Source organism: Polypterus senegalus, chromosome 16 (assembly GCF_016835505.1).
Source record: "Polypterus senegalus isolate Bchr_013 chromosome 16, ASM1683550v1, whole genome shotgun sequence".
Lineage (NCBI taxonomy): Eukaryota > Metazoa > Chordata > Cladistia > Polypteriformes > Polypteridae > Polypterus > Polypterus senegalus.
Genome location: NC_053169.1, coordinates 20,808,572 through 20,930,467, shown reverse-complemented (window position 1 = coordinate 20,930,467; position 121,896 = coordinate 20,808,572). Strand labels below are relative to the sequence as shown.

The 121,896-nt window shown below is 37.5% G+C and overlaps 1 protein-coding gene across 6 annotated transcripts; it reads left to right on the top strand.

Annotated features, from left to right (window-relative positions):
- The first annotated feature begins 668 nt into the window (after positions 1–668).
- klhdc3 (kelch domain containing 3) lies at positions 669–99,817 on the top strand. 6 transcript variants are annotated; one of them, XM_039737746.1, is made up of 11 exons: positions 669–835; positions 27,071–27,318; positions 31,454–31,630; positions 36,594–36,709; positions 37,552–37,623; positions 41,661–41,874; positions 43,990–44,076; positions 46,564–46,672; positions 89,914–89,987; positions 93,149–93,227; positions 99,689–99,817. In XM_039737746.1, exons 2-11 carry the CDS (start codon positions 27,165–27,167, stop codon positions 99,753–99,755), a joined length of 1,149 nt encoding a protein of 382 aa, XP_039593680.1. In that variant the 5' UTR covers positions 669–835; positions 27,071–27,164; the 3' UTR covers positions 99,756–99,817. The 6 variants fall into 6 exon arrangements, with proteins under 6 accessions (XP_039593680.1, XP_039593679.1, XP_039593685.1 ...); XM_039737745.1 differs by lacking the exon at positions 669–835 and adding an exon at positions 1,264–1,498; XM_039737751.1 differs by lacking the exon at positions 669–835 and adding an exon at positions 1,584–1,607.
- The last annotated feature ends 22,079 nt before the right edge of the window (positions 99,818–121,896 follow it).

Below are 121,896 nucleotides of genomic sequence, written 5' to 3'. Positions count from 1 at the left end.
AATGATGACCGCAAGCAGGACTGGAACACTGGATTCTGGGACTGTAAGGAACCAATGCTAAACACTGCACCACCCAATCACCAAAATGTTTTCCACAACACAAATGTGCAAATTAAATATGAAATGAAAGGAATTACAGAACATAAATGATTGACATTGTGAAGCAGAGACTACTGCCTAAAATCATCATTCATGGATATATTATTTTATTTATTTACTTATCATATTCATTTATTTAATGTGTGTGGGTTTTTCTGTGTCTATGTTCACTGCCTGCAGGGGCACATGCAAGCATTTCATTGTACATGGTACTTGTACTTGACATGACATGACAATAAAGAATTGAATCTGAAATATATGGTACAATAAAGAAAATGGACATAAGAATATAGAAAATATTCATTGAATATGTTGTAACATATTGTTGGGGAGGAGGGGTGAAAATGGTTATGGATACTATAATTTGACATTTAAGGCTTTTATTGGTATACTTAGTTCTGTGCTGTATGCTGTCCAGCTCTGACCTGTCAGTGGTCTCTGTCAGAAAATAAATAAATATGTACACAGTGTTTGTTTTAGATGACTTCTATTACCAAATAAGGACTAGACAGGGGAAGGCGTCCACTTTAGCAGTCTGGTGCACACACGCCAGCTTGATATGGCGCTCATTTTAATGCTCCCAATGTCCCATGATGTGTAGCTCAAAGACTAGGTGTTTCACCCATTCACCGACAACTGACGTGCGGCGACAGACAGGCTCCATACAAGCAGTTTGAATACTGTGGCCACAGAAAATCTGTAACAATTTGAATATATAATTGTAATACTGATGAAGGTAGGTAATTGCGTTATCTGATATTTCGGAATTGTATTGAACTAACCGGACGATACAAGCATTTAGAAAAGTTACAGAAAGTGCGGAACTCTTAAATCGATTTATTGAGATTCTTACTTTTGTGTACGGGGTGATGAAATTTTGTTCAAGAGGGTTGAGCTGGGCAAAGCCTCTGATTGGTCAGCTTTGAAATTCTGAGGAATGCAATACTGTAGTTAGAAATAATAACAACTATAGAGGATCAGCATATTATCTCTATCCGCCAGGGTCTCTGCCTGTAAGGATTTTGACATGATCTGCGAGCTGTCGTTGGCTTGTAGCTGCCAGGTATTGTGGGGTTTGTAGTATTCTACGTACATCCGCCAGCATGTGTTTTCTGTTGATGTTCGTGAAAATGAACTACAAACTCCAGAATGCACCCAGCCACTTTCTTTTGCGCATGCGTGTTTGTATGTGAGGTGTCTTCATATACATTAGTTTCATGCTTCTTTCCAGGAATTACAAATTTGAATTCTAAATTGTGTGCGTTTCTATATATTTTTACTCAACGACTTGGGAAGACGTGGGTTTTGCCGCGCATTCTATTTTTGCTTCAGTGAATTACTTAGATTTCAATTGGTGAAAGGGGACGAGAGAACCCACCGGGCGGCGAAGAAGTCGAAGGTAACGCTGTCTGTATTTTTTTCCTTTACTGAAGCTTCGCACACATCTCAAGGAATAGACCAGGGAACAATTGAGACTGAAGGAACACACCTGTAGGCTCTAATAGTTTGTGAGTAAAGCGGCCTACTATTTCCCAACGATACTGGTGCTGCTCTTCGGATTATAATTAGTATCATCTGTCACCCAAACGCACACGAGTATCAAATTCAAAACACATCACAACGTGCTGTTTATTAAAATGTCTTTCTTGCGACCTAAAGCATAAGTTGTCATCGCAGTAGCCGTTCAGAGACTTCTTGAAACTTCATTTGTATCTACCCTCCCCTCCTTGCGATGCACACGTTTTTGTCACTTTTTTCTCGCTTTAATTAAAACGCATATAAAGTGACCGAGGGGCGGGTGTTGTACGTAAAGTTAAGTTTGTGATCGTGCATGTACAGAGAGAGAGTGTATGTATGTATGGATGTATGGATGTATGTATGTATGTATGTGTGTACTCGGCCATTGCCTCCCCTCCGTTGTATGTCATTTCACATGCAACACCCCAGCTGTTTAAAGGGTTTGTTTTTAGCCATTGACATGTAAATCTTCACATTATGAATTCATAGAGAGCAGCCTTTATATCCCGTTTAGTGACAGCATGGGGTTGATTTGTGCAGAACGCATAACTACACGCACACGCGGCCATTCATGGACTTCGAACGTGGCTAACTTTTCTCTGCAGCGCTGGCAGCGTATTCGTTATCGACCGACTGACTGCTCATCGCCCTGACTGGGTACACTCGGGGGGGGGTACAGGATTTCATGCCGCTAATCTGACAGCGTCTGTGGTGGAACGCCTCTGCTTATGTTTAAAAGTAACAGATTCTGTTGATGATTTGCTCCATGTTTTATCAGTTGACAAGCGTTGAAGTCCGTAGTACTGTGTATCAATTCTTAGCTTCATAGCTCACAGATAGGACATGTCATTTTCTAAAGCGCTTAATCCAGATAAGGGTCGTTTTTGGGGGCACAAGGCAGTGACCCAGCTAGCAAGGGACACAAGGCAGATACAAACCCATGGACAAAGTTGCCAGTCCATCACTGGGCAAACACACATCAAACACACACAGCAGGGACAATTTAGTGTCATAAGTTCAACAAACCAGCATGTCTTTGGACTGTGTGAAGAAACCTGAGCACAAGGAGGAAACCCACTAAGACAGGGGTGGGCAAAGTCATTCCTGAAGGGTCACAGTGGCTGCAGGTTTTTGTTCCAACCCAGTTGCTTAATAAGAAGCACTTATTGCTCAAGTAACACTTCTGCTTCATTTTAGTTGTCTCTGTCATTAAGATTTTGAACCCTTATTGCTTATTTTGGTCTTAAACAGCTGTTTTCTTGGTTTTTAATGGCTGCTTATTAGCAATAAGATGCAAATGACAAAAGAAACCAGCATTTCTCCTTTTAGCTTCCTACCATTTACACCTGTGTGTATTTATCGTGCACTGTTTGGTTTAATTAAATATTTGGAAAAAAGTGAAAGATTGAGTCCATTTTAGACTTCAAATCATTTGGATGATATCCTTAGAAAGGAAAAAAAAATCTAGGATATGAGAATGGCTTGAAATGGCAGAGTTAAAGCACTAACAAGCCATGCAATGTAATTATTGGCAAGGATTGTTTTCTAATTAAGCAACTGGGTTGGAGCAAAAACCTGCAGCCACTGCGGCCCTCCAGTACTGACTTTGCCCTCCCCTGCACTAAGACATGGGGAGAACATGCAAACTCCACACAGGGAGGACCCTGGACGAGAACCCAGGTCTCCATACTACGAGGCTTTCAAGCAGGTGAACACTTTTTATTGGCACCATAGGTCAATAGCTTCAAGCACAAATGTACATCAGTAGCTTCAAACTCAATGTCCCTGTGTCCAGTAAGGTCATTTTGCAGGCCATGGGGACTCCACGGCACAAGCCTAGAGCAATGGCATGCATATCACCAGATATGGAGAGAACATGAAAACCCCATGTAGGGGCACCGGGGACACAAACCCTGGTCTCCTTACTGTGAGGCACTACCACCGTGCTGCCCACTGACAGGACACAATTTGTTCAAATACAGAAGTACCGGTTGGAGAGCTCAGTAGTTTGCCATGAAGTGGCACAGGGTTCACTGCAGGCACCACTCGTCTTTATTGCTTACCTTCTCCTCCCTTAGTAATATCTTTCATCAATATAATTTTTATTTTTCTCATTATGCTGATGACACGCTGCTCTAAAAGTCCACTAAGCCTACTTCCATTACCCCCCAAAACATACCCCTACTGCATGTCTTGATGACATTAATACATGGGTGACAAATAACTCAGTCAAACTTAATAGCAGTAGAACTGCGCTACTCCTTATGGTCTACATCGACACTGGCTGGCAAAGACCTGCGGCTCCACACTATCCAGTGCACGATGCACTGAGCCCATTTCTGCGCAGGCCAGGAGCCTTGGTGGTGTTCTGCATGACACGTTTTCTTTTACCGCTCACATAACTAACACAACTCTGCAAAACGAAACCTCCTAGAAAAGTGCTTTAATTGTGAGTAGTTATTGTGACATGCATTCATGAACACAATAAAAAATATAATTAGAATGTTTAAATCATGTCACATTGAGAAGTTTAATTCAAATTTAACAGATTGCATCATTTATTCATACATACAATATTGTTCTAAATTAATTACATATAATGATATTTAGTCAGTCAAATATTTTTAAACATATCCTCTTTAATAAAAATGACAAGGGTCTGTCTGCGTTTCTGTGTGCCTGTCTGGTTGCTAGCTTTAGGAAGAAAAATATAAAAATAGACAAAACATGTTAAAGATGGAGCAAAAATTAAAAAATGATAAAAAAGATAGAATAGAAAATTGGTCTTATTGGCCTATTCTGTTGGTCCAGCATAATAAGCAGTGTGGTGAGTTACCTGCACCCTCACGCCACATGAAAAAGGGCTTAAAGCTGTTATGGTATTGACTGATAACTTGCTGTAGTAGGCAGTAGAGGAGTGAAAATAACGATAAATCTATGAGCATGTCTGGAAACCAAAAACTCGACTCGGCTCGCCTAGAGTCACAAACCAGGCCAATGCAGTAACCACCACCGCTGCATTTTGCTAGCATAGCACTTTGACTGTCAGGGTGGTCAGGTAGATGTGTGACGCTGAAAGGAAGTGGGCAAAATGAGCGGATCTCTATCCGAAGAGGAAAAGGCCGCTGTCAGGGAAAGGGGTCAGGTGCAAATTATTACATCAGACCAAATGAACAACCCACGTAGCAAATAAAAACATGAGGTCCACGGCGATCACTTAGATGTTAAACCCGTCTTAGAGGGATAATATGTCAAGAAATGCTAGGGGGGCTCCCTTATACCAACAGCAATATGCCTCTGTAATACGTCAGTGGGATTGGGACTGCCATGCCAGGAGTTTTCTTTTTTTTTTTTTTAATTTTCTTCCTTTTTAGTCACACTGTGTGTGTGTGTCTATTTATTTATTTAAAGACCTTCTGTAAAAAGCCAATTTTCCCCTAGCAGACAAAGAGCTGTCTGTCTATCTATAGATAAATAATATGAAAGGCTCTATCTATCTATCTATCTATCTATCTATCTATCTATCTATCTATCTATCTATCTATCTATCTATCTATCTATCTATCTATCTGTAATATAGTGTCATTCCTATCTATCTATCTATCTATCTATCTATCTATCTATCTATCTATCTATCTATCTATCTATCTATTATATACTGCCTTTCATATCTATCTATTATATACTGCCTTTCATATCTATCTATCTATCTATCTATCTATCTATCTATCTATCTATCTATCTATCATAGTGTCTTTTATATCAGATTATCTATCTATCTACGTAGATCCAGTTTACCCACAAGACAGTAGTGGGCACCTTTATTTGAAAATTCAACTTTTCTTGGCAATCTGTCTCACTAAATAAACTTCATTTCTCATAACAATATTTCACTGACATCTTTCTTGAGAAAGCTATTTTTTATTTGACAATTTTTGAGCCCAGAATTGAATTTTATTACTGCCAGTACCTTCCACCCCAAAGACAGACAGTTTACTTGCATTATTGAACAGAGGGACAGGTTCCATCTGTGATAACACAATCAGGAAGTCTTCTGTAAAAAAAAATGTAGCATTTAAATGTCATTAAGAATTAGCTAAGAGAGTTTACCATTAGGACACTGGAGTAATGGTTGCTCAAATTATAAATTGTTCATTTCAAGCAGTAAGAGCCATTTGTAGTATTAGTAACAGCCATGTTTTAAAATTAATTTAATGGTACCTTGATAAAATAGTAACATTTTCTATTAAAACCATAAAAAATGTCTGAATGATTCCAACATTTTGAATTCTAGTACATATAAAAAGCCAAATTTCCCCCTGGGGACAAATAAAGTTCTGTCTGTCTTTAATATATATTTTTTCAAACCTGACTGTATTTGTTTTACTCATTTTTTTTTTTTTCATCAAGATGTCTTGATAAGGGAGGGCATATCATAGGAGTAGATACAGTACATGTGCAAGAAGCGTCTGAGTTGCCACTATTTTTTGAGGAGGTTGAGGTCGTTTGGTGTATGCAGGCCACTCTTACATGTTTTCTACCAGTCGGTACGGCCGTCATATTTACTGCGCAGTAGTGTGCTGGGAAATATTAGTGCAGGTAATGCCATCAGGCTGAAAATGTATTTACAAAGGCTGGTTCAATCATAGGAGTGGGACTGGACTCAATGGAGGAAGAGGTAGAACTGTGGTCCCTAAGGATGCTGCATACTGTTCTGGACATTTAGTGACTGTCATCCCTGGGTGAGGTGTCAGCCAAACAGAGGAGCACCTTCAATAACAGACTGAGACAACTGTGTTGCTCCAAGAAGTCATTTTTAACTAGGACCCAGGCTCAAAAATGAGTCACTCCTCAGCCGAAGTGGTCTTGTTCAGCACATAGGGAACAGTACTGAGCTGCTCTAGCAGACATCTTAACAATGACACCATGTGCATTATAACTGTGCCAATGACTGGCATCTGGAACTGTGAAACTGTAACTGAGAAGTCTGTGCAAATCTAATCACTTGACACTAAGTGGATACCTACTCTTTGTTAAAATACTTATCATTTTTCATATGCTTTTTGTACGGTATTTTTGTGATCAAAGAATTAAGGGAGGGTTTTTAGGACATTCATGAGACTAGCAATGATGTATGGAGCTGAGACATGGGCAGTAAAGGGAGCACAGGAGAAGTTGGATGTGGCGAAAATGAGAATGTGGAAATGGATGAGTTGAGTTACAAATAAAGGACAAAATAAGAAATGAGACTGTCAGAGGTACAACAAAAGTGGGAGAGAAATCAAAGAAAGATCAGGAAAGTAAGCTGAAGTGGTATGGACATGTGATGAGGAGAGGCAGTGAATATGCGGGTAAAACAGTGATGGGCATGGAAGTACAGCAGGGACAGAAAGCAAGGGACGCCAAAGTGGAGGTGGATGGATAAAGTAAAAGAAGATCTGAAGGAAAAGGGCCTGACCGGGGAGGAGGTGCAGGGCCAAGCTGTTTGATCAGGCACATTGACCCCACACTGAAGTGGGAAAAGATGAAGAATAAGATATTTGTGTGCTGCTATAACCCTGCAATATCTATCTATTTTTCTTTTTAATTTTCTTTCTTTAGTCACACTATGTGTGTTCAGACCATAGTGTGTGTGTCTTATCTATTTAAAGACCTTCTGTAAAAAGCCAAATATCCCACAGCAGACAAATATCTATCTGTCTGTCTGAAGTAATTCAGTGTTTTTCTGTATGCAATACTGCCCAGAGATGTCAGATGGGCCTTTTCAAAACTCGTGTTTATGTCGTCTTGTTTCTAGTTGCCGTCTGTTATTTAAAATGGTACTGAGATGAGACAAAGTGACAACTATTTCACAATGAAACATATGGACCACCCCAGTATGGTCTTTATTTTGTCAGTACAGCTTACGAATGAATTTAACTTGTTTTTAATCTTCATGTATATTAAGAACATAGAACGTTTTAAATGAGAGGAGTCTAGTAACTAAGTAGTTTTGCTGACCTTTCTTATGAGTAATTTCTTTCTGGAATGCATCTATCCATCCATTTTTGAACCCGGTTAGCCCAGCTCAGCTCTCTAAGTGCCAGATGTAACTGCAGAAACACTAAGCTCAAGGTGGAAACAAGTCCTGAATAGGACACCATTTTGTTGCAGGACATATCTCACTCAGTCTTGTACAATTTAGCTTTGGCCTGAAGGTTTTTGTCATGTGCTGGTAAACTTCTAATTCTGCCAGGCAGAGTGGTGGCTCTGAGGCTAGGGATCTGCACTGGCAGTCGGAAGGTTGCCAGTTCGAATCCCGTAAATGCCAAAAGGGACACTGCTCTGTTGGGCCCTTGAGCAAGGCCCTTAACCTGCAATCGCTGAGCACTTTGAGTAGTAAAAAAAGCGCTATATAAATTATTATTATTATTATTACAAACCACAAAGATGACACAACAAAAACAATCATGATACAAGCAATCATTTTATACTTGGCTTGAATTAAAGAATTTTTGAGCATACAGTCCACATCAGGCTCTGCCGGGAGACCCCTTTTCAGTACCGGCATGGTGAGTGTCAAAACAGCGGTCGGGAGCTTGCTGTCTCTGTAGCTGACGTGCTTCCGTTGTTATAAATGTTTGTTTATGGAGGGCCACAAGTCAAAGGTCCTTGGGTTAAGCAGGTCAGCAGTTTGTGATGCTCAAGCATGTCTGGTGTTCAGTGGTCATGTAGGGTTGTCAGGTGCCACTTTTTATAATCTTTGGAGACTGCTGTGGTAACAGAAGACAATGAATGTTTAACAAGAGCTTTGTCCTGTTTTGCTAGAAAGCCTCTGGAAGTAAAAACATTTTTTCTCCATTTCTCCCAGCAGACCCTGAGAAATTATTTTCTCACCGACTGATACTGCATAATAGTGAAAGCAAAAAGACTGTATAATATATAAGATATAAAAAGGAAAAGTAAGCAGTGTTGCATAATTAATGTTGATCAGCTAAACTGGCCAAAGTGTTTTCCACAGAGATTACGCTGTGCTCTCTGGTGACCACATTTGCTGAATATTTTCCTGGTAATTTGCTGATCAGCTGGCTTAGGAAAGTGCGCCTTGATGCTTTCTGAGACGAGCAGGACATCACGGAGCTGGAGCAGCCATGTGCAGGACTTTCATGCTTGCTTTCTGTGGGATTGTTGCTGATGTGGCTGTCGATGGGTCATAAGCATCTGAGGGGCTTAAAAAAAAAAATGGTGTTTTTATGTTTCACATCGCTGTATGGTGTTTTCTTTCAGCTCTAACTGCTCTTCCACTCCTGGTTGTTTCAACCCAACTCTGATCTTTGATTTCTGTTTGTGATTTGTTGGCCACCAAGGTTGAGGAGCATTGCCGGATTTCCCTCCCACATGCATTTAAAAAAAATAAGTAAACTTGTAGTATTTTCATTTTGAGGGGTATGTTGGCTGACCATAATTAGACCATAACTATGGCTACTGCCTGCATGCAAATGCTCAGGATCTGAAAACAAGTCTTAGATGAGCCATCCCTCTCATCTCAAACAGGCCATGCTGTTTTATTGCAATTCGACATGGTATTTCTTTCTTCTTGGTGAAAGTAGCCTCACAGATAATTTGGAAACAAAACAGATATTGTAGCTGTGCCCAGCGCCACATCAAACAACAAGAACAAGCCTGTCCTGTGCTGCCACTTTGTGGCATGACCAATGTGTGTCCCAAGAGTGCAACAGAGCTTTATTTTATTTTCTTATTCACAGTCTGTATCGATTTGTTGTGTTCTGTTTGTGGTATTCATTCTATCTGCGTCTTTTGTTTTTGAGGCATGGCGGCGTAGTGAGTAGCACTGCTCCCTTGCAGCTCTGATCACATAATTGGTCCGTCATAGTTGACTGTCAGGGACACAGAAAAGACCACGGCTCCATTATAATCCACTCAACACGAGTTCAGTTCCTCCTTCCGTATTCACTTCAAAACATTTTGGGGAGTTTGTCAAAATTTGCAAACATTTCTGTGATTATTGCCAAACTCAAGGTAAAGCCAAACTCGGTAGGGTTCACTCATCACTATACATAATAATAAGTGGAAATGAGTTTTATATATACAGTAATCCCGCCTCGATTGCGGGGGTTGCGTTCCAGAAGTAGGTGAAAATCCGCGAAGTAGAAACCATATGTTTGTATGGTTATTTTTATATATTTTAAGCCCTTAGAAACTCTCCCACACTGTTTATAAATATTCTATGCACAGTTATACAGTAAACCCTCGTTTATAGCGGTTAATCTGCTCCAGACAGATACATGAATTTCCACGAAATAGTATTCTTTATTTATAAATCTAATATTTTCGCAGTTAGAGCATTGAAAACCTGTTTACCTTCTAAATTATTAGAGCCCTCTAGCCATGAAAGAACACCCTTTAGTCAAAAGTTTAAACAGTGCTCCATGACAAGACAGAGATGACAGTTCCGTCTCACAATTAAAAGAATGCAAACATATCTTCCTCTTCAAAGGAGTGCCGTCAGGAGCAGAGAATGTCAGGGAGAGAGAGAAATCAAAAATCAATAGGTCTGTTGGGCTTTTAAGTATACGAAGCACCCACGATAACGCAGCCGCAATGAAGGGATCAATGTGAAGGTAGCCTTTCAGCATTTTTTACAGGCGCGTCCGTATCTTCTGTGCAAACAGCCCCTCTGCTCACACCCCCTCCGTCAGGAGAAGAGAATGTCAGTGAGAGAGACAGAGAAAAGCAAACAATCAAAAATCAATACGGGCTGTTAGAGCTTTGAAGTGTGCAAAGCACCACGCGGGAAGCATATCATATATCATTGAGGAGTTTTATTTAATATGTAATACGTGCCCTGATTGGGTAGCTTCTCAGCCATCCGCCAATAGCGTCCCTTGCATGAAATCAACTGGGCTAACAAACTGAGGAAACATGTACCATAAATTAAAAAGACCCACTGTCCACAGAAATCCGCGAACCAGCGAAAAATCTGTGATATATATTTAGATATGCTTACATTTAAAATCCGCGATAGAGTGAAGCCGCGAAAGTCGAAGCGCGATATAGCGAGGGATCACTGTATATGCTAGTGAGGTTCCCCACTGCTCGCTTCGCTCGCTAACCTCCCTGGCCTCCTGCGCCATCCACTTCGTGTCTCTGTTGCTTGTTTTGTGAAGAGGAGGGCTGAACGAACCCTAAGATGACATGGTCGCTCCCCAGGCGTGGTTAAATTTTTTACATTTTGCCACAAATTCTTGTCTCACCAGACATGAGTCCTTGATATTTTTTAGATTATAATTTAGAAACGGAATAAGAATCTGAAAATCTAACAACATCACATTAAAGTTCAATAAATTCTGAAGAGAATTATACCAAACATATATATGTAGATTTTAAAATAAGTCTGACTGAAAGCATGACAAAAAACGTGACATAACAACTTCACATAAAGTCATTGCACTTTTAGGCTTAGGATTTTATATATACAGTATATATATATATATATATATATATATATATATACCTGTATATGTAAAAGAATAGTTTTAATAAGCAGGTTTTGTACAGTATACGAGTACAAAGCTTACTGATTATACAGGTCACACTGACATATTGAGTGTTGATTGAACTTTACTGCTGTATAAAGGGAGTAAATTCTCAACACACTTGGAAGAGGTGACTTGTACATCACAGGCCCGGACATTTTGTCATTTTATGAAGACCAACAAAACACGTGGCCAGTTTGCATAATGGCCTTTTCCATCTTTGGTCCTCAGTGTATAACCACACTTGTTTACGGACTTTTGCAGGGGACCCTGAATAAATAGTGTTGTCATTTCTACAAGATGTGATTGAAATATCTGCAGATCCCCTTAAATAAAAGTCTGCAATAAGCACTTTGCTTACATCTGAATTGTTTAATTTACAATTTTAAACTGAAATCAAGAAAAATGTGTCTTTGTCCCAAACATGATGGAGGGCACTGAATGTTTGATTTTGCCAAAAAAACCATTTTTTACATTTATTTTATATATTTAAATACCAGTAACGGCATACTGCATGATAACATGCAGTGAATATACTTGACTTGAGCATTCCTAGTTCTCATCCTCTTTCTCTGTATGTTTAGCATTTGTTTGCTCAGAGGTTGATGTTCTTGCTGCTTCCTGAGCAGCTCTTCTTTTCTCCACCCTAGCGGTACGCTTCTTTCGTCAGTGTTTGTGTTGCAATTACTTAGTATGTTTTCTTTCATTTTTCAATTAGGCTAGCACTTAAGTCTTCAATCTGCCTCAAGAATGATTTAAGATATGAAGAGGTAGGGGAAGTGACGGCGAAGGTGGTCGGGATGAGAACCGCGCCCGTACACATGTGCTGCATGGTCGCCCTGCTGGCTACTGCTGAGAGTTGATTCTGCAATAAAATAAAAAAAGAGGAATAACGTTGGAGGACAATCATCACCCCGAAAGCGGATAGTAGATTTAGTATATGTGTACTAAATTTCAGGTCAATAGGTCAAACGCTTTGCGAGCTACAGGTGATTTAAAATGCCGGACAGTCAAACGAACAGCTATGGTAGCGTATCATATATAAAGACCAGTAACGGCACACTTCACGATAACGTGCAGTGAATACACCTGACATGAGCATTCCTAGTTCTTATCCTCTTTCTCTGTATGTTTATCATTCGTTTGCTCAGAGGTTGATGCGCTTGCTGCTTCCTGATCAGCTCTTCTTTTTTCCACTCTAGCGGCCCACTACTTCTCTTCTTTCGTTGTCAACTTTTTGCATTAAAACTGATTAAGTCAGTGTTTGTGTTGCAATTTCTTCAAAAGAAAAGTCTTCCATCTGCCACAAGAATGATTTAAGATATGAAGAGGGAGGGGCCCGCCCTGCTGGCAGCTGCCGAGAGTTGATTCTCCAATAAATAAAAATAAAAAGAGGAATAACCTTGGAGGTCAATCATCACCCCCAAAAGCGGATAGTAGACATCACGTAGTATATGTGCACCAAATTTCAGGTCAATGGTTCACACGGTTTGCGAGCTACTGGTGATTTAAAATCCTGGACAGACAAACGGACAGTCACGGTAACATATTATATAAGAAGATTTTATATTTTAAGTCTGAAAACTTTGTGTTGCTAGGATTCTGTTGTGTTTGGCCATGACAAAAGGGTCCTCTTCCTCTGTTTAGTTAAAATGAATAGACAGAATTTTGTGTTGAAACTCGTCATATTTGAGCCTATTTTTATAAATGGATTATTTTAGAAGTCCCCAAACCAGGCCAGTCCACTCCACAGTGCACACTAACACACACACGTATGTTCATTGTGCCAGTGTACTGTTATCAGTTCAGCTCACCCTCATGTCTCTGGTTTGTGGAAGGTGACCAGCGCACCTGTGGGGACCCCTTGCAAACTCCCCAGAGTGTGAGTAGCTGGGAAACTCATGCAGACCTTGTGTAGCCCGTCAGTAGGCTGAAATTCATAGCCATTACTCTGAAGCTGCAGGCCATGAGCTTTAACTAGAAAATAAAGCACAGAATGACGTGCAATAAATAATACACAGTGCCAAGTGCAAACAGGAATATGCATCTCTCATTAGGTGTTTTCTTTATTTCTGTATGATGCAATATGTATATAAAAATAATATGCTGTTTTTTGATTAATATCAAAGATGCACATTCAGCTGAATACTTCATAGTTTTATGGAAGCTTCAATTCCTCCTCCACTATGAAGGTTTATGGTAGGCTAGGTTTCGTTTTACAGTAATTGGTGTCTCTTTCTGTTGCTAAATTAATAACTCTTTATAAATGTCAGATGTCATGCCGGGGCCTCTTTTGTGCAATGTGGTTGTCAGTGGCATGGGATGATGTCTGCTCCTGAAAATAGACGACACTATGGAATATACGGTGCCAGAATTCACTTGCAGTTTGTGACCAAAATGAAATGGAGCGAGACAAATGACAGGGTATGTACCCTCGTGTTAAGACCCTTAATACTTGTTTAAATATGGCACATGCTCCACTGTATGTGAAAGGCGCCCCCTTTTTTTACAGGAGTGCTTATTGCCTAGTGCTTTCTTTCTTACTGCTTCACTTTCATAGACATTTGCCTACTGGAGCCCCTCTGAAGGTTGGTTTTTATTTTATTGCATTTTGATGTCGTCCTTTAAGTGTAATCTCAGATGGCAGGTAATCTCATTTTTTTTTTTTTTTGCATTATTACACCATTTATTTCTTGTGTACTGATTTGAATTTCTGAACCTTCCTATAAATTGCTTTTAAGTGCATAAGACAGAATTCTGACCCGAAGTGCAATTTTTACATTACTTTAATTATGTTGAATTTATTTCACCACAACACTTTAAAATTAGAATAGCTGTAAAAAAAGGATTTTTAAAGAGCCTAATAAGAAAATGTAAGCAATTTTTTTTATCATAGCTATGTATTGAAAAGATAATTATATAGCTCTTTTTCTTAGTTCATACTACTGATATTTCACCGGCTTTAGTCTTCCTAATTTTAGCAGAGGCGTTTGTACTTTGAGGTTTTGTGAGTTGTCCACATATATTTATATTCTAACTTCCAGACTGGTTTCTTTGTCAAATTTAACAATACGATCTGGCTTGTTGGCAGTGGTCTCCCAACTTACCGAGTTAAATATTAGTAAGGCATCTGTAAATCTCCTTATAACAGTTAAAACTTTAACAGCACCTGCCTATTCAATCCTGCCTAGCTGTCCAACCGGAATTCTGACTGATCATCTCATTGTCACTAGAATGCCACCTCAGATGGCAGCTTATCTGTATCTGTGCCAGGCAGTCATTAGATAACTGCAAAGCTCTTTACTGTGTCAGTGAGCCGTTGGACTCCATTGTCATCAGCTCTGGTTTTGGTTCCTGGCAGTGGCCTGCATAAGGAGGCCCTTTTTGAAGGAGATTAATTGAGCAGATGGCTGCGAGTTAATTTTAGCTCATGCTAATACACTGGTTGACTCTTACAGATCTGTATTCTAATTGGACCTGATTGTTAGCATTTCGCAGATCAGAGATTTAATTGGGCCTGCAAGCATTTTTGTGCCTTCAAGTGGGTGACAGTTTTGCCCATGAAACAGATACATGGACATTGTGAGCCAAACTTTTTTGGGCTCTTTTGTGTAATTTGAGTGGTCCAGACTGCAGGGGCATACAGTAATTTAGCTCACCTTACTGAACACAGCAGAGCCACAAATGATGTGAAATAAACTCCTGAAATGATGCTTATAATTTATTGGTATGGTTTGGTCAATCACTTATTTTTTGTAAATGACAATAAGAAGGGCTATCAAAATAAAACATTCTTATTAAGGGCATCTCTGTCTTTTGCTCTGTCTTATTTTGGAGTACTGTGTGGCAAAAAAGTAGAGGAGACCGAGGGGAGTGTATGCTTCACATGCTCTTCATCCGTCTCCTTCACTGTAGCATGAGAAAGAACAACATGATCCCCTCGTGAAATCTCTGCCTGCGTTGGATTTAGCACAAGGTGGTATCCATGCCTTTGCTCAAGCCTTATATGTGGTTGTCTGCATTGCCTGCAAAATAACCTTCATGGACACTGGGACGTAGTGTTTGAAGCTGCTGATGTACATTTGTGTGTTTGAAGCTGTGGATCTGCATTGTCTATAAAGTGTTCACCTGCTTAGAAGATTCTGCATTTTTTTTTTCATTACGCAACACTTAAGCGCATTGGGCGGCATGATGGCACAGTGGTCGCGCTGCAGCTTTGCAATACGAAGAGACCAGGATTTGCATCTGGAGTCCTCCCTGGATGGAGTTTGCATGTTCTCCCTGTTTCTTCTTCTCCAGTTTCTTCCCACAGTCCAAAGACTTGCAGGTTAGGTGGATTGGCAATGCTAAATTGTCACTAGTGTGTGAGTGTGTGTGCGTTTGCCCTGCGATGGACCGGCATCATGTCCAGGTTTTGTTCCTGCTTTGCACCCTATGCTAACACGATAGGCACCAGCACAGTGACCCTGGTCTGGACAGACTGGGTTAGCAAAAGACTGACTGATTTAATCCGTTGATTTAAAATGTAGCTTTTTTGACACTGATCAACAGAAAAAGACCCTTTCAATGTCAACGTGGTAACAGACCACTGCAAAGTGATCTAACTGAAGTACACATTTAAAATACAGTGGAACCCAAAGTAATTTCTCCCATAGGATTGTATGTAAATACAATTAATCTGTTCCGGACCATATGAGTTGTATGTAAATATATTTTTTTCAAGATTTTTAAGCACAAAAATAGTTAATTATACCAAAGAATGCACAGTGTAGTAGTAAACTAAATGTACAAACCTTGAATAACACTGAGAAAACCTTGAACAGAGAAAACTAACCTTGCAGTCTCTTTAAAAACAAGCCCGGTGCATTCTTTAATCGCCTTCTCGCGCTCGCTCTCTCTCTCTCTCTCTTGTTCGTTCACTGGCTGCACAGGGAATGCACAGGGAGAGACTGAACACGTGTGGAAATCATCGGCGCGTAGGAACCGGAAGGGAAACTGGCTTGTTCGTCACCCGAGTGTGTGGTCATGAACAGATGCAAAAGTTTGGCGAACTTTTTGGTCGTAACCCGATTTGTATGTGGTCCGAGATGCTCATGACCCGAGGTTCCACTGTACTTGGTTTCGCAAGTATTCACAAAGTCAGTATTTAGGAGATACACCTTTAGCAGTCATGACAGTCTTATGTGCACAGATGTCTTTCACATTAAAACTGACGTTCCAGTTTCACCCCATTCTTCTTTACAAAACTGCTCCAGCTCTGTCACATTGCATGGGGATTGTGAGTAAACAGCCATTTTCAAGTTCAGCCACAAGTTTGTAATTGGACAGAGATCTGGACTCTGCCTTGGCCACTCCAGGACATTTACATTGTCGATTTGAAGCCATTCCCTTGTAGCTTTGGCTTTATGTTTGGGATTATTGTCTTGCTGGAAAACAAATTTTCTCCCAAGGTGCAGATTTCTTGAAGACTGTATCAGGTTTTCCTCCAGGATTTTCCTAAATTTTGATGCATTCATTTTACCCTCATATGCCTTCCAGAGCCTGCTGCAACAAAGCATCCTCACAGTACATAATGCGGCCACCACCAGGCTTCACGATTGTTTTGTCTTGGTAGAGTTCTCTGTTGCTCTACTTTCCCCTTTTGTATTATTAATGTGTAGCCTTTGTCAGAATGCTTCAAATCTCACAGACTCAGAACTGTGTATAAGGTACTGTACTTTATAACTTCTCCCCAACTTCCCTTCTACCTTTATAACCTCCGGCAGTTATGTGTGGTAAAAGACAAGCAGGAGTTAAGTTACAAATAATGTATTATTGATAAATAATAACAATAAGCTGAATATTGGCAACCATACAACCTGATAAATGCCGATGCGTAGTTTCAGGTGGCAGACTTGTTTGTTACTTATAATGTCTCTAGTTAAGGCATCATTTTTGGTCAGCTTTCTTCAGATCAGGTGTAGCTTGTACCTCCTTTTTTTAAGAGGTCTCCTGGTGGCCGCCCTCACTAGTCTTCTTTTTTTTACTCAGTTCATGTGGATGACCTGCTCTCAGCAGATATACAGCAATGCCGTACTCTTTTCATTTTATAATGATTGACTTAACTGGACCCGGGAACTTGGATGGTTTCTTGTGTCCTTGCTGTGACTTTTAATTCACTTTTCATGGAGTTCCTTGGAATGCTTTTTTTTTTTTTTTTAAATCTTTATAATGTAGGTTTGACTGCCATACTGTCTCACCACTAGTTGAACCTTCCAGATAACTGAGTCCACAGACAGGTGATGTTCAATGAACCAATTCTGTGACTTCTAAAATGAATTGGCAGCACCAGTGATGATTTAGGGGTGTCAATTGAATAGTTATGTGATAAATTATTTTATGTTCTAGATTTGTAATTAGTTAGACCACTTTGCAGAGATCTGTTTTCACTTTAATGTCAAAGAGGCTTTATTTGATTGATTAGTGTCAAATTGTCTTCACTGTAATTCCAAATTTCCAAAGAGGGTAAATACTTTTTATATGTTTATGCATTGCATACTGTAGGGTGCATATGAATGGATATGAACAAAATCAAGTGTGCCATATTTTAAGGACATTGTAGAGGTGGTCTGGGGATTTCATAATGTGTTTTCCAATATATGAGGTGCCCAGCAGTACTGTATATACCTCACATAATGCTGTGTTCCTCTGTAGCCCTCAGTGCATGACTACACAAGTTGACACATTTATTTCCAGTCCTCTGCGCTGATCATGTGCCTGTTCAAGTTGGCATTTTCTGCACATATTTTCCTCACTCAGCTTGTCAAGTCTTCTTTTCCCTGGTGCTTTTTTGGTAAAGTTCTGTTTCTCACTGCAGTGCTGATTTTATAACTGCTGCTGTTTACAGCACATGATTTTTAGTCATATAAAGTGACCTTCTGGAACATTCTATATGGTAACCTTTTTAAAAGTATAAGTATATTTGAAGATCAGATTCTTTAAAGAATAATGTTAGTAGTGTATAATGTTGCTGACTTACAGGTTTTTGACCACCAGTTCAGTTTCTGCAGCTTGCTTGTTCACTTCATGTTTCTTCCCATTGTTCAAAGATATAAAGTAAAGTAGCTTAGGAATTATAATTCCCATATTGTGTGTGCCTGATTGCGGCCTATGATGGGCTGTAAGTTAGGCTTTTTGTAGTTAGGCGTTTTTCCCTTGGGATTAATAAAGTATCTATAAGGGATTAATAAAGTATCTATCTATCTATTATATAGTCTCTTTCATATCTATCTATCTATCTATCTATCTATCTATCTATCTATCTATCTATCTATCTATCTATCTATCTATCTATCTATCTATCTATGGTGCCTTTCCTATCTCTCTATCTCTCTCTAAGCTCTTCTTGGCTATTGTTTGAGTAGATTTACCATTTTTGGGGACATTAAAATCAAACAGGAATGTGCTCTCCTAGAGTTTAAAAAGTGGCCTTGCACATTTACTACAACTTCAATGAGTGACAAAACCCTTGACTGTCAAAAGCAGCATACAAAGAAAATGGAATTTATGCTATTCCAGGGTTTCTTAACCTTTTTGGTGTTGTGACTCCCTTTTTTCCATGCAAGTGTCATTATGTGCCAGCAAAATTGGGTCCTTCACTGGCAAATCTAGAGGCACAACCATCAGAGCTGGATGGATGGTGGGAGTCCCACTTGGTGAATCGAGTGGAATCATTAGAGCTAATGGAGTGGGGTTCCCCTTGATCAGAGCAGGAGGAGGATCAAGCATGATCATCATGACCCACCAACAGCAGCCAACCCAGTGGTTGAGGAACCTCTCTGCTGCTTTATATGTGTCAGTGAATTATATGAGCAATTTAACAAGAATTTCTGTCATATTTTTTAATGTGGAATAATAACCCACTTTTCCAGAAACTCTGTTTGCACAGATTGAGCGAGGCTAGCTGCAGACTCGAGCCTGATACTCCTGTACTCTTTTCAATAGTGGAATGCTGTACTGTAACTGTAACAATATCGGATTAATCTAGCAGTGAAGAATATCAAGTTGGAAAGAACACTCAGACAAATGATGGTAGATACTCTAGGATAGAAGAAGAAAGGAATATGAGGATCTGTTTAATTACAAACCCATATACCAGCACATAAATGGGTTCATTATAACCTGCAACAATATGAGTAATAGACCCTTGCCTTTTATAAATGTACTAGCTGTCCCCTGCGTTTCCGCCTGTGTAGTAGTGAAACAGGACAAACTTTAAAAATCAATTTAAAAAAAAAAAAAAGAGTAATTTGTATTGAGAACAAGTCATACTGATAGGTTTCCTATCCGAGGGCATCTTGATATACAATATTTTTGGTTTTGTTATCAGGGGCAAGGACATATAGCAGACTATGCAAGAAGCATGATGAGCTAACATCATCCAACTTTAGTGTCTGTCTCCGGGCCTTGTTAATTGACATTGAAAAAGGAAAGCTTCACTGGGTACTGTAATCTATTGAATTGAAAGGGCATGTCCATCACGATTAGTGGAACGCAAGGGATTAAAACCCCCTCGCTACATTGTGTGGTAATTATCTCCTTCCTCGACCTGCAGCTTCTCTCTTCGCTACACGCTTTTAAATTGCTGCCGCAAGTGAACTATGGTACTTAGTGCAATGAGAGAAGTTCCAAAATCAACCGGAACGTTCAAGCAAATTATAGAAAAAACCTGATCTAAATCCGTTAAGTAGTTCTCTCGTGAAAAGCGGACAGCTATACAGACTCGAGTTGAATGGAGGCTGGTACGTAAGTATGGATGGCCCTGCCCAGCTCCCTACTCCTGAGGTCCCTCCTCCCCCTCCGCTCGGTTCGCAGCCTCTCTCTTTAATTCGTGCTTATTAATCGCTGCCGCAAGCAAATTAGGATACTTTGCGTGATGAGAAAAGTTACAAAATCAACTGGAATGTTCAAGCAAATTATAGTAAAAAACCCAATCTAAATCCGTTAAGTAGTTCTCAGACAGACAGAAATTGGATTTTATATATAGAGAGATATTATTATGTGCGATATTAACCTTGAGTGACTGACGTGCAAGGGGAGCTCCAAAAGTCCATTCACTTTAATAGAAATAAAACAGATAACCCCCAGATATTGTGTTTAATCAGAATCCTTATTCTTTTTCTACTTTTCCCCTATAATCGCCACCAACCTGAAAGCCCTTTTGCAATTTGTGGACACATTTTTCAGAACACCTCTGAAAAGTGATATTTGAATAGCTCTTCATGCTTTTTATTCACTGCTTTGATCAAGTGTTCTCAATCCTCACAGCATTTTCCATGCATGTTGACCTTGATTATGGGGGATAGAGCCAGAAATCACAAGGGGCCATGTCAGGCAGTAGGGCGAGGCTTTCAGAAAAGTTGATCCCAGAGGCACCAATGAAGGGCATGGTCTTGGTGGCTTAATGCACAGGAGCGTTGTTGTGGTGGTGAAGGAATCACATGGTCAACTTGGACTTGGTGCGATCCTTCTTGAGATTTTGGAAAACTTCAGTCGAACAATTCATTGTGTAGATGTCTGAAACCAGGCAAACCACTTCTGGACAGTTCTCTGAATCGTTGCTTAGTCAATGAGATGAACTTCCAGCTTCAAGAAGCTTTCTGCCACTGATAAACCGCAATGAAAATGTAATAGAACATGAGAACTTGGTAGTTCTCATCAGAATTATTCACTTGTGGGCACACATCACATTCACTTCTACCTTCATTTCTTGGCTCCATGATGACCTATGAACCTAAAATTTTTAGGAAGTTTTTGGGAGTAACTCAGTAAGATACCCTGAAAAAACTCAACGATAGGAAACATATCCAAAAGTCCATGTGAACGGACTTTCGGAACTTTCCTAATAATAGTCATACATTCACACTGTGTGATATTGCTTGAGATTTGAACTAGCCTCTGTCAAAGTTTGACTTTCATATATTTGTAATAATGTCTCTGCGTTAGCACTGTTATGAAATTCTTATAAATGTGAATATTGCAGGGTCATATATTCATGTAGGTGGCACTAGCGCTCCGGCTTCCTCTCACTGTCCAAAGATCACCTCAAAAAATTAAATCTGTTTGAAAAATTTCAGTCTGGTTTCCGAACTTCTCACAGCAAAGAGACAGCCCTGATTAGAGTCACCAATGACCTCCTGATGGCTGCTGACCATGGCTCTCCATCACTTCTTATCCTCCTGGACCTTACAGCAGCATTTGATACGGTAGATCATAATATTCTCCTTCATCATCTTCACTATACAATTGGACTTTCTGGCATTGCAGTGGTTCGAGTCCTATCTTACAGACAGGTCTGAGTATGTGGCCTTAGGGGATGCTAAATCTCATACCCACACTGTCACCTGTGGAGTCCCACAAGGATCAATCCTTGGGCTGACCCTCTTTAATATCTATATGCTACCCCTGGGTCACATCATCCGCAAGCATGGAGTTTCATTCCATTGCTATGCCAATGATACGTAGCTCTATGTGGGACTGGATACGACTTCTCTTACAGCTCCATCAACTTTTTACTCTTGCTTGGATGAGATTGAGGCCTGGATGTCTAAGAACTTCCTCAAGCTGAACAGCACTAAAACTGAAACTCTTTTAATTGGCACCCCCCCATCAACTTCGTTCCTCTGTAAATTGTATTTCCTTTTCTGACCATACTATTACCCTCTCCCCTTCTGTTACAAACCTGGGTGTCAAGTTAGACTCCCATCTGTCATTTGATATACATATCCATCACTTTTGTAAAATTGCATTCCTTCATCTCCGAAATATAGACAAACTCCGTCCCTACCTCTCCCTCGGTGATGCTGAAAAACTGGTTCGTGCCTTTGTCTCATCCAGACTAGACTATTGTAATGCACTCCTCATTGGGATACCCAACAAGAGCCTTCAAAAGCTCCGACAAATTCAAAATAGTGCTGCAAGAATCCTGATGAGGGTGCGGAAATATGAACATATCTCACCAATCCTTGGGTCACTTCATTGGCTCCCTATCCATCTCCGTATTGAATTCAAACTCTGTTTACTCACCAGTGTATCCATGGAAATGCTTCACAATATCTGAAAGAGCTCCTTATATTACAATCCACTACAAGAAACCTCAGTTTTATAAATACCTACCGCCTTTGTCCCCCTGTGACCAAACTTCATACAATGGGAGATCGAGCCTTTGCAGCCGCTGCTCTGTGGCTCTGGAAGGCCCTACCAGAGAGCCTAAGAACACAGAAGACTGTGGGCTGTTTTAAAAAACAGCTTAAGACTTTTCTATTTAGGAAAGCTTATTAACAAGAATGCTATAATTATTGTTGTTTTATCTCTGTTTTTATCTTGCCTTGCCTTTGTTTAATCGTTTTATATTGCACTTTGAGATTTAGCCGTCTGGAGTTTTTTTTTTTTCTGTCCACCCTGGCCATCGGACCTTACTTATTCTATGTTATTTAATGTTGACATATTTTTATTTTTTATTGTGTCTTCTATTTTTCTATTCTTCATTTTGTAAAGCACTTTGAGCTACATTTTTTTTTGTATGAAAATGTGCTATATAAATAAATGTTGTTGTTGTTACTGCTAATGTAAAGTGCCCTATAAATAAAATGCTTTATTATATACAGGTTAGGTGAATTGGTGACGCTAAATTGTCACCTAGTGTATGTTTGGTGAGTGGATCTGAGTTTGTGTGTGTCTGCCCTGCGATGGACTGGCGTCCTGTCCAAGGTTTCTTTTTGTCTTCTGCCCTGTACAGTACTAGCTGGGATAGGCTCCAGCACCCCAGAGACTCTCGTCTGGATTAAGCGGGTTAAAAAATGACATGACATATATTTATGTTATTTTCAGTGATCAATAAATGATCAGTTGTATAGTTTAAAATACTGGTAAATATAGTTAATTATCATTTTTTCTTGTTTTTTTTTTAGAACTGGTGATATGATAGCATTTATTGTAAACCACACATGATGATTTCAGTAAAAACCTTGTGATTACGGTATTGGATTTCATGGCTGAAGGTTGCCACTTTATTCCTGAACATCAACACATCATGCAGTTCTGAGCATTTATTTGCAGTTTTGGTTTCATGATTTGAATTTTGTCATATGAATAAGTACATATGGACGAGTTAGGATGTGGTACTCATGTAATAAAGAAGCAATAGAATTGAAATAAATATAGTACATACCTTGATAGATGCGTAAACGATCCAATCACATTTGGTGCTGGAAATAGTCATCTTATTTTTGAAAACACAGATCGACACGGCACTCCATATCGGCGAAGGTATCCGCAAGCATGGTAGGGGTGATGGCAGCAATTTCCTGTTCAGTGTTTCGCTGTAATTGTTCCAGTGTATGAAGCTTGTTCTTGTACACTTTTCTTTTCCGTGCTCCCCAAAGGAAAAAATCCGGAGATGACAGGTCCGGGAAACGAGGTGGCCATAGTGCCTTTGAAATGACCTTAAAAACGATTCAGTTTGTGCCATGCTGCAAGCTGCCCCAACGTGCTGGAAATAACCTTCACTGATCTCATGGTCATTATGTTCATTCACGAATATGTCCAAAAGAACTCAATGCTTCACTCGTTCGTACATTTATCCAGGAATACTGTGATGTTTATTTTATTTGGATTGCTTCATTATTACGTCATCACACATCATAAGTCGGGGCCTTGCCCATTAAAATCCCCTTGTATAACAGCACTTTTGCTGCAGTTCACTTTAATTCAATCTATTAGTGAATCTGAGCTTGTGGATTCATTTGTTCTTATTATTTTAATAGAAATGGAAAAGCGAGAGAATTCGCTCTTGGAACACACCGTCCAATGAAGACAAAATATTTTTTCCTAAGAAATGGCTGTATTAAGGCACACATTATTTTATAAAAGCTAGATCATGGCAGTGATTAGCAGACTGCCTACCGGGAAGAGTTTTTGCACTCTTTTCTGTGTCTGCTTGTGGCTTTTTCTGGGTTTTATTTATTTATTTATTTTTTTAACTAGCACATCCCAAAGATGTTTGCATTAGTTCACTCAGCACTTTAAATCGCCTTGGAGGGAATGTGTGTGGGCATCTGCAAATGTGTCTGGCGATGGAGTGACCCACCTGCTCTGTCTTAGGCATTGCCTTGTGTTAAGAACTTCAGGGAGAGTCTCGGGCCTCCACAGCACAGATTAAGTGGGCTGAAATGTAAAGCACAGTTAAAAATATTTAAGTAGTAAACTGTATAAGTAACTCCTGTTCCAGATGTCTAAAATATGGTTAGAATGCTCTACCAAACAAAAACTGAATGCCTAAAACTGCATATTTGCAATACATACAGTGCAGTAAGTCTATCCATCTTGTCTACAATGCACTTCCCACACACTTAAAAAGAAGAAACTGTAGCTATCAGTAGGTAGACTGTCAGGTAACTGCTGGAAACATTAGTATAAATCATGCTTGCGTCCATAGATTTATTTATTTTTATTAATCATTTGAAAATGTTGTTAATGATTTTTATGGTTAGTCTGGTATTCTTAGTAAGGCTCTGCACTTCTGCTAAAACAGTTCCTGCAGCTTGTGTTTCAGGACTATTGTTTAGCTTGCCCTTAAAGTTAGTGCTTAAAGCTGGGGGTTACAGTCTTCAAATGCTAGGCCAAAATTAGAAGAGAAAACTGATCAGCATGTGGCCAGGAATAGACCTTCCGGGGAATAAAATGTAACAATATGCAGAAATATTCAGTATCTTCCATAATGTTTGGGACAAAGACACATTTTCCTTGATTTACCTCTCTGCTTCACAGTTTAAAATTACAAATCAAACCATTCTGACCTGATTAAAGTGCACATTGCAGAGTTTCATTTAAGGGGATTTGCGTACGTTTTGGTCACACCGTGTAGACATGACAACACTGTTTCTACAGGGTCCACATTTCAGGGCAACACAAAGTTAGAGACATAGCAATGGACGGTATATTACAGCATTGTAATTTTCATGCAGAAATAAAAGTGAAATTGTAATCTTTTAGTATAGCAGGTTGGATAATGGATGGATAATATAGCACAGGGGTGGGCAGTGTTGGCCCTGGAGAGCTGCAGTGGCTACAGTTTTTCGTTCCAACCCAATTGCTTAATTAGAAACCAATCCTTGCCAAACTCAGACCTTATTTAATTTCATGGCTTGTTAGTCAGCAATGCAAGGTTCTTATGTCGTAGATTTTTTTCTTTTCCAAAGATATCATCCAAATGATTTGAAGCCTAAAAAGGATAATTTTCAGTCTGTTACATTTTTCTATTAAGTGTTTTATTAAATCAAACAGTGAATGATGAATCCACAAAGGTCTAAATGGAAACAAGCTAAATGGAGAACTGCTGGCTGCTTTGTCATTTACATCTTATTACAGCATTGTAATTTTCATGCAGAAATAAAAGTGAAATTGTAATCTTTTAGTATAGCAGGTTGGATAATGGATGGATAGTATAGCACAAGGGTGAGCAGTGTCAGAGCCATTAAAACAGTGAATACAGCAGTTTAAGACTGAAATAAGCAATTAAGGTTGGGGACCCTTAACGAGCGAGGCCACTACAATGAAGAATCAAAATGTCACTTAAGCAATAAAGGGCTTCATCAGCAATAATTGACTTCTCATTAAGAAACTGAGTTGGAGCAAAAACCTGCAGCCACTGTGGCACTCCAGGACTGACATCGCCCACCCCAGTATAGCATATCGTAAAATGAAGTATTTTTAATTACATTTTTTGGATTGTTTTTTGATAGTAGAAAGTAGGAGACACATCCTAAACTGTGGATGTGCTTTTTTAAACAAACACAAATGAATGAAGTGTTATAGCTTTTTTATTGTTCCTATGACCCATTTATTGATACAGTGATGGCAATGAATTAAGTCATGCCATCTCCTGGATGTTTCTTTAATAAATTATAGTATGTGGATTTCAGCAGAATGTGAGGTTTCACGGTGCCTAATATTCAAAGCATAAAAGAGCTCTAGATGTTCAATACTGAAGCTGCAGAGAACAATTGAAAAGATTTATTTATGTATGCCTCATTTAAATAGTTAATTGCTGTTTTTATTTCCATTATCACAGGAATTTACAACTTCCTACAGTATAATATTGTCCAAGTAGTAAAGGATGGTCCAGATCTACTTATGCAATTTCTATTATGATATAACTTAAGTTTATTACATAGAGAATTCACAAAAAAAGTCTTTTTGTTGCCGGTAGTTGGCAGTGAAATAAGTGAATTAATTCAGTGTGACTCCATTTTCGTTTATTACGAGATATTTCGAACAATTCTTTTGTCTTGTATCGTTTTCCTGCATTGCATTAAAAGTTGCATAATTAGATCTGGACCCCCCTGTATTTCAGAGGGTGTAGTAACACAGTCTATTGCAACTCTGCTTTAAGACACACTGAGGGTTTTTAAGTAATCAACAGAAGTTTGGACACCTGTGCAAATTGTTTGCTTCAGCTTGCAAGGCTTCATTTACTTGAATTGCTGCAGGACATCTGTAGCTTGTAACCTATTTTAGTTGTTCCCTGAAGAAGGCCCATTTGTAATATTCTGATATTTCCTTCCTTTTCAGTTTTTGTTAACCTAAACTTAAAAATTTACTGGTTACCTTTTCACCATTTTAAGTCATTCATTGTATTTCAACTGATTAAATTTGAAAAGACACTGGAAAAACCAGGGTGTTCCAAAACTTCTGACTGGTAGTTATGTATGTATATGTACATGTATATATGTATATGTATATGTATATATGTATATGTATATGTATATATATATATATATATATATATATATATATATATATATATATATATATGTATATGTATATGTATATGTATATGTATGTATATGTGTAAATTTTCTTTTTTTTTTTTCTTTCAGGCACAATGATTTTTTTTAAAAGGTGGACAAGATTACACTAGAAAAAATGGTTTAAAGAGGCAGTGCTCTCTGTGAAGACTTTTGGTGGCGGGGAATGTTACGGTGGACAGTACATCTAGAAGGAGGGCCACGGAGGGTGAACCATGCTGCTGTTTCTGTGGGACACAAAGTCTACTCCTTTGGGGGCTACTGTTCAGGAGAGGACTACGAAACTCTACGGCAGATTGATGTTCATGTATTTAATGCCGGTAAGTAGAGACCAAGGCCTCTTTTTTAATAGTTGACAAAGGTAATTTTGTGACATAGAGAAGTTTTATTGTAAATGTTTAGAAAATAAACCGGAATTTATACTGTACTGGGGATATACATTACAACCTCAACTTTCAGCACATGAATTCAGTATTAGTGAACGATAGCAAAACATAAACAAGAATGGCAAATTAAACCCTGTGTGGTGAATGGTCACGTACTTTCTTTTGAATATATCACAAGATGAGTCTCAATCTGTTTCACTCACTGCAACATGCAGCAGCGCAAGAAAAAGTTAACGTAAGACTTCGTCATCGACAGCAGCACGAGGAGAAGCGAGGTGCTCTCCTCCTTACGTATGCATTTGCTGTTTCTCACTCGCTCATGCATTTGATGGCTCAAGGAAGAGAAGATGTATGCTTTGCTGCACTTCTGCTTTGTTCACTGTACTGTACTCCTGCCCTCAGGTGGCACTGTTGTGCTCTGTAGCATATAAGGAGTGAGAAACCTTTCATCAGCGACCGTACTCTATCACCCACTTGTAGCGTGTGCCGTCTCTGTCGTCTTTTGTTCAAGTATATTGTAATGTTTAGATCTCATCAAGACACCTTTGTTTTGTGTGATATTGCTCTCTGTTGTGACTCTAAAAACAGTGTGCTGTGCCTTCCTTTTCTGAAACTTCATGTAATGAGCCTGAGTTGGGCCTGCAGATTGACATCGTTATAAATCCGTATTTTGTATTTAAATGTTACTGGTCATTTCTGCTTGACTCTATTGATGTCCTGTGTATACTTACCATTCATTTGGGGTGTCAATCTCAGATCCTGAAGGGCTGCAGTGCCTGCAGGCTTTCCTTCTGGTCACTTTCTTATTTAGTAACCAATTAGTGTTCTAAATGAACCGTACTTACTTTACTTTGATTGACTTGATTGTAAAGATTTAGGTCTCATTTCTTTTTTCATCAACCAGCAGACAGACAATAACTATGTCCAAAGATAACCAACACTCTTAATCCCGTCCCAATTCCCCCTAATCTGACCCTCATAAAATATCAGTTTTAAAGAGATATGTGAAAAGATGAAAAGAAAAAAGTAAACGTCTGAGAAATATCAATCAGTTCTAATCTACAAAACATCTGGATGTTGTTCTAAGAAAGAAGAAATATCTAGTTTAGCAAAATGAGAGCACCAACAAGCCATATATTTAAATAACATTTTTCAGTTGCCTTCTATTTAAGAAATTGGTTGGAGTGAAAATGAAAATGGTGCCATTTCAGGAACAGTGTTTGAGACCCCTGAGGTAGCTGGTCATCTTTTGGCTTACTTTGCATCTCGTTATCGCTGGCTAGGAAAAAACAAATCATTGGAGGCAGCTGAATCTTTAAAGACAAATCAAGGCAAAAAAAGTCTGTCACATTAGCAACAGTCATTGATTTCTAATTAGGAAGGTGGCTGCGTCCCCCCATGGTCTGAGTTGTACACTCCCACTTTACATGTTAATGGTTATGGCCAAAACAGAGTTCACTGCCATGTGAGGGGTGACGTATCTCTCATGTAAGACAGGGTTCCACTGCAGTTGCTTTTTGTCTTGAAACATACAAGAAAGTAAAGGCCTACTGTACATTTACACAACACTAAGGTAGGTGAAAGTAGGTAATACCAAGTATTTTGAGTAAACATACATTCAAATCAATACTTTACTAAGAATGTCAATGCTCAAGAAACTCCACTGTAGTCATGTTAATGGCTGGAAGTCTCACAATTATTTGTTTCATGGCTAAGAAAGTTGATATTTTGAGTTAACACATAGCAGAAAAGTACATATCCATATCGATTTGTCAAAATTGTTTTCCTTGTGTTTTTTGCCACTGCATTCAGTTAGTCTCTCTTTTTATGGCAACATTTAACCCATGGGACATAGTTTCTTGTAGCTTGCATCATGAATGCAGCATATTATGGAGGTTTTAAGGCCTTTATTACAGATTCCATCTGGTGCCCCATAGATGGCCATTGTAAGCTGCCTTGAGAGGCTTCTTTAAATTAATAAGTAATGGTCCTCTTAAGAAACAACAAATCCTTGCAGTGGTTGTGAAAAAAATAACTTTTAACTTGAAAATACTGAACGTATCTTTTAAATCTTAAGAAATCGAGCATATTATTATTTAAACGTCAGTACTTAATCAACATCGTCATATAAGGAATTATTAACCAATCCGCCCAGTATAATGTAGGAGTAAAACAGGCGTTTGCTGATTAGGACATTAATGAATAGATTAATAAATTATACAGTTATCCCTTGTGATTCACTGGGTTTACGGGTGCAGGACCCTCACAAATGTGTATATCTGCGAATACATTTTGGGGCCCATGATTACTGTATATTCTAAGTTTACTGCACTAAATAACATGAAAGAAGCTGCGACAGAACTGTCGCTATGTCTGTGAGGCTGGCTGCCAAAACAAAGGTGTGTGGCGTCCCCCAGACAAAGTGTAGTTCAACAGTTCTTTAGTGAACTGTAACTTTTTACTAAATTTTACTTCCTATAATAAAGCTGTATATAAATTTATGAAAATAAACAAAAAAAAATCCACCTTAATAAAAGGATAAGTCTCTGTCTGTGTGTCCATCCGTCCTGTTGCTTTGTCTGTCATTCGAAAAGATGGTGCGTCAGAAACATTTTTAATACTAACATGTGTTGCATTTGTCATTCCAACAGATGTCGCATCACATAACACTGCTTTTATGAATCCCATACCAGAGAAAACTATATTATGCTAGGTGTAGCGTAATTGTAATCCAATTGTGGAGTGAAGCATTGAAGCTAAAAGGACAATCCTGATTGTGATCCTGTTGACTTCTTATAGCTCACTTTTAAAACTGGCACCCTAATCTTTCACCCAGCAGCCCTCGTGGCAACTTTTGAAGCTGCCCAATGATGCAGTACTGCTGGTGTTGCTGGGCTCTGCAGTCAATTTAAGTAGTGCTGCTACAGCATCATCTGTGGTTTTATCTAATAGATCCCAAACTCACAAAATAATTTTCATTTAATTATTGCTGCCAAATTTGCAAGTAGGCTTATCTGTGAACCATAAATCTGTGGATTTCAAGAGCCAACCTAGACTTAAATATGCATATTTATATAAATAAAATCATTCATTATTTTTGCATTGCACCATTAATTGTGTGTAGTCACACATGTAAACGTTTGTAAACACAAATATCCCTTCTAAGATTGTTGCCTTAATGTGATGGACCATCTTGTATGTTTGAGTGTTCCTTAGAGGTTTGCTGTTGGGCACCTTGAGCTGCTTATAGAATATGGCCTAAACAAGACAGAATGTTTCAGAAATCAACTGTTATATTTCAGAAAATAACCAAGAAAACATTATGCAAGAATTCTGAATAAATAAATAATAGGAAAGAACTATATCTGCAGACTAAATGCTATCCTTGTGACTTCCATAGAGGAATGTCACCATCATTATTAGATATTTGTAGGACTGCAATTAGAGAGCTGGAGCAGGGTGCCTACTTAAAGAAAAATTAAGGAAATTGCTAGAAAGTTTGTAGCTTTTCTCAATTTCCAAAATCTGGACGGCCAGTCCGTGAAAAGTGCACTGATTTGTGATGTTGGTCCTTTTGCCAATACAGTTTGCATGCTAATACAGAATGTTTGTTCTCTTTTGTATTACAGTTGTTTTAATTTATTATTCTAATTGTATATTTCAGTCTAATACAATGTTGCAGTGTTGTTTGCTTTGTAAAGTGTGCTGTTAATGGCTGTGTACAAAATAAAGACTGATTAATTGAACTTTTATGATTGTATTGGACAGTATTGTAGTGGTCAGTACTGTAAGTGGTTTTTCATATAAAATGTTTTAAGTATATGTAAGCATATTTTGACATCTGCCATGCTTCCAGAATTAAGGTGGTATGAGGAAATGCTTACAAGTATAGCGTGGAGATTTTGAATGCTTTCAGCTGTACATGTTCTCATCTGTTATATTGTATTGTTATTATGTTCTTGGATAAACACATGTTTGTCAAAGTGATGTCAATTAGTTGTTAGTATCTGTTTAAAAGCATAAGTCACAGAGGTTTACAGGATTTACTTTTTTCCTTTACTCTCTTTAGTTTCTCTTCGTTGGACAAAGCTACCTCCAGTGCGAACCAGTGGAAGGGAACATGCCAGAGAAGTGCCCTACATGAGATATGGGCACACAGCTGTGCTTGTTGATGATACAATCTATGTGTGGGGGGGTAGAAATGATACCGAGGGGGCCTGCAATGTGCTCTATGCCTTTGATGTCAGTAAGTAGAAATTAATATTGGATGTCATCTAAAAAATGTGTTCCTCATACTTCTGTATACTTTGTGAAATTGCATTTCTAGGCATTAATGTGTGCAGTTTTAGGTAAGAAATGGGATTACAGTGCCTACATTGCATCTTTGGGAATAATACCACTCTAAAAAAGTCCATTACTTTCATAGACTAATGTAAAGTTAATATAAAACATCCAAAATGCTACTTTACAATAAAAATGGGGTATAAAATCACAGGAGGCATTATTATTATCTACCAGATAACAAAAATCATGAGTAAAAACTCTGCACAGTAAATGTTCAGCAACATACCTTAAGGGAATAATAAAAATTGTTTTTCATCCATCTCGAAGATAAAGTCAGGGGCACTATGGGGGTGATTACGGGCCTGCCTCTCCCTGCATCTCCCCAGTAGTATGCCCTGTGCTGTGTACCACTAGTTCCCCATCCAGGCATTTCATTTTGTCTCAAAGGTCATCTAACCACGCAGGATGTTGCAGATCTTTCTGCCCATGCATTCCTTGCTTGTTGTCTGTAGTAAATTTGCATGAGCCACTATTAGTAAATATGTCTGACCTGGGGGTGTTCATTCTCCCCTCTCCCTCAAGCTTCCCTTGGTTTCAGTTTCTTTGGTGCTTTCCATGTCTCCTTATGAAGTTGTAAGTCAGGTTCCCCACCCTTGCTTCCACAGTTGCCCCCTCTCTAAACTGCAGTATGGACATTGTAAGCATGCATCTAAGCTCTTCTTGTCTCCTCTGCCATGTGTTTATTATTACAGCTGAAATAAATTCCTTAATTCAGATTATGATTTGATTAATTAGAATGGTTTTCCTGTTTGATGTAATCGCTGAAATTGTAAACAGAAGGTGATGTTGCCATCTGTGCACCAGATTTAGCGGTTAACTTGGGGCATATGTGCAGCATAGCACAGAGATGTTTCACTGACACATATCATTGCATAAGGTGGTAGATGCTGGTTGTTGATCCAGGCACTGATAATTCACCTATCCACTAGTACTGGATGTTTTTTTCCTTTCCTAAAAGTGGCAGTTGATTTAATGAATTTTATGAATGTCACCGTTGTAGTAAGCTAAGCAAACCAAGGAATTGTCTGTTGCTTGGTAGAATTTTGAAGTGTCTGATTAGGACACACGTGCTTTTCATTTGCAAGAAAAAAATGACTGTTGGAGGAACAAAAACAAATACATTAAACAACACCTTTTCAGGTACTCCACTGAGCACCCTGTTTATCTTCTATATACAGTATTGAAAACAACAACATCTCCAAAGTTCTGCTATCAACACTGTTAGAAAGAAACCTATGAATGTGAAAGGCAAAACATAAGGTGCATCATTAAAAAGGCCAGCTATTTTTAGTTGAAGAAAACCATAGTTTTTACAATGCATGATACTGAAGCAGATATTTCTTTTCAGGTGTAGTGCTGGCTGAAATGCGCACTGCTTTCTTATCACACATGATGTGCACACACCATCTGAAATCATCTCTGTCTGCTTTACATATAAACTGCTCAAAAAAATTAAAGGAACACTTTGAAAACTCATCAGATCTCAATGGGGAAAAAAATCCTGCTGGATATCTCTACTGATATGGACTGGGTAATGTGTTAGGAATGAAAGGATGCCAGGTTGTTTGATGGAAATGAAAACTATCAACATACAGAGGGCTGAATTCAAAGACACTCTGAAAATCAAAGGTAAAAAATGATGCAGCAGGCTAGTCCATTTTGCTAAAATTTCTTTGCAGCAACTCCAAATCGTACTCGGTAGTTTGTATGGCCCCCACGTGCTTGTATGTATGCATGCCTGACAACGTTGGTTCATGCTCCTAATGAGATGATGGATGGTGTCCTGGGGAATCTCCTCCCAGATCTGGACCAGGGCATCACTGAGCTCCTGCACAGTCTGAGATGCAACCTAGTGATGTCTGATGGACCAAAACATAATGTCCCAGAGGTGTTCTATTGGATTTAGGTCAGGAGAGCATGGGGACCAGTCAGTGGTATCAGTTCCTTCATCCTCCAGGAATTGCCTGCATACTCTTGCCACATGAGGCCGGGCATTGTTGTGCACCAGGAGGAACCCAGGAGCCACTGCACCAGCATAGTGTCTGACAGTGGGACAAAGGATTTTATCCCCAATACCTAATGGCAGTCAAGGTGCCGTTGTCTAGCCTGTAGAGGTCTGTGCGTCCCTCCATGAATATGCCTCCCCAGACCATCACTGACCCACCACCAAATCGGTCACACTGAACGGTGTTACAGGCGGCATAACATTCTCCATGGCTTCTCCAGACTCTTTCATGTCTGTCACGTGTACTCAGGGTGAACCTGGGCACCAGTGGTGGACCTGCCAATTCTGGTATTCTTTCATAAATTCCAATCGAGCTACAAGGTGCAGGGCAGTTAGCACAGGTCCCACTAGAGGATGTCAGGCCCTCAGGTCTCCCTAAAGAAGTCCGTTTCGGATTGTCTGGTCAGAGATGTTCAAACAAGTCGCCTGCCTGCTGGAGGTCATTTTATAGGCTCTGGCAGTGCTCATCCTGTTTCTCCTCACCCAAATGAGCAGATACCTGTCCTGCTGAAGGGTTAAGGACCTTCTACGGCCCTGTCCAGCTCTCCTAGAGTAACTGCCTGTCTTCTGGAATCTCCTCCACGCCCTTGAGACTGTGCTGAGATACACAGCACACCTTCTGGAAATAGCATGTATTGATGTGCCATCCTGGAGAAGATGGACTACCTGTGCAACCTCTGTAGGGTCCAGGTATGGCCTCATGCTACCAGTAGTGACACTGACCGTAGCCAAACACAAAATGAGTGACAAAACAGATGAGGAGGAAAAATGTAAGTGGGCTCCACATGTTAAACCATTTGTGTTTTGCGGGTCGTCTCATTGATGCCCCTCTAGTGCACCTGTTGTTCATTTCATTAACACCAAAGCAGCTGAAACTGATTAACAACTCCCTCTGCTACTTAACTGACCAGATCAATATTCCAGAAGTTTCATTGACATGCTGCTATACTCTGATTAAAAAGACCTCGTTTAATTTTTTTGAGCAGTATATATTATATCTAGTGCAGTAAATTGATAATGACTGAGATAGATGGTTGTTCTCAATGAGCAAGAATTTTCTGTTTCAGACAGCAGCTATCCTTCTATGAACAAAAAAAAAAAAACAGAATGCAAGTGGTTATGGAAGATAACTCCTGAAATATGTCAAAAGAAACGGGGAAATTTTATTTGTTGAGCTTGGGAAAACCTGTGTGTGTGTCAGTATTTTCATGAGTGCAGTTGTGTGCTGTGATGTTCAAAGTTATCTTTGGTAAACCAGTTTATATGTCCTGATATGCTCCCTGGAGTTGTTGGCACACTGTGTGCTGAGGGTGGTAGAAAAAAATAGAAATAGTATTTTTGTATTATGTGAAACCTTGATGTGCAATTAATCTGTAAAGCCTACCATAGATATTTGTCACTGTTTGGTAGCTGAGCAGATACTGTTAGCACTTTGAAAATATCATTCTGGTTTAACTTGTGTGCAGTAGTTGCAGTGAAGCACAGTTACCTCAGGAAGATAATTAGCCCAGAGTGTGGTGGTGCTCACTTTAAAATGCACCTCATGTTGTAATTCTCTGGATCAATGGCGGTGTCTTCTATTGTGGTACTGTAACAATATGTTCTCATTTATTGAAATTATTTTATTTGATGTAAAAGCACAATTAGATAACAGTTACTTAGCTCTAAAGTTACTTCTTTTATTTCTGACCCGATAGTGTTACTACTTTCAAACAGCAAAAACAAGTTACATGTTTTCCAAACGTCTGTGTGGATTTTCTCTGGGTTGCTTGGTTTCCTCTCTCACCTCCAAGAACTTGCATGTTAGGTTCATTTATGATCCTGTATTGTCCTGATATGAATATTATTATGAGTGAAAGTTCACCCTGAGATGCAATGGTGTCTTATCTGAAGGTGCCTCCCTTCTTGGTTATATACCCAGTGGTACTCGGATAGACTCTGCACTGAAAAATGTGTGTTAAGAACATTGTTGAATGACTTCATCATTATAACATAGTATATTAAATAATGGTCAACCTAATAACCTGAAATCAAATATTCCCAGTTTGTCAGATATTTTAACCTAATATTTTACCCTTTATGATATAATGAAGTTCTGAACCTTTTACAGAAATAAAGTTGGTTACAGATATATGACATTTCAGACAACTGTGTTAAGACTGTGTGTCTGAAATAACATTAACATAGAAAACTTATTAACATGAATTACAAACCTCCTTACTTGCTTAAAGGTTCATAGGGTCTGTACTGTCACATGTGCAGAACAGAATGAAATTCTTACTTCATCCATCCATTTTCCAACCCGCTGAATCCGAACACAGGGTCACGGGGGTCTGCTGGAGTCAATCCCAGCCAACACCGGGCACAAGGCAGGAACCAATTCTGGGCAGGGTGCCAACCCACCGCAGGACACACACAAACACACCCACACACCAAGCCCAATGTAGAATCTCCAATCCACCTAACCGGCATGTCTTTGGACTGTGGGAGGAAACCGGAGCACCCAGAGGAAACCCACGCAGACACGGGGAGAACATGCGAACCCAGGTCTCCTAACTGCGAGGCAGCAGTGCTACCACTGCGCCACCGTGCCGCCCGAAATTCTTACTTGCATGTGCTAATTAACATGTAACACTTCGCCACTCTCTGGATATCCTGAATTTGGGTAATATTTTCTTCTTCTAGTAAGTGAAAACACAGTCTTAATAGTAATTTAGTGAGTCTCTAACTTGCTGTTTACTAAGTTGTTAAAAAATAGGTAAACTTTATGTTTTACCATTTTAAGTGTCAGTGGTTTTGATCATCCGATATGTCTTTTAACATATAAAATTAATTTTTGTTCTTACCTTTTTCTATAAAGATAACCACAAATGGTTTACTCCAAGAATATCAGGTACAGTACCTGGAGCAAGAGATGGCCATTCAGCCTGCGTTCTTGGAAAATGCATGTATATCTTTGGAGGATATGAACAACTAGTAAGTATATAAATGTTTTAACCTATATATTATTTGAATGCTTTGTACTGCATGTTATACTGTTTTTCAAGTATGTATAAATGTAAAGGAAGAGCACCTTAGTGGTTAGTATGTCTTCAATTTGCTGGTGTTTGCGCACAACTTAAAAAGGCTGATCTTCTTAATTGTGCAATTTAAATTTGTTATATTCCCTCAAGGAATCAGAAACCTCTCTTATCCTACATAGTTCTTTATTAGTTCACCTGTCTGAGTGGCTCCTGTATAATTATTTAGCTGAGAGTGTACAGTTAATCACTCCAGTTCATAAGTACATCCATAGTATTCTGTAAATATCTTTGTTCTTATATGTAATATCTTGATAATTGTGTTACCCATCCTGCGAGAAAAACAAAATGGCAAGCCTTAATTGGTTGTTATGCATGTATATATACACTAGCTAGTATATATAAAAGATGTGTATATGTTGTATGTATACATGTGTCTCTTTGTCAGCATGTGCCTTCTTCAGGCAAGATAAAACAAGGGCCTGATTTGCCTCGAAAGCCTGCATATTGTAATCTTTTTAGTTGGCTGATAAGGGTGCCATTTTGCTTGACTTCTCACTACATCCATAATGTCTAACACGGTACAACACCCTAGTCTGCAGGTGCCTATAATATTAATATACTTACCATACTGTACTGCCATTTAATTGGAGATGTATCACTGGGCATTATCGAAAATATTTACCTCTTTTTCTGCTAGTTTAGTTTCATTTACTTTTTTTATTTAATACATTTCTCATCACGTGTTATAAACCTTTTTTTTTTTTTAATTATTATTTTCTTCCCCGTGCTGAATAGGCTGACTGTTTTTCAAATGACATCCATAAACTTGACACCACTACAATGGTTTGGACTTTGATCAGTGCCAAGGTATGGTATAACTGTGTTCTGTCTGCTTTGTGTTAAGCTCTAAAGTTTAAAGAGTCCGAAAAGTTTGAACAACTGTTTTGAGGAGTAATAGAAAAATACATGGACATCAGTAAAATTCTGCTTAGAACACACATTTTGCTTAAAACCTTTAATTTATTTCTATTAACCTAATGTGTTCAAAATGACAAACTTTTCCATGAGTCAGCAGTTGTCTGAATGAATAACTTCTAACACTAACAAAATACTGATCAAAATGATTGACAAAACTATCAATTTATTGGGTTTTTATGTGGCAAAACCACCTTTTTCAAACAGCTAAGTTTGCACATACTTGCTTGTTCAGCTGCCTGACTGGCAGAGCTGACATTGGTGAGAAGCTCCTGATGCACATACTACAGTAAGCTCAGGATGGATGGTTTGGAGGCAAAGTCAGAGAGGTGAGATTGCGTTGGTTTGGACATGTGCAGATGAGTGAGAGATGCTGGGTATAGTAGGAGAAGGGTCCTATGGACAGAGCTATCAGGCAAGGGGGGACAGAGGAAGGCCTAAGAGAAGGTTTATGGCTGTGGTGAGAGAAGATATGCAGGTGATGGGAGTGACAGAGGATGATGACAAGGACAGGAAGAGATGGAAAAAGATGATCCACTGTGGCGACCCCTAATGGGAGCAGTTGAAAGAAGAAGACAATAATGTGATTATACAACCATGTTTAATCCCTGTTCTATCGTTTTAATGTAAAGACCAACATTCTTATGGTCCTATCATGATTTCTTTATAAGACACAGTTCTACCACATACCCTCAGCATTTGCGCATCATTGAAATTCAAGGCAAGTTGACTATATGTATTAATACCAAAACTATGAAAAAAAAAACATTATTACAAAATTATTACAATTATTACAAAAAATAACTTTGTAATTTTAGGATGCCACACTTTTTACGTACTTCCTTTTATAAACTAGTTTACATTCTTTATGCTTTCTGATTTTGTAATTTTACACTTAACATAACAAAAATACATAACGTTGCCCTCCTGCTCTTGATGAAGTTCTGTTACAATGCTTTGAATAATCAATCAAAAAAATGTTTTCAGTTTGATAAAATATACACATGTCCCAGATATATCAAGCTAACAATCGATAAGCATAAAAAGAAATTCACCATTAACAAGAAAAAAATAACACAAAAAGGAATTCATGATTAACAAACTTAAATATTTAATTTCAATATTTGCACTCATATTTTTTAGCTGCAAGAGTGATCCCCCATATGCAAATTGTCACAGCCACACACACACACACACACACACACACACACATTTTCTCCAGTTTGTTCATATTAACATATTGCATGAACAATTGAGAATGTGAATTAAGTAATAGTTCATCTCCGCATGTTGTTACTATGACCGTCATCAGGATAAAGTGGAGTCAAAGTGAGTTTTTCTAATTAGCATATGTCAGCTCATTGGTTGTTTAGAAACTGAGAAAAGAAAATACAGACATATTGTCATAATGTTGTAAAAGGAACACCATAATTTAATATCTGAAGGGTGTCCCTTTCTGTTTCCAGCTGAACATACTAATATATTTATCTCTTTACCAAGCGCATAAGTAAGCATCCTGCATATGTTTCTTTTGCACGTTTTCTTTTCTTTTTGCCTTCCAATTTAATTTGAACATACTGCTTTTTATGAGTTGTGTAGAATAATATAGTTTATTATGCATAGTTATGGTTATGCTTTGTCAGAACATCTGCATTTATTACAAATACGCTGGCAATGGCATTGACACATGCATTGATCATTATGAGAGCTGTTATACTAAATCTGTGTATGTTATGCAACAATAATTTAATTTGTTCTTTGCTGTCTTTCATTAATGTGATAAATATAGAGAAAGTTAATATAAAAGTCTCAAATTTGAGACAGAGAAGCTTGCATGTGTAGGGAACAAGTGTTTTATTGTATGTACAATGCCACAAAAGTCACTTTTCATGCTTTCTCTGCTGCAGGCAAAAAAACTAAAACTTTAAAGATTTAACATAGTGCTGTGTGCCAGCTAAGCAATGCAATGAAGCCATATTTTATTTGCCATCTCTTTAGTTCTTTCATTTTAAGCTTATTTGTTCACTCTACTAACAAAACACTTACACAATATTGTATTTACTATGTTATTCATTATAATAATGATGAAAAAGTTAAAAGAACAATTTCAGATTAAGTGTGACATTCCTATAGAAAATATATCAGTAGAGGCTGCAGGATTTGTTCAGAGATGGTTTACGGTGCTAAATCCAAATAATTCTTAAATTTTATTACAGCTGTGAAGGTGAAATGGAGGTTTATGTGTGTATCTGGATCTTAATGAATCATTTAACATAAAGGGTTTTCTTTACTTTGCAGCCAGTTGTAACAGGGGGCAAATAAATTAAGAGGTTTAATATTTTTATGAGATTAATGACTAAATATTTAGCCATGAAGGTTTTGTTTCTGTTAGGCCAGGAACAGATGAACAATTTATTTCTACAAAATTTGCTTCAAGATGTGAGTCCTTTGAAATCGGAACAGATATGGCACCATGTCAATATTAATTTACAGTGTGAAATGGCATAACATTTGATACTGTTTCTCTTTAAACTCATGTACTGTTGGGCTAATGAAGATATTTTACATAGTTGCATTTCTGTATGGTATGTCAATCATAACTCTGTAGGCTTTCTTGTCTGAAATCCTGAAAATGTCCCTGTTTACCTTAAGTTTTTATCATGATACTAAAAGAATAATAGTCCTATAATTGAAATTGTCATGTGTGGTTCTGGGTTTAACCTCATAACTTAGACATAATATTACTGATTACAAGTGCATATATTGTATTGCAAGAAGACTGACGTTTATGCAGTTTCTTTTTGTTGATTATTTTGGTAATTCACATTTCAAGTTCGCTCAGTTAGGCTCGTATTGTGATCCTTGAGTGCCCTCTAGTGGCTGCCAATCCAGTAATAATGAAGCAACATTTAACATTTTATGCTTCCCACCACTCTTTATTAAAATTATACATTTTGACTAGCCAGAATATGAACTGCTGATATGTGCAATATATTTCATATTGTTTTAACTGGTAAAAATATGAATTGTTGATATTTGTAATTACATTTTGATTAGTCGAAGACTGGAACTTTTCCCATCTTTTCCCATCAGTTTATACTGTATTGAACTTTTATTTAAAGATTTTTGCAGTCACATTTTGAAAAGTTAGATTTGGAATTAAAGATATCTTGAATATTTAAATAATGGATATGTTAGCCCAGAGGGGTCTGGACGGTCTCTTGGTCTGGAATCCCTGCAGATTTTATTTTTTTTCTCCAGCCGTCTGGAGTTTTTTTGTTTTTCTGTCCACCCTGGCCATCGGACCTTACTTATTCTATGTTAATTAATGTTGACTTATTTTTATTTTTTATTGTGTCTTCTATTTTTCTATTTTTCATCTTGTAAAGCACTTTGAGCTACATTTTTTTTTGTATGAAAATGTGCTATGTAAATAAATGTTGTTGTTGTTAACTGTAACAAGAATATAATTTATATTTAGTCAAGTAAAAAAATAAATGTTAAAACTTCTTGCTATAGTAATATTAAAGGACAGTATGGCATATTCTGTATAGTATGTACAGTTTTTCTAACTGTAGTAAACATTGAAGGAGACTCATTATAGCAGAACTGTTGAATCTAAAGATAATTCTTTGAATTTCACAGTCTAATAACTAGTATACATGCAGGAAAACTACAGGATATTGCTCAAGTTAGTGTTGATCTGAAAGACAGATGAATGTTTAAATATATATATATATATATTCATATGTATATATATAATATTCATATATATATATATATATATATATATATATATATATATATATAAATCACAATTTAACACTAATTTAAATTATAAAGTTTACAGTGGTATAAAAATCAAATAGTTTAATGTCTATGCTAATTATATTGGTGATGGTAAGTAATTTTTTCATTTCTGTCTAAAGGGTACAGCAGCTCGTTGGAGGGATTTCCATTCTGCCACAATAATTGGCACAAAAATGTTTGTGTTTGGTGGGCGAGCTGACAGATTTGGACCTTTTCACTCCAACAATGAAATATACTGCAATAAAATTAAAGTTTTTGATACTGAAATGAATTGTTGGTTGGATTCCCCAGCTACTCAAATCCTTCCTGAAGGAAGACGTAGTCACTCTGCCTGTAAGTAACTTTTTTTTGTCTTGATTTTTAGTTAATCAAGTGGCAGATTAAAGGAATATTAGATGCACTTAAGACTAAAGATCATCTACTGTTGATGTTGGCACTGGTAACTTATAAGTAACTGGCCCAGTCTGTTTTATTTTTCTACAAGGACTGATGAATCAGTTTTCTGGATGAACGTTTAACCAGACGTCTCTCCTAGAGATCCACTCCACACTGGGTGAAACATTGACTTGTGATTTTTTTAATTAGGGCACAAGTTTTTGTCAGGTTCTCTTATGTCAGTGTTTCATCATTTTTCCTGTAACATCTTCCACTATGTGTTTTAGTGATTAAAATCTTAATGTGGATCTCCTTGGTTGTTTTCAGAGTTTATGGTCAGCTATGGCACACCTACTAACCACAGCACTTTGAAAAGGAGACGTTTCCTTGGCCCTTAATATATGAAAGTTTTGGGAAAACTCTGTAATAGGAAGAAATGCTTTTTTGCTTTGGCTGGAAATCCTGAATGATGTAAATATTTTTTGAACTTTTGAATTACTCTAATTTCCGTTTTCACTCTGAATGGTTAGGTGGGTGTTAGATGAAGTTCTGTTTCAAAACTACAACAAGAAGTCTGCCAAAAATGGGAAACAAATTGGCAACCACGATTGGACACTATTGATGTTGGCAAACCATGTACCTTGAATACTTTTTCCAGTCCCGTGTGGAAGGGAGTTTTTTAATAGGTGAAAAATGAACAGCTGAGGAATATCTATCAACTACTATATATCCTTGTGAGGGTGGCGTTTTTGAGTAACGTGTTCCTATAGTCAATGCAATGATGGCTCAAGTCCTGCTGGACAACAGTATAAGGATTTTATATTTAACCTAGGCTGTGATTCTAGGATGACCTAATAGTAAGGAGTCATGACCCTAATACCAAACCATCTGATGTACAGAGTCAGAAACAAATGGCAGACTGTCAGGTAAAACCTTCAACTAGAAAGTTAATCCATTGGCATTGTCTTAATATCCATTTTAAGTTTTAAAGAGTATCTCAAATTTTCAACTCTATTTGCCAGTTTCAGGGCACTCTACAAGTTTTCTTCATTAAGCTAGGCTGGTCAATTTCAGCATTGTATGTAACAATTAAAACAACATTTTTAAAACCTCATCAATTATCAGTGTAATTGAGTGTTTTCTTTTTCAAAAAGTATGAAGGAATCAATGTTTTGTTTTCCTGATGTTCACTAACTTAATATTCTGTACATCATTCTATTTTTGAAGCGCATTCCATCATTACTCAATTATGTTGTCATTTCTGTATTTCTGCTCGACGCATATGAGTTTTCCTTTCATCTGCATGTAGGAGCACATAATTTAGAATATGAAATTCACTCTTTTCTACAGAAATATATTGGTCCCTAAAGGAACTGATACCCACAAAGATACTCGCAAAGCATAATGGGAATTGTAGTCCCATGGAGCAGCCCAGTTAGGTTCTGTGGGGGCCACCAGGGGGAGCTATTGAGATTAGTAATCCCTACTTTGTAAGACACTTCCATCAGGCTATGCCATAGTGCTGGAAGTACTCCTGGGTACAAGATAAAAGGAGCCACTCTGCCACATCCAGGCGAGTCGGAGATGGGCAACACTCGCCTGGGTGGAGTGGAGGAGAAACAAGAGATGGACAAGAAGAAGAAGAATTTATAATTGTGGTGGTTTATTTGGATAAAGAAGCATGTTGTAAGGTAATTGTGAATAATAAACCTTACATTTTCACGGAGGACTTGTATCTGTGTGGTTGTGTTTGGGTTTTTGGGCTCTCTGGTGCTCCATGTGGATCACAAAATGTATGTATTGAATATGTATATATTTCATTAAATGTGTAATTAATAATCTTGTTATATTAACATTTGTTGAAAAATCTTAATTGAGCTGTTTTTAGCTTCTTTAAAATATACAGAATGGAAAATATTTTCACTCCTTTGTATCAAATTGGTTACAGTGTTTATTTACTGTAAATGTACATTTACTATATGTGTGATTTCTGAACTTTAAAAGTTTAAAATAATTCATTAAACTCCTCTTTAGCAGTAGTTTTAACAAATGCTTGGTTTGTTTTTCTTTCAGTTGCCTGTAATGGAGAATTGTATATATTTGGAGGATACAATGCACGCCTTGACAGACACTTTAATGATCTGTGGAAATTTAACCCAGGTATTTTTTTTCAGGGTGATTCTGTTTCTTGTTGGGGTAAGCATGAAATAGCATAACAAGAAGGAAGCTGCATGTCTTATATTAATCCTGTTTTCTATACTCTCATTACACTGGACCATACTAATAATAGGTTTCATGTCAACTAGTTTTCATAAATGAAGGGCAGAGAAGTGTAGTGCAATCTCTTTTTTTTTTTTGGAAGTAAAATGTGTTAAAAAATTGAACTTCACACAGATTTATGCACTCAGTGTATGTAAAATGCTTTATTTTGCTAACATGTATGCTAGTGGATAGAGATGTTCTAAAATGATTGGACAAACATGATGGATTCAGAGTACTCAGTGCTGCTATCATCAGTTGATGAGTAATGATTGAGGAAGTGACGATGAGGTGGGTGAAGCCTGGCGTATCTGGCTTTGCCTTCAATCAAGGAGCTTTCTACTCTAACTTCATAAAGTTACAGCAAGAAAGACCTTATTATGAATGTACAATTTTTAAGTGTTATCATATTAAAAACAAGGACTCTGGCATGTCACTGACAAGGATTGTTTCTTCAACTACAGCTGGTAGGAGCACTTTAAGGCTCATTTATATACTCCATATAGAATTCACAAACTTATGCTATCAAAGAGAATGGGAGAAGCATGCAACCTGTGCTGAATTTACTCTTTGAATTTGACTTCAGTGCTTTCACATTCTTCTAACCCTTTCTATTAGACTTTCCACTCTGATTTTGGACAAAGTTCACCCCAGTTTGGTGTTCTTGGCTGAGATACACACTGAACTCCCACAGGGGCTGTGGGTACCTGAGCAACCTTGAGCTTGTGGTAGCCTTAAAAAGGGCCACATATCCAAGACAAGGTCTTTTGCTGCCTGACTTTCTATTCTAGATGGTTACCACAATTCACATTTCCCAGCATGAAACCATGCTTTGCCTCCCATTACCCAGGAAGTCTTTTGTTACTTTGCGAAACTCTTCTGGGATTCTGTCTTGAGGTAGGTCCCCAAGCTTATGGTAAGGGTGTTTGACTCATTGACCAAGTGTCTCATGGAAGTGCTACCATGTTCCTTACTGGATGCTACTCTCCCCTGGCCACCACTCCATCTCTATCTCTCTGATGTTTTTAGGAAACAACAGTCCTTGGACATCCAGTACATTTAAAGGATTTAATTTTCCCAGCAATGCCAAACTTTCCACACTGATATGTTTCCTTAGATCTCCATAACCATCATTTTAGTGCCATACTTGAGCAGGGCAATTTTTTGTTCTTTTGTAATAAAATGCAACATGTGTATTATGGGCTTTAACAAATAAAATTCCAATCACCTGATGTTGTTACGGCAATAATATAATATTTTGATTGTGGGTTACTTTTTGTTTCTTAGAAGATCTTGGGTGTATGTAAATGTGTATATGTAAAAAAATTTATTTGTGCGTTTTTATAAATTCTTATTATCATGGCGCTGGATAGTAGTGACATGATGTATGCTGTTTATATATACAAGAAAGAATTTCACAGTAATATGTATATACTGTATGACAATACTACTACAACTAATACTACCACTAGGGGTGGGGGTCGACTTGTTCTCAATTTTACTTTTTGTAAAAATTGATTGATTTGTATGGAATGATTGCAATATAATTAATAAAATTAAAAAAATAAATAAATAATAATAATACTATCACACGTTCATGCAATGTTTAGACTCAGAAGCACCCATTGAGCACATTTACAGCTCATTGTGTTGTTTAGATGATGACAGAGGTTTACTGGGCCACTTTGTCTTTTCAGTGTGGTGCATTCTTTTTTTCAAAGCAGGAATGTTATGATGACTTCACTTTATTGCTGCTGTCACATGCTATCAGATATTTGGTAAATATGAGTTTCTGAGTCAGAAATTCCACAATGAAACCATATGAGTACAGAGATACAAGTCAGACAATTTGGAGAAAACAAAGCTAACTGAACTCTTGGAACTGTGATGTAACACTGACATTTCACTTTAGTCAATCATAAAATATAAAAAATATAACCTGGTCAGCCTAGAGTGGTATTACATTTGACGCAAAGTGATACACTTTTAATATGTGTAATATCTTTATTTCCACGAAAAATTCCATTTATCTTTAGTTTCTTATTTTTGCAGACTAAGTAACAAATCAGCAGCAACTTGGGTTTGTCATAATAGTTTGACCAGAAACCCATGTGAATGCACTGATGTGGGCAGTAAAAGGACACAGCTGAGAGCTTTGAATAGTCCAATAGCACTCGAACGCAGCGTAAGTGTTGAGCAGTGAATGCAGGGCATGCCACTAGATATGCTGTAAATTATAACCTTTCAAGTTGAAAGATGGCACCAACATTATAAAGTGTCAGCGTGGAACAACAAACATTTGTCTAGACTATTCTATGAAGTCTTTCCATTGCAAAATGAATTTCAATATAAATTTATATTAAAACTTCAATCCTTTGCCTTCTACAGAAAGCTTTACTTGGAAGAAGATAGAGCCAAAAGGAAAAGGTCCTTGCCCTCGTAGGAGACAGTGCTGCTGTATGGTTGGAGACAAAATTATTCTTTTTGGAGGTACTAGGTAAGTGAATGAATTCATTTAGAGGAGTTAGAAAGCAACCAGTTTACATTGTTGAGAATAAAAGGCAATAAATCCTCACGACTGCTTTTTCAGCAAGTTTTTGCGCTGAAGTTTTCCTAAATAAAACAAGTGTTCTTTGTTTTTTTGCAGGCCTGCCATCTTAACGGTAAAAAAATAAACAACACATTATAATTTATTGAAAATTATATCTACCTGTTTCCTTTTGAAATATATTCAGATTGTGATTAAGGGGTAAACTGGGAGAGTCTTCTGAACTAATGCTTGAAACTCAAATATTTAATATTAGAAATCTTTTCATTCGAATATGAATTAAGAATTTTGGTGGCAATATGTGCATTTATCTTTTTTATGAGGGATTTTAGCAAGAAAATCATTATAATAGTGTTCTTTTATTTCTGTATACACTGACAAATTCCATTATAATAACCACTAAAATCTTGTGATGGTCTACACCAGCACCAAGTTTAAATTAAAAAAAAATAAAGAAAATTGCCCTATTCTCCTTTTGAGCCTAGAAAATTGCTGCATTGCAGGAGTTACATTACAAAGTCCTGCTCTTTCACCTTTCAGGAAAAGTAATTCTAATCATCATGAGAGCTCTGCAAAGCAGCTTGCGTTTGACAAAAAGCTGCATGCTTTTCCATGTCAACCAAACCATCCAGCTGACAAGGAATGCAGTCCTAGGCTGCAGTAGATTCTACAGATTAGACTTTATTTACTCAAAATGTGACAACATGTCCTGTATCTTGATGCTGTGGTTCGCTCCATCAAGTAGTGGACAGTGGCTCCACATTATAGTAGGACTTAAAAGATGAGCCTGAACTTGAAAATGAAAAGGAATTGATTTGTCACCGTACAGAAAGTGGTCTGCTTCATTCATGGTAGGCACCTAATCAAAACTTCCGTGTTCCTGGAAGTGATGTGAAAAGATGCCAAAGTTAGATGGCAAGCTAAAAACCAATGTCATGTTGCATAGTGGTGTCTGGAGCAGTGAGTAGCTGAAGAGAAAGGTTTACTGAACTGCTTATTTAAACCCATCTCTCAGAATCAACACATGTTCTTCCAGGTGATGTCTTTAAAGCCATTCCAGACTCACTCTTAGCAAAGTCCAAAGACTTTTTGGCTACAGGGGCACTAAGCTGTAACTACCAATAATGAATCTTGCTGTTCCTACACCACTGAGTCCTCCGCAGCCTTAAAACATCAGGTCTACAACCCTCCATCCTCTCAGGGACAGCTCAAACCCTTTTGTGCCATTCGGGATTTGTAAAAAAAGCTAAGCTGTTTAGGTGTTTTTATTTCAAAAGGCAAATTTTAAAAATGTATCTAAACCTTAAGTGGAAGCAACTGTAATAGTTTGAGAACTGGATATGTAAAGTGTTGTTTCTTAATACTACCGTATATACTTGTGTATAACTTGGGTCTTGAAACACGAAAAATCGATCATAAAATCAGACCTTGACTTATATGCCTGTTCAAAAATATGACACACAATTTTTTTTTTTTTAACATCTTCTTGCCTCCTCCAATCTCACATCAGTTTCTCAGACACATCGAATTTTGTTGCAGCAGCGCAATTACCAATTTCTTTTGACACTTCAACTACTTTTAATTTAAAACCAGCTTCATATTTTCTTCTGATTGAACGCTCCATCATAGATAAGAGATTCTTTTATGATTTAGGTGTATGAGGGTGTGAGATACAAAAGAGTGCAAACGTCGCTCTGGAATAGTTCGGGTATAACTGTGTGGTCAAGTTGGCCCAATACATAAAAAAAAAAAAATGCTGTGTGCGCCGTGGTTATTCTCTCAGGTGGGCGTTAGCATATTATAATCTCTTGGACCAATAGCGTGAGTTTTCCGCATTTGACTTATACGACCGACATTATAGAATACCAGAAATTATACGGTAAAATCAAGCCCCAACTTATCCGCGGGAGAACTTAAACGTGAGAATATACGGTAGTTATCATCCTTGCTGCTGCGTTTTCAATTGACTGTAGTGTATTAAACGACTCACTCAAATGAATGATCTACTTTATTTTATATATCCTGCAAGTTAAAATTTACAGTGACTTTGCAATATTTCTAAACTGAAAAAACAAGTCCTTAGAACGTATTAAACAGTGATAAGTGAAGGTTACATTTTTGTTCAATTTAAGTTGGCTTCAGCCTTTCAATTAAGAGTGTTTATATGTCTTGCTATTTGCAGAATTACTAACCACTAAAAAAAAAATTCTTTCTTCTAGAAAAAAATATAGCTGTAATTTTCACTCCCCCACTATTCATCTAAGTAAAGCAGTTAGATAATGGCATAACTAAAGAAGTAGTTCTACTTGTAAATACATCTGATAAAAGCAAATGAGGTAGAAAATACCGTGATTGTAGCAGAATAAAGGACATGTAAGCACTTCCTAGTTCAGTGATTCCTAGTCTGATTTTAATGTATTATAAGGTAACCCTTTTACTAATAAATTGAACTATACTGGAAAACCTAAGACTTGGGTATATTTTTGTCATTGTGTTTGATTGCATGTTATTGTCCGGACTGCTCTGATCAACAAAGAGAAACTTGTTTGACAGCCATTTGATATTTTTGTAGATAACCACACTGCACAGGGTGAATGATATACGCTTTTATATAAGTTTTTGGCATCCATGGTGACAGTGCGCCATTGCAGTCCTGGCTGTTGGTTACATTGCACTTACACCTGCAGTCGTACTGTGCTTTGGCACATCTAGTGCACATTTCTTTCACAGGAATGTTCTTTTTGAAGGTGGTCCAACTATACGTGAGAGTTGTCTACAGGAGGGTTGTGGTGTTATCAAGTTAAGGAGCCAGACCAGACATCTGTGCCTCTCAGAAATAATCATTAGCAGCTTCTTTGGAATTAAAGCCCCTCCCAAGCCATCTGATAGGTGTAGTCAATCCCGCATGTTCCCCAGCATCTCTTTCAAGTAGGCCATGCCTGATAAAGCTGTTGTGGAAAACGTCTAGGGTTTGGGTTTCAGCCTACATTTTTCACCTGGTAGCAGTGATAGTTATAACTCACAGAGGATAACAGTACTAGAAACATTAGTACAAATTAAAATGGAGTTATAAACATTTTTTCTAAATCATTTTAAAGGTGTCACCATAGGCTTACATTGACTTCAACTGTGGCTGCCTTGCCCTCAACCTTTCTCCATGAAGTACTTATTGAAGCATCAATAGTTTAGCTTGTGTGCTAATCCTGATTGGGATCCATTGTGTGTAAAGTGTAGCAAATGCAGACTGATGGTGTTTGTTGCTGTATAAATTTTTGAGAAATAACTACTTAGTAAAATAGAAAGTTGGAACTATCAAAGAATGTAATGTTTTGTCTGTTTTAGGCACTAAAATTGTGTTCTAATGGATAAGTTAATTACACATTAATATTGGTGTACAGATTTGTGCCTCACTGTGGCCTACAGGTACTGTAGATAGAGTGGGCTTCTCCGAAGGATATGTCTCCTTTTATTGGTAATGTTGAAAAAGCTATCTTGGTGATTATACTGTCTAAATTCTAGAGTTCCTCCATTTTAGTAAGGAGCTTCGGATACATTTCCACAACTGGCCTCTAAAGAAGAGGAGGGATGGGCAAATTGAAAGGTTCTGTTTAAGCCACTGTGGGAGAATGTGTCCTCTGGGAAGATGTAGACACTTCATTACCTAGAAATGTAATTCAAAAACATAGGACTGCCATGAAGAGCCGGTGGTAACCTAGATGGAAACACTTAATATTCCCCAAGGATGCTAAATGTCATGTGACCAAGCAGGTGCATGGGATGCTAACCCTTAACTTAGAGCAAAAGAGGAGCCAAGGAGGTCTGGCAAGGATTTGCAGCACATGGCTTCCTGGTTACACTGAGGTATTTTTTTCTTATAAAAGAAGTCACCAAGTTGCTTCCTTCAAGGAGAGCAATGTGCCATGGAGGTCTTGTAGGAGACCAGAAGATCTCCTGGTTATTAAAGAGGGCATACAGTCTCAAGTTCGAGTGGATTGATCTGTGTTTACATTTTCAAAAAAAGGGGAGTCTTTTATGGAGACCTGGTCATTAAAGTGCTACTGATGGCTCGTGGTTGCTGGGACACCTGAAGACACTAACAGGAGCTCTACCCTGTTGTATGTCTAGTCAAGAAATGGCTGCTTATGTCCTAATTATTGTCTCCTTGGCAGCACTATGGATGTCGTTAGATGACATAATAGTGTCAACTTCTGTTATACATACTACAAAATCTTCTAATTCATGTGTGCAGCAGAGGATATTCACCTGGCAGTTCTGAAACAGTAATTAAATAAACAAGTTATTTTACTGGCCAATTGCATTTAAACCATTTGAGGCAGAAAATATCTCAAGCTCCACAGACTAGAGGTGTGAATGATCCTTCAGTTACTCAGCAGTAAGTTACAGACTTCTAACCCTAATGACTTTTTTTTTTATTTTTTAGGACAACTAACAAGAGAGCTAGCAATCAAATTTCTATTTGTATTTATTCAGTCTTAAGACTAACTTTGATAGGTTTGATGGAAGGATAGGTTTACAAAATGAATGGAGACATTAAACACTAGTTAGAAGCACAGACCATAGAATGTACCCAAAATTGCTAAATTCTGTTAAATTAAGTCATAGCATTCTGAAATTCACTTAATCAAATACAGGGTCGTGGGGTGCCAAAGCCTGTCCTGGCAACACCGGTCACTAATGTTCAAAATACCATATCGAGCTATCACATTGAATCAGTCATAAAACTTGATCACAGACATTTATCAACTTCTTTATTTAAATTTTTTTTAAATTGATTAGCACATGAAAGCAAGAATTTCACTGTTCTTTATAAACCTATAATTTTTTGCTAAAGTTTATCGTGTTCTTAATATTTTGAATGGCTTTTAGTCGATGTATGCGCTGATGAAAGCACTTTTAATAAACGTGTGATTACATTTGATAAACTGTCTGCAACTTCAGGTCTTGTGCAGTATTAAAACAGATATTTAAAGTTTTGATGAAACTGTTTATTTTTTGCAAGTGATTAAAAATAAAATCAAGAGACAATTTGCAAATGATTCAGTGAAGTGGTTCCACAGCTTTGTGACTAGCCTATTTTTGAAAGATTTTCTTTTGATAGATTTTGTATGTCAAACTCTGACATTATTGTCTGTCCTAGATGTATTTGGATGTTGTTTCTCACGCCACAGCTACTTTGTAATTTGTCCATTAGACTGCTGTACGCTGTGTCCCTTATCTGTATGATACTTTGTGCTGTATATGTTTTTTATGTTCTTATCTTATTGTTTGCACATTTTGTTCTGTTCCCTGAAAAAATTCAGAAAGTATTGTACAGTGCATTTACAAGTGTCGATCTGAGCCCATTCATATCATTTGCTACTCAGAATGCTCAATATATGTTTAAATATAAGGTATAATTTAAGATTTTAATATATTTGTTGTTTATAGTACAGGTATTAAATAAATTTTTTTCTTTTTCTTTTTTTTTGTATAAAAGCTAGCAAAATATAATAATATTGGTTTTTGGTTTAATCGGCTGGTTATATGTCACTGAAAGGGACCAGACCAGAGATTATTGCCTATATAATCTGGGAGTGACTACTTCTAAAACCAATAATGCTGAGTCTGGGTTTCATTTGAGACATTTAGCTTTCATGATAAATGTTACTTATCTGTTTCAGACAAGCCATCAGTTTCTCTTTGGTGCTCTTAATTTAGTCAGGAGTCATCGTACTTTAATTACTAATGACAACCTCTTATCATTGTGCCTCTCATCTTTTTAAGAATCTTGTATCTTTTCTGTGATAAACAAGGCCTTACAAGATTTTGCCCCAATTAAACTTGGTATATTGGCTTAAAAATGACTAATAGCCATTTTGTAGTGATTTGAGGTAGTCTTTGATGGTTGAAGTGGTAAATATAACTTACATTTTAGATTTTTTTTTTTATGTTTGGTATGAAACAATAATAAAACACCCTTAACAAAACACGTAATGTTGTTATTCTAAGAATGGGTGATGGTTTAAATGGCATATTCTCAAACAATGGTTCAAATGGATACATTTTGGTCAGTGATGTGGCTGTGGTGTACACTAATCTATAATTTTTACCTCTCAGTGCCTGGTTTTCTCACTCATTTTTTTTAATTATAATTCTTACCTTGATTTCCTTTTATATTAATTGTGCTTGTTTTGTACTTGCTACTTTTGAGGTTCGTGTCATAGCTGAAAGGCATGAATTGAGGTAAATAGATGGATCTATGCAGTTTTAATATATCTTTTAACAGGTTTTAATGAATCAAAATATTCACCTAGGGAAACAGTGTACCTGAAAAGAAAAAAAGAATGTTTGTGGGGAAAAATTATAACTGGAACAGAGAAGCACTTTACTGGTAAATGTTTGATATCCGAGTATTGACCAATCAAGATCTTTAATTTATACTTACTGAATTAATATAAAATTAGTTAAGCAGACACCGTTTTTTTTAACAATATAGAAATGTGTATTGATTGCTGCATTAGAAACAAAGTAATGAAAAATATCAGTTTTTCCATTTTATTATAAATAATAACCAAGTGTTTATTAGGAAATTGATTTCATCTAATGATACTTACAAAACATACGTATATGAGTACAAAGACAAGGAAATCACACAAACAGCAAATGGGTTTTCTATTGATTATCAGTCACAGACTTCTTTTACATAATCTTAGCAAGTTGGGAGCAGGCGCCGCATGCTCTTGTGACATCCAGTCTTACACCCCCAGTGACTCCACTGGTCCAACCAGTCTGCAAGTCGCTCTGCCAAATTCAAGCTGGTGTGATTTATCTTAAGTCATAGAGTGGGGTCTGTGTGCATGAGAGCTGACAACCAATGAGCGCTCACCTGTAAGTACAATGTATATAATGTAGTTATGAGGAATAAGAAATTTGAGTGTTCTGGACCTCACAGACAGAAAAGAGGCTTGTCAGTCTGATATCTCGTGTTTTATATATAATGGCAGAATGGAAAAAAGTAAAATGAAACAGCCAAGATTGTGGTTGAACTTGCCATGGCTGGAAAGCATTTTTACAGTGCTGGCTGTGTGCACTATTTTGCAAATGTGAAACTGTGCTGGATACACATGTTTGAAATCACCTTCAACTAGAACTTGTGAAATGGAACACTGGCCATAGAAACCATGTTATTTCATAAGTGGCCATCAGCGTAAAACATCACAAGTGAAGAGCAGGTTTGTATTAAAGAGTGTGTTATACCAAATTTTTCTGTGTTCCAGCAGTGTATTCACTACAGAGATAACAATTATTTATATTTTAAATTAGTACTCACTTCGCTCGCCGACCCCCCGGCCGGCGCTATGCTCCTGCTCTGCATCCATTATACTGCTGGGACAAACTCTGTTTCCATGTGACTCTAAAACTGAATTTTGCAGATTTCGTAAACAAACTAATGGATGAATAGAAAAGCTGTACAGTTGTTTTCTTAATTAAATGTCCTATCAAAATATCTAGGGATGTTCAATGTTATGTGTAGTATAGTGGCTACAACTACTGACAATATTATTTTGGATAAATTCCCCTGACTTGGACTTCCCAGAGTGCGCTCTGTATCCCAAAATCTTACTAGGCATTTACAAGTGCTTCAGTTCACTGTCAGGTAGTGGACTGCGACAAATCCACTCGGAGTCCCTAGTCTTTTCAGTTATCCTGTAGGTGTAATGTGTTATGTATGTTATACTCGCCATTACATCACAGTGGGTTTTTATTGACACTGTTTTTGAAAGGTAAATATAAGTAATGTTTGATTGTTTTCTAAATCAGATCTATTTTTGCACAGCTTTCTTTGCAGTATGTAATTAGTAATATCCAGTTGTATGTAAGCTACACATGAAAATATATTCTTTTTACAACATTGATGGACTGAAAGCCAGAAGTCTACGTGACCATCATCATCAGGTCCTTCCATGAAAACCCTAAATACAAAGAGGACTGTTTGATTTACGTTAGGTAGATTGCCCAGAGGGGACTGGGCGGTCTCTTGGTCTGGAACCCCTACAGATTTTATTTTTTTCTCCAGCCTTTGGAGTTTTTTTGTTTTTCTGTCCACCCTGGCCATCGGACCTTACTCTTATTCTATGTTAATTAATGTTGACTTATGTTTATTTTTTATTGTGTCTTCTATTTCTCTATTCATTTTGTAAAGCACTTTGAGCTACATTTTTTTGTATGAATATGTGCTATATAAATAAATGTTGATTGATTGATTGATTGATTTTTAAATATTTCATTGGTATGTTTTTTTTTTTTTTTGGAAGTTTATAAAAATATGATCAATGATGATGGTAATGTTTTTGGAATGCTCATGAATTTTATTCAGTTTAAAAAGATAACATAATCTAAGGAAATTGGAATATTTTTGTTTTCCATGTTGCTTAAAAAGTATGCATGTAAAAAAATGTTAAGTGCATCCTTTGAGTGTTATATACTTGCTAAAAAGAAGAAGGGGGATTTGGGAGATTCCTTTCATCTGAACGGAGACTTTAAGTCTTCTCATTGGGGTTTTGCTTCCTGCATCTCCACTAGTAAAGATGCCAGTATGTGATAGCCAGCACAAAGGATCTGTGCCTCAAGTAGTGGCTCTGATAGTACAGTAGCTGCTGCGTAACAAGGTAGGGGAACGGCAGGGTCCAGACTCGGTCTTCCTCATCTTCTCAATCAATGGCTACTTATCAGTTGTCTGAGAACTAGGCCTTTATCACATGTACCCTACTGGGCACTTTTGATAGCCCAAATCAGGCTGTATTGATAACAAAATATGGCTCTCTTGAAGTACTGAATTTCTGCTTCTTAGTCAATTGACATGGTGGTTTTGCAAATGGTAACCAAATATGTTTGGTTAAACTTAAAAAATATGGTATTTCGAAAATCTCTGTAGTAGGTGACAGTTGTTGTTTTCTGTTACTTTGCAGTCTTTATCGTTTTTACATTGTGTCATCTGTTTTATGCTTAGTATGTCTTTGAAATTCCTTTTGGCATTTGTTATCATTATGGTATGAAGCTTTGGAATAACTTGCCTGACTATTCCTTTTATCTGATTTATTTGGGTCAATTAAAGTATTGTTCACTCATTTTACAGTGGATATGTCTACCTTGCCCCTGAATTTGATTTTTTTATTTCATTTTTAAGTCTGTGCATAGATTATTCAGCCAACAGGTAAATGTTTCACTTTACATTTGCAATCAATGTTTAGTTATGGAATTTCACTTCCCCTGTGACCCTGTAGTTAGGATATGGCAGGTTGATAATGGATGGATGGATATTAGTCATCATTATATTTCTACTTATAAGTGTAAAAATACAAATTGCATTTCATTGACTACATATCACAAATCCAAACAAAAACATGCAACTGTTCTTACCTTTTATTTATTTATTTATAATAAATAATAAACTCACTCCATATTTTGTAACAAAGTGCAAATGGTAATACGGTTTACTGAGTATTTATTAATAATTGTACTTTCTTGCACTAAATTCACTCTATCACATAAATTCCTAGCCAAACAACCTAACTAAACAAAATGTAGAATTTTAAAGATATGGGGGGCACAGTGCTGCAGTGTTTAACACTGCCGCCTCTTTGGTCCTGTGTCATGGGTACAAATCTTATGCCCTGTCATCATCTGTGTGGATTTTACACATTCTCCACTTATCTGCTTGTATTTTGCATATCCACATCCGCTAAAGACGTTGGTGTGTTAACTTAACTGGTAATTCCAAATTGCATGCTTGCAAGGGTGGGCGCGTGAGTGAGTGGGCCATGTCCTTCCCTGTCCAGGGTAGATTCCCCCCTTGCGTTTAATGCTGCTGTGATGAGATTCTGCTCACTGTGATCCTAAATTGGATTAAGCAGATTTCAAAATAGTATGTAATTAAATAAATTTTATTAAAAACGTTAGACAAAAATGTACAAGTCAATCTTTAATTATTTATAATTTTGGCAGTGTAACATGGTACTAATATTATTTTAACATGTTAATTAATACGAACCTGTGTCCAAATATTGATATTCTCTCATTTGCTAAATATTTTTGGTTTGTAGGATTCCTTTGCAAGGTGACCATGACCCTTCAGTGTACTGCTTTGCTTTAGTATGTTATATTGCTTATTAAAAAGACAACATTCAAAGAATGTTACAACATCACTTCTTGTGAATGATTAATACCTATATGGATACTTAGAACTTTTGCTCTTTGCAGATGGGTCATTGCACCTCATTCATTCTTGGCCCATTTTTGTTAACTACCCTTCTATTAAACATTAGTACTGCAGTGCATGCATATTAGAGCTACAATAATTTAATGTGAATTGTTTTCTTGGACTGATAAACACGGTATCTGTAACTCCAACCTGCATGAAATTTGTATCGGTTTTGAACAAAAGATACTCAGTATCCTCCTCTCTGAAAAGCAAAATGACAAAGAAAACAGCAGGAGGAGACACCGCAGACCCAGAGGAGCTCTGTGTGGTCTCACTGTCAGGATCGTGTTCTAATTTGTACTGTAATTGGAAACACATAGAAGAAGCACACAAACAAACAAAGACCATGACTCGAATGGTTAGGTCTGTGAGATCTCATTAAGTGTGACGTCTACAGCATAAGACACATGTGACAAAATTATTGGTTTACTGCGCTTTTGAAGCAAATTGTCGATCTTCCTCTGGTCTGTGTGGTGAGATGTGCGTCATTTGAATGTGTCATGATTTTTAGTCAATTAATGTAAATATTTTCACCTTTTGAAGGTTTATTTCTATAAAATAACAGTTCACGTTTTCAGAGGTGTCGCATACAAATTTACAAGTGTATCTGTTTTTTTTATTTGAATAATACATTTTCACACAATTGTTTTTTTCCCTGATTTTGCAGAAACTGCATTACACAAAACATAGATCTGGCTGTTGCTTGTAGTAAAATAATATAAGCTGATTGAAAAAAATCGGTCCAGTCAAAAATTCACAACATACATAAAATTATTTTGGTTCTGGGTTTTATGAATAATTTTTCAGTAATTTCTTATCAGTAGTGTAGTAGCATTTAGATTTTTGTAATTGAATGTACAATTACAAAATTAATGTTTTTTCAAATTTCAATTTAACTTTGCTACATGTCTGTTTATCCCTAATACGACATAAAACGTTCATCACTACGTTTTTCCGTCCTGTGGAAAGTCTGAATAGTTTACATTACTACATTCTTCAGTACATTATTGTACTGGTGGAGTGTGCAGTTGAGCAGTCATTGCTACTTCCCAGCTCCAGTGTCCTGGGTTTGATTCCTGTCTTAGTCTCCTTTTGTTAGTTTGACAAGACGATTTAACCAATTGGTGGCTTTAAACGGGCATTATGCGTAGGACAGGCTCAGGTCTCTGCAACCCTGCATTAAAAAATGGGATTAACGTGTATGGATATTTGTACTAAAATCATAGGACATTTTAAATATTGGCTTGGTGCTTAAAATGATTAATATTTACAAGTCTACAAGCTGTAATGTAACCTTTATATCCTGATTGTTTAATACATTAATTTATTTAATCAGATTGAAGGCTCATTGAATATGACTGTCATTTTCTGAATGTCTCTCTTAACGTAGCTATTAAGGAATTACTTGGATCCTGACTATTCAACACCACTTACATTAGTGTAAACAGTCCTGCTGGGTTTCAAAGCAGCGTGAAATTCAGTGGGCTCTCTGATTTATTACCTCAGAGAGTCTGTAATCACACATGCCGCAACCTTACCCAGCTATTGCTGTTCTGCTTATCTCATTTACAAGACGGGCTTGTGCACAGCAGGAGCACCCTGATTAACCGGAAGATTGTCCATACAATGTGTTACAATGTCTTGACAGCTTGCCTACTAATTGTTCAGTATAAATCATCTTTTTGTTTTTTAAGAAAATTTTAAACTTTCATCCATGTTGCGTTAAGATTGCATTAAACAACATACCTGTTTTTGTGTACTTTGTTTAATGTAATATTTGCATGTCTCAATTTATTATTTTATGAAACATTTTATATATTGTGCTGCTTCCATAATTCAAAATAGAATTTTTATATTGTAGATCAAATGTATGGTCATTTTCCGCAGTTTATTAAAATTGTAATCATTAAAATATTTTGTGTTTCATTGTCCCTTGGCAGGCCTGCCTGTATCCTCTAAAAATAAATGATATTATTAATATGAGCTACACAGAACAGATGTATCTGGGTGTTTAGTGTTGTGCCTATTTGATATCTTATGTTTTCTTGATTTGAATTTAGTTTTTATGTGTACTTGCACATCATCAGTGCATTAATAACTCTGTGCCTGCCTCTGTCCAAAAAAAAAAAAATGTGTATATATAGAGTATGTTCAAAGCAGTCAAGAAATATTGAAAAGGGAATAATGGGAACAGAAACACTAATAAAGGAACCCACTAAATAACAGTAGATGGATGCTAATATCAGAAATATTAAACACTAAATAGACATATAACTAAACAGAACCCATGTCTTGGTTAATATAAGAAATCAATAAACTCCAATAATGTCAATGTGTGTGGGGTTGCCTAGCTTTCTTCTTACAAGTCAATACCAGTAGTCATAATACCTGTGCTATTTTATGTACATCTTAAAGAGCTGGCATGTTTCACTCTGAATATCCGTATCTTCCACCTACGTCCTTATTTTTATTTACCTAGTTTTAGAATAATTCTTACATTTAGCTAGAATGATTTTTAGCTGTTTTTGAAACTGATTTTTATCAGCCAGAACATTTTAAAAGCATGATTTTTCTTATGCTTCTTGTTCTTATGTTCCTTTGTTACTCTTTGCTTGAATTTATTCTTTTCTTACATCCGTATTCTTCTGGCAGAAATCATTAATAAATTACAATATAATGAGGTCTGTAATGACCTGCTATACCCTGTCTAGGGTTTGTTCCCACATTAAGCCCTGGACTTCTGTGATTGTGGTTCACCTCAAACTCATAATTAAACACATAGGTATGGAATATGGATAGCTGGTAAATACTGAAGCATTCTGCTACATGTATTAATCAACTTTATGTTTTATAATATGTGTTAAAACACTTAATTATGAACGCTGCACACTCTATGTAAACTTCTGTGAAGCCAGATGTGTGGCATTTGGCATCTTTGATGCACCATCTCAATGAATGCAGTCTTTTAGCTACACTATGTGATGCCAGCTCTGACACAATCTCACTATTCAAGTCTCACTATTCAGCCTCATACTGATTCAGAAATGTTACACTTTTGTACATCAGTGTACCTGTTATCTTCAAACAGTTGAAAGTGTTATTGTATCAGTTAGTTTAGTGGTTTATTTTAGTTACTTTTTGGTTTTGTTTGACATATGCACAATATTCATCCATTAATGTCTATATTTATACATGGGTTTTTTGAGTAATTTGTATTTATATATTTATATCTATGTACTTTGTTCATGTTCTTGATTACTAATAATAATTATTTATTTTTTCTGCTGATATACATTTATTTGAAATACTATAAAATTATCTTGGATTTTTCTCTTAGGAATGTTTCAGCAAATTTTTGCTTTACCTCTTGAAGTACACAAATAACTCCTAATTCCTGCTGATGTTAAAGTACTATTCATGTATTGCCACTAGAAGCAGGTTTGTTTGTATACTAGCCAAAGTACCCAGCATTGCCAGTGTAAATAAAAGGGGGGAAAAAGCTTTGTTTTTGAAATTTAACACAAGAAAACAGAAGCCACGATGAGGCAAAAAGACATTCTTGGGCAAAGGCTGTAATCCAGTTGCAAAGAAAATGTTGTACGTACCTATGGTCTTTGAGATTATACTTTGACGGATAGAAAGCTTTGCATGTGCTGATAATTAAGTCCCCAATCAGCCATTGTGCACTCCTGCTATCTGATATGGTGCTGGTGTTTGGGTTGCCCCCTTAATATTATACAATATACCCTTTTCTTGATACAACATACAGTCTTTATTTTAAGTCTGTCCAACAGCAAGGCAAATGCAAAATTTTTATAAAAATCAATTTAGCTGTTTAGAACTGTACATTAAGATCAACCAAATGTAACACCTTAAAATGTTCACCTTTGTTTTCATTGTTATGGGTAGGTTCATAAGTATGTGTTTATAAACTGAATAAAAGCCATTATTCTATAGCAGTCCTCCTGATTTCCTGAGTAATGTTCTAACATGTTTAAAATGCAGTTTTTTAGAGTTAGAAATGAGTAAAAATGGGTTTTACAGGTTTATTTGTACTGAGTTTAAATTTACAAATGGTGTATGTATTAAGTGTTTGTGCAATAAATCTATATTCTATACCACAATAGAATTCATTGCCAAAAAAAAAAAAACAGTAGTTACTATTACTAATCTCCTGAGTCAATCAAAATGTCCTAGATGGAAGTCTGTGATATTAATTAGAAATTTTAAAGCCATTAAAGATGTTTGCAAACACACACAAAAATGGGGTCATATATTCTAAGACAGTTTAACACTAACTAAAGTGGTCATTCTTTGATAGAGGTAATGTACCATTGAGATTAGCCCCTAAATAATGGGACATTCTCCTCAACTTGCACGTTATTTGTCTTGGATTATACAAACTGACTGTCATTTGCCTCTTAAAAACTTCAACTCTTTGCTGCTGTGAACTTTCTTGTGCGTGTTTTATCCTATGGTACAGGTGTTCAAAGCAATTACTGGCTGGTGATTATGTTAAAGCGAGTGCTGGCATGTTAATTGCTGAGATTATTCTTAACGGTAACAAGTTGCATGTTATTTAGAAAAGTGTATGCATGGTGAATGGTTAGTTTTGTGTTGCATCTTTGACAGCTGAACAATGTACAATATGTGTGTGTATATATATATATATATATATATATATATATATATATATATATATATATATATATATATATATATATATATATATATATATATATATAAATGTGTGTGTGTGTATATATATATATTATATATAATTTTTTACATAGAATAAGTAAATGACATTTATTTCACCAGTCTGTAAGTAATCAAAGCTTTTTTTTTTTAACATATTCTTGAGAATGACATTAAAAATCATATGCAAGTTATCACTTAGCACATTCTATACAAATGAGGAAATAATGCATACTACAAAGAAACAGAATTTTAAAAACTTCTGTCTCTCTTAAAACAATAATAATCCTCTTGTGTACCGTCTTGTTTATATTAGCATAGTTCTTGTTTATTTAAAGTTGATAATCTGATCAATTTGTATATTGTTAAAAGAGTTTATCCTTTAAGGCTCCATTAAGCTCTGATTTTTAACCTGTGAGCCACACACAGAGAGGAACGTGAACAGAGGAAGAGAGACACTGACACCTTTTGTTTTTCTTTTCAACATTCTCTTTTTGCGCTGGATTTTAGATCAGTTTTACATTTACTTATAGTGTATTTAGATTAGTTTTAGATTGGATCAGTAATTGCATAAATAAGTTACCTTACTAAATATATGTTTTGTTTTTTTTTAGTAGTGATGTGCTTTTCTTGACCGAAGATATTCTGGAATTTGTTATAAAGTGCTCTGCCTTTACATCTTTTGATCAAAGCAGCAACATCATGATTATTGATTGTACTGTAATTAGTGACCTTTATAAATTAGCTTTAACCTTGATTTCATATTTCCAGGTATAATGGCTAAGGAGTTTATTGTTATGTTGACTCTTACAGTTTTGGGGGTAAAAGGGATACATAAGAAGTAATTTGCTCTCTTTCTCTTCTCCTAAGCGAACCATAAATAAGCATGAAGGCAGAATTCCTTTTTTGTACAATCTGTATATCCTTCAAGAGTTAATATTATTCCCAACCTTATAATTAAAAACAAAAGTCCTATCTGTCACTTCAAATATTTTTACAATATAACATTACAGAGAGTTTGAACATATCCCAACAGCAAATGGGTCAAGATGGAAAGAAATCCTGGAGGGGACACACTAGGTGAGCACTCGTGCACACACAAGACTTGTTTAGAGTTGGCCTTTACCTCAGTAACTTGAATTTGTCAGTGACAGAAGGCTGGAATGTTATATCGACAGTGTAAAAATGTGCAAACTAAACAAAGATGTTAGGTAAGCAGGGTTCAAACCAGAATCTAAGTGTTGTGTAGTGACTATACACTCTTATTTTGAACTCATTCGTATTTACATTGGCCACCTATCCATCCACCCCCATATTCTAAACCTGCTTAATCTGATATACACTACAAAGAATGGCAGCTATTATGTAATATATACAAATGTTGGACATGAAGTAAAGAAACACCAACAAAGAATTGCAGTCTTTTATTCGTTTGTTCATTTTCTGAACTTGCCTACTCCAGTAGAGAGTGGTGGGTGTCTGGAATCCATCCTTACAGCATCAAGTGCAAAGTTCAAAGCATCCTCTGGGTTGTAATGTGTGGTGGTTCAGCTCAGGATACACTCCAGGGGCCTCATGTATAAACGGTGCATACGCACAAAAATGCTGCGTAAGAACGTTTCCACGTTCAAATCACGATGTATAAAACCTAAACTTGCCATAAAGCCACGCACATTTCCACGGTAGCTCATACCCTGTCGTACGCAAGTTTTGCGCTTGGTTTTGCAGACTGGCAGCACCCTGCGTGAAAGCAGTGCTACTGTTCCTGTGTGGTTACCCTTTCTTTTTTAGATGCACATATCTGATGCAGCTTTATAAATACACTGAAATTAACTGTATATTGTTTATTAGTTTAATGCATCTGATTGTAATTAACCTGTAATAATATAATGGTCCACAGAACGGTCAAACTATTCCAAATACCATAACTGCTTTAGCGTTGTTACTCTCACTTCACCTTCTTCTTCTTCTTTCAGCTGCTCCCATTAGGGGTTGCTACAACGGATCATCTTTTTCCATATTACTCTCACTGCACCACTCAGAGTATTTATATCATTGTAGTGTGAATCACAGCTGTACAGCAGCTGATCGGAAAGAGAATTATCAGTATACAGCATCTAGCACACGCTGCCTCAGCCATGCTGTCTGTTGAACTGCTCTCATAAGGCAAACACTTCAGAGCCTTTCCTCGTGGTTCAGAAACAGTTTCATCCCAAGAACTCTAAACACACTCAATCTGTCCATCAGGTGCTCCTTGTAGAACTGTTTGTACTTATTAGTACAATTACCTCACTACAAACTTGCGATACAGTTATAATATTACACAACCTGAGTAACTTTAAAGCGCGTATTGACATATGATGACGATATCATTTTTAAGATGAAATGTAGCAAAATGTTTATTATATTATACAGATAAAATTTTAACTTCATTTAAATAATCTATATTGTTAATAATTAAACATGTGAGGACACGGTGCAGCAGAGCTAGCGAGCCGTTGGCGCTCCGTTCAGGAATTGTTCCTGCCTCGCGCTGTATTCTTCTAAACATGTACTACGAAGATATTTAAATGTTCCTTAAAAGTTTTGAAGAATCGCGTTCTAAGCTTACAGATGGCTTAACGTCTATTACAGAGCTGATTGTATGGCGATTGGGTATTTGGAGAAAGAAAAGTAAGGACAGGAATTGGAGGTTAGTACGTTTAAAAGAGACAGTACTGCTACAGTAAAGTATGTCATTGAAGGTCGCGCATGGCGCAGCAAGCATCTTGCGTGAGACATGAACAATCACTGTGCCACCGTGTTCCCATGTTTATTAACATGCTTTAACTCCTATCATCATGAAAATAATACCACGTATACTTCTCAGTACTTTAATTATTCAGAGAGCTGTAATATCACGAATGTAATGGATTCTGTGTCCTGTCGGAGGAAGAGAAAGCCCAGAAGCATGTAGTGATTCACACACATAGAGCACATAGAAGATCAAGTACAAAACAAAGCATTTGACGTGCTATATTAGTTACGATGGGATTTGAGAAACTAGTAAATTAAACAGTTTTAAGATGAAGTTTATGATCTTCTATTTTAATAACAAAATAAACTATGTGATTAAAATGGAAATTTCGAGATTAAAGTTGACATTTTGTGTTTTTTCCCCACAGTGTGCCTTTTTTTTTCTCTGTACCCTAATAAGCTTTCATATGACACTCAGACAATGGGCTACGACTTGCCTTTTCACTGCGACTTTGATATCTGCCAACTTTTTTTTCAGTTTGGGCACTGTGCGACTTTGTTAACTTGAGCTTTCGAGTTTCTCCAACACGTTATGTCACTCGATAAACTTGCTTTTGTTGTTTATACCACAGTTTAAACCAACTAATACTGTAGAACGTTTTTCCTTACCTCCACTTGGTATTCACTGAAATTCTACTTTCCCTCGTGCTTTTGCCATTGCCTTTTCACAGAACGCTGTGTTTAAGGGCTATTTATATTGATTTGCATATTCAAAGAGGCATAATTCTGGGAGGAGTTGGGGTGGGGCAGCAGGCGTGTGCACGTGCATTAATTTTCACACTTACCATGATTTATGTAGCGGAAGAACGTAGAAGCTGGCGAACGCGTATATTTATGCATCTGGATTTTTTTGTGCGTAAGCACATTTCCGCTTTTGTGCTTATGTCATGTTACAGTGCGAATTCTACGCACAGCGTTATGCATGAGGCCCCTGGTCATTCCCACACTGGCACAGGGCCATTTTTTACTGAATGGTTTATCTACCACAGTGATGTTGAATAGCATGAAGAGACACCTCTATTACTAATCTTCTTGATTTCTGTGCTTTTCAGCAGTTTACTTAACTGTAAGATGGACTAAACCAAAATAAAATGGCATGTAAGGATTAGGGCACTAAGACACAGTAGTAAGAATATTAGCAACTGTGAAGTAAAATGCAGCACAGTTTCGCAACTACAGGTTCAGAACTACACTCGAGGGAGGAGAGTTTGCCTCTCTTTTTGAGTAATCTTTGTTAAAGAAACAGTACTTTTTTTACAGAGCGAAGTGTATTCATTTTTGTGCTCAGAAAACTTAAACTGAAGATTACATTCTTTTGTTGCTTATATTACCCTAGAAAGGTTATTACCTTCAGAACTAATTTGTATGGAACAGTTCACCAAGTAACTGTTGAATTTTAAATTTATACTAGGGGGGCCAACACATCCAGACTATTAGTAAAATCTGTAAATGTACAAAAGAAAAATTATTATTTGTTGGAGTCAAAATCACAAAATTCTATAAATATGTAAAAGAAAAATGAATTATTATTTAAGAGTAAAAATCATGAAATGAGAATATAATATTTACTGTCTTACTGATTGGAATATTCCTGTTAAACTGAGGTTCACTATGCTCAATGAGTATTTATAAAAGACTAAATAAACAATCCATTCGTTTTAACTGTCTTTCTTATTGATAAAAAAAAAACTTTTTTTGAAAAATGATGCATTTAAATAACAGGAAAAATCATGTGAAAACTAAAGTGGTATAAAACGGGTCATTGTAACTCGGCGTTACCAAACTAAATCACTTAAGTACAAGTTATGAATAGATCATTTTTGTAATAGTTTGTTCCAGTGAAAGAAAGTTTACTCGATCAAAAATAAAAATCACGACTTTCTTGATATTAAAAACCACGACTTTCTTGATATTTTACTTTATAATTTAAAAACGAAATAAGAATCTGAAAATCTAACAATATCACATTAAAGTTCGATAAATTCTAAAAATAATGATACTAAACATATATATGTAGGTTTTAAAATAAGCCTGATTTAAAGCATGAAAATCGCACTTTTAGGCTTAGGATTTTATATATATATATATATATATATATATATATATATATATATATATATATATATATATATATATATATATATATATATATATTTTATATATATACTTTTTATTTATATACAGTGTATCCGGAAAGTATTCACAGCAGCATAACTTTTTCCACATTTTGTTATGTTACAGCCTTATTCCAAAATGGATTAAATTCATTTTTTTCCTCAGAATTCCACACAACACCCCATAATGACAATGTGAAAAAAGTTTAAGGTTTTTGCAAATTTATTAAAAATAAAAAAACTGAGAAATCACGTGTACATAAGTATTCACAGCCTTTGCTCAATACTTTGTCAATGTACCTTTGGCAGCAATTACAGCCTCAAGTCTTTTTGAATATGATTGGCACACCTATCCTTGGCCAGTTTTGCCCATTCCTCTTTGCAGCACCTCTCAAGCTCCATCTGGTTGGATGGGAAGCGTCAGTGCACAGCCATTTTAAGATCTCTCCAGAGATGTTCAATCGGATTTACTGTAAGTCTGGGCTCTGGCTGGGCCACTCAAGGACATTCATAGAGTTGTCCTGAAGCCACTCCTTTGATATCTTGGCTGGGTGCTTAGGGTCATTGTCCTGCTGAAAGATGGACCGTCACCCCAGTCTGAGGTCAAGAGCGCTCTGGAGCATGTTTTCATCCAGGATGTCTCTGTACATTGCTGCAGTCATCATTCCCTTTATCCTGACTAGTCTCCCAGTTCCTGCCGCTGAAAAACATCCCCACAGCATGATGCTGCCACCACCATGCTTCACTGTAGGGATGGTATTGGCCTGGTGATGAGCGGTGACTGGTTTCCTCCAAACGTGATGCCTGACATTCACACCAAAGAGTTCAATCTTTGTCTAATCAGACCAGAGAATTTTGTTTCTCATGGTCTGAGAGAACTTCAGGTGCCTTTTACTTAGGAGTGGCTTCCGTCTGGCCACTCTACCATACAGACCTGATTGGTGGATTGCTGCAGAGATGGTTGTCCTTCTGGAAGGTTCTCCTCTCTCCACAGAGGACCTCTGGAGCTCTGACAGAGTGATCATCGGGGTCTTGGTCACCTCCCTGACTTAAGGCCCTTCTCCCCCGATTGCTCAGTTTAGATGACCGGCCAGCTCTAGGAAGAGTCCTGGTGGTTTCAAACTTCTTCCACTTACGGATGATGGAGGCCACTGTGCTCATTGGGACCTTCAAAGCAGCAGAACATTTTCTGTAACCTTCCCCAGATTTGTGCCTTGAGACAATCCTGTCTCAGAGTTCTACAGACAATTCCTTTGACTTCATGCTTGGTTTGTGCTCTGACATATATAGACAGGCGTGTGCCTTTCCAAGTCATGTCCAATCAACTGAATTTACCACAGGTGGACTCCAATTAAGCTGCAGAAACATCTCAAGGATGATCAGAGGAAGCAGGATGCACCTGAGCTCAATTTAGAGTTTCATGGCAAAGGCTGTGAATACTTATGTACATGTGCTTTCTCAATGTTTTTATTTTTATATACTGCTCAAAAGACTTAAAGGAACACTTTTTAATCAGAGTATAGCATAAAGTCAATGAAACTTATGGGATATTAATCTGGTCAGTTAAGTAGCAGAGGGGGTTGTTAATCAGTTTCAGCTGCTGTGGTGTTAATGAAATTAACAACAGATGCACTAGAGGGGCAACAATGAGATGACCCCCAAAACAGGAATGGTTTAACAGGTGGAGGCCACTGACATTTTTCCCTCCTCATCTTTTCTGACTGTTTTTTCACTAGTTTTATCATTTGGCTACAGTCAGTGTCACTACTGGTAGCATGAGGCGATACCTGGACCCTACAGAGGTTGCACAGGTAGTCCAACTTCTCCAGGATGGCACATCAATATGTGTCATTGCCAGAAGGTTTGCTGTGTCTCCCTGCACAGTCTCAAGGGCATGGAGGAGATTCTAGGAGACAAGCAGTTACTCTAGGAGAGCTGGAGAGGGCCATAGAAGGTCCATAACCCATCAGCAGGACCAGTATCTGCTCCTTTGGGCAAGGAGGAACAGGATGAGCACTGCCAGAGCCCTACAAAATGACCTCCAGCAGGCCACTGGTGTGAATGTCTCTGACCAAACAACCAGAAAGACTTCATGAGGGTGACCCAAGGGCCCCATGTCCTCTAATGGGCCCTGAGCTCACTGCCCAGCAGCATGCAGCTTGATTGGCATTCGCCATAGAATACCAGAATTGGCAGATGCACCACTGGTGCCCTGTGCTTTTTACAGATGAGAGCAGGTTCACCCTGAGCACGTGACAGAAGTGAAAGGGTCTGGAGAAGCCATGGAGAACATTATGCTGCCTGTAACATCATTCAGCATGAGCAGTTTGGTGGTGGGTTAATGATTGTCTGGGGAGGCATATCCATGGAGGGTCACACAGACCGCTACAGGCTTGACAAAGGCACCTTGGCTGCCATTAGGTATCAGGATGAAATCCTTGGACCCATTGTCAGACCCTATGCTGGTACAGTGGCTCCTGGTGCACGACAATTCCTGGCCTCATGTGGTGAGAGTATGCAGGCAGTTCCTGGAGGATGAAGGAATTGATACCATTGACTGGCCACCACACTTTCCTGACCTAAATCCAATAGAACACCTCTGGGACATTATGTTTTGGTCCATCCAATGCCACCAGGTTGCACCTCAGACTGTCCAGGAGCTCAGTGATGCCCTGGTCCAGATCTGGGAGGAGATCCCCACAACACCATCTGTCATCTCATTAGAAGCATGCACCGATGTTGTCAGGCATGTATACAAGAACACAGGGGCCATACAAAGTGCTGCGTACAATTTTGAGTTGCTGCAATTAAATTTTGGCAAAATGGACTAGCCTGCCACATAATTTTTTCACTCTGATTTTTGGGGCGTCTTTGAATTCAGGGCTCTGTAGGTTGATCATTTTCATTTCCATCAAATGATGTGGCATCCTTTCGCTCCTAACACATTACCCAGTCTATATCAGTATAGATATCCAGGAGGATTTCTTTTTCCCATTGAGATCTGATGTGTTTTCAAAGTGTTCCTTTAATTTTTTAGCAGTTTATATATATATATATATATATATATATATATATATATATATATATATATATATATTTTATATATATATATATATATTTTATATATATATATATATATATATATATATATATATATATATATATTGCCTAAAAGTGCGACGATTTTGTGCAACAATTTTATGTGACTTTTTATTTCATGCTTTAAATCAGGCTTATTTTAAAACCTACATATATATGTTTAGTATCATTATTTTTAGAATTTATCAAACTTTAATGTGATATTGTTAGATTTTCAGATTCTTATTTCGTTGTTAAATTATAAAGTAAAATATCAAGAAAGTCGTGGTTTTTAATATCAAAGTTGTGATTTTTATTTTTGATTGAGTAAACTTTCTTTCACAGGAACAAACTATTAAAAAAAAAAGATCTATTCATAACTTGTACTAAGTGATTTAGTTTGGTAACGCTGAGTTACAATGACCCATTTTATACCACTTTAGCTTTCACATGATTTTCCTGTTATTATTATTATATATATATATATATATATATATATATATATATATATATATATATATATATATATATATATATATATATATATATATTAGAGAGAGAGAGAGAGAATATATTTATAGTTTCAATATCCATTTTCTGATTTCACATCTTTCAAGCACCATCAACACAAAGATTCTTCGATACAAAGTGTAGCCGGCCTATTTCTGCTGTAACAAGAGACTTGGCTTTAGCATTTGTTCAAAACACAAGCAAATTAAACAAAGAGCCTGAATTCTTGTGTAGTGATGAGAGAATAGCCAGACTACTCCAGTGTATGGAGACCACCAGCACAGGTGCTGGTTAGACACCTGGGGTGACTTGGGCCTTTGGATATCTACTGTGTGTAAACTGGAATACGATGACAAGATGCCATTTCACTTGTGGGGCAGTAATCCCGACCCTGCATCTGCTGAAGAGATTTTGCTAAGATAATATTAAAGTTATGACATATAAATAAGGTAATATATTTGGACATTTTCCACGGGTTGTTAGATATCAGCTGAAGACAGTCTAAAGAATGGAAGTATGTACATGTGTTGCTCTGGTGTCTTGACTGGATTCTCTATAAAAACACGTTAATCTCAGTTAAGATTGCCTGGTTAAAAAAATCTTAACATAGTGTATAAGAAGTTTTCAAAGGAAAGCCAAAATTGATTTATTTGGGCTTCTTCCAGTATGAATGCCTAAAATTTCATATATCAATCACAATATTTTAGTCTCAGTTGATTGCTTAGAATCAAAAGTGATGTTAATTCTCAGAATTTCTTCACATTCTAACAGATTCTGGTTTCACCTGAATATTGACTGCACATTAGAGCCTGAATTCTACCACATGCCATGTAGATGAATAAAGCTGGTTTTTGAAATCGTTTTAGGCATTTTCATTGCAATGCAACATTTTGTGTTCTGTGTGCCACAGAGCTTTAAAATGGGAAAGGAGTTTCAAAGGAGGCATATTACATGAAACACATCATACTTGCTAAACGCACATCTATTTTTGGATTATTGATGCATTTAGCTTTTTTTGTTTTTAGTGGAATGCACAGAAGTGTCAATTTTTTTTTTTTTAGAAGCCCATATTTACTTGTCAAACAAGACCGGTCACCACAGCAGTAGATGGGGCATCTTTCATGTGGCAAAAAGACTTAAGACAGCTACATTTATGCAGTTTAAAGAAGCTCATTTAGTAAACACGACACACAGAGCTTCAATATAATCCTTGTAATACCCTGTTTAACCTTTTTCGGAGCATGTGCAAAGCATGAACATTTGTGAAGTGATTTGTGTCATTTAAGTTAAAAAGTAGAAATTTCACCAGGGTATATGTGAAGCAGTGATAATGATTATTTTATGATTTGTAATGTTCTAGAATACTGATCCCTTGTCTTTTATCTAGAAAGCGGAAGATTAGTCAATAAAAATGTTTGAATTTTGTCAGAAGTTCTCATTTTGACTGTTTGTCCAAAATTTGTCTGTAAAATGTTATTATGGCAGAGTGAACTTCTATAGTAACACTGTCAATCTTTGTTACCTTGCTGTGGTTAAGTTCCTGAAAAACTCCGCGAATGTGGAAATTGTAGATACTAAAGCATTGATCCTATGGAAATAAAATGGGGTAAGGTTTCAGTGGGACACCGGCTCATGGAGTGGGTTGGCGGAGTGAGATAGAGTCAGGCAGATGCACCAGTAACCCTGCCCATCTTGAGATGTGGAAATGATCCTTTCACTTTTCCACTTTCATAAACCTTGTTGCAACTTTTACTTCCTCTAGATCAGTGTTTCCCAACCTCGGTCCTGTGGCCGTACTGTGACTGAAGGTTTTTGTTCCAACCAGATTCCTAATCAGTGACAATGCCTGATAGCTCTGATCTTATTTAATTAGCTGGTATTATTTTTCTTTTATTCTGCATTCAGAAAAGCACAGCAGCATTATCTTTACATTTATAAGACATTTAGTAACATTTCTGCTTTTCCTATAGATTTAAATGCTTAACTTTCTTTTGTTTTATTTCATTATATTTTGCCCTTTCTCTGTGCAGTTTTTCCCCTTCATTGTATCATATTAATGACAATTAAAAATAAGCAGAGCAGACACGCTAGCAAACAACACTAAATAATCAAGTACTTTAACGTCAGACCCACTAATTAGTAAATAATGGATTAATTAAACAATTAGAACACCTAGAAAAGTAGAATGAAAATCAAGATGAAAATATTGTTAAAAAGAAAAAAATACATTATTCCCATATAAGTGCTTGGTACATATATATATATATATATATATTTTTTTTTTTAGCAAACTTAGTTTTCTAATTTCTATATTGTTCCCAAAACATAGAACTTGGGAAATAACACATCACGTAATTAGCCCAGGAGTCCAATTAAAGACAGAAGCGGCGGGGGGGACACAGGACCGAGGTTGGGAAACACTGCTCTAGATACTCAAGTTGATCAACTTCTAGGCTATACCAGTGGCCATGAGTGACTACAGCGGGGCCGATCAGAGGACATCACTAAACCATCCTGTCAGTATTAGCAACAGGCTGTATGTTCAAAGGCCAAAGAGTTCAGCAGTGAGAGATTATGACCCACACTTGCTAGGAATTCCTTGCTTGAATTGAGTTCTTCAACTTATGCACACCAGGCAGCATATGCTTTCATCTATCCAGAGTAGCATGCATTAAAAACCGTGGACATTTAAGTAATCTCAGACCTGTTATTGCTGAATCTCATGTGTATCTCATTTGTGATAGACTCCTCAGAATATTTTTTCCCCCCGATGTCTGTCCCTGCCCCAGCCTACAACATGCAGGTGATTAGACTGAAGGTCTAGACTGCTGCAAAATGGATTATACTTTTGGGAAATGGAAATATTACCACTAAGGATAAATTAATTTCATACTGAACTTTTCTAGGTGTTCAGAGGTTAAAATTTCTGGGTTTCATAGTTGTTTCCTCTCTTAAAGAAGTACAGCACACACACAATTTTACATTTCCATTTTCAGAATGGTCCTCACTGTCCCCAGACTTGAACATCATTGAAAATCTGTGGATAGATATTAAAATATGCTGTGCATGCTAGTCTGCCCAAGAACATCTCACAACTGGAATGTGATTTGCAAGGAAGAACAGGGAGACATTTCTAGAACAAAACGTCAAGGACTCATATTTGTATACAAAAGTGTTACCATGGTGTGATTTTGCCAAATTGGGTGTTAGCAAGTACTGACTTGGTAGGGTGCCTAAACATCTGCAAATATTGCATGTACAAATTGTACCAGTACATTAACTTTTTTATAAAAATGATATTGTTTTAGTTTTTTTGCTGCCTAAGTTGCATTTATTATTTACATCAAATGTCAAAAAATGTGCAATTTGGTAAGTGGTGTCCAAACCTTTGCATGGAACTGTATTTATATTTTATACACACAGCAAAATTTTCTTTTTCCCCTCTCCATTAGCTACTGGTGTCTATCCAACAGCAACAGGTAACGCATGAAAAAATGAAACAAAATAAAACTCCTGTTCTTTTTACTGTCATGTGTTTGCTTGATCACCAAGTTGTGATGTAGAGTGACCACTGGCGTAGTTCTCATTGGAGAGCTTCACTCTTCACGTGAAGAGGTCACTGGACCTGTTTTGTGTTTTTTAACAGGGCTGCTGGTTAGAAATGCACCCTGAAAATAATACCCAAAGTGCAAACTTTAATTGTAAACAAAAAAAAAAAAGAAAACTTGGTAACTTTGAGGTGCTCATTTACTGCAAAAAAGAGACACCCACTCTACATGACAGGTTCTGCTTTACATCAGTATTTTAGTTTCCATTTCCTTCCTATCAGTGACCTTCAGAGCTGTGTTAAAAACCGTGCATTTTTTCAGGAAACAAATTAATTTTCCATTTGTTCTTTACTCGCAGTGTGAGCATGGCCACAGGAGACTAGTATTCAGATTTTAATTTCTTTTCCAGTATAATAAAAATAAATATTGACTATATATTTTAATGGTTTTTATGTATACATTTTTCAAAATAGTATGGAGACTTTGGTGTTATTGAAATCAATTTGTAAAATATTCACTGCAGCTCAGGATGTGGTTCATTTTTGGGGGGAATAATAAAGCATTTTAAGCAAACAGGTTTTTGCTTAATATATTGAAAAGCAATTTAAAAATCAAAGGTACATTGTACATTGCCTGTCTGTCTATTCAACATCCTACATGTCACTGGCACAATTTTTTTTAAGAAAACTTTATAAAGTTTTTTTTTTTGCCTGCTGAGTACCCTTAGTGCCACAGCTATCAGGTGTAACATGCATCTGTTTAGCCAGATAAGCCACATCTCAGGAAGTTATTGTACATGAAGAGTTCCTTAAGGCACCATCAGGAAGTAAGGAAAGGAAGGAGCACAGATAAAATGTCGCAGAGGATGAGGAGAAAGCCGGTAGAGTTCATGAAGAAATAACAGATTGAAGGTTGTCCTGGTCAGCCGTAATGAAACATCGAGTAGGAGGAGAAGGAAGAGAAAATATGTTTTCCTCTACAATGATGTGTATTTGGCTTTTTCAGCTTGTTAATAACTGTGCAGATTTATGTGCAAAAAAAAGAAAGCCCAAATTCCTACAGAGGCTATTAAAGTTTTGATTTTTTTTTTTCCAAACCACTCCTCTTAGAAGACAGACACTGAGCATTTCTACAGATTTACTAATATTTAAAAGTAAATGGAGAAAATGGAACCATTCAGTTATTTTCATAAATAATGTATGAGCACAAAAATGTGCATCCTTTGAATAATATACAGTACAGGCCAAAAGTTTGGACACACCTCCTCATTCAATGTGTTTTCTTTATTTTCATGACCATTTACATTGGTAGATTCTCACTGAAGGCATCAAAACTATGAATGAACACATGTGGAGTTATGTACTTAACAAAAAAAGGTGAAATAACTGAAAACGTGTTTTATATTCTAGTTTCTTCAAAATAGCCACCCTTTGCTCTGATTACTGCTTTGCACACTCTTGGCATTCTCTCGATGAGCTTCAACAGGTAGTCACCTGAAATGGTTTTGTTAAGTACAAAACACATTGAATGAGGAGGTGTGTCCAAACTTTTGGCCTGTACTGTACTTCACCAGGTGGTGACTTGAACAGAAATGTTTTAGAATTTTTACTAATTCACAAATCTAAACTGCTAGTGCCACTTGAATTGTTTTGGCAATTTGCTGAATTCATTTCTATACTGCATTGCTATGAAAGATCTATCATGTTAATCTGACAAGGTGGAGAATTCTTTTGAATGAAATTAATAGAACTTGTGCAGTAGTGTGGATTATTTTAAAAATGATATCCTGGTTATAAACCATTGTAATTTATAGATTTTGAAGCAGAAACTCTAAAAAAAAAATAATTATAATTTTAAGAAAAGATCTCCTCAGTTGCAATAATTGTTTTACCAATTTTGAAAATTCTGTACTTTTTCCTTCTTCAGACAAGTTGAGAAATAAATGGCAAAATCCAAGTTAGAAGACTAAAACAAAACATTAATGACTTAGATTCTGGTGTAGTTAGTAAATTTGTGACATTTTCATATCAGATACTGAGAAGGCAGCAAAACTAATTAAAAGAATGTTGTCAAGCTTCAGAACTGGGTGAACACTTGGAAAATGCAATTTAAAGTAGAAAAGTGCAAAATGCTACACGTGTGCAAAGTGATTAATTATAAGATTGTTAAACACGGTCTTACCCTTTGCTTCCTGGGTTTAAGCCAATGTTGTACCCACCTACATATATCATGCCTTGAATTCCCACTTCTTTTAGTTCAATCTCTAACCTTTCATGTGGTACCTTATTATAAGTCTCCTGAAAATCACGATAAATATCATATTTACCTTGCTAATCGTAGGTTCTCACTTCGTAGTCTCCCTTATCCTTTTGCATTGTCATTCAGTTTTAATTAATGGCCATTCTCTTTCCATTTCTTCATGGCTGATTTAACTGGACCCAAGGAATATTCACTGACTTGGATATTTTCTTGTCTGCATCCCCTGATGTATACTTTTCACAGATTTGCTTGGAGTAAGTATCCTTCTGTCGTCATTGTGTAGGTGAGACCACTATACACCACTAGTTTTCCCTTCCATATTCAGATGCATTTATACTACAGTCAACTGAAAACCGTGACAGGTGTATTTTTGTGACTTCAAAACACTAAATAGCTACACCAGTGATGATTTAGGGGTGCCACATTAATGGGGGTGAATGCTAATGCAGTCAATTCACATTAAAGAGTCATTTTCTGTTGATCAGTGTAAAAGAAACACACACACACACACACACACACATTGTGACTCAATGTTGTATAACATTTCCTAGTGTGGTGGAAGTGCCACATGAGCACCCGGAAGCACTCTGGGTGTCCCTGGAATTCCTTCCCCCAGCACCATCAGGTGTGGCACAAATGCTGTCCTCCAGGGCTCCACAACTGTCCGGGCGCCCCCTGGCAGTGGTCCTCCTGTTGTCCAGGGGAGGTATTGTCCTTCTCCCTGTCCTTCAGGCGTCCCGGCTGGTCCTGGATCCCATCCGTCCACCACAATGTATGTATTTAGTAGTACAAACTAAATGGACTCACATGAAAGATTCATCACAGCATTTTGTCTTTACTTAGCTGTATAAAGCAATACTAATGAATTACATCTTCTGTAATAAATATTCAAACTATATCAGCACTGTTCAATGTATTAAGTGTGTAGTCATTCATTTATTACCTCATAAGGTAATCAAGTTATATTTAGGATGATTGCATTTTTCACGCAATCTTAACATTAATTAAATTGCTATTTTTTTTAAACAAAAAATTTTTTCTGATGTAGGGTGGGTGGCATGTATCAAAAAAAGTCTCATAAATCGGCTTCCACAACTCCACAAAACCCCAAAGCATTTGGAAAAAAATCAGTTTACTAAAAGTCTAACTTTCTTTCCAAGTATACAAAGCTGTGAGGGTCCCTCGGAATGCGTGGTCAACAAAAGGGGTGGTTATTTATACAAAATATCACACTTTATGCAAATATGACTTTTAAATTAAATCAATTTAATTTTAAGTGTGTATAGGGAAAGTGGAAATACCATGTTTTGAGGATTACAAAAATATTAATTCTCAAGATCAACATAAAATTAGTGAGTAATGACAATAGTCTCTGACAGTGGTTGTGCTTCTGTTGAAAGAAGATATCTCATTGTGTTTTTTTCAAAATAAGTAAATTTGTGTTTGCGTGATGGCTAACAGAATTAAATCAACGTAATCAGAAAAAGGTACGTAATACCAGAAAACATCTTTATTTCAAGTTAAAGTAACTTAAATTAGGTAAATAAAGTGAACATCCCCAATAGTTAATTTTTTGAGTGACTGAGGACAACAAACACAGTATCTTTTGCTCCAGCTAAATTCTTAATTAGAAAACAATTCTATGAACTTGTATAATTTACCTTTTAAGCTCCTTTGAATTAACTCTAAGCGTTACTTGGGCTTGGGATTCTGTATAATTACGGTTATTCCCGGGTCGCATTTGGTGTGATAGTAATGACCTGCTTTTACAGTGTTAAGCCCAAATACCTCTTGGGACAGTATTCTGTTGCCATCTAGTAGATAAAATAATTTCCATCCTTCAAAACAACATATATTTTTGTATGTGTTTTGCCACTGTAATGTAACTAATCAGTATTCAAGAGTGGGGTGGAGCCTTCAACCAAAACACTGTGGCATGTAATCGAGAAGCTGTAAAGCCAGCTTTAGAACTGAAAACCTAACACGATAGTGATGACAGTGTGCATCAGCCATCAGACATTGACATAGATAGTGAAACTGTTGCATATGGCACTGTATGATCGAACCACAGTGATAGGCCCAATTAATTCAGTCATGTAAAGCTGCTGCAGGGTTCAGGTAGCTGTGCGGCAGAAAAGCAAAATGACTGCAATGAAGTAGAAGAACAAGAAAGATGTTAGCCTCCTTAAGCACTGTTCATTATGCACCAGCTGTCAATGTTCATGTCAGGGGAAATGTTGACATCACTAAGCCTTGGTAGCCTATAATATCCCAAGGGGTGCATTGATTATGCAGATCAGGCACTGACCTTCTACCCTGTCGTGTGCAAGCAACAGAAAAAACATAAGAAAAGTTTGAAAAGAAACACTCTTTTACTGTCCCAGTTGCAACATCAGGCTGTGCGTTGGTGACATATCACTTGAAGGATGTGTACTAGTTCTGCATAAGTCCAGCTGTTCACACTCGACAGACCTGTCTGTATTTATGATGACATTTTGATACTTACATGTTTCTGTTACACGTAATAACATTTATTATCTTGCTGGAAAAAAAAATCAGCATCTTGAATTTGTTTTTCCTGAGATAAAAGAGGCTACTGAATTACTCAGCCTTTTATTAAGCATCATTCTCCAGTATCAGAAATTCCTTACAGTCTGTATTTTATTTTTTGTTGGGAAAAATAGTCAAATAAGGACCAGAGAGGAATAAAACCACTCAACCTATTAACTTTTTTGTTGTCTATTTTCAAAATATTCCAAGTGAGAATAGCAACAGCATATCTAATTGTTGTCTTTCTTTTTAATTGCAAATTATTATCATCAGTGGAGCAGTAAGGAAGTTTAAATTCTGACAAGTAAATTGATTAAAATGAAGGAAATATTAGAAGACTAAGAGATGCCTGTGCAGTGAAATTCACTATTTTGAATTTTGGAGAGAAGTAAAAGTCACATTATTATTGACTTCTGAGACACACGCAGAGAGCTATAATGTAGTATCAGAACAGACTAAGAAGTTCAATTAAGAATTGGTATTAAAGTAATAAATGCATAAAAGTCTCAAGACACAGCATTGATCTAATGTTCTGTAGACCATTGGCATCATGGCAGTGTCCAGATGTGTTAAAGTGATAGTGCTTCTGTTAATATTAATCATCTGTTGCTTAATAAGTCTGAGATTTGTAAATTCAAACGACAATCCTTAAAAGATTTGCCTTTCAGCGATGCTGCACTGGGGTACGGCAGAAACCCTTAGTTAAATTATACAAGGCGTGAAAAGGCCACTTCAGCAAGTTTGCCTGATACATTTATTACCTGTCACTTCCACTATGATCCGTTTATTAGACTTCTTGACCCACGTTTCATAAATATGCTTTACAAACACAACATAACACATTTTGTTTGAAAGAAATGTAAAGTAGGCTATGAGGCCTGTCTTGCATATTTTATGGTGACTGATGAATACTTAAGGATGTATTTTTTATTCTATGGGCAGTTTTATTTGGTCAGTATAGTGTAACCTTATACAAGAGTATCCCAAAGCCGTCACAATGGTGCTGCCCCAGGAGAGGCATAATAGTGAACTTTTAAGAAAAACACTCGTATTGGAAGGCTCCAATTAGACACAGTTATACAGTATGTTGTGTTACAAAGCAAGGCCTATTTGTATAACATGATGTGACTCGGGAGCTAACACCAAGTATCTCGCTTCATTCTTCAGTGGGTCAAGGATCTTTCAGTTATTCCCAGCGTGTCTAATTGGTATGAGAAGGTCGAGCTGGCACTCAATGACACTTAACTGATCAGGGACTGAAAATTGCTTTGTTAACACCAGTTAGGACAACCTCAAACTCCCTGGCTTTTACAACTTGCTCTTTATAGCTAACAGAACTGTTAAGTCAAGCTGCATGAGCTCCTCCTGCCTCATCATTTGTAAGAGACAGGCATCTGTGACAAATAAATGATTTCAGAGTCTAACATCTGCAGCATTAAGATTTTACTGTTATAAGAAAATGTAAAATGAAATTAGTGGTCAGGTTGTTATTTTATTATTCTTCTAGTATTCAAATGAGTAATACTTCCGACTAATGGATATGAATTATCCTCTGTTATTATACCTTGTCTGAGATTAGTTTCCTGCCTTATTTATCGATGCTGCCAGGAGAATCTAGCCCTTTTGACACAGTACTTCATTACAAATGCTCAAAAGTGGATGGGTCAAGTCACTGTTATACCTTGCCATACTATTTTCTAAGCCTGCTTAATCCTGAGCAGGGCCACGAGGGAGCTGGAGCCTAACCCAGCAGGCAAAGGGCACAAGGCAGGAACAGTTCTTGGACTCGATGCCAGTCCATCGCAGGGAAAGTTATTGTTTTAGAGCTTTCATATAATCATCATCATCCTTCTTTACACTAAGATAACAACTGTAAAATGCAGAACATTTTTTTCATTCTCTCATTCTATAGATGTTTAAACAACCTGATACATTTTAAAAGTTGCAATTCAGTTAAAGTTTATTTAAGAAATTTAGAAAAGGTATAGAAAAAGTGAACCTGGTCTCTGATCACACAAGGCACAGTACAATAGCTATGTACCTGTTCACTCACGACCTCTTTGTTTCTGTGTTCTTGATTTTCGAAAGTAAAGATGTTTGTCATCAGTTATTTTTATTGGTGGAAATATCATGTGTGTTGTGTTTCAAACTATGCATGTGTCTTTGCTGTGTGTTGCATCGTTCTTAGGTTTCTGCAAGAGGGACATAATGGCAGAGTGATGGATGCTGCTGCTGCTTCATAGCTGTGGTTATCTGTATTTTATTCTTTGTGTGCGCATAGTCGAGCTTACTCTTAGTTTTTATTTTTTTTTTGCCGGGTGCTGCTTGATTTGGCCCTGACTTCTTCTGAGTCTGCTGTATAACCCAGACGTATGGATGCATGAAAGTCTTGGTAGTTTTAACATATTTAGGACTGCATTCTATGTATTCATCCACTCTTAAATTTTATCCCTTTGTCAAGTACAATATGATTAGTCAGGACTAGTCTTCTAGTATCTATGTATCACTTAAAAGATTTTATGTTCCACTCTAAACTGCTGTACCGTAAACTACAAATAAAGCCTGTCTGTCTGTCTAGTGATAGTTGTCATGCTCAGAACCAAGATAAACTACTTGCTGTTCTGATGGACATTTTTTTAATATATTTATGTGCATAGTCATTTAATGGTTTCTTCTTTCTTTCTGTTGATTAGCAAGCTTAAGCCCTTGAGTTCTGTTAATAAAGTGTATGACCCTAAAGGAACTTGTGAATAAACATTGCTTAATGTAATAAAGGTGTGCAGATTCTTGACAGGTTACCTTATGTCAAAGAATAATTCATCTTATGTTCTTTGTCACAATTGTACACAGGTGTCAATGGTCTGTTTTCCTTTGAACACAAAATCAAAAGTCCATCTTCATGTCAAATGTAAACATCAGAGTAAGGGTAATACTAAAAAAAATGAAAGATGCTTGTTTCCATAAAAGCACACAAGTGTGCTGAAAGCTTGATCTTGCCTGTTCTGCAGTTTTTCTCTTTTCAAACCCACGTCTTTCCTCCATATCAATGATATAAACAGAATTTGTCTTCTGTAGCAAGTAAAAGCTGATAAAGATTCCACCTTAATCCTCGGCGCTTGACCCCCTGGTTAGCTCGCCGTGTAATGAGTTCCCCAGCTGGGGCCCAGGGCCTCTCTGGTCGTGCTGCTCTGTTCAGAGGTATACTTTACTTCTGCTCTGTTTGTTTAGGTAAGATTAGTAATGTTAAATCCCAACAACATCCTGAAAGAGGCTGCAAGTTGGAGAGGAACATTGTAGAGTGTTTGACATAAAAGCAATCCTGTGAATGATATTCATGTTAAATGTGGCACAATGCTACATAAACTATTAACATGAGCAGCACTCAAAAAAAAGCTACATAAACAGCATAAGCCACCATCATTCAAGAGGTTAGTTTAGATCCACAGAAATAGACAACGATGTTTGTATTGGCCACCTACATAAATACAAGGAGCCAGACGTCACAGAAGTATCGGGGGGCAATATGCAGAATTTGTGCAAGTGTCTTCTAGAAGTAGTGCATTTTGTTTATCAATATTTAAAAGTGTCAGATGCATTTTCAATACTAGTTTAGTTGATTTATTGTATGTGCACGGTCGGTTTATTTTTATGAAATGCTCTTCCATGTTATGCACTTTTAAAATTAATGTTATGTTCTGTTGTAAGTAGATAAGTTCAAAAACATTATGCTGAACAGAAAAACATGTAACAATATGTGCATGAAATTATTTGTATAAAATGTAAAAATTAGGGTCATTATTTTGTATAGGGTTGGTTCCTGCATTGTTTCAAATGTTTTGGGAAAGACTCAGGGTTCAGTATAACATGGATGAATGGCCAGTACTGCCTTTTTTTCTTCTTCTTTTAGTTGTAGTAGTTTTATTTATATATATATATATATATATAATATATATATATACACACACAAACACGCACACACATAGTAGGGAACTTTGCTTGCCAGCCGCCCTCCCATCTCCTCTGGCCCGTGCTTCGCTCCAGCATCTTCATGTCTCTGCTGCTCACGTTGTGAAGAGGGTGTCTGAATTATGTGTGGAAATGTGTGTCTGCCTGTCTGTCTGTCTGTCTGTCTGTCCGGCCCGGAAGTGAGAGGTGGAGTTGGGGTAAAGGCTCCACCTCTGAGAATACGTAAGCGAGCCCAGCACGTTGGCAAAATGAAAACTTCAAAGAAAGAGTCACTTGCCTAGCGGCTAATACAGAATCGAGGCAAGCACATCGGCAAAATGATATCCCTTTTACTTTTCCTCCCGCCGCTAATACACAAGCGAGGTGAGCACGCTGGCAAAAGGAAACCTCCGAAGAAAGACAGTCGCATAGCCACTAATGCACAAACGATGCGAGCACGTCATCAACACGAAACCTCTTAGGAGAGAGACGCCCAGAGTAGTTCCTTTCAATTAGCTAACATCTCTGCATTTAAATTTTTTTTCTGACAATTTCAGTAGTTTGTAGGACCCTGTGCTTTTTACAGCATGGGCTTACACAGCTAGTGTGTATATATATATATGTATGTATATATATATGTATGTATGTATATATATATATATATATATATATATATATATACTGTATATATATATATGTATGTATGTGTGTATATATATATATATATATATACTGTATACTATATATATATATATGAAATCTGTATCCATGTCATGACTTTACTAGATTATTGTAGACAACTGTAGTGTGTATGTTGTGTGAGTATTTTTCCTCCAGAATAATAGGGAGATAACAGAAAATACATGATGTGTCATATTACCTACTAAAGTGTCTTAGTGGAGGGCTGAACAAACTGTGACTACAGCGCTTCCATCTTTTGTACACTTCAGTTGCACTGCGTTCAGAAAATAAATTGGCCTCTTTGAACAGGCAGTTCATGCTTTTCTATTTGCTTGAGAGGTCTATTTTAATAAATGTATTAGCAAAAATGATATTGTCTGTGAACAGCTTTTAAAGTGTAAGTAAATGTACCAACCATTACAAATTTGAACATTAAGTTTATTTACTAGCATGACACACAGTCTCCATGATTCTGACGTGTTCTTTGCCACAAAACAAATTTTAAGATTCTCTAGCATTAATTTGGGTCATACTCTTTTCTTTAAAATAGAGAAGGAAACGTAAAAAGTAAATGTTGGTGGTAGACTCACCGTTGTTTCTTATTTCTTCTTAGTGCTAAATGTGGAGGGGGCATCTTTGAAGTAAATTGTCTTACATTTTCTTAATGATTTCCTCATTGCAGCCATGTCCTGTTGAGGCTGCAGGTGCTGGGGAGTTCAGCTTGGATTTAAGCAGGAAACAGATGCTGCCAGATAATGCATTCGAGTGAAAACGGCTCTGCAGAGAGAACGTGGGTTATGTGTTATCAGCACAAAACATGTTGTCTCTCAAGAAGTTTCCTTTGTGTCACTGATCCACTTTTTTTAATAAACCTGTGGGCTGTCATTCTTTTAAACCTTATAGTGTTACAGCAGAAAAGTATGCATCATGTATTAGAAAACTAGGAACATGAGGAAATTTTCAGTTAATACTTTTTTTTTTAGGTAATACCTAGTTTCAGTCGTGGTGTTCAGTAGTGTAAGATGACTTTGCAGTAGAGTGTAGACTGTTAGTTTCACTTGTATAGAGACATAGTTTCTTTTTTGTTTTGTGCCCTCCTCCATCATAACCTATCGTCTATGTAGGAGGAGTGAAAGCTTTAGATTTGTCAAAAATTTAAATCTCCAGTTTGTGATGGATCTCGACGTATAAGGATCCCCTGATATTGAAAACAACGATATTTTTGATGATGGGTGTATGTCTGTCTGTGTATATGTGTGTCTGAGTGTCACAGTTGCTTGAGGACGGGCTTAGAGCCAAACTTGACACTTGAAACTTAAGCCTGTGAGATGACGATGTGCTGATTAGTTTTTGAGCCAAATCTTGCAAGAGAAAGAGGGCACTCTAGAGATAGATAGATAGATACTTTATTAATCCCAAGGGGAAATTCACATAATCCAGCAGCAGTATACTGATAAAAAACAACTTTAACTTAAAGAGTGATAAAAATGCAGGCAAAACAGACAATAACTTTGTATAATGTTAACGTTTACCCCGATGGAATTGAAGAGTCGCATAGTGTGGGGGAGGAACGATCTCCTCAGTCTGTCAGTGGAGCAGGACGGTGACAGCAGTCTGTCACTGAAGCTGTTCCTCTGTCTGGAGATGATCCTGTTCAGTGGATGCAGTGGATTCTCCATAATTGATAGGAGCCTGCTCTGTGCCCGTTGCTCTGCCACTGTCCAGGTCCGTGCCTACAATAGAGCCTGCCTTCCTCACCAGTTCGTCCAGGCGTGAGGCGTCCCGCTTCGTTATGCTGCCTCCCTAGCACACCACTGCGTAGAAGAGGGCACTCGCCACATATGTCTGATAAAATATCTGCCGCATCTTATTGCAGATGTTGAAGGATGCCAGTCTTCTAAGGAACTATAGTCCGCTCTATCCTCTCTTGCATAGAGCATCAGTATTGGCAGTCCAGTCCAATTTATCATCCAGCTGCACTCCCAGGTATTTATAGGTCTGCACCCTCTTCACACAGTCACCTCTGATGATCACGGGGTCCAGGAGGGGCCTGGGCCTGGGTCTCCTAAAATCCACCACCAGCTCCTTGGTTTTGCTGCTGTTCAGGTGTAGGTGGTTTGAGTCACACTATTTAACAAAGTCCTTGATTAGGTTCCCATACTCCTCCTTCTGCCCACTCCTGATGCAGCCCACGATAGCAGTGTCATCAGCGAACTTTTGCACGTGGCAGGACTCCGAGTTGTATTGGAAAGTCCGATGTATATAAGCTGAACAGGACCGGAGAAAGCACAGTCCTCTGTGGCGCTCCTGTGTTGCTGACCACAATGTCAGACCTGCAGTTAACAGCAGAGGAACCCTTAAATACCATAATTCTGAAATTAATTATGAATTCTTCTCATCATTTGCTGTCGTAATGACCTATTTTATGACCAGAAAGATCAGCATCAGAGTAGTAAGTAATGACTGAAATGTTAGAGAATAGTTCAGGTAACTTGGTTACTAGGGCGCAAAGCCTACTGACACTTACATCCAAATTTTGTGTTTTTTTTGTTTTAAATTCCCTGATTTTCAGCAGTGTACACATGCATGCTGACCCTGTATCAACTCTAATTTCCACATTTAAGGATATACCAAACTTGATTGCAATAGAGCTGTCCCTTTACTTGTGTTTTAATAATGCACACACACATTGATGTCTTAATTGTACTTGAGTACTCAGCCTATATATTATGTTGGCTTTTTTCCCCACCGCCTAGAGGGATATTTCACACCCTGCAGATTGTAGGTAGTGCCCTTGGATTGGGGTTCTGTTACGTACAAATGCGGTAGTGTTTTTACTGGATATAGTCTGAGTACCTGCTGTTGACCTAATAACTAACTAGACTTTGTGTCTGATGAATTGATTTACAACACATAGGTGATAAATTATACAATGTGGACAAAATTCTGAAATGGCGCAGCATTAGAGCAGAGGTGTTAAGGTGTGAAACTTTGGCTCCTACATAACCTGGCCTAATATATTAAATTAATTGTCCTCTGCTGGTAAGCAAACCATACAAATAAAGTGACGATACCTAATGGATGATCAGATTGTGATTGTTTATGTGGCAAAATCCTCGTCAACAATTTAAAAAAAAAAAAATCAAGCTGTCCACTGTAATTTACCTGTTGGGTGAAAAGCAGGATTGAGGACGTGGATGATAGACATGTTGTGTTTACCAGTGATCTGGATTCTTGTTCAGTGTTGCATTCCCAGTGCACAAGCGGGGGACCTCCCTTGTGGATGAGCTCCTGCTTAGTTCACCTGGGGTTAGTCAGTAAATATCCTTATTCTTCTGAAGCTCTAATATTATTTTTTGAATATCCCTATCTGTAGTAGCAAGTCATTTTATCGACAGAGATATAATTGTAACTTTGTTCATTTGTAATGCAACAAGGCCATGTAAAGATCTAAAGCTGTACCAAACTTGCAGTTTAGTTACTGGGTTGTGGGAATTTGTACAGAAGGTAACCTAATTTTGTGCAGACTTTCACTAGTGCCGTAGCACTCCTGTGGCATATCATTCTCTCAAAATGTGCTGCCAGCATAGAAGATACTGTAAGGCTGAGGTGATTATCTTTGCTGGCCCCGTGCAGTTAAATGCAAAGTTTAGGCACATCTGGCCAAATTACATATTTTGTTGACATTTTTTCATTTGGTCGAACACATTATAACTGTACATTAACATTTTCATAAAATGCCATTGATTAGTTTGTTTTCTGTTCATGTTCTATTGATTTTTTTTTTTTTACTTCTAACAACAAAATATGTACTCAGTGAAGTCCAAACTTTTTGCATGTAACTGTATTTACTGCCTTCTTTAAACTATGTGGTATTTAGTTCAAAGACGTCTCTAGGGGACCTTTAGAAGCCACTAAATAGACAATGCGTACGCACTATGTGGAAAACTATGCTTTAAATACGGACATTCAGTAACGTACAACTTTTTAATGTACAAATTACAAACTTGTCAAAAGGAACCTTTCCCACTTTCTTTCAGTATCAATGCCTGAAATTTTACTAGCTGACATTATTTTGAGATTGTCTCATTTTAATTCAAGAAGTGTATCCTTTAGTAATCTTTACTTAAAATCTCAGATAGGGAGTGAAATTCGGCTACTGAGAAGATGCAATCTTCTGCAGTCTGTGCAATGCATGGCATAGTTCATCATAAAATTGTACATCTCTCACACCTATTGTCACTCCTTATGCATTTATTATTTTGTTGAGTTTGACTGAACTCCATACATATAGTAAAGGATTGTTTTATTCCACTCAATCTAACACTTGATGGGAGATGTCCTCTTTTCTGAAGTCTCCTCCAGTCATGGTTGGGTGCTTGCTTCTTTCCTTCTCTTTATTCATCATGTAAAGCACATTGAGCTACATTATATGAAAATATGCTATAGAAATAAATGTTGTTGTTGTTTCCTCTTTTGTTGTCGAGCTTTAATTCTATACATCACCTAACCTTGCCATTGACCTCAGCTGCTTTTGCTCCCTGGTACATTGATTTGTTTTGAATCCCGTAGCGTTTGTGTCTTTGACTTTTTTTATCTTTTTATTTATAATTTTCAAGGCATACTTTAGTTGCTCATATGTGTAGGGCTGAAACAACAACAAAATTCACCCTTCTCCAGTAATGTGATTATCATGATCCAAAAAGTGAGATATGTCAAGCTTTTACTTATTTTTAAGATGCCACGGTGTATCATGTCTATCACTATAGTCAATATCCCACTAAATTGCAAATTACTTCACCAAAAAAAAATCACATTATAATAAATTTAAAAAATGGTGCTGTCACTTGGTAGAGATGAACTGAGCACATGTATGCTTTCACATGTGCATTCATCCTTATCTTCCACTAATTCATTAATGGCCGTTAAAGAGAGAATCTTTCCTCCAGTGATACAGAACTTACTGTACAGTTATCATAACGTAATGCACATATATTAATATTTAAATTAATTAATTTGTAAAGCTTTACCAGAGGCTCTCTTTTTATGTCGGTCTTGTGTCACATGACAGGAAGTGATATGTGGCACCTATGTTCTGACCTTATCGGACAAAGCAATCTTCAGCTGTCCTGTGGGTTCCACATGAGGGCACGTTCATCTTGAGATGTTTCTGGTTGTCTGCTAGAACAAGGGAAGAATAAGCTTTGAGGCACCTGGAGTTCTTTGTCTTGTGGCTTTCCTTGTGCTCCTGGATTACACTTCTCACGTATAAGTTGGGTCTTGAAACCCAAAGAATCGATCATAAAATCAGACCCCAACTTATACACCCGTTCAGAAATGCGACACTTAATTTTTTTTTTCTTCATCTTCTTGCCTCCTCCAATCTTGAACCAGTTTCTCAGCACCGCAGTTACCAATTTCGTTGCTACTTCAACAACGTTTAATTTAAAACCAGCTTCATATTTTCTTCTGATCGAATGTTCCATTGCAGATGAGGGATGCTGTTATGATACAGGTGTATGAGGGTGTGAGATACAAAAAACACAAATCAGTGAAAACATTGCTTCAGAATAGTTTGGGTATTACCATGTGGTCAAGTTGGCACAAAAGAGAGAGAGAGAGAAGTTAGGAGCACACGCTGATACAGCACATTGCCACACCCATATAGAAAAAAGGCAGTGTGCTCCGTGGTTACTCTTTCAGGTCGGCGTTAGCATATCATAATCCCTTGTACCAATAGCGTGAGTTTTCCGTATTCGACTTATACGACCGACATTCTAAAATAGCAGAAATTATACTGTAAAAGCAAGTCCCGACTCATCCGCAAGTATATATGGTACATATATTAAGATTCCATTGTTCAGCACTGGGATTGTTGGAGAGCTGCTGGTAAAGAATGCATTTCTTTTTAATTATGGTAATAATAATGTTGTTAGTTTTGTGGTTGGTGACTTGCTAACCATGTTTTGTGTTATAAATCTTTTGTATGTACTGTATATTCTTGTACCCTTATAAAACTGATTTACATCTTCTGTTGCCTGCTGCAAAGTTCTGTTGTACAACCTCTATTGTCTGCTGCAACGTTTTTAGAGGTTGCATTGTAGTGTCCAGGAGAACCTTGTACATTACCAAGTAGGGCAAAACTCTCATTCTCTCTCTCCCTGAAAACCCCTAACCCACTCGCACTGTATTAGGTAACCCTGTCCATTGTCCCTTCAGAAGTCCACGATACTTCTAAAACTTGCTACTCTCAGATGGAGCCTGCACTTGTGTGTTGCATGATTTGGTCTTATTTTTTGGACTTTCTTGTCATCCTGTCCTTAACACCTTGCCCACCATGCTCCTTATTAAATGTGTGTCTGTGTGTTCGTATGTGCTGTATGTGTTCATTTGCAGCCACCTGATTGGCTGTTTGGAAGAGCAGGTGGGCCTGATAAATGGGTCATTAATTGTTTATATACATACTGTAAGATGATTATGTACAATTATTTTTTTCAGTGTATTTATAATTATGTGACTGTAGCCTTTCAAAAATATCCCTACATACATGCAAGTTTTCATAGAGTTCTTTAATAAGATTCTTACATGGAATAAGAAGAAACAAAAATGGAAACTATACAAGAGGCTCAGTGAGGAAAACTGGTTAATAACAGCAGTAAGCATTCTTCCTGTGTTTATTTTAGAGAGGTTTTTATTCATTTGAATGATCAGTTTTGCTTACATGTTTGCCTTTTCTTTTTTTCGTTTCAGCCCATGTCCTGAACAGGGAATGGGAGATGAGTTCAACCTTATGGATCATTCAGACTTATACATCCTGGACTTCAGTGAGTAAACTTTTCTTTCTTCTCAACCCTTTAATTTTATCTGTGCTGCCCTTTGATTAAGATTCAAGTGGTCTTCCTAGTTAACATTCTTAAGATTACCCTATCCCATTATATAACTATTCCAATGAATTTCACTGGATAATGTTAGGTAATTGAGGATAGTTACTGTGCGCTACCGTTATGGTCAGTTGTAGTCTGACATACCCAACGATTCAGTCACAATGGCCTAAAACTCGCCCTGGCAAAAATAAAACAGGTTTGATTATCTTTAGGCGTAGGGCCGGGCTCTGTGTGCATGGGACCTGACAGCCAATGAGCACTGAGCCGGAGGTACAATATATACAATGCAGCAACGAGGAGTAAGGAGCACGGGTGTCTAATGTCGCAACAGAATGGAAAGAAAAATAAGGAAGAGATTGCAGTTGAACTCACTATACTTGTAAAGCATTCGTATAGCAACAGCTTTTTCAGGCAGCATGTTATTGCCTGTCAGAAAAAGGGGCTTTGGAAATGTGAAACTCTACTGAAAAATCGGCATTCATTCATGTAATTTGTTATGTCCTGCAATTTCTAGTTATGTAATCAGACATATCAGTGAGAAAATTATCAGCTGTAGTCATCAAGTTTGACCTCCCCTCTGACTGTGTAATGTACCATTGGCTTTACCTTAAATTTCAATGCTAATTGATACTGACTAGTGTTAATCGGTGAAAATCACAAAAGCTTTTCTCACAGCGAATATGCCATGATTTTGTTCACTGAGTATTTTCCTGGAAATTTGCCCTCTGGCCAGCTTGAGCAAACAGTTTCTTCTACAACACCCCATGATGCTTTGTTAAACTTTCTGTGCCACAGCTGGTGACATCACAGAGCTGTAGCATGCGTACTGTAAAGTTGTTGCAGAGCTGCTTTGGACATGCGTGATGTCCCCAGCCAATCAGTACTTCAGCCTTATACCCTGAATTGGGGGAAAAAAAAAACAAAAAAAAAAACACTTGGTAGGTACATTAGGTGGCCACAATAAGAATATTTTGATACTGCCACTGGATATATAACACTGTAGTACCACATGGCTTAATTATTCATGCAAGTTACCCACATTTCCAGCTACAATCTCAAAACAAGCCTTAAAGGAAAAGAGAAAGAAAACGAGTGTGACCCTGTGAAATTATAATAGTAACAAAAGATTTATTACTGCTTACAAGGCGTTTCTATACTCTGCATGGAATAAAAAAGTGCAAAGCATATTCACAAAAATCAAAAACAATAAATACCTGCAGTAGCACCCTGAACATTCTCTCTCATCTGAAAGAAAGGGGTTAATTTACTTATGTTTGGGCAATTAGAGTAATTCAATTTTTCAGCTGAAACCAAAGAGTTCAATAAGCACTCTTACTTTAAAATATTTAGTTATATAATACAATAATTGCATCACAAAACACCATTCTACGCTATCAAGGAAATAATGGACAGTTAATTAATGTGGCCAAGTATCAGAAATTTTTATAATTTTTTCATACAAGATACAAATATAAACTAAAATCTATATTATAACCATATAATTTTTTAAATGCCTTGCAGTATATTAAGTAAAGGAATTCCATTATGAAATATGTTATACTTTGTTATCTAAATTTTTGTAGTTAAGTTTGAAATAGGAGAATGTGCCATGTGGAATGATGCCATCAGTGGAGTCCCTCAGGGGTCTGTCCTTGGACCACCTCTTTTTCTATTTTCTATTACTGACATTAATTTTGGTGTAGTTGCTGCATGGCATGGTGTGGTTTAGTAATTAAGGCTTTGGACCTCTTAACCCTGTGGTTGTGGGTTCAAGTCTTGCTACTGACACTGTGTGTCCATGAGCAACTCACTTCATCATAGAGGTTGAGTCACATAACGATACTGAGGAAAGGTGTAGGAGGAACACTGAGAGTCGCCTTCAAAGATGAGAAGTATTTGCAAGAATACAAATTATGTTTTCATAGCAGATCATGGGGGGCCCATTTACCATTGGTGATAGTCAAAAAGCAGACCGGAACCAAGTAGGTGTCTTTAAATGACAGGGTCTAAAAAGCAGGCTTTACAGGAATGAGATAGAGTGAGAAAGCATTGGCCAACAAGTTTTGAAACCCATAATTATACAGAAGAAATGTGTAGGACAAAGGGAAGAGATATCAAATGTTTCAAAACTGATTCTGTTATGTGTATTCAACAGGTAACACAGTTTCTGTTTAAATCGTCAGAAAATAGCAGGTCAGTGACATCACAGGTCTAGTATTAACGCTGGGGCAAGAACTCAGAGTGGGGTGGAATGGCTATCAGCTAATCAGCAGCATTTGATCAGCAGTCCTGGCTTGTAGAACATTTTTAATTCACATTTTACAAGTAGTAATAATAATAATTCTTTCTCACTACAAGTAATGGTGTCCTTACTTTTTGACGTATGCTTAGTTTATGTTGAATAAATAATGGGAAATAAAATTTGTTGTTTGTCACAAAAGGTTAAATTTAGGCGGTTATAAACTTTGTCTTCATCATACCAATAAACATGCACATGTACAGATGTGCTTTTGAGTCACAACATGTCATCTCAACTTCGCTCCCCTTCTAACAGCCAACTCGCTTTGGTTAAACAGTCCACAAAGTTTTTTTTTTCACCCCATATGAACTGTTCAAATATCCTTCTTATACTGTGATTGAATCCTGGACTACAACATTATTCATAATGCCTTTTGTAAATATTTACACTTTCTGCTCCTGTGATGCATTATCACAACCATCACTACCAAGCTTGTGGGGCTGCCGCAGAAAGTTCCTCTACATCTGTGGGCATCTTCTCACCTCATCTCAGGACAACTGGAATAAAAGTGGTAGAACTGGGGACACACCTGTCCCGATCTCAACTTGAAAGTACTTTATTTGGTGCACTCATATCAACAGTGCCCTGAAATACTATTTTGCACCATATTTTTTAGTGTTGACACTAAGCCTGTTTAACTGTAGGCAGGTGTTGTGTGTTCATTGATGTCAAATTCCACTTCTTCCATATTTCTTCTTTCCAAAATGTTTTGTTATTTATTCATATTGTAGAGCTTAGAGTGTGCCAATGTTAGAGAGAGAAATAATTTTGAGTATTTTCATTTTATTCTTATTTATAATAGGTCCGAGCCTGAAAACGTTATGTAAAATAGCTGTCATCCAGAATAACTTGGAGCAGACTGGCCTTCCTCATGACATTAGGTAAGTGGAGATTCATGGCTGATGCCACTGGAGATAATAAAAGGTAACCACAGTGTTTTTATTCAGTATCAAAAAGTAGAAAAGTTGTCACACTTTTCAAAATATGGGATCCATGGGTCATATTAAGATGAGTAATCATTTTGCCCTGTCATCCATAAAATTTGAGATAGTCGTTATAGAGAAAATGTACAAAAACCTCAGGAAATACTCATAAAGCTTTGTTTTTCTGCAGTATTTGAAGATGTAGCCATGAAAAATAATGTATTTTTTTCTATTGATGCATATTTTCAACATACTTATCCATTAAAGTAATCTAAATATCCAAATATAAAGCTAAAACAACACACTGCAGCATGTATAAAGCATTTGTCAGACATCCTTTCTCAGTTGTACTTTTGCCCAGACATAAAATCCTTCCGAAATCCAGGCTGGACTGTAATATGTGTGCTAACACAATTGTATTTGTTTTAAAATTTTCCAGAACCATAGGATTATTAATACAATATTTAAACTGGGATAATGATAAAATGTGCCAGTTCGTATATTTAATTGAAGGAATTTTAGATCATAAAAGGCACACTGGTCTACATTAGTTTTTTAAAATTTAAAATATTTATGCAGTATAAACAAACAAATATACATTAACAGGTAAAAAGGATGGTTTATTTTAAATAACAAAACGTATAAATAACAAATAAACGTAATTGCCCTTAATAACCTGCAACTCTACTTGTTTCAGCCTTAAGCTTTTTCACCCTGTAGTATATAATGGGGTCAGCGTCCAGTTAACTCCTACCAGCTACATTACTTGTCCCCCTAACCTGTCTCTGAGGGCACCCCACTCCTTTTAACCTCTTGGCCACTGTGCACACAGTGAGCTTGAAGGGAGTCTGAAACAAGATACAGAGATAACAATCTGAGTCTTGATCTTTAACCTCTCATCAGGTCACCACTAGTCCTCGTCAGCAGCCAGCTTCTGGTTATCAGATTACAGCAACTTAGTGTTAAAGCTTTCCAGAAATGTTTTGGGGAACAGAGGGGGGTGGCAAAGTGCCTTCTCTGTCACAGTGTGCTATTAAATATTCAGTGGGCACCACTCAGCGACTTCCTCACGTTGTTTTTCTTCTTTAGTGCTCCTGCCTTTCAGTTGTTTATAAAACTGCAGGACACGATATTAAACTACATTCTTGTTTATCGTGGCGCCGGAGAGTGGCGATGTGTTGCATGTTGGTCAAGTATGCAAGTAAGAATTTCACTGTACTCTTTATGGTTAATAATACTATGATTATATTTAAAATAAATATATATTCTTTTATCCATATGTATATTTAGGTCAAGTCACTTTCCAACCTGTTTAATAAAGTCTAGGTTTGGGGCTGGAGCCTAACTCGGCTAGCATAGGGCTCAATGCAGGAACAAACTTTCACAGGGCACCAGTCCATCACTGGGCGAACACACACACACACACCCCCAAGCCAATTTAGTGCCACCAATTCATCTAACCTGCATGTCGTTGAACAGCTGTAGGAAATCGAAGAACCTGCAGAAGCCCACGCAGAGAAGGTGAAAACATGAAAACTCCATGCAGGGAGAACTTGAACCTTGGTCTCCTTACAGCAAGACAGCCATGCCACCACTGCACCACCTACATACAAACCGGTTTTCCAAAAAAGTTGGGACACTAAACAAATTGTGAATAAAAACTGAATGCAATGATGTGGAGATGGCAAATGTCAATATTTTATTTCTAATAGAACGTAGATGACAGATCAAACGTTTAATCCGAGTAAATGTATCATTTTAAAGGAAAAATATGTTGATTCAAAATTTCACGGTGTCAACAAATCCCAAAAAAGTTGGGACAAGTAGCAATAAGAGGCTGGAAAAAGTAAATTTGAGCATAACGAAGAGCTGGAAGACCAATAAACACTAATTAGGTCAATTGGCAACATGATTGGGTATAAAAGAGCTTCTCAGAGTGGCAGTGTCTCTCAGAAGCCAAGATGGGTAGAGGATCACCAATTCCCACAATGTTGCGCAGAAAGATAGTGGAGCAATATCAGAAAGGTGTTACCCAGCGAAAAATTGCAAAGACTTTGCATCTATCATCATCAACTGTGCATAACATCATCCGAAGATTCAGAGAATCTGGAACAATCTCTGTGCGTAAGGGTCAAGGCCGTAAAACCATACTGGATGCCCGTGATCTCCGGGCCCTTAAACGACACTGCACCACAAACAGGAATGCTACTGTAAAGGAAATCACAGAATGGGCTCAGGAATACTTCCAGAAACCATTGTCAGTGAACACAATCCACCGTGCCATCCGCCGTTGCCAGCTGAAACTCTACAGTGCAAAGAAGAAGCCATTTCTAAGCAAGATCCACAAGCTCAGGCGTTGTCACTGGGCCAGGGATCATTTAAAATGGAGTGTGGCAAAATGGAAGACTGTTCTGTGGTCAGACGAGTCACGATTTGAAGTTCTTTTTGGAAATCTGGGACGCCATGTCATCCGGACCAAAGAGGACAAGGACAACCCAAGTTGTTATCAACGCTCAGTTCAGAAGCCTGCATCTCTGATGGTATGGGGTTGCATGAGTGCGTGTGGCATGGGCAGCTTGCATGTCTGGAAAGGCACCATCAATGCAGAAAAATATATTCAGGTTCTAGAACAACATATGCTCCCATCCAGACGTCATCTCTTTCAGGGAAGACCCTGCATTTTTCAACAAGATAATGCCAGACCACATTCTGCATCAATCACAACATCATGGCTGTGTAGGAGAAGGATCCGGTACTGAAATGGCCAGTCTGCAGTCCAGATCTTTCACCTATAGAGAACATTTGGCACATCATAAAGAGGAAGGTGCGACAAAGAAGGCCCAAGACGATTGAACAGTTAGAGGCCTGTATTAGACAAGAATGGGAGAGCATTCCTATTTCTAAACTTGAGAAACTGGTCTCCTCGGTCCCCAGACGTCTGTTGAGTGTTGTAAGAAGAAGGGGAGATGCCACACAGTGGTGAAAATGGCCTTGTCCCAACTTTTTTGGGATTTGTTGACACCATGAAATTCTGAATCAACATATTTTTCCCTTAAAATGATACATTTTCTCAGTTTAAACTTTTGTTCCGTGATTTATGTTCTATTCTGAATAAAATATTAGAAGTTGGCACCTCCACATCATTGCATTCAGTTTTTATTCACGATTTGTATAGTGTCCCAACTTTTTTGGAATCCGGTTTGTATATTTTTAGTCACAGTATATTTCTGGATATGTGGCACTTTTAAAATATTCATTATGTAGTAACCAGTGCATAATGATGTGTATGAGTCTTGTGAGAAACCATAAAAGTCTCATTATTAGTAGGAAAAAATGTAAAAGTAAGGAATACATGAATATACAATAAAGTATGAATATAGGATCAGGGTGTTGCTGTACATTTCTGTGAAGTTTTATACTTTTATCATATAAGATTTAAGAGTGTTACGTGTTTGGTTTTTTTGTAAATTCTGCCACCCAATAGGTATTTGTACAACTGGCTGGAAGGTGCTTGACTGTGCACACAGCTGTCAATGAGGAGTGTTGAATTTAGTTTTTGCTTTTTTTCTTCGATATGTGCCACTGTGAATCAGTTGGCCTAAACCAGCAAAGACTTCAGATTTGTCCATTAAAGAAAAAGGATGCCATTTTATGCTGAAAGCAAAGAAAGCTATTGCACAGAATTTCACATTTGAAACTACTGCACAGTGACTACATAGAGCAAAGGTAATAATTTGGAATATAATGAAATAAAAAAAGAAACACTTAGCAATCATCAAGTGAGAGGAACAACTGCAGTTTATGATTAACAAAAATTTAAGAAACATTTTAGACCACAAAACACTTAGATGTTATAGCTGACAAAAAAAAGCACAGTAGGAAAGTTGGTCAACAACAGCAAATATAAAAAGGCCACATTACACTTTGCTAAAGTTCAAATTTGCACAGGTAAACGCAGGAGCAGTGCCACTGACAAGTGAGACAATAGTAATTCTCTACACAGTGATCTCAAAGTGAAAGTGTGAAACAACAATGAAATGCAGATGACCCAAAGCGAACCTCTTCATCTGCCAAACATAGCAGGCCTAGTAACTCAGACACGCACAGCCATCTCTCACTCACCTTTATTTATTTTGGCTCTAATGACTGACTCCACAAACCTCTTGTCAGACTATCTGCAAGAAAATGATTCCCAACTCATTAGCCGGTGGTTCAGAAAGGCTCAATGCACACTGCCATTTCTGCAGAAGGTTACATAATTAAACACAGCTCGCTAACTTACTCTGATTCAAAATGTAAAGAGTAATGTGGTGATGTCAACAGGCTTGAGGTAATGATTGCAACCAAATACTGAATTTTATATTCATGCAAGTTCATTTATGTCAATAGCTGTTAAACGGACAACTGAAAGTCATCTTACTCAGAATGGTGGTTATCAACCTGTGGTACATGAGGGAACACAGAAAGAAAAAAGTCAGGTGTGGGCAAGTGGGAATGAAGGCAGAGAGACACACAAACTGTCACAATTGCAGTTGCACCTCAGTCCCAATGCATTTTCATGGTAAAGATGCATTTCATTATTGTCACAGAAATAAAATAATGATTAATAAAATAAATAAATAAATGATTTCTGCTTGCTTTGAGAGTGCAATGATGTGACCAGTCACCTGCCAGTTGCAGTCATTTGGACTTGTTGTATCAAAACAAGTTATGTCTTTGAACGAGGGAGTTGAAATGATGGCCAGAGTACCATACGTTACCCTGATAAATGAATGAATGGAGGCTTCTGTCTCATTCTCTGATTGTAATGAACTTGGCTACAGTTGGGCATCCAACCACCCACCCATTTTATAGCCAGGTTATCTGATTCAGATTAACATGTAATGTATTAATGGAAATGTAGGTAAACACTACATTTGAGTGATTCGGTGTGTTTGGGAAATCAAAATAATGTTATAACATGTAAAATGTGCCAAACGTAATGAAAACACAAATGACACGTTTTGATGGTATGGGAGCAAAACGGGTGCAGCCCTTCAGACAGAGTAATTATTTATGTCCAATTCAGTGGCAAATTCTGTACATGTCCAGCACAAGTCTAAACAAAGTCTGATCTGTTATGTGAGTTAGCCTGAAAACAACAGAACACAGGCTGTTTTACAGGAATTCTGAAGTAATAATCTTAAATCGACAAGTTCGATTTAACAATAATACATTTTATTCACAATGGTAGTGTCAAAGTTGTGACAAATCTTAAAAAGCACAAAATATATTTTTGAAATTAAAATGTAGAAAACTAGGGGGCTTTGCCCTCTGTTTGTTTTGCTCGCCAGCTCGCAGGCCTGCGCTACACGCTAGCCTCTTTACGGTTCTGCCTCTTGCGTATGGGGATGCAGATGTATCAAATAGATAATTTTCATGAGAATTGTTACATATGCATAGTAAAACTATTTTACATTAATTAACCATATTAAAAAATAGTAAAACGTAATAAATTTAAAGTAAATTATGTTTCATGTTGCTGTAAGAGTTATTTGTTGCGTAATACGATTTTGTTCTCTTTGGCTTTGAAATGAACACGCAAATACTTTTTAAACTACACTTTTACTGTAAAACTTCAGTAAAATAATTTTTTGAATTAAATTTTTGTCAATATCGCATTGAATTTTGATTCTGTGTTTGGACTTTCATCATGACAATGCAACGTATAACTGCCCGTGATTGAATTTCGTTTCTTTCTCTCTAATAAATAAAATGACTTTTTCGAATGTTTAGCTCTGAGATTTGTAAATTGTCTTGCTAAAGCTATTCTAAATGGAAACTGTAAACATTTTAATGTGAATGGCATATCAAGATCGCCTTTGTTGTCTAATGTTATCCGTGGAAGATGTACTACATTACCTTTCTCAGATACATCCTTCTTTCTACAGTAATTTGTGCAGTGGAAGACTGGACGGTCACCACCAAGTGTTTCAGCATAGTCTATTAATACGCATTTAACCAATTTGCCATGTGACCGATCGACAATTTTCGCGTTAATTCGTTTGATTTCATCGTTTCTTGGTGCTAGGATTGCCTGTGTATGTATTTCTTCTGTTGATAACCCTTCATGATGAAATTCTTCAATAAGATTTGGACATAATATGTCTTCTTTAATTGGGAACAAGAAAACGTTAAAATCTGAGATAAGATTTGAGAGAGCAGGAACTGTGTCTGTCAAAAGCATTCACACAAATGAGAGGTGAGGGTACTGTGTGTGTGGTTGAATATGGTTGAGAGGAGGGCGTGACTTGAAAAAATCACATGGCCAAAGTCTCGTCTTGTGGGACTTGAAAAAATCTCTTGAAAAAAAGTCTCGTCTTGTCTCAGGATTTTTTTATATAATATCAAAAAGTTGATATTTTTATCATTTTGTTTAGGTGGGAGTTGACTGCCATGACAACCAACAGCAACATCAGCCGACCAATCTTTTCCTCTCATGGGTAACTCAAGAATATGCAGTCGTCGTTCTCCAAGTGGCACATATCAGAGGTGTATACAAGGCGTTTTTTTTTACTAAATATTGGATCGATTGTACTATATGTTAAAGAAGTATCGTTTTTGAAATTATATGTAAAAAAAAAAACAAATATACCTAAAAGGTTTCTGTTGTTTCATTTACAATTCGTTAATTAAGACAAATCAAAGCATTTTTTGGTATATAAATATTTCACACTACTGTAGCATGTATGAAAGTAATTTAAGAGGTGTCATATTGTCCATTTCATATTAGAAAAAATGTTTTTCTTAAACTGCTAACGTTCCCAGAGGTGACTTTCAGCCTCCCCATGTCTTTTTTTTTTCCTTTCTGCATTTACTTGCGTTCAGAGTTGAATAATGTGTAAACCAGTACTTCAGTGTACTAAGGTAGATCTGGCATACATTTGATAAAATTTAGAAATGATTAGACGGAGAAGTTCTGATCACTGTTGCCTTGTAATGATGTGTTCTAGTAATGCATACACAATGCCTACATATTGTTTTACATACAGCCAATATTCTATATATGTGAACATAAGAAAATGTTTGATTCGCAATTTGAAACTTGCTCTTGGATGTACAGTTTAAAATGACAAAACATATTGACTAATTTAAGCAATTTTGTTTGAAATTCCTTTAAGGCAGAGCAGTATTGAGAATAAAATAGTTTCTTCATTCAGTGGAATATTTTTGCTTTAGCTAAAATGAACAAAACACACATTTCTGCCAAATGGTTCAATATTTTGTATGCTTTTGTTAATTACTTACTTCAGGCATTCAGAGCAAAGTACTGGCCGTGCACTAAAATGTCAGCATCTATGCATGTGGCACATGTTGAAGTGACCAGTCTGCCTTGGATACACCTAGCTAATGTTTTATAATGCAATTAAAAAAAAAATGTTATTTGAATTTGTATTTTTTTTTCTCCCTGTATTATCTACAGTATTTGACAGTGAAATGCAGTACATTATTACATTTTTGTAAAAGAAAAAAATACAAAATGAATGTGAATTTCACTGCAAGAAATACATTTTTTAACAATCTTGAATTTCTATTGAACTAATGCAGTGTTCCTATTTGTATTATGCAGTAAATGGTTTGTTTCCTGAGTTTACGTACATTTTGGCCATGGACAGTCTGTTACTGGACATTTGCTTGATAGTTTTACCAAAGGGACGAATAGCTCGACTTGCCTAATTCCTATCTGCATATGTGCTGTTCATGTTCTGCTGACCCTGGTGAGTTTAATAGTATATTTGGTGGGCCCCAGTGTTAAGACTTTAGTATTCCTGCCAAAATTTGAGCTTCAAGTTTACAAACTTTGTGTGATGAAAGTCTTGAAGCAAATGCTGTTACCTGACCTATTTGTGAACAGAGGCCCTTTTGTATAATGAAAGAATGCAATTTTATTTGACTGCAGCAATATTTCAACAATTACTGTGGCCTTTTATTTTTAGAGCAATAAATAAAAATACTGGAAATGTATCCAAACTCAGCCAGATCATTTGCAGCTCCTTGTCTTGCTAATGAATGCATATAAAGAGGCTGGTGCCATTCAGAACACAAAGAATTGGTCTACAAACGAGGAGCACTGCTTAATTTATTTATCGTGGATATATCTCACGATATCCACCGATCTTTCTAATTTATCTGTTTAAAATGTTCATATTGTATTTACTGGATTATTTCTATTAAATGATTTTGATTGTCAACTTTTATGCCACGACTCTGTTATGTATCTGTATTCACGGTATTTATTAGTTGTTTTGTGTTGGCCTTGTGCACCTGCGTCTGCCATACCGATTCGAATGTTGCTTGTCTCAAACAAATTTTGAAACAGTATCTCACAAGGTGATGTGAATAAGAAGAAGAGGGACAAAGCCAAATTTTATGTGCCTTTTTTGATGTTGTATTTCAGATATACTTTTTACCATTAAAAACAATGTGTGATCATTTATCTGTAACAAATATTAGTCGATGTACAGTAGGTTAAAATGTCTGTAATCCTCTATTCTGTTTGAGAATAACTGGTCTGTTCTTGACATGTTCACTTTTTCTGCTTTTTCATTTTTTTGTATTTCTTTCAAGATTCTGTCTGGAAATTTGAGTACGAGCATCATTATACTTATAGTGTATGACACATCAAACGTATAGAGGAAAACTGTATGGCTGCAGATACTGCACGTGTATTTCAAAAACATCGAGATTCTTTTGAAGCCGTTTCAGAACTGTAGTCTTTTCCATCATTAATCTATTATGTTTTGATTGTATAGGCATGCAAGTACTTTTTAAGGATTAGTAAGCTGGTTTTCATAGTCAGTTTTAACAGGTCAACGGGACAGAAAATTCTTTTTGACTTCAGAAATGTCACGTTTATCGCAAAGATCATATGAATAGAAAAATGTTACAAACTATGACACCCAGATTTTTGAAAACCATTTTGGTTTGTAGAGGTTTGTAATGTCATAATAAGAAAGAACAAAACAAGAGTAAGAGTAATGAGCCAGAGAGAGCAAGAGCAGGTGTGCCAGCATGTAAGGCCAAGCACCATTATGGTGCAACTACAGCTTCAGTGGGACAGAGCTGAATCTACAAGTGATATAGCCCTGAAACTATGAAGAAATACACTGTAAAGCATAAGTTTGGTATTTTTCAAATTAAAATTATTTCTTCACCATCATGGTATACGAGGAGGAGTCAAGCTAAAGTTAGAAAATGGGATTTATTAGAGAATGGAAGGAACCTTAACAAAACTGATGTCATGTCATTTTTCCCTTCTCGATGCACTTGCTCCACCTGCCTGGAAGTGCTGCGATTCCAGCAGAATAAAAGGTTTTCTCTGCAACAACTGCTGTTGTAAGCACACAAACGAGCAAGTAATATACCCTCGCCTCTAGAAAACAGGACCAAGAATCTGAGATAAAATTATTATTTCTACTTTCCTTCCATTATCACAAGGATTCCTCATCAGCATAAAAGGCACGTTTTCTTAAATCACAATCTTTGCTGCTTCAAAGTGGACGTATTTGGTAAGTTTTCAGTCTTTTTTTATCACATTTGGATGTGGGGTTTCATAGAACTTCACTATAAGTTGCTAGAAAAGACAAAACTATTATTAAAATTTATAAAAAAATGCTTCAATTTGGAACACAGTCTTACTGTATATGACAAAGTAACATATGCCATGATGGTGAACTTTTTCTTTAATGTCTCCCTAGCCAGTGTACCAGTCAGGTCTAGGCATAGAAGTTAATCTGCGCAAATGTTCACTGAGATGGAGATGAAAGACAAGGGATTGACAGAGAGCCAGAGTGGGCTTATTGACACGGACCCTGACAAAGAAGGTAAGCCACCGCACCAGACAGAGACAAAGACCTGTTGGGGAAGGTCCACTGGGATCACAGCTTTTGGTTGATTTGTCATTTTCTTTGTTGACTCTGTGTTCGTTCTGTATATATTTTATACATATATATATATAATATGTATATATATATATACTAATAAAAGGCAAAGCCCTTACTGACTCACTCACTCACTCATCACTAACTTCCCGTGTAGGTAGAAGGCTGAAATTTGGCAGGCTCATTCCTTACAGCTTATTTACAAATGTTAAGCAGGTTTAATTTCAAAATTCTACGCGTAACGGTCATAACTGAATCCTACTTACGTACATATATACGGCCATATCCTGCAGCTCGGTCATCGTGCGAGGCGGAGTTGCGTCACCCATCAGCACGCCTCCCACGTAGTTGGCTGCCTTGCGAGATACAAGTTTAATGAGAAGACGCAGGATATAAACGAGACTTTTGATCACTTTCTAACGGAGTTAAAATTGCTGGTGAAGGACTGTGCTTATGCAAACGAAGATGAGATGGTCAGGGATAGAATACTGTTTGGCACAAACTCAGCAAAAGTGCGAGAGAAACTTTTAAGTGCCGGGTCTGAGCTAACATTAAATAAAGCCGTGGACATCGCAGGATCAGATAAGATAGCACAAGCACAGCTGAGAACCTTCAGTGCATGTACTCCCGAGTAGCTCACGTGAACTGACTGTGAATGCAGTATGCAGACAACAAGCAAGAGCTCCAAAGAGCGCTGAACAAAAAACACATTAGACAATTGAGAAGGCAGCAAAAGAATATGAAGCGAGAGACGCATACAAGCATATTCATAAGTGCAGCTACTGCGGAAACAAAGCACACGGTGGAAAAAAGTCAATGTCCAGCTAAAGGAAGACAGTGTAAAAAATGTGGTGAATTGAACCACTTCTCTAAAGTTTGTGGGACTGGGAAAGGTAAACCCATGCATGCGGTGTGTGATGTCTCAGATAAAGAGGAATACGAGCTGTTTATTGATGCAGTAAGAAAGAAACAACCCTCTGAAGCTGAACAAGCCTTTGTAGACATATCAATAGGAAAGCAAGGTGTAAAGCTTAAGTTTAAATTAAGTTCATACACACGCTGCCGCTAAATATTCGCAGGCAAATCCACAACTTAATACCGGGAATGCCTGTTAAACATCTTAGATTCACGAGTACCGATTTGGGTAGTGAACACTTCGATGAATGAAACCTGTTATCTTTACAACAATTGACAAAACACGATATGTAACTTGTACACAACACATCCTCCAGATACGAACCTGATTGAAAGATATAATGATAATCAAATCCTTGATGACAGCAACACTCATAACAGTGACAAAACAATTACATTGACAATCACGTTACGTTATTTTTTAAATGTTTCCTTTTCTTTTCCATAACTTCTTTAACACACTACTTCTCCACTGCGAAGCGCAGGTATTTTGCTAGTAATATGTACTGTATATATTTTATATATATATATATATATATTTATATTTTCTTGATCTCTTTCCATTACTTCAGATTTGCAGAGATATAGGAGGTACTTACTTAACATATTAAAAGACTGCTGTAACTACCATACTAAGTTAGAAGTATGTTTAAAGTAGAATTTCAAATGTTGTTGAACTTGTACTCATTTTCACTTTCTCGTATACGAAGGATAGGGAAAGTATTGTAACCGTCCAAAAATTCGACCTCGACATTTTGATGAATCTCAACGTTTTAGACCTCCCTGAGTCCGAAAATACCATTTTTGGAATATGTCTGTCTGTGTGTGTGTGTCTGTGTATATGTAAACATGATAATTTGAGTACGCTTTCACTTTGTTCAAACAAATTTTACATAGAAGTATTAGGTGCAAAATGTAGATTTCTATCAACTTTTGGGCTATTAAGTGGTACTTCACCTTTTATTCATGAAGCTGCAGAGTCTTATTTATTCAACTTTACTTTTGTAATACAGTAATTGTTCAATATATTATTAATTTGATTTGTTGTTGAAGGTTTTTTAATGTACATAATATAAAAATATAATCATTGCCTTGTGGTATACTCCTCAAATATCCATCCCCATATCTGAGTATACGAGAATGTCTATGGGCGACCACTCTCGATTTTATATTGGATGATCTCATTGTTCGTCTGTTGTGTGATTTTAATATTTACTGTACATTATGGTTGTGCTCTGCATTCACTGCTTCAGCCTCACCTTTACGTTAGACACGAGAGACACACAAATTGAAGAAACAAGAAGCTGCTTTAAAAAGAACAAACTGGTTAGTTCAGTGCAGTAGATCTGGTTTTTTGTATCTGTTATTTACCCAGTGCTTGGAAATTTGATAACTGAGCTGACTCCACGGTGTCCACCACTTTAAAAACGGTTACACTTACTGTATTGGACCCGAACGTTTAGGAAGCAAAATTTTTAATGTGTGTTACAAGTTGCTTATTTTGGTTTTTGTCATGAATGAATGGACATTGTCTGCTCATAGGAACAATTAACCATTTTCCACAATACAGGAAAGGAGAAAACATTTACTGTGCTATTGTGATTCAATTAAAAAATAGCTACATTTTTCTTTTAACTATTAAAGCATTTGTTTTTGGGGAAAGATACCTGAAATGTCGTTGAGTGACATCGCTTGCTTTTCATTGCATGAATCTGGATAAATAAATGACACCATAATTAGGATTATGTTTATAATTTGTTTTCAGAGTCAAAGGTTTAAGCGCCAGGCACATCATTTCACGTTGGCCACCTCCTTTGCTGGCCTATCAAGTTCCTATCCTATGTTTACTACCATAACCTAATGGGCAAAATGGGAAAATATTTGCAATTTAATGCTGATTTTAAAAACTGATAATTATAGCTGCCTAGCCACAATTGTCCAGGGAGTCCAGCTGGAGGCATAATGTCTTTAAGGAGGATGTTAACCTGCTTGTGTTTGTCAAACCAACTGCCCCGCATTTTGCATACATTCTTTGTTTTCTGTTTACCAATTATGGTGACATTTAGGTTTATTTTATTACTTATTTGTTAGGGGATCGCATCCCCAGAGAATGAATATTGAACCACTTGATTAAAATTCAATCTTCTAATTTTGAAGATTTATTCTGCCATGTGTTAAAAGACAAAAACTGACTTTGGTCAGTCATCCACTCGGCTGACTTTGACTTTGTGCAGTTTGCTCCATTAGAGTATTCAAACTGTTACAGTCGTGCTTGCCACACTACAATGCTACAGTGCTATTGATCAATTGATCAATGATGGCTTCAGCCTGCCGTAGCCTTCCTAGATGGACTGAAGGCTGTTGAAAGGCAAAGCAAGCGTTCAGCACAAATTCACATTACATAAGAACACAAACCTCCGTGCTATCGGCACTGCCTCCTGCTTCTTTATTTTAAAGACCGCTCTTAATAGTCCTAATATGATGGGACTGAAAATAAGTGCGTCTTTAATCCTCGTCTATGGATGGTTTCTTTTTTTCAAATTACAGTCCATTTTCAAGGCAGCATATTTAATGGTGCGTTTTTAAATGATGAATGATTCATGAACTAGTTTGAGTCTTTATAGTCTTTTTATAAATGAAATGCCCATTATTTCTTCATTGAGAGATGTTACTAGCATTTATGGAAAAATTCAACTCCACCGTAGGACTTTTGCAGGATGATGGGGCTAAACAAGGAACGTAAAGTATAATATTACCAGTGTATTTATATATATATATATAATGGCATCTGGCAAGAAATCGAAGCAAATGCATTAAGCAAAACACTCTGTGCATGACATTTGGCATATTATCTCTGAATTGGACTCCAGCATCAGCTGAACAGTCGCCAGCTGATCGGTCCTGGTCCCCAGCTGATGGTGGTACTGAACAGGTTTGTGTAGCTGACATACCTATGGCAATGTTCGCCTGGGACAACTGCCACTTACAATGGCACGAGGTACAAACCAGATTGAGATGCACTGCCACCAAACCCCTCGGAGAGCCTAGCAGCCAGCCTGCTGTGCATTGCAGGCGAATTGCTGGCCACAGCGTGCAGCAAAAGACGTTGATTTCTGTGTTAAGCTATTACTTTGTATGCGTTTCAGAAAACTGTGTTTTTTGGAAAAAATATTTAGCCCTCAAAGAGTTAATGTTGTTAAATAAACGATTCATACATTTATAAAATTCTTTCAGAATGGTTTATGATACTGTGAGTTCAATTATACAGTAAGACTCCTGTCAGTCAGTCAAAAAGCAAAGGGGAACAAGAAAGACAGAAGGCCCGTTGCCTGTTCTTGAGGTATACGGCTAAGATGAATATTTATTATGGGTTACCATGTTTGATATAAATATCAAAGGCTTCTGCCATCAAGTACATTTTTTTAAAATTTTTTTTAGCATCAGCTGATGCAAAATGCCGTTAAAGCCAGTGAGATTTAAGCTGGCAAAAGGTTGTGTTTAGTTGTCTTCTTGCCGTATTGGGCACAAAGCTAGAACAAACGGTTCACTGCAGGGCCCTCGCTCTCCTTTATCCACACCAGTCATTGTTTAACGCTATGTGAGCTCATAGTGTTGCCTAAGGGATTCAAAATCCTGTTCCTTGTTGTTGTATGTGAGGGTTCACCTTCAAGTACTTAACTTAACGTTAACTGGCGACTCTTAGATGAGTCCCAGCATCACTGAGTGTTTATTGGCATCTGTTAGCCATGCGATGGACTTGCGCCTTTTCCAGGGTAATTTTACGTTATGTGTCCAACACTTCCGAGTTGATTAAATGGTTTTGAGAATGTGTGTGTGTATATAGCTAACCGCATGCATTTTTTTGGAAAGTGCTAGAACACGATACAGAGATGGACTGGACTTTTCATTTTATATACAGTACCGCATTCAACATTAAACACCTTTCTTGAGCGCTTCACGTGCAGTTGTGGTATTTATTTTTATCAGAATGATATTTTCATGCAGTAGATTTCTCAATGTCCTTAACATTATCTTTGGTTTCCAAGTTCACAGATTTCAGTCGCTCCTCTGTAGATGTCCGTTCATTTAGTTTTCTCGTCTGGGCTGTGGGTGGCTTCTGTCAAACCCTGGCAATGTTGGTCCCAAGATAGGCACCAATTCTGGTCAGAGTACCAGTCGATCATAGGACACATTTACTCACAACATGTGGGAGATGTGAGAGCTCGTCTGGACTGAACGTGTGTGTGAAATCCACTTTGGTGGTGACTCTCCTTGAGCTGTGAGGCAGCACCCTGACACACAACCCACCCAGCACAATCGAGATCGCTCCTCTATTATTTAAAGGATCTCTATTCAGATGTCACGTAAGTATATTTTGGATTAATATTATTTGTGTATCACTACATGCATGATGACTAATGCATTTTGTACATATGAGAAATGTGCTAATAGAAGAAACTGCTGCTGTTTAAATTGGGAGAAGGACGGCTAATTTAGCAGTTTTTTCCTGTCTTTCAGCATGTTGAGAGTTCAAGCTCTGCAATAAAGTGAATGTTATCTGGAGTGTTAAGTGCTGGCTGCAGACGGGAGGTCACATAGACTGACCAGAGAGATGGAGCTCCATTTTAACAAAATATACAACCCAGCACTGCGAAGGAAGTGCAGTCTTAATAGCTTCATCAAGGATCATTCACAGAAAAAGAAGCTGCAGATCACCGTGAGCAGCTTTCTGTGGAGTTCAACACCTGTATCTACCGTAAATATTAGCAGAAAGAATACAGTGTACAGTATTCTATATAACTTTAACAAATAATTTGTTTTGCTGATACTTTCATCCAGAGCGATTTAAAAATCAAAAGGCAACACAGCAATGTTTTCTGTTTCTATAGTTGTTGTCCTTGACGTCAGTTAGGGTGAGTTGTGAGGTCTGGTGGCTGTTCAACAGCCTGACTCTTTATAAGTCGAGCACAAATCAAGCGCCTGTTCAGAGGGAGGGAGCGCACCAGCAGTGCAGTAGTAGAGTTGAATTACTTCATGTGGCACCTTTCACTGTAGTCACCATCTCACAGCGCAGTGCACAACAGTTAAATCGCACTTTACAAACTGGCATAGCATCGCCAGTGGTCGGAACTGAACCAGATGTCTTTTTGTTTTAGATCTACTAGAAGCATTCGCTTATTAGAACATGGCAGCAGTTACGTCGTTTAATAAAGAAAAAAATTATCCACCGACAGTCAAAACTATGCCCTAAGCAGAAAACTGCAGGAGTGTAAATGATTAACTTGCGTCTATAGAAGTTCCGTCTATAAGTTGTAACTTCTGAGATGGGAATGGGTCAGATGACCCTTTTTCTTTTCAGAAGATATATTCACACAATTCTGATTAATTTTCTTATAGAACCACTGACATGAGCAAATAAAATGGGTTTAAATCTGGAGGTGTGTGAAATTTAAAGTGAAACTAGGGGGTTCGCCCCCTGCTCGCTTCGTTCGCCAATCCCCCTTGGCCTGTGCTACGTGTCAGCCATTTCGTATCTCTGCCGTTTGCATTGTGAAGAAGGGGGCTGAACGCACCCCAAGGAGACGTGGTTGCTCCTCTGAAACCCCCTCTTAAACCGTGCTACAATGGGAAACAAATACAGTTTTTATTTTTTACCTCCTCTTTGCTCGATCAGCTGCTGGCTCGCTGATGCTGTCGTGCTGCGTGATCTGCATCTCGTACGGCGCTTCGAACATTTAAAAGCCTGTACAGCAGCTGTCCTACTCTTTCTTTTATTTCCAGCCCCGAGCGTGGTTAAATCTCAGCACAAAGTCTCGTCTTGCGGGACGTGAGTTCTTGATATATTTTAGTTTAGAATTTAAAAACGGAATGAGAATCTGAAAATCTAACAACATCACATTAAAGTTCGATAAATTCTGAAAAGAATGATACCAAACATATATGTATATATATATGTATATGTACTGTGTGTGTATATATATATTTATATATATATGTATATATATGTATATGTACTGTGTGTGTTTGTGTGTATATACACTGTGTGCACAATTATTAGGCAAGTGAGTATTTTGACCATATCATCATTTTTAATGCGTATATTCCAACTCCAAGCTGTATTAACTTGAATGCTTATTGGATTTAAGCACGTCAGGTGATGTGTATTTGTGTAATGAGGGAGGGTGTGGCCTAAGGAGATCAACACCCTATATCAAGGTGTGCAGAATTATTAGGCAGCTAGTTTTCCTCGGCAAAATGGGCCAAAAAGAGATTTAACTGACTCTGAAAAGTCAAAATTGTAAAAAGTCTTTCAGAGGGATGCAGCACTTTTGGAATTGCTAAGATATTGGTGTGTGATCACAGAACCATCAAACATTTTGTTGCAAATAGTCAACAGGGTCGCAAGAAACGTGTTGAGAACAAAAGACGCAAATTAGCTGCCAAAGATTTGAGAAGAATCAAATGTGAAGCTACCAGGAACCCATTATCCTCCAGTACTTTCATATTCCAGAGCTGCAACCTACCTGGAGTGCCCAGAAGTACAAGGTGTTCAGTGCTCAAAGACATGGCCAAGGTAAGGAGGGCTGAAACCCAACCACCACTGAACAGGAAACATAAGTTGAAACGTCAAAACTGGGCCAAGAAATATCTGAAGACAGATTTTTTTCAAAGGTTTTATGGACAGATGAGAGTGACTCTTGATGGACCAGATGGATGGACCTGTGGATCAGTAATGGGCACAGAGCTCCACTCCAACGTGGAGGTGGGGTACTGGTATGAGCTGGTATTTTTAAAGATGAGCTAGTTGGACCTTTTGCATTGAAGATGAACTCAAAATCAACTCCCAAACCTACTGCCAGTTTTTCAAAGACACTTTCTTCAAACAGTGATACAGGAAGAAGACCATGATTTTTATGCAGGCCAATGCTCCATCACTTGCATTGAAGTTCTCCACTGCGTGGCCAGCCAGTAAAGGCCTTAAAGATGAAGGAATAATGACATGGCCCCCCTTCCTCATCTGACCTAAACCCTATCGAGAACTTGTGGGCACTTCTTAAACGCTAGATTTACGGGGGAGAAAAACAATCCACCTCTCTGAAGAGTGTCTGGGAGGCTGTAGTCACTGCTCCACAAAAGCTGATCGTCAACAGATCAAGAAACTGACAGACTCCATGAATGGAAAGGCTTATGACTGTTATTGGAAAGAAGGGTGGCTATATTGGTCATTGATTGATTGATTGATTTTTTTTGAAATGTCAGAGATGTTTATTTGTAAATTTTGAGGTGTTTGTTTATTATTCTCACTATAACAGATGAAAATAAACAAGTGAGATGGGAAAATTTTCATTTTCCTTTAGTTGCATAATAAATCTGCACACTAATAGTTGCCTAATAATTGTGCACATATGTATTCCCCTGATGATGTTCACACTCACATTTCCATTGTGAAACATTCAGGTTTCAGGTTTATTAACATTTTGGATTGACTGATAGCACTGTGTTTGTTCCATATTAAAATTAATCCTCAAAAATACAACTTGCCTAATAATTGTGCACACAGTGTATGTATATATATATATATATATATATATATATATATATATATATATATACATACACATGCACACACATAGCATTCAAAGTCTGAATCACAATCTGATTGTATGGGTGGTTACCTACCAGGTAACGTGTGTGGTTGGTCTGCAAGTTGGCAGACATGCGGCACGGGTGCCCTCTCAGTTGCGAGAAGCAGATCATAGCATGTTACATAGTTAACTATCAAATAATGCAAAGAGTACGTGACACGTGTTTCGCCCTATTTTGGGCTCATCAGGTGTACACACTCCACTGCACCCCTCATCGGGGATTGAACCTCGGACGTCAGCATTCGTGGCAAAGGCTCTTTACGTTGTGCCACGGCGTGTGGTTTGTTTACTTGACAGCCTGGAGATCAGGGTAATTACATACATAGCTAACTATGTGTTATATATATATATATATATATATATATATATATATTGTAAGCCCGATTTAAAGCGTGACAAAAAGTATGACATAAAATCGTTGCACTTTTAGGCTTAGGATTTAATATATATAGAGTAGATTCCACAAATATTTTTTAGAATCGAATTTCAACCAGTGTCTACAGTTATAGCGAAACAGTTGAAAACACACAACTTTTAAGACATTCAGCAAACTGCTTTACGTGCCAGTGCCTTAAGGGCATTCTCTCAATTTTGCAGGTAACATTACATATCGTTAATTCATGATTGCAGTGCACAGTAATTAATAATTTATGATCCATTATTGTAAATGTTATTCACAAGCCAATAGAAGGAATATTTAAAGATTACGTGATCCTAAACATTGGTACACGGGGCACACATAAACCGATAAAGGATAAAGTTGTTTATTTATATGTGTTGAGTCGTGGCAGGAGTTATATTATTTAATAAAAAGATAAATATCCACCGACAGTCAGAACTGTGGTCTAAGCAGAAAGCTGCAGAAGTGCAAATAATTAACTTCCGTCTATAGATCAGGATTCTCCTTCATTTGTTTTAAGTACTCACTTCAAAGTCCACTGCCAATCGTATCATGTGTTCTAAACAGTGAATCAAGAGTGCCTACCCATTTGTAAAATAGTACAGTATGTCAAGCTATAATATCAGAATAAGACTAGTAAGGAGGTTAAAAATGTTAGGTAGAGGTCTAATGAGCGAGTGCTTCTAGTGGATCTAAAACAAGGCATCTGGTTCAGTTTCCACCGCTGGAGATGCTATGCCAATTTCTAAAGTGACATTTAACTGCTGTGCACTGCCCTGTGAGATGGGGATTACAGTGAAAGGCGCCACATAACATAAATCAATTCTTATATGTTTGTAACTTAGGAATACAATGTGTTGCACACCAATCAGGGCCCTGGTTCTATGAACCCATCATGTTCTCTTATCCCCACTTGAATGTACTGCGTGTGTTACCAGAGCACTAGCAGACATCAGGCCAGCAGTGGGAAATGTATTCCTTGAAAACTACAGTAGTTTAAAAAAATGAAGTAGATTTTTTTCACCCTTATGAATATTACTAAAATGCTGCCCAATTAAGGACTAACCATCTTCTTCTTATGTACTAGTATGTGTCAGTGTAACATAAGTTCATGAAGTACCTGATATCTATCTGCCTCACCGCTCTGGAGTATCCCAGCCTGTCATTACTCGTGTGGCTCTTACACGTTTACTGTTGGTTTTCTCCGGGCACACTTGTTTGTTTGATTGGTGACCACAGATTGATGTCCAGTTCTGGTTCCTCATTTTCACTTAGCATTGACAAGGGAGGCTCTGACTACTTGCAACTCTTTGCAGTGGCAACTAACAGGTTAAGAAAAATGCATGTCTAGATTATTTCATTAATACCCGATGTATTTCTTTTGATTTGTGCTCGGTAACTTTGACCAATGTGCAGTATAACTGAATATGTCATTCTAAAGCATCATGGCATCCATGTAATACATGCTAAATTGTATTATTAAAGCATATACGCCTTATTAATAAAACCAACAACAACAACAACAACGAGGGGCTTTTCCAAAAGCTGCTGCGGCAGTCCACATTCTGTGGTGGTTCTAGGAAAGATGAAAGAGCCAGCAAGTTGCTAGTAGTCGTTAATATTTATTATTGTTACTTTGGATATCAAGTTTTTAAACTAAACAAATAAATAAACAAACTCTTAAAGATTCCTAACAAAACTAAACCTGACCTGAAGTGTAGCAAAAGATTCAGTGTTAATAGCTTTAATTGACTGGAAAAAGCAATAAAGCTGTAGGGGATCTGAGAGCAATTCTTCATGACTCTGTGTTGGCTGGAAAGGGAGGCTAACAGGCAGCTTTTTTCTTAGTTTAAACATTTGGGTGTATTCTTACCTCATTTTTGTTTTGACGGATTCCCAGATATTTCCTTGTGGTTTACGTAGTGCTGTCTGTCACTACTCCACCTACTTCGCTACCTCCTGTGGTTATCCCCAAATACACAAATCAGATTTGCATTCAGAGATAGTCAGGCATTTTTAACAACAGTTTCACGCTCCAGAAATGTTTGACTTTATGTAGAGTTTGTACTGGCATGTCTCATTTCCAGCGCCAACATTATGCTCACAGGTTAGGTGAACATCCCCGTGACCCTGTGTTCGGATTCAGCGGGTTGGAAAATGGATGGATGGATAGGTGAACATTGTGCAAAATGGTTTTTTTTTCCATTTAGAGTTATGAGTGGAAACATCAAAATGAGAGTCGGCACTTTATAATACCTTAAGCCCCTACCAGAAGTTTCTAACACTATAAGAGACTTCCACATGGTACTAGACCATCCGCCCTAATAAAAGGATACGTGTCTGTCGGGTCGCTATGTCTCCTCTCTCTCATTCCAAAAGGTGGCACATCAGACACAGCTAATAGTACTTCAATTTCTAGATACTGAACAGCACACAGAGTTAAATTAGTTAACACACGAAATCTTTTAAATATCTAACAACTCTAGCAATGAAAAAGCAAATCTGCTGTCTACTAAGAATGAGCAACAGCAAAAAAATGTATACTCTGCAGCAGGGGTCCTGGAAGACCACAGTGGTGTTCCAACCAGTTTTATAAGTAAAAGTAAGGCCTAGCATATAATGGTATTTAGTATTTAATTATATGGCCTGTTATTACTTTCATTCTTCCAAGAAAAAAATCTTTTAGCACATTCTAGATTTTTTTTGGTTTTCTTAAAACATTATCCAAATGTTTTGTGGTCCATTTATTTCAAAAGTGTTTTTTTGTTAACCCAGAATCGTAATGATGTACAGGTCCTTCTCAAAAAATTAGCATATTGTGATAAAGTTCATTATTTTCTGTAGTGTACTGATAAACATTAGACTTTCATATATTTTAGATTCATTACACACAACTGAAGTAGTTCAAGCCTTTTATTGTTTTAATATTGATGATTTTGGCATACAGCTCATGACGACCCAAAATTCCTATCTCAAACAATTAGCATATTTCATCCATCCATCCATTTTCCAACCCGCTGAATCCGAATGCAGGGTCACGGGGGTCTGCTGGAGCCAATCCCAGCCAACATAGGGCACAAGGCAGGAACCAATCCTGGGCAGGGTGCCAACCCACCGCAGGACACACACAAACACACCCACACACCAAGGCCAATTTAGAATCGCCAATCCACCTAACCTGCATGTCTTTGGATTGTAGGAGGAAACCGGAGCGCCCAGAGGAAACCCACGCAGACACGGGAGAACATGCAAACTCCACGCAGGGAGGACCCGGGAAGCGAACCCAGGTCTCCTAACTGCGAGGCAGCAGCGCTACCACTGCGCCACCGTGCCGCCCGCATATTTCATCCGACCAATAAAAGAAAAGTGTTTTTAATACAAAAAAAGTCAACCTTCAAATAATTATGTTCAGTTATGCACTCAATACTTGGTCGGGAATCCTTTTGCAGAAATGACTGCTTCAATGTGGCGTGGCATGGAGGCAATCAGCCTGTGGCACTGCTGAGGTGTTATGGAGGCCCAGGATGCTTCGATAGCGGCCTTAAGCTCATCCACAGTGTTGGGTCTTGTGTCTCTCAACTTTCTCTTCACAATATCCCACAGATTCTCTATGGGGTTCAGGTCAAGAGAGTTGGCAGGCCAATTGAGCACAGTAATACCATGGTCAGTAAACCATTTACCAGTGGTTTTGGCACTGTGAGCAGGTGCCAGGTCGTGCTGAAAAATGAAATCTTCATCTCCAAAAAGCTTTTCAGCAGATGGAAGCATGAAGTGCTCCAAAATCTCCTGATAGCTAGCTGCATTGACCCTGCCCTTGATAAAACACAGTGGACCAACACCAGCAGCTGACATGGCACCCCAGACCATCACTGACTGTGGGTACTTGACACTGGACTTGAGGCATTTTGGCATTTCCCTCTCCCCAGTCTTCCTCCAGACTCTGGCACCTTGATTTCTGAATGACATGCAAAATGTGCTTTCATCCAAAAAAATTACTTTGGACCACTGAGCAACAGTCCAGTGCTGCTTCTCTGTAGTCCAGGTCAGGCGCTTCTGCCACTGTTTCTGGTTCAAAAGTGGCTTGACCTGGGGAATGCGGCACCTGTAGCCCATTTCCTGCACACGCCTGTACACGGTGGCTCTGGATGTTTCTACTCCAGACTCAGTCCACTGCTTCCGCAGGTCCCCCAAGGTCTGGAATCGGTCCTTCTCCACAGTCTTCCTCAGGGTCCGGTCACCTCTTCTCGTTGTGCAGCGTTTTCTGCCACACTTTTTCCTTCCCACTGAGGTGCCTTGATACAACACTCTGGGAACAGCCTATTCGTTCAGAAATTTCTTTCTGTGTCTTACCCTCTTGCTTGAGGGTGTCAATGATGGCCTTCTGGACAGCAGTCAGGTCGGCAGTCTTACCCATGATTGCGGTTTTGAGTAATGAACCAGGCTGGGAGTTTTTAAAAGCCTCAGGAATCTTTTACAGGTGTTTAGAGTTGATTAGTTGATTCAGATGATTAGGTTAATAGCTCGTTTAGAGAACCTTTTCATGATATGCTAATTTTTTGAGATAGGAATTTTGGGTTTTCATGAGCTGTATGCCAAAATCATCAATATTAAAACAATAAAAGGCTTGAACTACTTCAGTTGTGTGTAATGAATCTAAAATATATGAAAGTCTAATGTTTATCAGTACATTACAGAAAATAATGAACTTTATCACAATAGGCTAATTTTTTGAGAAGGACCTGTATATGCACGGGTTTAAATGGAGAGCTGGCGTTTCCTATGCCATTTGCGCCTCATTACTAACCGATGACTGGTTAAGAAAACCGGCCATGACTAAAACCTTCATGCAGCTGCTTAAAACTAAAAGAAATGCGTGAATTAGCATAGGCGGCCACCCTAATACAGGGCGTTCCTAATTAATGTAATGATTTACTTCATGAGGTAGAAATCCATACTAAACAAGAACAGATGCATCACGTATTTGAAATATTAACATGTGTGCTTCAGTTCAAAAGTTTACAGTTGAAATATTCTCTCTGACAGAGGTCCATAGAAGGCTAGATTCCTAGAAAATAATCAAAAATAATATTCTATTCATAACCACTGACCTTGAAAGAGTTTGAAATGATACGGTAAGGAATCAGATATACAGGGTGGGCCATTTATATGGATACACCTTAATAAAATGGGAATGGTTGGTGATATTAACTTCCTGTTTGTGGCACATTAGTATATGTGAGGGGGGAAAACTTTTCAAGATGGCTGGTGACCATGGTGGCCATTTGAAGTCGGCCATTTTGGATCCAACTTTTGTTTTTTCAATAGGAAGAGGGTCATGTGACACATCAAACTTATTGGGAATTTCACAAGAAAAACAATGGTGTGCTTGGTTTTAACGTAACTTTATTCTTTCATGAGTTATTTACAAGTTTCTGACCACTTATAAAATGTGTTCAATGTGCTGCCCATTGTGTTGGATTGTCAATGCAACCCTCTTCTCCCACTCTTCACACACTGATAGCAACACCGCAGGAGAAATGCTAGCACAGGCTTCCAGTATCCGTAGTTTCAGGTGCTGCACATCTCGTATCTTCACAGCATAGACAATTGCCTTCAGATGACCCCAAAGATAAAAGTCTAAGGGGTCAGATCGGGAGACCTTGGGGCCATTCAACTGGCCCACGACGACCAATCCACTTTCCAGGAAACTGTTCATCTAGGAATGCTCGGACCTGACACCCATAATGTGGTGGTGCACCATCTTGCTGGAAAAACTCAGGGAACGTGCCAGCTTCAGTGCATAAAGAGGGAAACACATCATCATGTAGCAATTCCGCATATCCAGTGGCCTTGAGGTTTCCATTCCACTCTCTTTGTACCCCATTTACCACACCATACCATCATTTTTTTTTGTTCCAACAGTCTTGGAGGGATCTATCCAATGTGGGTTAGTGTCAGACCAATAGCGGTGGTTTTGTTTGTTAACTTCACCATTCACATAAAAGTTTGCCTCATCACTGAACAAAATCTTCTGCGTAAACTGAGGGTCCTGTTCCAATTTTTGTTTTGCCCATTCTGCAAATTCAGTGCACCGATCTGGGTCATCCTCGTTGAGATGCTGCAGTAGCTGGAGTTTGTAAGGGTGCCATTTGTGAGTAGCTAATATCCGCCGAAGGGATGTTCGACTAATGCCACTCTCCAGTGACATGCGGCGAGTGCTACGCTGTGGGCTCTTGCTGAATGAAGCTAGGACAGCCACTGATGTTTCTTCATTAGTGACAGTTTTCATGCGTCCACATTTTGGCAAATCCAACACTGAACCAGTTTCACGAAACTTAGCAAGCAGTTTGCTAACTGTAGCATGGGAGATGGGTGGTCTCGTAGGGTGTCTTGCATTGAAATCTGCTGCAATGACCCGGTTACTGCGTTCACCAGACATCAACACAATTTCTATCCGCTCCTCACGTGTTAACCTCTGCGACATGTCAATGGCTGTAAACAAAGAGAAACTTGTAAATAACTCATGAAAGAATAAAGTTACATTAAAACCAAGCACACCATTGTTTTTCTTGTGAAATTCCCAATAAGTTTGATGTGTCACATGACCCTCTTCCTATTGAAAAACAAAAGTTGGATCCAAAATGGCCGATTTCAAAATGGCCACCATGGTCACAACCCCTCTTGAAAAGTTTTTTCCCTCACATATACTAATGTGCCACAAAGAGGAAGTTAATATCACCAACCATTCCCATTTTATTAAGGTGTATCCATATAAATGGCCCACCCTGTATTTGTGATCAGCAGTCTCGGAATGGGATAAAACGACACTCCACGCGCCTGCATTGCCAATCCCAATTTTTTTCTAGGTTTTGTGAAAAAGAGTAACTTTGACCCTTCATATCCCATTAGTGGGTGAATTCCTGGGCTCCATTGATGTGGCCTGCACAGCTTCAAGTCCTTCCGATCATTTTTGCTGAGGACACTTGCTGGTTTACTCTTTATTATGTGGGTGTAATCACCTGCACAATATACGATGCCTAAAAAAGATTTTTCATAACTTCAGAGCCAAAAATAGGCAGGAACCCCAAACATCTCGATTTCCTGAACAACTAGATATCAGGACAAGTTGAATGGCATATCATATGTGCAGTTTTTAATACTGGGGAGTCAGGAGGTGCAAGGCTGAGGTCATTTCAAAGCATTCATAAGTAATTCTTATGAACACAATAGGCAATTAACGGTTCTGAAATGTAACAAATGAGTTAACTCAAACTAAGCAAAAAAATATTGTTTCAATAGAAATAAATGGGTTCTAATTGAGACCTTGTTTAAAGTGAAAACCTGTAGTCACAGCAGCCCTCCAGGATGTACTTGAGGAGCTCCACTCTGTAGCTTCAAGGCGCCAGTAAATAAAGCGTCAGTGGCTTTGATAAGCCAGCCGTACTAAACGTTAGGTGATCTGTCAAAAGTATCCTGGGCTATCATTCCACAGTGCAGTTTACGTGTCCATATTTATATAAGCGTGTTGGCTCGGTTCCCCTCTCTTAAAATGAGACTTTTTACTGCAACACATTCTTCTCCATTTCTGAAATTCCTTCAGTATGCCTAAAGAACTCTTTTTGTGTTGAAGAGCATTCAGAAACTGACACCATTAAATGTCAGGCATGTATATGTCACTTTTAGTGGGTCTTTGCATTTGACTGATTGTCTGTTGCCCTGACTTCACGTGTTGCTCTTTTGGGGTAGTAACAGCTGAGTCTTCTCCTATATGTTTTGCAGATTAACTTTTTCTGCTGTATATATTGAACTGTATGAATGTAATTTCAGGGCTGAAAGGAGTTGGGGGAATATAACAGGTGCATCGGGCTCAAGGCAGGTATGGGAAATCATCCTGTTACCAGAAACATGATTCCCATACTCCCACTCTCTCATATAGGCTCAATTTAGGGCCATCAATTAAAATAACCTTCAGAAATTCTATGACTTTTAAATATAACTCGTTTGTATTTTTATTACTAGCTAGCCATCCCCTGCAGCTCCACCCGCATAGTAGTGAAACAGGACAGTGAGGAGGGCACTGCCCGGCTCCCCACTCCTGATGTCACGCCTCCCCCTCCCCTTGGCCCGCAGCCTCTATCTCTGATTAGCGTGAATATATCGCTCCTGCGAGCGAACTATGATACTTAGCACGATGAGAGAAGTCACAAAATCAACCGGAATGTTCAAGCAAATAATAGAAAAACCCGATCTAAATCCGTTAAGTAGTTCTCTCGTTCGCTAGCTAAGTGGATTTAAGATACGTCTGAGGCTGACACCAAAGTGAGGAAGGTCCTGCTCACCTCCGCCGGCCCGATGTGTGTCTCTCGGATTCGTACAAATAAATCTGTACCACAAGCGAATTATGATACATAGCGCAATAAGAGAAGTCGCAAAATCGACCGGAATGTTCAAGCAAATTATACAAAAAAAAAACCCGATTTAAATCCGTTAAGTAGTTCTCTCGTTCACTAGCTAAGTAGATTTAAGATACGTCTGAGGCTGACACGCAAGTGAGGAAGGCCCTGCTCACCTCCGCCGGCCCGATGTGCGTCTCGGATTCGTACAAATAAATCGGTACCACAAGCGTATACAAACTTATACATTATCCAGAACAATAAAAACACAAAGTAACCTCGAACTATTATGTGTGCCTCTCTGCTGCCGCTCCATACCTGCTACGAAATGACAAGACTTTAACGCAGGTGCTTTTCCATTACTGTCTTACAATGTTTGGTTTTAACTCAATTTAAATATGCAGAATGCCATTACCAAATGGGCAGTAAAAACTTCTGACATTAGTAGAATATCTGATTTATGGTGAAACACTTCTTTATTCATAATACGGTGCTTCATTTTGCTTTAAGTGATTTCATTTTTTTCAAAGGTTGCTCTAAGTTTTTGCTAAAATGCTTAAGTTACTCCAAGTTATCTCCAAGCTGTTAGAAGAACAAAAGAGGGAGCTGAGACGATACACAAGCCAAATAACGGCGTCTTCAGCCACTTTCTCTCTTGCTCGACTTCGGACATGGCCTGTGTAGACAGACTCATTTCTAACAAAACAAAGTGAGGGACAGCGGCAAAAGTGATCCACTGTGAGCAAGAGGCGTCAAAATGGTGTTAACTGTGCAATAATCATTGAATATACAAACCTAAACAACCAGCTTGGGAAAATCAGAGTTCTTATGAACGACGAAACACCTAGCAAATATAAAATGCAAAGTAAAACTTTCATACCATAAATAAAAGATGTAATTTCAGAGAAATCCTGATTACAGCGTATAACTAGCATAATTAAAAAACAAATACACCGATTATAAACCTAAAAATAAAGTGTCCTATTTACTGCAAAATTAAAAATAAAAAATAAAAAGGAACAAACTACACTTCAGAGTAAAAAAAATATGCAGAAAAGATAAACTTACACAAGAACTAAACTGGGAGATATGACCGACAGCAAGATGTTTTCCAGTAACGTCAGTACCAGACCATCCATCCATTGTTTTATTAAATGTGCTCAGTTCAGATTGTAGTTTTGGAGACTGGAGCCATTGCTGGGCTGACGAAGCACAAGGGACCACCTTACAAAATTCTTTATCTGTACTGTATTTTAAAAGCCTCAGAGACGCACAAAAATAATTGTGAATAAATTAAACATTCAATCAGTTTTTAACTAAATGTGATACCTTTGTGAATAGTATAGTGAAGGC

Excerpts from the sequence above, each read along its gene's own strand:
- klhdc3 (XM_039737746.1), top strand. The coding sequence starts at position 27,165 with ATGTTACGGTGGACAGTACATCTAGAAGGAGGGCCACGGAGGGTGAAC. Across the intron at positions 31,631-36,593 it reads GCTCTATGCCTTTGATGTCA|ATAACCACAAATGGTTTACT; the intron begins GTAAGTAGAAAT and ends TTTTCTATAAAG. Across the intron at positions 46,673-89,913 it reads ATTCTTTTTGGAGGTACTAG|CCCATGTCCTGAACAGGGAA; the intron begins GTAAGTGAATGA and ends TTTTCGTTTCAG.